The 117427-nt window shown below is 42.5% G+C and overlaps 1 protein-coding gene across 2 annotated transcripts; it reads right to left on the reverse strand.

The window, feature by feature from the left end:
* Positions 1–16181: 16181 nt before the first annotated feature.
* Positions 16182–78334, reverse strand: zfand4 (zinc finger, AN1-type domain 4). Of its 2 annotated transcripts, none has more exons than XM_073025199.1 (10): positions 78224–78334; positions 75632–75952; positions 52566–52641; positions 52058–52125; positions 34299–34383; positions 33640–33787; positions 27052–28245; positions 22960–23014; positions 21046–21172; positions 16182–17591 (listed from the first exon to the last, which is right to left on the reverse strand). In XM_073025199.1, the coding sequence occupies exons 2-10, from the start codon at positions 75894–75896 to the stop codon at positions 17456–17458; spliced, it is 2154 nt and encodes a 717-aa protein (XP_072881300.1). In that variant the 5' UTR covers positions 75897–75952; positions 78224–78334; the 3' UTR covers positions 16182–17455. The 2 variants fall into 2 exon arrangements, with proteins under 2 accessions (XP_072881300.1, XP_072881299.1); XM_073025198.1 differs by having other exon boundaries at positions 34197–34383.
* Positions 78335–117427: the final 39093 nt, after the last annotated feature.

The raw sequence follows: 117427 nt of genomic DNA on the forward strand, positions 1-117427 counted from the left end.
TCACTGTGTCAGGGTTCTGGGGAGAGTGTCGGTGTGTCAGGGTTCTGGGGAGACTGTCGGTGTGTCTGGGTTCTGGGGAGAGTGTCGGTGTGTCAGGGTGCTGGGGAGAGTGTCACTGTGTCAGGGTTCTGGGGAGAGTGTCGGTGTGTCAGGGTTCTGGGGAGAGTGTCACTGTGTCTGGGTTCTGGGGAGAGTGTCGGTGTGTCAGGGTTCTGGGGACAGTGTCGGTGTGTCAGGGTTCTGGGGACAGTGTCGGTGTGTCAGGGTTCTGAGGAGAGTGTCACTGTGTCAGGGTTCTGGGGAGAGTGTCGGTGTGTCAGGGTTCTGGGGAGACTGTCGGTGTGTCTGGGTTCTGGGGAGAGTGTCGGTGTGTCAGGGTGCTGGGGAGAGTGTCACTGTGTCGGTTCTGGGGAGAGTGTCGGTGTGTCAGGGTTCTGGGGAGAGTGTCACTGTGTCTGGGTTCTGGGGAGAGTGTCGGTGTGTCAGGGTTCTGGGGACAGTGTCGGTGTGTCAGGGTTCTGGGGACAGTGTCGGTGTGTCAGGGTTCTGAGGAGAGTGTCACTGTGTCAGGGTTCTGGGGAGAGTGTCGGTGTGTCAGGGTTCTGGGGAGACTGTCGGTGTGTCTGGGTTCTGGGGAGAGTGTCGGTGTGTCAGGGTGCTGGGGAGAGTGTCACTGTGTCAGGGTTCTGGGGAGAGTGTCGGTGTGTCAGGGTTCTGGGGAGAGTGTCACTGTGTCTGGGTTCTGGGGAGAGTGTCGGTGTGTCAGGGTTCTGGGGACAGTGTCGGTGTGTCAGGGTTCTGGGGAGAGTGTCACTGTGTCAGGGTTCTGGGGAGAGTGTCGGTGTGTCAGGGTTCTGGGGAGAGTGTCACTGTGTCTGGGTTCTGGGGAGAGTGTCGGTGTGTCAGGGTTCTGGGGACAGTGTCGGTGTGTCAGGGTTCTGGGGAGAGTGTCGGTGTGTCAGGGTTCTGAGGAGAGTGTCACTGTGTCAGGGTTCTGGGGAGAGTGTCGGTGTGTCAGGGTTCTGGGGAGACTGTCGGTGTGTCTGGGTTCTGGGGAGAGTGTCGGTGTGTCAGGGTGCTGGGGAGAGTGTCACTGTGTCAGGGTTCTGGGGAGAGTGTCGGTGTGTCAGGGTTCTGGGGAGAGTGTCACTGTGTCTGGGTTCTGGGGAGAGTGTCGGTGTGTCAGGGTTCTGGGGACAGTGTCGGTGTGTCAGGGTTCTGGGGAGAGTGTCGGTGTGTCTGGATTCTGGGGAGAGTGTCACTGTGTCAGGGTTCTGGGGAGAGTGTCGGTGTGTCAGGGTTTTGGGGAGAGTGTCACTGTGTCAGGGTTTTGGGGAGAGTGTCGGTGTGTCAGGGTTCTGGGGAGAGTGTCGGTGTGTCTGGGTTCTGGGGAGAGTGTCACTGTGTCAGGGTTCTGAGGAGAGTGTCACTATGTCAGGGTTCTGGGGAGAGTGTCGGTGTGTCTGGGTTCTGGGGAGAGTGTCGGTGTGTCTGGGTTCTGGGGAGAGTGTCGGTGTGTCAGGGTTCTGGGGAGAGTGTCGGTGTGTCTGGGTTCTGGGGAGAGTGTCGGTGTGTCAGGGTTCTGGGGAGAGTGTCGGTGTGTCTGGGTTCTGGGGAGAGTGTCACTGTGTCAGGGTTCTGGGGAGAGTGTCGGTGTGTCTGGGTTCTGGGGAGAGTGTCACTGTGTCAGGGTTCTGGGGAGAGTGTCGGTGTGTCAGGGTTCTGAGGAGAGTGTCACTGTGTCAGGGTTCTGGGGAGAGTGTCGGTGTGTCTGGGTTCTGGGGAGAGTGTCGGTGTGTCAGGGTTCTGGGGAGATTGTCGGTGTGTCTGGGTTCTGGGGAGAGTGTCGGTGTGTCAGGGTTCTGGGGAGAGTGTCGGTGTGTCTGGGTTCCGGGGAGAGTGTCACTGTGTCAGGGTTCTGGGGAGAGTGTCGGTGTGTCTGGGTTCTGGGGAGAGTGTCGGTGTGTCAGGGTTCTGGGGAGAGTGTCGGTGTGTCTGGGTTCTGGGGAGAGTGTCACTGTGTCAGGGTTCTGGGGAGAGTGTCGGTGTGTCTGGGTTCTGGGGAGAGTGTCGGTGTGTCAGGGTTCTGGGGAGAGTGTCGGTGTGTCTGGGTTCTGGGGTGAGTGTCACTGTGTCAGGGTTCTGGGGAGAGTGTCGGTGTGTCAGGGTTCTGGGGAGAGTGTCGGTGTGTCTGGGTTCTGGGGAGAGTGTCGGTGTGTCAGGGTTCTGGGGAGAGTGTCGGTGTGTCTGGGTTCTGGGGAGAGTGTCGGTGTGTCAGGGTTCTGGGGAGAGTGTCGGTGTGTCTGGGTTCTGGGGAGAGTGTCACTGTGTCTGGGTTCTGGGGAGAGTGTCGGTGTGTCTGGGTTCTGGGGAGAGTGTCGGTGTGTCAGGGTTCTGGGGAGAGTGTCGGTGTGTCTGGGTTCTGGGGAGAGTGTCGGTGTGTCAGGGTTCTGAGGAGAGTTTCACTGTGTCAGGGTTCTGGGGAGAGTGTCGGTGTGTCTGGGTTCTGGGGAGAGTGTCGGTGTGTCAGGGTTCTGGGGAGAGTGTCAGTGTGTCAGGGTTCTGGGGAGAGTGTCGGTGTGTCAGGGTTCTGGGGAGAGTGTCGGTGTGTCTGGGTTCTGGGGAGAGTGTCGGTGTGTCAGGGTTCTGGGGAGAGTGTTGGTGTGTCTGGGTTCTGGGGAGAGTGTCGGTGTGTCAGGGTTCTGGGGAGAGTGTCGGTGTGTCAGGGTTCTGGGGAGAGTGTCGGTGTGTCAGGGTTCTGGGGAGAGTGTCGGTGTGTCTGGGTTCTGGGGAGAGTGTCGGTGTGTCAGGGTTCTGGGGAGAGTGTTGGTGTGTCTGGGTTCTGGGGAGAGTGTCGGTGTGTCAGGGTTCTGGGGAGAGTGTCACTGTGTCAGGGTTCTGGGGAGAGTGTCAGTGTGTCTGGGTTCTGGGGAGAGTGTCAGGGTTCTCGGGAGAGTGTCAGCGTGTCTGGGTTATGTGTCAGTGTGCAGGCTCTTTGGAATGTGTCAATGTGTAGCAGGGTTCCGGTGAATTTGTCGTTGCGTTCAAGGGCTGAAGTGAGTGTGTCAGTGTGTGGAATACTATGAGGAGTATACAACTATGGAGAGAGTATGTTCACACTCTGAGCTGGTGCATCTACCTGTCCAATAAGCAGATTGCACAGTGTCCTGAGGACCGTGTCAGGGAGCCTGGAGCCTCTGGAAGGGTCCTGCAGGAAGCGGCTCAACCATTCCTGAAAAGTCAGAGAGCCTTTGGTGAAGTCAGTCAGCTGTGAGTAATGCCGAGTTACTGCAGTGCCTGCCACACTGGATTACTGCCTTCGTGCTGAGTCCCTCCTCCCCCACTCCATCTGTGCACAGGATCATCTCTTCCGCAGCCAGGTCACACAAGGAATGATGTTAAGCTCCATCTGCTGTCTAAATCTCAACCCCTTGACGATCAGGCACGCTGTGCCCTCTCCCCATCCATCTATTCCCACCCTCACCCCTCGGTGAGTGTTCAGATGTCGGGGGGGGGGGGGCCGCAGGAGGAAGGGTTCGTCCCACTTCGTGCAAGAAAACGGCTCCCAGTGCCATTGCCCAGCTGTCGCTGACAGCTTCCTGCCGTGCCTTCTTTCAGCAACGCCCAGTGATTGAGAGGTCAGTGCATGTGTCAGGACTGCCTGACTGGACTGCTGAACCCAGCACTGACACACTCATCCCCACTCCAGGGTGCTTCAAACCCATGCCTGTGAAATCTCAGCAAGGAAGAATGGAACTGACCGTACAGGCTGGATGACTCAAAAAAAATTGGGACTCCTCAACATCTCTATGAAAGTTTGCGGTACCAACACACACCCTGGGGGCACAGTGTCAGAGCAGTAGTCCTTCCTCTCAGACTCAAGTTCAATCCTGATCTTTGGTCTTGTCCGGGTGCAGCTTGCACTGTGCAATGGTGTGGGTCTCACCAGGTGCTCTGGTTTCCCCACAAATCCAACGGCCAACGTGGAGTGTGGTCAGCTTCCCCTGGGTGAGTGGTAGGAGGTTGATGGGCATATTGGAAAGAGAGAGAAGGTCACAGGGGATTTGACGTAACTTCCCTAAAGGTTGGCCTGGATACCATGGGTGGATTAGCTTGCACTGTGGTAAGGAAGTGCAAGGGTTTTTGTCTGAGTTACAAGGAACTGCAAGGCACTCTGCCAGGTTCCTGGTCTGGTTACTGAATGGAATTCTGGAGTCCCATTGATTTCCCCGAGACCAGAAACTGGGAGGGAGTGGCTGGGGAAAGGTGAGGGAGATGCTCAGGGTGACAGAAAGATCTTCTGGCTGGAAGCTGTGGGGAGGGGTTGGGTGAGGTGTTCTGGATTGGGAAGATTTCGAGCTGTTGGGAGTGTTGGAAAGGTGTTCTGGGTGGGGGTTGCGGTGAAGGGGTTAAGTGTGGGCAGTGATGTTGGGAGGGTGTGAAGGTGTATTAAGGGAGGGGTTTGGGGGAATGTTCTGGGTTAGGGCTGTTTGCGAAGGGGTTAGGTGTTGTTGGGAGGGTGGGGAGGTGTGTTAAGGGAGGGTTCTGGGTGGGGGTTGTTAGGGGTTGTGTTAGCAGTATGTTCTGGCTGTGAGCTGTTAGGGAGGAGATGGGAGAAATTAAGGTGGTGGGGGTATTGAGGAGGAGTGCTGGAGAGTGGTTGGGTGGGGCATTTACTGGGGGGGAGGTGGTGGGGAGGGGTCAGGAAGATATTGCAGGTATCAGGGAGGAGTACTTAGTGAGAAGTATGGGGAGGCGTTGGGGGAAGTGTTGGGTGGGGTGTTCCAGAATGGGAGGTGTTCTAAGTGAGAAGTGTTCAGGTGTCTGCCTCCGTCTCCTCCTCTCTACCCTTCCTTGGAGCCCTGTGTCGTGCACGTCACTCCTGGTTAAGGTGCACACCAGAGTCGCTGCAGAAAGCCTGGCTGGATCTTCAGGAAACATCAGCTCATCTGCATCAAGGTGCTCCTGTATTCAGAAAGCAACAGAGTGCTGGAGGAACACTGTGTGTATATCTAAATGGAGTGGAACCCTGTTGGGGGGGGAATGTTCTGGAGATGAGGCCCCTTACCTGTGAGCTGCTGGGCAGAGCCATACACCTGAGCTGCAGGTTCTCTGACAGTTGGCATTGCAGGAGAAAACTCAATAAGATGAGGTTTATTTACTAACCACAAATACATTGAAACAGAGTGAAATGCGCTGTGTGAGTTAACAACCAACACAGGGGGCAGCCCACAAGCTCAGCAGAAATCCAATTGCTGTATGTGTACTGAGGGATGGAGTGGTGGAATCCTCGAGGAAGAATCCTCAGATTCCTCAGGAAGAATTCTCAGAAAGGAGAATCCTCAGTAACTTCAGCATCTCCTGCTCCCACACACTGCCAGTGTTGGCCCTCCTCCCAACCCCACACACTGGTCCAGAGGCCTCCCCTTATTTATCCCTTCGCAAGTCTAGGTGTCACCAATGGAGAAGGCGCTTACTGGAAGGATGGCAGCTCTGCCTTCCTGAAGGATCTTAGTGGCCAGGCTGCTCACTTCAGGGTTACGCTACTTCCACTCGGTTTTCATTCAAACTTACTTGATCACTGAATGTAAACTCCCCAGCTGCTATGTGGTGGGATTTGAACGCCTCCCGCTTGGCAGTCCCAGCCTGGGCGTCGGTCCCAGAGCCGACAGCACGGTCCCCACAGGTTACCGAATGTGGCCTTCCTTCCTGCGGTCCATGAGCTGTTGCTACGTGTCGCCCGCTGCCGTGGTTACCACGTGAGCTCCAAGACAACGCACATAAATGACAGCTTTTCTGCTGTGACAGGTCAGAGCTCCACAGTGCCAATGACATTTGAATCATAGAGCATTATAGCACCAGTGCCACCCTTCAGCCCAACATTCCATGCTGGCCCCAGCCATCCCAATTTCTCACATTGTGCCCATATCCTTACAAACCCCACTTGTCCATATACCTATCCAAGTGTTTCTTAAAATATACTACAGTGCCTACCTACAATACAACACTTCCTTTGGCAGTTTATTCCATACACTCACCAGCCTCTACGAGAAGACTTTGCCTCTCAGGCCCCTTGTAAATCTTGCCCCTCTCACCCTAAACCTATGGCTTCTAGTTTTGGTCTCCTCTGGGGGAAAAAACTGCAACCATCCAGCTTACTTATGCCCCTCATAATTTTAAACATTTCTGTATTGTTGCCCCTCATTCTCCTATGTTCCAAGGAATAAAGACCTCTCCCTTTAGTCCAACGCTAGTAGTCCTGGCAGCATCCTCATAGATCTTTTCTGCACACTTTCCAGTTCAACCACATCTTTCATTAAACAGTGTGGCCTCATCGATGACCTTTACAACTGCATCATAATGTCCCAGCTCCTACATTCAATCTCCTGACTAATGAAGGTCAGCATGCTAAATGTCCTTTTTGCCCGTGTCTATCGTGATGCCACTTTCAAAAAACTACGGTATGTGCTTGTATCGTTAAGTCCCCTTGTTCCATCACTCTCCCTAATGTGCTACCATTCACAGTGGAAGTTCTATGCCAAAATGCATCCCACTTCAATCTCACTGCTCCACAAAAACGCCATGAAAGCAGCAGCACCCAGAGGCCTGTACACACAAGCCTCCCAATGCTGGAATCTGTAGCAACACACACCAAGCCAGACTGTGTCTATGGAAGGAAACAAACAGTCCAATATGAGGTGTCTCAACCTGATGCGTTGATTATCCATTTCCTTCCTGCCTGACCCACTAAGTCTTTTCCAGCATCTATGCGTTTCCCTGTTCCCATCATCACTAGCATCCCCCGACATGCCGCTGCCTTCACACTTCGATGTCACTGAGGAATTTTGGCAAAACCAAGCTCTAAATTTATGCTCCACAACCCACAATAATTTCTCTTTAATTAAATGGTGGGTGGTGAAATTGACAAACTGCTTCACCCTGAGGCAGTTACAGGCTCAAAAGCTGACACAATGTTGGCACACTTGGACGCTGCTTTGGATGCAGCAAGAGCTTTGCTGAGTTACACAGCCGCTTCGGCACATTCATCCTTCACAAAACTTCTCCCAAGTCCTGGGTGAGTTACAGAAACTCCCGCAGCAGGTACAGTGAGCCACAACAAGCCTGGGTTACCTGCGACCCCTTGCCCTTGTCTGTGTCAGGGTTTATATGAGACTCGAATCTCAGAGACCCACATCCTTAACCTCTCCGTGAACTAGCCTCAGAGGTATTCAGTCCCATCAGCAGAGCAAGATGGATGCTGATCAAAGACGACATGCAGAATCACGGGCATCAGAGTGAGATGACAGAGATCAAGAACCACGTTCTCTTATAACCACCAAACGAGCTGGAAGGATAAGAGGACAAACCAGTGGTCTGTATTCCATGATAAAAACAGGAAATATCAGGAACACCCAGCTGGTCAGGCAGCATCCGTGGAGAGAGGACACAGAGTTACCGTTTCAGCTTTAAACTGGGAAAAAGAGGGCAAGTTAGTTTGAAGTTGCAGGGAAGATGAAGGAGGGATGGAGGGGTTGAAGAGAGAACCTCTGAGGAGGTGAAGCCATGGTGCCCATTGGGATAAGGTGTAGAGATCGTTTAGTGATGGGCTGTTGGGGCTGCTAGAGAAAGAAAAATGAAGTAAAGCTAGGAAATGGAGGCAGTTTACAAGAAGGAATGCAAGCCATGAACACAAAATGTTACAAAATGCAGGCTTGTAGTACACTCCACCAGGTAAGTCAAAGTCAAAGATAATAAATGCATTATCAAAGTATATACATATATACTATCTTGAGATACAAGGTTGGCTATGCTCATGGAGAGAGTCAAACTGAGCTGACATCTCCGATAGATGACTTACAGCAGCCATTTCTGATACAGGCAGTAAAAATGTATCACCTGAGGTGGTAGAATTCAATAGTCAACCAAGAAAGCTGTAAAGTACCCCAAAGGAAGGTGAGGGAATGTTCGTCAAGTTTACGTTTGGATTTTGTTGTAACAGTCAAGGGTCAGAGTGGGAGAAACAAGTCATCCCATGAATCAGGCTCAGATACTCTGCAAACAGCCACTTGATTTGCATTTGGTTTCGCCACTGTAGAGCAGAACACAGCGTGAATCACGAATGCAGAACACAGCCTGGAAGAAGTGCTAATGAATCACTGCTTCACCTGGTAGGACTGTGCATTGGGAAAAGACAAGGTAAAACAGCAAATATTGCATCTCCCACGCCTTCTGTAAAGGAAGCATCTGGTGGGGACAGAGGAACATGACCCCTCCAAAATACCGAAAAGGGAGGAGGAAGCTACATCTGGTGTAGAATCTTGTTGAAGATGAATGAATGAGTGAATTCACTTTATTTCTCATATTCTTCACATACATGAGGAGTAAAAATCTTTGTCTTCATCTAAGTGTGCAATGTGTGATCATAGTAATTTATAATAGAACAGTCAATGTAACATAGAAATACACTCAAATCAGTGTGATTTAATCAGTCTGATGGCCTGGTGGAAGAAGCTGTCCTGGAGCCTGTTGGTGCTGGCTTTTATGCTGTAGTACCATTTCCTGGATGGTAGCAGCTGGAATAGTTTGTGATTTGGGTGACTCGGGTCCCAGTGATCTTTTTTGCATACCTGTCTTTGTAAATGTCCTGAATCATGGGAAGTTCACAACTACAGATGCACTGGGCTGTCCGCACCACTCTCTGTAGAGTCCTGCGATTGAGGGAGATGCAGTTCCCATACCAGGCAGTGTTGCAGCTAGTCAGGATGCTCTCAATTGTGCCCCTGTAGAAAGTTCTTAGGATTTGGGGGCCCATACCAAACTTGCAAATGTAGGGATGATTGCCAAATTCCGATGATAGTGGGGTGGAAGCTGAATGCCAGGGAAACCTTCTCTTTGTTCCCTCTGGGTGACGGGATGAGAGTCAAGGGTGAGAAATAGATCGACGATGGTAAAAGTGAAACCACCATTTAAGAAAGAAGACATTGAATTATTGAGATACAGCGCAGAACACGCCCTGCTGGCCCTTCACGCTGCACTGTTCAGCAACTCCTGAGTCAATCCTAGCCTAATCACGGGGCAATTTACAATGACCAATTAACCTACCAACTGGTATGTCGTTGGATTGCGGGAGGAAACCGGAGCTCCCGGAGGAAACCCATGCTGTTACATGGAAATGGTACAAGCTCCTTACAGGCAGTAGCAAGTCATCTGTACTGTAAAGCATCATGCTAACCACTGCACTACCGTGCTGCCCAGGAGATGGAGGGATTCAAAAAGGGAAGAGCCAGAGACAGACCAGAGGAGAGTGAGAGCAGGGCAGAAATTGGCAGCAGAAGTGATAAAGTTCTGCACAAATGCAAGAAACAACACCAGCACAGTTGCCGATGTACCAGAGGCAGAGATGAAGAGAAGGCTTAAGTGAGACTGAGACAGATCACTTCACACACTTCCCACGTGAGTTCCCAGTGCCACACTTTTAATCTGTAGAAAGTAAAGGGAATTGAGGCAGAAGTTGCTCAAAGTGAAGATGAATTCAGCCAGGGGAAAGGGTATGCTGGAGGAGGGAATCTTGTTTAAGGGAAAAATGTAGGGTGGAGGTGTTGTGAAATGGAATGTCCATGTTAAAGCTGAGCCACTTAGGATCAGGGAACTGGAAACTGATGAAATGGTAGGGTGGAGGGAGATGTCAAAAGTGTATTCTGCTCTCCCCTGAACTGAATTAAAGCCACAGCTCCATTTTACAGTCCAAGGTTTGCCCTAGTCTAACTTGTGAACATCCTTTATCTACACTCAGTAGTCACTTTATTACGTACTTCAGTGGTCATTGAGAGTATGTTTGTAGCCTTCTGCTGCTGTACCCATCCACTTCAAGATTCGATATGTTGTGCATTTAAAGAAACTTTCCTGCACACCACTGTTGTAACACGTGGTTATTTGAGTTACTGTCACCTTGAACCAATCTGGCCATCCTCCTCTCACTTCTCTCATTAACAAGGCATTTTTTGCCCACAGAACTGTTGCTCACTGTTTCTTTCCCCACACCATTCTCTGTAAACTCTACAGACTGTTATGTGTGGAAATCCCAGGAGTTTCTTGGTTATACAAACCACCCAGTCTGACACTAACAATCACTCCATGGTCAAAGTCACTTAGATCACATTTCTTCCCCATTCGGATGCTTGGTCAGAACAACAGCTGAACCTCTTGACCATCCCTGCATGCTTTTATGCATTGAGTTGTTGCCACGTGATTGGCTGCTTAGATATTTGCCAGTATGAGATGTATAGACATACCTAATAAAGTGCCACTGAGTGTATAAACAGACAAATTTAAGAATAGATTAAAACAATCAGGTTGCACCAGTTGTGGCCTTTATTTATTTCAAGAAAAGTCAGTGACCTGCAGGAGGGATGGGTTTTACCTTTAAGTCAGCTTTACTGGGGAGCAGAGCTTATTGGAGCTTAATGAGCCATCATGCTGATGCAGCTCACTGCCACCTGCTGGAGAATACAGTGACTGTAAGTCCATCCTCATCAAGACAGGGAGTCATATGTCTACCATCTGGGACTGATGCACAAGGCAGGGTTATCTTGGTCAGAAGGGCCTCTTTCTGTGCTGCATGATTTAATGAATCTATCAAATGAGCATGTTAATTGGTGGTGTTTGTGCCTGAATGGCATCTAAATATCATTTGTACATCTGGAGAGGACTGTATCCACTTCCCATTGAAGTCACATCAATTGTGAATTTAGACTTCTAGTGGGGATTCACCGAAATGTCTCTTTTGGTTTCCCATCACTGTACACCCACCTGATGATGCCGCAACCTCCTTTCTTTTCTGTAATTGGTCACAAGCTGGTGTTTCAGTCACAGGGGTTGGTCAGTGAACAACACAACTTTTGTGTGCTCTTGCTACAGCTTTCCTCTGTAAATGTGTCAGTCACATTTTAACAGGAGAGAAGCAGAGTGAGGATGTATCAAAGCAAAAATGTCCCACCTCCCCCACTTGCTTTAGTGTTAGTGAAATTTTTAAACATCTCTTCTCACTCCTGGGAATTTCTGGCCTCTGAACATTCACAGTGGTGAAGAAACATTTGGGATGGTATCAACAAATCTCTATACCCAGGATTTCTGTACTCTGCAGTGCCAGCCTTTGTTTGGTGCGATTGTAGCAGTTGGCTGTCATACCTTCAGACATCAAAGCCATTAGGAATCCCCTCATTGCTCCTATTCCTCCAGTTAAGAACTTCCTTAAAGCCTTAAGTGTTAGAAAAGTTCAGAGAAATAGTCAATGTTTCAGGTCTGTGATCCTTCATGGAAACTGGGAGAGAAACAATGCTTTTAGATGGAGGGTAGGTGGGCCTGATGGTGTGGGAAAGAGTGTCTGATTAAATGAGTCCAAAATCTGCTTTTGTTTCAGATTTCCAGCATCTGTAAATTTCTTCTAGATTCTCTCATAAAATCTGCCTTTTATCAGCTCCTCGATGGTCACTGAGATTAATTTGTTAAGGTTTGCTTGCAGGGCTCTCTTGAAGTACCTTGGAATGTTTTGTGTTTTTAAGGACATGATTTGTTTACCTGTGCTAAATTAAATCTCTACCAAGATGCAAAAAAAATACAGATGGCATAGTTACAGCTATAGGGACGACTTCAGTCCTGACCTTGGCTCATTTTCCCTGTGATAGCATGGCTTTCCCTCAGGTCCTGCGCTTTCTCCCACACCCCTCAGTTATGCTAGTTGGTGGGAGTTAGTATAACTAACTAGGCACAGTACATCACACCTGAGCCGACATTCTTTAATAGCACGCTACCTTTTTTTGTCAAACCCAAATCAGCAATGTAATCAGAGTTTAAAAGTTTGAAACACTTTTAGTTAGTTTCAGCCAATATTTACGTACAAAAATACATCATACAATACAAACAACTGGTTCAGCAACATGCTCCTCTGCTGACTTGGGACACATGGTTCTAAAAGAGAATTTAAACACTTTCATCTATTTCATCATCTTTGCCTCCAACTTCCACCTTGGCCTTAAATTTACTTCAGCTATTTTGGACTTCTCTTCTCCATGTCTCTGACTCCCACAGCTATCTTAACTAAACTTCCCACCCTGTCTCCTATAAAAATGCCATTCCTTTGTCTCCACCATTTCTGTTCCCTGGATGAGGCTTTCCTTTCCAGGACAATAGCAATGTCCTTCCTCAAAGAACAAGATTTCTCCTCCTCCACCATTGATGCTGCCCTCACACACATCTCCTCTATTTCTCAGACATCCGCCCTCACCCCATTAACAGGGATGGAATTTCTCGTCCTTACCTACCACCCAAGCCTCTGCATCCAGCACATCATTCTCCGCAACTTCTGCCAATGAGACCCCAGCAACAAACACATCTTTACCTCCCCCCCCCCCATTCTTCGTAGGATCACGCCCTCTGAAAAGATCCTTGTCCTTTCATCAAACCCCACTAATCTCCCTCATGGCACCTATCCCTGCAAGTGGAAGAAGTGCTACATCTGCCCATTCATCTTCTTTCTTGCTTCCATTCAAGCCCCAAGCAGGTGAAGCAACACTTAACCTGCAAATCTGTTGGCGCCATCCTACTGTATCCACTTGTGTTCTTCCTCCTTCCCTTTCTCCCATAGTCCACGCCCCTCGCCTATCAGACTCCTTCCACATCTTTCATCTTATGCACCCCTCCCCTCAGCTTCACCTAACGCCTAGCCTAGTTTGTCCTCCTTCCTCCTCCCCCCTCTTTTGGCTTCTTCCCTTTCCAGTCCTGATGAAGGGTCTCAGACAAAAACGTCAACTGCTTATTCATTTCCATGGATGCTGTCAGACCCGCTGAGTTCCTCCAGCATTTTGTGTGTGTTGTTGTGGATCTGCAGCACCAGAAAAATCTCTTGTGTATACTCTGTATTTAATGGTTCACAGATTTCAACACAACTTAATTGGATAAATGTTTGGGTTTACTTAGGCGTGAAAGTTGCTGTCTAAATGCCAGCTTTTGTACAAACCACCAGTGGGGTGGTGTGGTAGCATAGCGGTAGGCACAATGCTTTACAGTACAATTCAATTCCTGCCACCGCCTAGAAGTTTGTACGTTCTCCCTGTGACCGCGTGGGTTTCCTCTGGGCACTCCAGTTTCCTCTTTCAGTCCAAAGACGTACCAGTTGGTAGTTTAATTGGTCATTGTAAATTGTATTATGATTAGGCTCAGATTAAATCAGGAGTGTGCTGGACAGCATGACTTGAAGGGCCAGGAGGGTCTATTCTGTGTTGTATCTCTACAAATCAATCTAAATTCAATTCTCCATTATGGAGCGAAAACTTCCCATGCTGGTTCTTTCCACATGTCGACAACGTGCTGTCTGCTGGAACCAGCCCCTGGAAAATGGGACAGACATGACCCAACTAAAAGGATTTACAGGCACAGGATGCCAAATGGAAAATAAAAGCTACTCACATTAGTAACACCATCATCCCGTTGATGAAAGAAAAATGACATTACATGCATAGATGTAGTAACCCTGGAAACAAGAGGAAATATACATACAAGCAGGATTTCACACGTGGCTTGCCACATTACAGTGTGTATTACAGAGCAGTAAGGAAGTTCTGCACCACTTCACGGTCTCCCGTCTAATTGCTAACGTTATTCAGCATCAAAAAATATCAATGTTCCTTTGCTTAAATAAAAACTTACAACACTCGCAAACAATAGCATTCCAAAGCACAGAAGGAAGACAGCCACTGCTGTACTATATGTGTGCACTAGTGTGTTGAATAAACTCTCCAATTCTCTTTTCCTTTAAACACCGCAAATTTCTGCTACATATTCTTTTCAAGTTATTGATTATACAGTTAAGAGACAAAGATCCAAAACAGGAAGCAAGAAAGCCAAGGTGAGCCATCTTACCTTGAAAGCATTTCATTGTAAGATGCAGCTTGTTCGTGCATTTTACTGTTAATAATTAAGTAACAGATTTATTGACTTAGCACTCCAAACGCAGAGGTATGTAGGCTGGCAGCAGATTTAAAAATCTTCTGGGGCTGAAAATGCAAGCTAAGCATAATGAAACATTACAGAAAGAAATAGAAATGGGTCATGAAAATATCTTGGTAGACAAGAAGCCATTCTTAGGAAACTGGACGGTCAAGCAAACAGTTGCTCTCTTTTATATCTCTCTACCCAAATTATATTTCGTTGCACTCAGAGGTTAATACTGGCGAATTCTTGTGTTGTGCAGTGTCTACCCTCGAATTGTGGAAGAGTGGAATGTGTAACACTGCAACTACAGAGTAGTTGATAGAACCTCTCAATTCCATCCTGATTATTTGGTGTAGAAACAGTTGAGGGCTTTGTTTATTTTTTCCACTGTGTCCCCACAGGAAACAGTCACATTACTACACAGCTTCATTCCAGTGCAAAGTTTCCAAACCATACCTATAACTCTTCTCACAGATGACTGTCATCATGACGAAGCTCCTGAGTGACCATTGGGGAGAAGAGCCAACAGCATGTATGCAAAGTGCACCATCTTCGACAGGACACTTACATGAATCAATTTCAAAGTTCAAAGTACAATTATTATCAAAGTATGTATACTATAAACAACCCCTGAGATTCATCTCCTTACAGGCAGCCACAAAACAAAGAAAGCCAATAGAACCCACTTTTTTAAAAAAGAAAACCTTCAAACACCTAATGTGCAAAAAAAAACAAATCGTGCAAACCAGCAAATAACATTAAAAAATGAAGTTCAAGGAAGTGAGTCCACAGCTGATTCAGGAGCACATTAAATTGCAGTTCAGTTCGGCGCAGAGACAAGTAAAACTCATGGAGCAGCAAGCTGAACTCTGGCCTGTTCCTCGCCTCTGGCCCAAACAAATTGTCCTTTTCAATCTGGTCTGGCACTCGAATCAGCCAAACCTCAGGTCAATAGCTCTCGGGCCTGTACCCAGTCTTTCCACTTCAACCTAGTGCTTAAATTGGTCATATCTTGGGTCTTCCCAAGTCGCACTGCCTCAATTTTGCCTCGGTTCTGCCACATCGAATCGCCTCCGTCCACTCCAGCAATGGTCAAACATTGGCTCATTCTCCACTCATGGATCTACACTCCACTGTCGCGATTCAACTCGTAACCGCCTTGCCACAACTGTCCTACAGCTTTGAGACTTCAGTCTGCACCGCAAGAAAGCCAGGACATATTCCGAAAGGGAAGTTCCAGGCTATTGATTGTATCTGAGAAAAAGTGTGATTAAAATAGTAATTTATAGCTTTGCTTACTACCAGCAAATTGTTGCTGTGCTTCACCAGCACCATCTTAAATCTACCCTTCCCATTCTATTAATCTAGTTTAATGGAACAGTTGTTGTACAGGCTAGGTAACAGGAGGTCCTTGAAAAATGTTGCAATAGAAGCATTTGCATTAATATCTCAGCTCAGCATCAGCTCTTGTCCTCTTGGAATGTTTTCCCATGTTAGTAACCAGCACTGGTATGCTTGCTGTGTTCTGTGGCTAACCATAAGAATGCATCCACCCAAAATAAATGCATCGAGCTTAGAGTCTAAGGCAGACAGAAACTGATGACAAGTACAGTGAAAATAATCCATAAGGAAGCTGAACGACTGTCAGGAAACTTGTCTGTTGCAAAGGTGACTCAGAGACATTGGTTGGAGATGGTTCTCTCCAAAGATCATTGATAGTTGGCAGTTTCTTGGAGATTACTGATCTCAAGTGACAGCCACTATCCTAAGTCCACTTTCAAAATAATGACTGCAACTGTTCGTGACCAAGTGATACATACTAAACCAGATTTCCATGCTTCCTACCCACGTGCCAATCAACAGGTGGGTATCTGAGGAATCACCATAGATTCTGCCTTACTGACGAGAGAAAGCTAAATCAAAAAGACAAGATTTATAACATAGATGATGTGAATCACAGAATGCCTCATCTCAGCCTCAGTCATCACCAGATCTAGAGGCTCACATGATCAGTGGGTTGGAAAGAAAGAGCGGGAAAAGAAAATAAAAGTAAACAGGCAATTGCTGGAATAGGTGTTGTAGGGGAGAAAGAAACACACTCTGGCTACAGAATGATCAAGTTATGCAGTTATAAAACATTTAAATGGTGCAATTAAACACAAAACATCCCTGTTTAATGCAAATATTGTTTCATGCTATGAATATAATGCTCAGGATAACATTAAAATTGATAAAAAGGCACTACAAATACAACTTACAAAATTGTACACGTGTTGAAATAATATTGTTATCACAGCAATTTTAAATGACACCAAGATCTAAAGGCCAAATTTAAAGAATAATAGGTCACACATTAACCGCCCCCTTCTTGAACCAGTTACGGGTTTCATTACAGGAGGGCAAAAACTACAAACCTCTGGTGATTACCTCTCGCCTGCAGAGTTCAATTATAAATAGGGTGGACTGATCAAGCAATTAAATAGAGTACAAGATACCATTACAGTACAAATGCAAAATACCATTGTTTCAATATAAATTAGTTTAATATTGGCTAGATGCTGTCTGCACATTAGAAAAATTATAGGTGCAAATTATTCAATTTTTATTCAAATCTTGTTAACAGCAATAACTTTTATTTGCAAAAGAAAACAAATGTGTAGTCTTGTATTTAAAAAACTGAGATTACAAAAAAGATTCACTTTGCCAAAACGTGAGATATGTAACAGAAGCAGAGTTAGGCAGAGGATAATTTCTGAGGACCAGTCATAAAGACAGAACAACAAATTTTAAAATTACCTCAGAACATGTTTCCAGTAAGGTGATCAATAATCTTTATACAGTGCATAAAACTTGAATTTTTTTAAACAACTGAAGAGATATTGCACAACCAACCCAGTATGGGAGCCAAGTACAGTTGTCACTGAATCCAGCTATCAATGGTGTCAACATCTGTAGAAGCAGCAGAGGCGCAAATTTTTCAGCATGAAATAAATATACCTTTAACAAGAACTTGCAATGTTAAAATAGACACGTACTTAAAATGTTATATTACAAAGATCTAATGCACATGCCATCTTTTTCAAAAAAAAAGTCCTCCCTTGGGATTTATTTCAGTCAAACAGTAGTGACAGGATTTTAATAAAGTGCATTCTTGCAAGATTTGCTAGTGAAGCATTATCTGCACCAAATACAAAATTAACAAAAACATCTGCATTCATTTGAAACCAAACCCACAGCGCAAATCTTCGGGAAATTTCATTTCTTTTTCCACACTGACAATTTACTAAAAGAATTATGCAAACTAAAAACCCACAATAGTGTTTACATAATACATAAATACCAAGCATCAATTATGTGCTTCTGATTGGCAATTTTGTCTTTCCAAGACCAATGTCAAAATTACGCAAAATGGTTAAATATTTAGTTCTTTCTGCACAGTCTGACAGGTTGCACAAAACTACGTGGATCAGATTTTTGGAAGCTTTGGTGCACTAATGACAGGGTTGGTCTCTTGCAAATATTTTCTTCCCACTGTCTTGTAGTCATATGTACATTCATGAGTCTCGGCATAGCGATGAGTTGCGCAAAAATTGTTTCCACACCTACAATTTGAGGAACACAATTTAGTGCTCAAACAATCTGTATTAATTTTAATGTTGAAGTACACGTTTATGAATATCTGATTTCTTTACTTGAAAAACTATTAGGAAGATTCTCCAAGTGATATGCAAAATACACTACTGTTAATATTGTACTAAAGCTTCAAATAGACCATATTTTTTGTACTCATTCAACATGAAACAGTCTTAAAACACAAGGGAACGGAGTATAGTTTTGGAGGTAGGGCAGGGGTCAGTAAAAGAGCAAGAACCATTTTCTTACTCCTTGCTTCAAGTTTTGAGAGATGCTATTAATAAAACATCCAACAGAAGCTTTCAACCAATATTGGAGTGCTCTCAATATTTGCAATTATTTTCTCCAATACAAGGCCTTTTAAATATCATTAATAAATCAGAGCATTATTTGAAATATTACTAAAATGACACTACAAGTTCAGGGAGATGCAATGCCTTAGGGAAGGCATGAGTGTGGAGCAATACTCTGCAACAAATCAGCTGACAGTGAGGAAGCCTATTAAAGCCTGCAGCAGGATCTGCACCAGCTGAAAAAAATGGCAGATGGAATTTAATGCAGACAAACACGAGGTATAGCATTCTGGGAGAACCAACCAGGGTAGGTCTTGCCCAGTGACTGATAGGATACTGTGGAGTGTGGTAGAACAGAGGGATCTGGGAACACAGATCCATAATTTCTTGAAAGTGGTGTCACAGGTAGATAGGATCGTTGAAAAAAGCTTTGGCACATCAGCCTTCATAAATCAATGTATTGAGTATAGAAGTTGGGATATTAAGTTGTAATTGTCTAAGATGCTGATGAGGCCTAATTTGGAGTATTATGTAAAGATTTGATCACTTACCTACAGGAAACATGCAAATAAAATTGAAAGCGTGCAGACAAAATTTAAAAGGATTTTGCCGGGTTTTGAGGACCCGAGTTACAGGGAAGGTTGAATAGGTTAGGACTTTATTCCCTAGAACATAGAAGATTTGGAAAAGGTGTACAAAATTATGAGGGGTATAGATAAGATAAATGCAGGCAGGCTCCCTCCCCCCCCCCCATTGAGGTTGGGTGAGACTACAACTAGATGGGTTAAGGGTGAAAGGTGAAATGTTTAAGGGGAACTTCTTCACTCAGAAGGTGGTGGCAGTATGGAACAAGCTGCCGGTACAGGTGGTGAATGTGGGGTCGATTTCAACATTTGAGAAATTTGGATAGGTACATGGATGAGAGGGGTATGGAGGGCTATGGTACTGGTGCAGGTTGATGAGACCAGGCATATTAATACCTTCTTCCACTGGTATACAAGTGCCCTGTAGATTTAAATATCCAATCAATACTGAGGCTGGGAACACAGCATAAAACTGCTCTTTCATTTGGCAACTGCATACATACACCAGATTGGCAAGTCAAGTCAAATTTATTGTCATTTATCTATTTATATGGTTATATACATTATAATCATGTAATGTATATAGAAACAAGACAACATTTCTTCAAACCAGTATGTAAAACACAGTAGTACACATAACACAATAACTGATGAAGGCAAGGATAAAGTGTGGGAAAGGAAAAGGCATTCTGCACAAAGTATCTCAAAACAAGTTTGTGCCCTCACAGGGCACTCCAGCTGAACTGTGGAATTTGAGCTGAGACAGTTTACTACTAAAGATGCCTGAAATTTTTATTCTGTTCACAGCATCCATACCAGCTTGGCATTCTACAATACACAATGACCAGGATAGTTTAAAAGGAATTAGGAATGTGTACAAAATATATAACTGAATATTAATAAGGTATTACTTGCTTAGTTCTTGTATTTAGTTTATCCTAATGTGTAATGAGCTGAAACAGCTATTTATTCCTAAATAAAGTACTTAAAATTAACTAATGGACATTTTTTTGAAGTGAGAGTAAATGGCCAACAATTATTGCTTTTTGCTGCCCTAAGCAATTTCACATTATACCTGAAATAGAAGCATTACTTTTTTCTCGCTCTTCATCATTCACGTCATGAAAGACAAAAATATCTACAAAGTTTTGACTGTAAACATTTCAAGATATAATCTATTCAATAACATCAATCCCTCTACATTCAAAGGATAATCACTGAAAACAGTACCTGCATTGCAAGCACTCAAAAGCATATCAACCAAAACCCCTATGTCCATTTAAAATTACAAGCAATAAACTGAAATACAATTAGGAACTTCATCTCTCCCAAGAATATTCTGCCCAACATTTTCAATGCTTTGAAATTACTGTCTGTAAAACTCCTAACTTGTATTGCATGTATTTCAAATATTTCAATATTTGGGGAATAGTAAGAGTGACTTGAACATACGTGGAATTTTTCCTTATTTAGATTTAAATGAATAATTTTGGTAGGTTAAAAAAGAAAAATGTAAATGTTAAACTCTAAACTAAAGGTGTAAATGGAAAAGCTATGACACTTTCAAAGATACATATCTAGAATTTATATCTGGTCTTTCATTTTCAACTGGCCTGTTGTGGTCTTTATTTTAAATTACACATTAATGTGTTAACATGGGAAGTCTTGATTCCAACTGCCCAAGACTGGAAAAGAACAAATGCCAAGTTTCTAGTTTAGGAAAGTACAGTCAGCCCTTCTTATCGGGGTATTGGTTCCAGGACCCCCAACGGATATCAAAATACATGGATGCTCAAGTCCCTTATTTAACCTGTCTCAGTGCAGTAGACTTTAGGACCGGCGGAGCTCTGAATCCGCAGTGTTTCTGTTCCATTGACGAAAAACAATCACGATTGAAAATAAAGTGGAAATAATAAAATGATTGGAAAGAGGTGAAATGCCATCAGTCATTGGAAAAGCATTAGGCTACAGTCAGTCAACGATAGGAAGAATTTTAAAGGATAAAGTGAGAGTAATGGAGCATGTGAAAGGCCCTGCCCCGATGAAAGCTACAATTATTACTACGCAAAGCAGTGGTTTAATTATTGAAATACATATGTTTCTTAAGTGTTTTATATGCATAGGTAAAATATATATTATATACTAAGACAAATGTTTGACTAACTGATGCTAAATAATACCAGATATACTTGCTCCAACTTACTTAGTAAGAGAACTTCCGGTTTTTTATTTGATCTCAATCCACGGTAACCTATGCACATCCTCCCGTATACTTTAAATCATCTCTAGATTACTTATAATACCTAATACAATGTAAATAGTTGTTATACTGTATTGTTTAGGGAATAATGACAAGAAAAAAAGTCTGTACATGCTCAAACAACAAGTGCTGGAGAGAGAACTTCTGGGTTTTCCCGATCCACGGTTGGTTGAATCTGTGCATCCAGAACCCACGGATAAGGAGGGCCGACTGTATATCACAACCAATTATGCACCTGAAAGACATGTCTACCTCAGCATTTGACCAGAACAAAAATAATACTAACCTGCACTCGTAGCTGGTCGCCAATCCAGTTTTCTTCCCACAAAGAAAGCAGTGCTTGGTAGTTTTCTTTTTTGTCTGGGTTGGAGCCTTTACTGGTGGAAAATGATGTGCAGAGGTATCTGATGTACCTAATGACATTTCGAGAAACAAAAAGAGGCAACATTGTTTACACTGAAGAGGAAATATTACTGAGAAATCAAAAAAGGACACAAACAGTTGAGAAATGAATGACAAGACAACAATACTACCAGTACTGATGAGAAGTCTCAGACCAAACCATCGACAATTAATTTTCCTCTTATATGCTGCATGCCTCACTGAGTTCGCCCAGCACTTTGCATGTATGTGTCTGTTTTGAGTTATGCATCAGGGAGATGCTGAAAATAATTCCCCGTGAAATATTCAAGGTAGACAACGATTCTTAGAAAGTGACTTTTCTAAAAATCTTCCTTTCATTCTTAATGGTAGATTGTCGCTCAATATAAAGTATTCTATACAAAAAAAAACAAATTCCATTTGCTCACTTCAAACTAACTGCAGGCAAAAACTTGAATAGATTTTTCTCAAATTACTACACTGGTTATTTCTTAAGTGGAATAAATTCTATTCCAGTAATGCACATTAGTTTGCAGAGTTGAGACACTGACAACCCCAAATCATTTTAAGGGACCACTTAAGACAAAGATAAAAACTCTGAACTTCTCGAAAAATCCTCACTGCTCCCATATTTTTTTGAAAACTGCACTTTGACCTTCTGTAGTCCAATGACTGAGTCCCAAAATGCTACGTTTTTCTAGCTTAAGCTAGAAATTCTGCAGATCGAATGTCTGGCTCAGATGATGCAGTGTTTCATTCACGTCAGTGAGGAGGAAGCATGAGAGGTTTCAGGTAATTTACATTCTCTTAAAAATCAAACAAACATGTTCTAAAATTTGTTTTTTTTTGTAAATTATATTTTAATAGCTTAATGAATCTTAATAGTTGTAGCTTTGGAAGTACTAACTCCACACTAAATGGAAGAAAAGATTAGCTATCTTTAATGCCCATGCATACACAGTGACAATACGGGAAGTGGTTCTGAAAAGAGGCAATTCCAGAACTGCATTTTTAAAAATCTTTTTCCACAGCTCTGAGGCAGTAATAAAAGAATAAAACAGATGCTTAGAGTATGGATTTACCCAGATGGTGAAATAACCTTTTTTACGTTAATCCCCAAGCCTAACCAGTTAGGAAGCTATAACACATGTAAATTATATTTTCAAATTATTAATAACCTGGAAAATGTTTTATCAACATTTGATGCAAATTAACCCAAATCGTCACACATTGAGATCAAACTGGTCATTCATTGATGTTAAAAATGTTACAACCATTTTATTATTTTAGACAACCACATTGTAAACCCTTATGTCTCCATCTTTTGAGATTTATTTAAATGGAGGCTCCCATCTCCTGGTCCTTTGAAATCTACATTCCATTTTGTTTTGGTAAATGGTCATTGATATGATCAAAATGACCTATATATTATGTGAACAGTTGAGATTTTCTTTCAGTCTTGTTGGAGGGGAATGGGCAGTAAGTAGTGTGGATACTGAAAACAGAATTGATTTTAACTTTCAACTGACCCGTGTAAATTGACAACTACAATAGACAAGGCTGGAACTTCAGCCTCAAGAAAAATTAAATGTACAATTCACCCTTATTATTCTTTAACAAGTCAAATAGACATTATATGGTTAAAAACCAGCATCTGTCAAATTGTACCTTCCTTAACTTGCTATTGCACCAGCTAAGTTAAAGGTGAACTACAACATTAAAACAACTTTAAGAACAGGTCGGAGAAGAAATAAACAAAATAAAACTACACATTAAAAAATATCAAAGTCACATCACCTTATTAGATGACTAGGCTTACCTATTCGCCTTCCCATTGTTGTTGGTCTGCCAGTTGCACAAAGTCCAAGGGGAGACTGGAAGGAGAGAAAGTATTGTACCCTTTATACACCAGAAAATTAACCACCGGAGTGAGATGGTGTGAAGATACAATGATTTGCAATCATTTAAAAGTTAATTATTTCTTGTCCTCCTTAACTTGTTTTAGGACAGAAAACATGCTATTATAACTTTAGAATATTTTCACAAGGACAAATAAGGTACAAAAGTAAATAAATAATTGGAAGTGTTCACAACAATAATATAATTCATTCAACATATGAAAGAGGATTCTGACCTTCACCCTAATGATACATCAATCCAGATTTCATTGGAATGGGCTACTTCTCAGCATGTTCATTACTTATTCCCCCTCACTTGTCAACTCTTAAAAAAATTCTGACCTACAAATTAATGGAAGTGAGAGCAGATAACAGCTTGAGGTTAAGACCTTAGTCGATTACAGGGCAACAGTCTTTTCCCTTCATTAAAGTCTAGGTAAAGAAATAGAGCCAGAGTGGCAAGAAAATAAGTTCAAATTACAAGTCAAAGTTAACCATATAACAATTACAGCACGGAAACAGGCCATCTCGGCCCTTCTAGTCCGTGCTGAACTCTTCCTCTCACCTAGTCCCACTGGCTCACACTCAGCCCATAACCCTCCATTTCTTTCCTGTCCATATACCTATCCAATTTTACTTTAAATGACAATACTAAACCTGCCTCTATCACTTCTACTGGAAGCTCATTCCACACAGCTACCACTCTCCGAGTAAAGAAATTCCCCCTTGTGTTACCCTTAAACTTTTGCCCCCTAACTCTCAACTCCCTTTCCCTGTAACTTAGGTACTGAAACCCAGGTAACAAATTTAAATCCAAATAAAGGAAATAAAAAAAGGGAAATAAATAAAAATCAAGAGTGAAAATGATAGAGGGAAAGAGTGTTTGTAAGTAACTGTCCTCCAAAAGAGTATTTTCAGGCAATTAGTAAATAGTTCTACAAGAGATGGGGCTGTACTCGACTTTAGGAAATGAATCTGGGCAGCTTCAAGGTTGTTATGAAAAAGGAAAAGGTTGGTCCACAAGTTACGGTCCAAAATTGGAGGAATTGTTATTAATAATAATATGTTATTATGATTTTAATAACATAACAGAAGGGTCATTGCAAGTAAACTGGCAACAAAAGCTTGCTGGTAAAATTACATCTGACAATTAGGAGTCTTTAAAAAGATTCCAGGGCCACTATGTTCTGGTAAAAATGAACGGCAAAGGTGGAAAGATTAGACAGCTTTAGATGACAAAAGATACTGAAAGGCTTGATCAAGAAAAAGAGCAAAACAGGTAGAGGCAAAAACAATCGGGCATGTGCCTCAGAGGAAATAAAGGTTATAGAAGAGAACTTAAAGAAGAGGGCCATTAGATATCCTCAACAGGAAAGATTACGGAGTATCCCACATACTCTTATAAATATATTCAGAACTAGAGTGTAGCCTGGGAAAGAGCAGATACCTTTGGAAACCAAAGAAGCACTTTGTGTGTAAAGCTTTGATAGATAGATAGATACTTTATTCATCCCCATGGGGAAATTCAACTTTTTTTCCAATGTCCCATACACTTGTTGTAGCAAAACTAATTACATACAATACTTAACTCAGTAAAAAATATGATATGCATCTAAATCACTATCTCAAAAAGCATTAATAATAGCTTTTAAAAAGTTCTTAAGTCCTGGCGGTTGAATTGTAAAGCCTAATGGCATTGGGGAGTATTGACCTCTTCATCCTGTCTGAGGAGCATTGCATCGATAGTAACCTGTCGCTGAAACTGCTTCTCTGTCTCTGGATGGTGCTATGTAGAGGATGTTCAGAGTTTTCCATAATTGACCATAGCCTACTCAGCGCCCTTCGCTCAGCTACCGATGTTAAACTCTCCAGAGGTTCTAAATGAATATTTCTCATCTATAGTTACCAAGGAGAAGGTTGTGAAATGTAGCAAGTTTAGGGAGTGATATGCTGATATTCTGGAGCATGATAATATTGAGAATGTATTAGATGTCCTGGAGCACATCAGGGTCAGTAAATCCCTAGGGCCGAAGGAAATCGATCCCAGATGCCATGATAAGTGAGGAAATTGCTAAGGTTCTTACAGAGATTTTAGCTACAGGTGAGAAACCAGAGAATTGCTGAGGTAGTTCCTTAATTAAGAAGGGCAGCAAGATTAAACCAGGTAATTATAAGCCAGCGAGCCTTACATCAGTGGCAGGGAAATTACTGGGAGAATTTCCCAGTAATAGGAATAGGATACATGTACATTTGGAAAGGCAGGGGCTGATTAGCAATAGTCATCGTGCCTTTGGAGTGCAGGAAATCCAATCTCACTAACTTGATACAAATTTATTTTAAACTAAGAAAATACCCTTCACCAATTCTTAATCAGGAATACTTTGCTATTACTTCATCACCACAATCAAAACTGTGGAAATGACTACTGAGTATCCTTGCTTAGCAATTTAAAATATTGTATAGCTTAATCAGGACCCTTCAGCCTTTTCCATTCTGGAATAAAGAAAATCAGTCAGTGTAATCTCTCCTTATAATGAAATATGCTCCAATTTAGGCAACATGCAGGTGAATCTGTCTGAGGTGCAATCACATCCTTCCTGTAGTGTGGCAACCAGACCTGCACACAATACTCCAAAGAAAGGCAAATTAAACCAAAATTGGCTCAGTTTTAAGAAGTACAAGGGAATGATAATTAAAAAGGCAAAAGATGCTGAATGCTAGAAAACTGAAATATAAACTAAAATTGCTGAAATCCTCAGACAGCAACTTCTGCCTGACTGCTGAGCATTTCCAGTTGTCATTAAAGCGTATTGGGTATTTGCACGACCACAAGACTGTCATCAGTGAAGTTCCACAGTGCTCAGTACTTAAAGCCATGTTACTTGTGATGTATATTAATAACATAGACTTAACTGAAGGGAGAAGAGACAATAAAGGATGCTTGCTCGTAATGCAAAAATTGGAAATGACAGTGAGGAAGAAAGCATTAGACTACGAAAAGATAGCAATGATCTGGTTAGCTGGGCAGAAAAGTAGTAAACAGAATCCAGAGAAGTGTTAAGTATTGCATTGGAGGTGCAACATAATAAAGGAACACACAATAACATAGCAGGATATTGAGAGGCATGGAGAGAAATGCAACTCTGGAAAAAGGCAGGACTCTGATCAGATGCAGCAGAGTAAGTCAACAATGGTTAAATGGCTGAAAAAGTACATGGAATAATTTCCTCAGTTAGTCCTAAATGTAAAGAGATGTGCTTGAGTTGCATATAATACTGCTTAGGCCAGTTTGAATACTGCAATCTGTTCTGCTCAGCAAGATGCAGGAAAAACATGGTTGTACTGTCTTGGAGAGGATTCAAGAAGAGTACAAGTTGGAAATTTGTAGCTGTCAGGAAAGATGGGATAAGCTGCGGCTGTTTCCTTTGGAAAAGTGGGAAAACTCCATTAACATGTATAAAATTAGAGGGGTCTAAACAGAATAAAAAAGTTTACAACTATTTCTCCATAAAATGGTCAAAAATAAGGGGGGAAATATTTAAAGAAATTGGTAGAATAAACACTGCAGTGAAAAGGTTCATTAAAGCAAAGCTGAATTACAAAAATGATACTTACTAGACAAAACTTGGTACATATTATCCTAACCACCTGGAGAAGACACAACATGTATCTTATACTATCAATGAGTGTATACTGATGATGTCAGATAACAGCAAAGTTATCTGTGCACTTCTTAAGATCCCTTGGAAGATCATGCAAACTCACCTGATTAAATTCACCCAAAAAGAAAATAGAAATCCATTTTTATAGATGGACACAGGCAGACTTTGGTACTGCAGGAGGAGCACAGAATAACTGGAATCTTTTGCCAAATTGCCCTTGTGTCTGTGTTACCATTGTACAGGAACTTGGAAGTACAAACTTAAGTCAACCTGTGTGCATTTTTTTTTTATGGCAGTGAAATAGTCACATTCACTTAAACTAGTTTTAAAATAAAAGTGAAATTCACTTACAGCAAATGCATTTGAAGCACGATCTGGTGATGCAATTCCTCCAAAGATCTCTTCCTGAAAATTCTGAATGCTAGCCGGTAGTGCAATACCAGACAGCCATTGTCTGCCTGCCCCACAATTACTCTGCACACTCTCTCTGGACGTGCTTCGAGCCAGCGAAGCAAATGTGCCAAGATTTTTTGTAGAGTCCAAAGGCTCCATCATTGCTTTGTTTACCATCTCAGTCATCTCAGTTTGAGAAATGTTATCAGTTTTCTTTCCAGGAGAATCTAGTTTAAGTCCTCGAAACCTGCTTCCCCTTGATAGGGAAACACTAGGAAAACTATCACCATCCCGAAACAAGTGTAGCAGCTGTTGTGAAACAGGAGATGTTAGGTTATTTATGTCAAAAGTCTTCTGGGGTCTTTGAGATGCAAGAGTAATTAAGGAATTATGAGTGACTGCTGCAGGATATCTGGTGGGTGGCATTACTTTATCTTTTGGAAGTAACTCAGCAAAACTTGATTTCCCAGATTCCATTGGAACACATCCTAGTGGATTTGGAAAAATGGGTCTAATAATATTTGGTTCCATAACATCATTTTCTGGAGCCTTAGACTCTTCCTTGGCCTGTTCACTGAAGGAAGTTTTAAGTTCAATTTCATTCAGTAACTTGGCCTCTTCTGCACGATCAGCATCTATGGACAAGGCAAGGTCGTTTGCAGAATCGTCAGGTACTCTTCTTTCTTCTGAAAGAGTCACTTCATTATCTGTGGATTTTAGTCCTGAGCCACCTGCTGTACAGTCTGTTACAAAATCTGTACAAATTGTTGGAGCATCCCTATAGTCCTGAGGAGCAAGTGAAGGAAGCATTTGCTGCCGCGGGGTTTTCAATTCTTCCTGCAGAATTCTGCCTGGTGATGGAATAGCGCTCTGAAGCAAAGGAGTCAGGTCGGCAATTTCATCGTCCTTTAACAGGAAACCGCTGGAAGATGATGGAGCCAAGCTGATACCAGAAGCAAAATTGGGACTCAACACATTTTGGTAGGAAAAAGCTGGATGCTGATCAACAGGAGGTAGATACAGTGTATGATTGAGGGGCAGCGTGTTGTGAGGGAGAACACGGAAAAGGCGATGACGAGCTGCAGTAATTGAACTACTCGTTGGTCTGGGTGCCGTGGGAGGCCTTGGCTTCACCTTGGCAATTTTCTTGGGCTTTTGCAAAAAAAAAACACAGAAAATGCAGTTAAAAAAAATCAGTGAAGAATATATTTTCCTCAAGTATTAATCAGGACACAACTGAAAAAAGTGATCTTTTTATATAACTATAATGCTTTTTACAACATATTTAAAATTATGTTCTTGATTCACTTACTAAGACAGACCGATGTTGACGTCAGTGAAAAGCAGAAAATCTGCCTGCCATTATACCAACAACATTGAATAACACTTTGAAGACAGTGTTTTCCAGTTTGCAAAAAGGAACAACTGTCAGTTAAACTTATAGGAAATTTGCAGATCTTAAACAATTTCAAAATAAAAAATTATTCAAACAAAAAAGGAATAGATTGAAAGTGTAGATAGTGCACATAAAGGAAAACAAGCTCATGACTCATTTTTTTGTAAATTTCAGGTGATGACCCACAGGATTTTAAAAATTGTGCTTGTAGCCTTTTCCTCAGCTTGTACTACTTCCAATGTTTAAGATTTCTACTCTATGAATATTTCCATTAGCCAAACTACTCATTCCTTGTTATTTTAATTTACTTTTTTCTTATCAACAGCAAGGAGCATTAACAAAACAACAACTCCATTTAAATTGACTATCAATTAGCAATTGATGTAACTTGAGAAGGTTTTGTCTTGGTTACCATTTCTGAAGGAAATCTCACTGCCTTCAGTAACTAAGTTAAAGAGTACGGGTTAGGGGCATTCAAAACATTAGGGAGGGCTCCATTTGTTCTTGAAAGTTACAAATCAGAAAAAGCAAGGTTCATGAGAGAGAGGACTGACATGTGACGTAAAAGGTTAAATCCAGATAGGATCCTTATCCTGGGCATTTTTACAGTACAGGACAGGAGGTAACTGTCCCAAAAGGCTGTAGCAAGTTGCACTAGTGGCTTAGCCAAAGAGATTAATAGGGAGGTAGCAAAAGACTTTAAGATGGGGTGGGATCCACAAGAAATGGGGAGGGGGGGGGGGAATCCAAAGCAGAAAAAGAGATCACAGTATAAACTGAACCAAGGGCATAAAGGATCAGGAAAATAAAACTCCAGAATATAAATATATAAGCTGAATAAAATTAAAGTGAAAAGAACTGTTATTAAAAATAAGTGAAATTGGCTGTAAATTCATGCCCACATTTCAGTCTCTAGCACTGAACACAGAATGCACTGTGCAATGAATTCTGCCTCCTAAAACTGAAATGGGAGCTGACAACCTATGTAGCATATTTAGTGCTACCAACCAGGTATGACCTTTTAAGTTTTAAATGCCTGCAATAATCAGGGGAATTTGAATGCACAGCAAGGAAACTGAAACCGTAGATTAAAAACACAAAAGATTCAGCAGATGCTGGGAATCCAGAGTAAAACGCCTACAAAATGCTGGAGAAACTCAGCAGGTCAACCAGCATCTATGGAAATTAATAAACAGGCAATGTTTCAGGCTGAGCCCTTCATCATGACTAAAAGGAAGGGTAGAAGCCAGAACAAGGTGGGGAGGAGGGAATAGTACAGCCTAGAAGCTGATAGGTGAAGTCAGATAGATGGGGGAGGAAGATGAAGTGAGAAACTGAGAGATGATAAGTGGAAAAGATAAAGGACTTAAGAAGAAGGAATCTGATAACAGAGGAGAGTGGACAATGGGAAAAAGGGAAGGAGGAAGGGCACCAGAAGAAGTGATAGACAAGTAAAAGGAGAGGAAAATCACTGCAAATTAGAGAAATTGATATTGACAAAAAAATCAGGAGGAAATAAACATTGCCACAACATAAAGAGTTTTACTTTCCATAAAGTGATCTTTATATTTTTCCAAACCAAAATGCAATACTTCATATGTTAAATTTGCCAATTACTCATCCCTTCTGCAAGATTACTGTCTTGTAATTTGTTACAGTATTGAACGTGCCCAATGTAATGTCATCCATAAATATAAAAATATTGCTAAATTGAAATTGTGAGCATCCATTACTCCATTTTCTGCCATTGATAACAGCCACCCTTCACCCCACTATTCATCTTTCTGTAACTCAATTTCTATCCTAACCAATAGCAAGCATCTCATTTGCCTTCTCCAAGTAGAATAGAAATACACAGTCAACAGGATCTGGCAGTGGTCAGGAGGAGGATATTAAATTGGCACAAGGAAGCAAAGAGAATTGTCAGAATAGTAATCCTTGTTAATCAATCTCAATTTTGGGAAGTCAACGAAGTGGGGATTTTGGTGATATGGTGGATCTGTATGTATGAAAGGAGGCCATTTGGTTTGTCATGTTACTTCCTGGTCCTTTTCTGCAGTCATGTGAATTACTTTCCCTCAAGTATTCATTAATGTTCTTTAGATAACCTGATTAATTTCCAACAATCTGGAAGTACTTGATGTAGCTAGGACATTTGCAGTGTTTTAAAATGTTAAAAACTGTGATGCATTAAAGTGCCAACTAAAAGCATTTATTAAAAAAAAGTGAAATGACAGAATTCTTTATTGAAGGGCACGCAGCTTGTGTACAAGATCATTATTTTTGTGAATACAGGTAGTTCTGCATAACACTAATTAGATTTAACACTGTTGAGGAATGAGGAAACATTACTTGCATTATGTAGGCTGCAACGTCACAGCACAATCAGGAAAACCTGTTTAAGTCTGTACTTTGAGGACAATAACAGCCTGTTCTGCTAAACGTAACTTTCTATAATGGGGTGCTTCTTAGGAATGTGGGTACTGTGTTATAGCAGAGTTACCTATAGCTCAAGTTTTGCATTCACTGAAAATGGCTGAATAGTATTATTCTCAATTTATGGACAGACTGATCACTGAAGGTAATTACAGAACTTCTAAGGCATTTGTAGATGACACAAAGTTGGGAAGAATATTCAATAATTTTATGAAGGAGTTATACAAATACTGTAAGAGTTATCCTTGGTATTTTCCAAAATCCAGCATCATTATTATTTTAACACCGGTGATTACAGTTTTTCATTTTATGAGCTGGTCCCTCAAGCTTTTTTTAAGCTACAAATATTGAAGTGTTGATGTGAAAGGTTAGACTGGTTTACTTGCCAAACCAAGGTATTCAAATCCAATCCTCTCTGAGATGGATATTTACTTTCCATAAGGACTTTTCTAATCCATTGCAGTTCAAAACATGATGACTCAAAAGGGAAACAATATTTTTCTCGCCCTTCTCCTGAAGATGATGTTGTCTACAGAACACTGAACTTCACTGCTGGGTTAAGTAGCCTTGTTTAGAGCAGTAGTTGTTTCTAATGCCCCGCAAACTGAACAGGAGAAAGTGCGATCCTATCTTTGAAGATTGTATAACAATCCAGCTGAAGGAGCAATTTGCATGTCTAGCAAGGGCAAACCCAAGCTTGATTTAAAAAAAACATATTCCAACTTCCAGCTACTGCTTAGACACCTTGACAACAATCAATTGTAATGCTGCTACTTCAGACATGACACTTACAGGACAATGTAATAACAAATCAAGGGCTGCAATTTGCCTAGCACAACAGGTCTATAGCAGTTGCAATCTCACTAGCCCTCCACTCGGCTTTGAAGCTTCTGACAATACATATGTTAGGTTTATCAACTACAGCATTCAAAACCATCATTCCCTCAATATTTATCAACAAGCTTCAAAACCTGGGCCTCCATAGCTTCGTCTGCAATTGTATTACTGACTTCCTCATCAGGAGGCCACAGTCAATGAGGATCTTCTTCACTGACAGTTAATAAAAGTACAGCTCAAGAATGCATGCATCACTCATTGGTCTACTCTCTCCACACTTATGACTGTGTAGCATGGCACAATGCCTTCTATAAATGTGCCAATGATATCACTATTAAGGTGGTGTGCAGGAGTGAGATAGGTTGAGTGGTGTCGCAAATGACAACTTTGCACTCAATATTAGCAAAATCAAGGAATTGTAGACTTCAGGAGGAGGAAGTCAGGAGAACACACATCAGATGTCATTGAAGGGTCAGCAGTGGAAAGGGGTGAGAAACTTCAAGTTCCTGGGTGTCAACATCTCAGAAGATCTATCCTGGGTCTAATCCACTGAGGCAACCATGAAGAAGGTATGCCAGCGGCTATACTTCATTCGGAACTTGAGGAACATGTCACCAAAGACTAGCAAATTTCACAGATGTATCATGGAGAGATTTCTGACTGGTTGCATCACCACTGCATCCAATGCACAATATCGAAAGAGATTGCAAAGGATTGTAAACTCAGCAAGGACCATCATGGACACAAGCCACTTCACCAAAGACATCTTCAAAAGGTAGTGCCTCAAGAAGGCAACTTCCCTCATTAAGGATATTCACAATCTGGGACATGCCGTCTTCTCATTACTACCATCAGGGAGAAGGTATAGGAGCCTGAAAACCCACACTCAATGTTTTAGGAAGACCTGCTTTCTCTCCAGCATCGGATTTCGGAAAGGTCCAAGAACCCATGAACATTACTTCACTATTCCTCTTTCATAATATAATAACCATGCCAGCCTGAAAAAGTCACTAAATAAATTATCAACAAATCACCTGTACTACCAAAGGAAAGAAAATGCTAGACCAATGTTACACCACCATCAAGAGTGCTTACTGTGCTATTTCACGGCCACACTTCAGAAAATCTGATCACCTGGTTGTAATTCCACTTCCTGAGTATGGGCAGAGACTGAAGATTGCCATACGAGTAGGAAGGACCAAGAAGGTATGGACAAGGGAAGCACAGGCGCGCTTTTGAATCGATGGACTGGACCGTATTCATCTTCGAATCTGGATAAGTATGCTGCAGTTGTTACCAAAACTTCATTAAAACCTGTGAGTTTGAGTGTGTGCCTACGAAAACTTGCTGATATTTATGTTTTGTAACTTTTAGTAATTTTTATGTCATATACTGTGCTCTTGCCACTAAACAAATTTCACAACATACACTGGTAATACCAAACCTGATTCTGAGCTAATACAACTAATGTCCCATTTATTTCATTCATTTTTAGCAAATGAATCATTTCCACATTCCCCATGTGACCCAATTTCATTTTATAATTTAGTTTCCTCTGGATACAGATCTTTCAAACCCTACAGGCCACACCCTTTCCCTCTTTATTGATTTTCTCAATTTTATCCTCAATATTACCTCTCAGTTGCTAATCTTGCTAATTTTATAGTTTATTGTCTTCACAACAGAATCAGCCTGAAAGGGATCACTAAGATCAACTATGTTGAAGAGTGACTCCTGGCAGCCTCAGTCTTGTTCATCAAGTAAAGAAAGCTAAATGATTATTTATTTCCAGCATCTGCAGATTCACCCGTGTTGCCTGTAATGATAGAAATCTACTGTACAAGATCTAATCAATAATTAGCTATCCCTCTAGTTACCTTCTTACTGAGGTTCATATTTTCCATCTTTGCCTTCAAAAGTTTCATTTTGTTCATAGTGATTGAATTTTCTAATATCTGCTGTCCAGACGGAGACTCCTCAGATTCATCTTCATCGTCAGCGTACAAGTTGAACATTGAGCCTCCACTTGAATCAGAAAAAAATATTTAATATTAAAACAAACAAGTTTCTTCACATCAAAGATGATGCAGAAACAGAGGTTGTGTTGAAATCTCCCCAAGTGCAACTGAAGTAAGTAAATGTAGCCTGACTTTAGAAAATGAAAGATTAGTCACTAATGCTCTTCACATATGTGGCTGATACCAAATTAGTAAAACAAAGGGTGAGGAAATAATACCTTGTCAGAGTCATGCACATGTTAAGATTTTATAAAAATTGATCATCTCCTCAAAAGAATTCCTTTTGCAATTCCCACAATCACAGCCAAGGTTTTCCAGATTTAATGTAAGCAATTCAAGAAATAATTGCTAAATATCGGTGTTGAATCTCCTTGAATCCAGTTATATAGTTTCACATTCTACTCATTTTCACACACCTCAGGGATTCGGAGAGTGGTGTTAAAGTGCCATCCCCACGATCTACAATTCGAAAGAAATTTAACTGGTCCCCTTCACGATATACTAGAAAGGTCACTTGCTTGTTAGAAGGAATCTTATCCCAGATGTCATCTCGACTGGTCTCCATGTACTCAGCCATATCTCTTGTCGGATCTTCCACTGGAACTGCAAAATATGGATTGAAATAAATGAAAATATTTTTTTTAATTAGTTTTTTCTATACATTTTACAAATTAAAAAACCCCAAATCACAATAAGGAACATTGATACAGTGCAAAATTAAGCATACAATGACAATATGCTACAAAGGAAGAGAATTTAACAAAAAAGCACCTAAATTAAAACAAGTAAACTTAGTATCCTCCCCAAGCCCCACAACACAAAAAAAAACTCCAGACCAACCACAACACAATATAGAGAATATAAATCAGGACAATCAAACTCCCAGACTGTGAATACACTTAGCAACAGAGGATAATAATGCCTACTATCAGAAAAAAAAGGGAGCTGAAAACAAGGGACCGAAAAGAAAAAAAACCCTAGTCAAGAAGAAGGTTATGAAAATACTCGATAAAAGGTCCCCAGACCTTATGGAACTTTAGATCCGAATTAAGAACTGAATAATGAATTTTTTCGAGGTCCAAGCAGGCCATAATGTCGTTAAGCCATTGAGCATGGGTGGGCTGGGCAACATCTCTCCATCTAAGGAGGATCAAGCGTCTAGCCAGGAGAGAGGCAAAGGATAATATTCGGCATTTGGTCGGACTCAGACGTAAATCTGTCTCGCCCCAGAAACTGAACAAAGCAATTAAGGGGTTTGGTTCTAGGTGCTGATTCAGAATATACGATAATGTAGTGAAGACATCTTTCCCAAATTTCTCCAAGCTAGGACAGAACCAGTACATATGAATGAGAGAGGCCACACCCCTCTTGCATTTATCACAGAGCGGACTAATGTTAAGGTAGAATCGAGATAGTTTAGATTTAGACATATGGGCTCTATGAACAATCTTAAACTGTAAAAGGCAATGGCGCGCACAAAGAGAGGTTGAGTTAACCGATTTGAGAATCGAGTCCCAGCTCTCATCAAATAAGGAGGTATTTAAATCCTGCTCCCAGGCCATTTTAATTTTATCCACAGGGGCCCGTCATAAGGCTGCTAATTTATCTCGAATAATTGATATTAAACCTTTACCTAGTGGATTAATGGAAAGAAATAAGTCCATAGCATTTTTTGCAGGCATTTCAGGAAAGTTAGGAATTAAAGGAGCAATAAAGTGTCTAATTTGGAGATATCTAAAAAAATGAGCATTGGGCAGATTGAACTTTACAGAGAGCTGCTGAAAGGAAGCGAAGCGATTATCAATGAAAAGATCTTCAAAATGTCTAATGCCCTTCCTATACCAAACATGGAATGCTGAATCGTACGTAGTAGGTAAGAAAAAGTGATTATGTACGACAGGGCTGGAAACGGAAAAACCATGGAAACCATAGCATTTCCTAAACTGAGCCCATATACGCAAAGTGTGTCTAACAAGAGGATTAGCTATTAATCTGGACAGACTACTAGGGAGTGCAGAGCCAAGAAGTGCAGAGATAGATAATTCTTTAGTGGAGCTCAACTCCATTGCCACCCAATTAGGGCACTCGGTTTGGCCATGGAAGAAAGACCAAAAGGTAGCACAACGTATATTAGCTGCCCAATAATATAAACGAAAGTTAGGTAAAGCCATGCCACCCTCTTTTTTAGATTTTTGGAGATGAATTTTATTAATTCTAGAGTTCTTATTCTTCCACAGATATGACAAAATAATAGAGCCTAAGGAATCAAAAAAAGATTTAGGAGTAAAAATTGGGATAGATTGAAATAAGTATAAAAATTTGGGGAGAGCATACATTTTAACAACATTAATACGACCTACCAAAGACATAGATAGAGGTGACCATTGTACCAGACTCTGTTTTATAGTATATGAAAGATTGGCAAAGTTTTCACGAAAGAGATCTTTAAACTTCCTTGTGACTGTAATTCCAAGATAAGTAAATTGATTATGGACTACTTTAAAAGGGAGATCACAAAATATTAGTTCTTGTGCTTCTTTATTAATTGGGAAAAGTTCACTCTTATGTAAATTAAGTTTATAGCTAGAGATCTGGCTAAACTGGTCAAGAAGTGAAAACATTAGAGGTAAGGATGTAGACGGATTTGAGAGAAAGAGTAATAAGTCATCAGCATAAAGAGTAATAAGTCATCAGCATAAATGCTCAACTTTATGCTCAACACCCCCTCTCCAAATCCCGGTCAATTCAGGACAATTTCGAAATGCTATCGCCAAAGGTTCTATAGCCAAATCAAAGAGAAAGGGACTTAAGGGGCATCCCTGACGGGTGCCACGTTTGAGATTAAATACCTGGGATTTCTGAAAATTAGTTAAAACAGAAGCAGTAGGACACAGGTACAGCAATTTGATCCAAGAGATGAAACTTTGACCGAGGTCAAATTTTTCTAAGACTGCAAAAAGGTAGTTCCACTCTATACGATCAAATGCTTTCTCCGCATCGAGGGAAATAACACATTCAGGAATCCCAGTTGGAGGTGAGTATAAGATATTAAATAATCGCCGAATGCTTAAAAAAAGGGAGACGGTTTTTGATAAAACCTGATTGGTCATCAGAGACGGTTTCTAATCTATGAGCCAAAACTTTAGCTAAGATCTTTACATCAACATTGAGCAAAGAAATCGGCCTATACGAGGAACACTCTGTTGGGTCTTTGCCCTTTTTTAATAGAAGAATAATAGATGCCTCATTGAAAGAGGGTGGCAATTTGCCGTAATTAAACGAGTCAGATAATACTGAAAGTAACTGAGGAGAGAGAAGTGAAGAGAATGATTTATAAAATTCTACAGGGAACCCATCAGGTCCAGGAGATTTCCCTGAGGACAGTGCAGAGATTGCAAAAGATATTTCTTCTGATGATATAGGCGCATTAAGTTTGGCTTTAAAATCAGATGAAGGTAAGGGAATATTCAGATTCTTTAAAAATTGATCAACAGAGATATTGTCATTCAAAGATTCAGAGGAATAAAGCCGAGAATAAAAATTTTTAAATGCGTCATTAATTTCTAAATGATCCGATGTAAAGTCTCCGTTCTCCTTCCGGATCTTTGTAATATGTTGTTTGGCTTTGGAACTCCTCAGCTGATTGGCTAGAAATTTACCAGACTTATCCCCATGAATGTAAAAGCGACTCTTGCTTTCGAGAAGTTGGCGTTCGACAGGTTGAGTAGACAGAAGATTAAATTTAGTTTGGAGTTCAACACGCTTCTTGTATAGTTCAGGGTTCTTAGTTTGAGCATATAGTTGATCCAATTCTTTAATCTGGTTAATAAGGTCTAATCGATCTGCACAGGATCTTCTGTTGAGATTTGCTGTGTAAGAGATTATTTGACCCCTCAGATATACTTTCATGGCATCCCAGACAATCTGGGATGACATTTCAGGTGTTGTATTAGTGTTAAAATAAAAGGTTATCTGATCATTAATAAATTTTAGAAAATCATCATCCGATAATAAAGTTGAATCAAACCGCCAGTGTTTATTCCTCTGAGGGAGACCAGGAAAGTTCAGAGAGAGAGTAATTGGGGCATGGTCAGATATCAGTATACTCTGATAGTCACAAGAGTAGGCAAATGGAATAAGATGGTTGTAGAGTAAGAAATAGTCAATTCTAGTTAAGGTATGGTGAACATGTGAAAAAAAAGAATAATCCCTCTCAGTAGGATGAAGGAAACGCCATATATCAGAGATACCAAATTTAGAGAGAAATGATTGGATAGCTAAGGCAGATTTAGTAGGTGATCTGGTAACAGAGGACGATCGATCCAGATTAGGATCTAACCAACAGTTGAAGTCACCACCCAGTATAAGAGAGTATGAGTTTAAGTCTGGTAGTGAGGAAAAAAAACGTTCAAAAAAGTTAACATCATCAAAGTTGGGGGCATACAGGTTTGCTAGTGCAACTTTAGTGTTATATAGTTTACCAGAAACAATAATAAAATGGCCATTTGTATCAGATATTTTATTATGGAGTTCAAAAGGAATATTTGAGTTAATAAGAATGGAGACTCCCCTAGCTTTAGCGGCAAAGGATGAGTGAAAATGCTGACCCACCCACTTTGACAGAAGCCGGGAGTTATCAAAACAACGAATATGAGTTTCTTGAAGGAAAGCAATGTCAGCTTTGAGTGGTTTAATATGTGAGAATACCTTCCTCCTTTTAACAGGGTGATTCAATCCCTTTACATTCCAGCTCACGAATTTAAGTGCACTAGCCATTGTCAATTACTAATGCATACCAGGCAGCAGGCATATAAAAAGTCAAGCTATACAGTAGCAGTCTGGGAGCAGAAATGTAAACATAGATTTGTAAAATCAAAACATATACATGTCCTGAGCAATAAAGAAAAAACAATAAATACAGTGAGTGATGTTGGAACTGGAAAATCCAGCCCACCCACACAACCCAAAACTAGACGGCTACCAAAAAAAGCAGCTAGCTCTACCAAAAAAATTAACCCAAATATAACTTTCAGATCTGTGTCATTAACAGCAGTTCCGTATAAATACTATAGCAAATAGTGACTAGTTTATGCATTAGAAAACATAACTACAAATTGGAACATCTTCTGCAGAAATATAAAACTTAATACAGAGAAAATCGGAAAAAAACCAAAACTAACCTACCCGCGAAAAATTATGGAAGAATAAAGTAAGAGAAAGGGGAAAAAAAAGGAAGGGGACAATTATAAATTCAAAAAAAGAAAAAAATAAATCAGCAATTAAACTGTGAACCAACAAACAGGGAGGCCTTCAATAAAGACTTCAAACCTCCAAAACAAGTTAGAGTCAGTTGTAGAACTCTATAGATAAAGTTATACAAGAATAAAATAGATTACACAAGTACTATTTAAACGTCCATAGGGAAACATTAAGCACAGAATGTCTATTTAAAAAAGACACACCAAATCCAGGGAGAGATTGTCAACAGCCCTTAGAGTTTCAATGAATAATGTCTGAGTGATTCAAGTAAAGTCTGAGTCCAGAAAAAGTAATTTTACTATGAGAAGTACTTATCCACCATTTTAGGAGGTCCGATCGGGTTCCGAAGATGACTGAATAGCCGGAAGACTTGCAACAAATGCCTCAGCCTCTTTCACTGACTTAAGTCACTTATATTTTCCAGTATTAAGCTTGATTCGTAAATCAGCAGGATTGCGAAGAGAGGGTTTAAAACCACGATCATAAAGCACTTTCATTACGCCTTTAAACTCTGCGCGCATCTTTAAGGTCTGGGGTGCAAAATCTTCCACAAAGTGAATGGTTGTATTTTGGAAAGAAAAAGTACCTCTACGATGTGTCTCCATAATCAGACGGTGTTTTACCTGGTATTGATGAAAGCACAAAATTACCGGTCGCGGGCGGGAGCCCAGAATTCCGGGGGGGAACGTAGACCCTGTGTGCCCTTTCGAGCTCAGGCGGGTTCGGAAGCAAGCCTTTCCCGAATATCTCACAGAGAAACTCGGCAAAAAAATTCACGGTTGATCCCTGTTCGGTGGCCTCTGGCAACCCAAGAATTCGGAGGTTACAACGTCTGTTGCGATTTTCGCGATCCACCATTTTGGAAAGGAGTTTGTTAGATTTTTCCTCTAGGCTGGAACAGAGAGTCTCCAAGTATCGAACACGACTTTCTAAATCTTCAGAAGTCGAATCGATGCGAGATAAGTGTTCAGCATGTTCGTCCACTCTATCGTTGATCCGATCCAGTTTGGCTTCCAGCTGTTTGAAAACGGTTCTAAATTCCTTTAAAATTTCGTCTCGGAGCTGTTCGAGCGCAGCGAGAGTCTCAGCCGAGAGAGCCGGAGCCTCCTTTCTCCCGGATTTAGAACTCTTGCTAGACATTGTAAGGTAGATGTGTTCACAGGCAAGTAAAAGAAACCAAAAAAGTTCCTAACTAAGGTTTAAAAAATGGAGACATTTAGTGCCAAGATAGCGAAAGTTCGGAGCAGCTAAGCAATCGCCATCTTACCGGAAGTCCCATAAATGAAAATATTTTAATAAATTGCAGGGGATAAGAACAGCAAATTTCTTTCCTTAAAAAACGTGTGGAACAGTTGGGTTCTTATAATATTCTGAAGGTTATAATTAGTGATGGTCGCTTTTTATTACTTGAATTTAAATTCTTCAGCTCCCATTACAAGAGTATGTGGCCAGATTAATAGCTCAGGGCCTTGGATGCCAGAACAGTAACTTAACCACTATGCTATTAGGGAAAGGCATAAAAGGAAAGGCCCATAAGCCATTATAACATGGACTAAGTATATCTCATAACATCATTCATTATTGGCAGAAAACAATGCACACAGATCACTTTGCATTTCACATGTTCATGTTCCAGACCACAGTTATGTCAATCTTCTAAATGCAAATTGATATTTGATGAGGCAGGTTTGTATTTCTTGGCAAGTTTAACCAGTGAAGTGCCAACTATGTGACAAGATAATTGTATGACTTTAAATAAAGAGACAAGGGAGACTGCAGAAGCTGGAATCTAGAGTAAAATAAAACAAACAGATTGACAATCTCAGCAGGTAGGGCAGCATCTGGGCAGGCAGGGGAATTGTTAATTTTTGCATCAAGTGCTTACATCTGGATTGAAAGAGGAGAGGAAGATGACTGATTTAAAGAGGAGAGGAGCAGGGTGAGATGGGGGCTAGCTGATGCTAGGTGGACTGAGGAGGGATTACGGATGAAGGGCATCTGGTGAGGGGCAGGTAGAGGTGGAATTGGGAGATAAAGGCAGGTGGGTGATAAGAGGAAGTACATGAGGAAAAACAAAGACAGATGGAGCCAGCAGCTGAGTGACAAATGAAAGGTATCAGTACTGGAATCTGATTAGATAATAGAAACCATTAAAGGAGAGATGAGACACAGAAGGGAACCAGAAGGGCGAGGGGATACAGTGGGTGAAGTGTGCAGGTAATGGTGGATAAAACCAGGAAGGACAAGGGTCCTAAAATGATGGGGGATGGAGGAAGGCAGTACAGGAAAGGGAAGAAAAAGACAAACTTAAAAGTTCAATGCTTATACCATTGGACACTGTAGACTACCCAGATGGAATGAGGTGTAGTTCTTCTTGTTTGTGTTGAGTCTCACCCTGGCAGCAAAGGCCAAGGATGGATAGATTGGTGTGGGAATGGAAAGGTAAACACAGAACAATATGTATGTAGGAAAGAATGGTACCAAGGAAAATTATTTTAAATTTAATTCATCAAAAAATGGCAAAACAGTGGAGCTCAGCAAGACACAAAGTACACTGCAGATGCTGTGGTCAAATCAACACGTACAAAAGCTGGATGAACTCAGCAGGTCGGGCAGTATCCGTTGAAAGGAGCGGTCAACGTTTTGGGCCGAAACCCTTCAGTCCTGATGAAGGATCTCAGCCCGAAACATTTCAACGGATGCTGCCTAACCTGCTGAGTTCATCCAGCTTTTGTACGTGTTGAGCTCAGCAAGAGACATGCAAGAATAGTTCCGGTTTTGAAATGATAAATGCAGGAGCCCAACAAAGAAATTGTTGGTCTAGCTGCAATGCAAGAAAAGCAAGGGGTAGTGACATGATGTCAAGAAAACTTATGATAAAAAGAATTTGCTTTAAAATCAGATCACTGTGTCATTCTGCCATGCCATATGGACTTCACTAAACAGTGATCTGTGCAAATGTACCTATAGAGCCACTCAATGAATACAATACAAAAACAATTTTTAAGCAACATTCTGCAAATTCAGAAGGCTGAACAAAATGCACTCGGGGTGCATAATGTACTGCATAAAACAATACAAGGTACTGTTTTGTGGGGAGAATGGTATGAATCTCCTGGCAGGTTAAATGACCTGATAGACAGCAAGATAAACCCCAGAACCAGGATATTTCCACACGTATGTAATCTCCATATTGATGCTCTTCATCCTCAGACTCTTCTTACTGCTAGTTCTCCTGGGAGTTCTCCAGTTCTCTTGCCTCAGCCAAATGTTGAGCTCTACCAACAAGCAAGACATGGAATACCAACAACAATATCTGGATATGTTTGGAATATACTGCTCACCACCCCCACACCTGTGGTATCTCCAACAGCTCATCCAGTTGGACCCTGGCTGTGCTGATACCTCGAATGTAGCAATGCTCAGCTGGAGTGGATGAGGTAGAAGTACAGCACCAGCTTCATCGATAATCCTTATCACTCATGATCCAGCACTTAGAGCAATGTAAGGCATCGAGCAAGGTGGACTCACTTAGCATAAAAGGGAAAATATAATCTTCCAGATGCATGGCATTGACCTCTTGAGCAAACATAAATACTCTTAATTTACAGAGTCCTGATTCTAAAAGACCTGTGCAGTTGATCAGGAATGGAAATCTACAAATTGATAAAACCCCATCATCACTAAACTAGTGGTAGCTCTTTCTTTTAAAAGGTTTATTAAATTTTTTTTACAATATTTACATCACTTCTATTCAAATATTCACACAATTTTCAAATTAAAACATAGTCATCCTTGTCCTGGAATGACTCTAGCACCATGGCACGCAAAGGCCCCTGAAGGCCTCCAGAGCCAGCACTTCCCTCCCTAGGATCACCCAAGCATGGACCCCTTCTGCAGTAGAAAGCATCAGCAACCATGAAATATAGCATAGGTCATCCTTGGCCATCTACAACGATCCCAAACTAGAAAGATGTAACAGTAAGTCACATAACCTTCAAAGGCAAAGCAGTTCAGGGATGTGAAAGCACCTGGAGATCTGCTGGCAGAACAAATGATGTACTGTATGTTTTAGTAAGCCCAACTCTGCAGAGATGCTGTTCCTTAGCAAACTTGAGATAATGACAAATGTTTCTGCAAACTCTTCAGAATTAGGATCTTTGAATACATTTACTTCTCTGCTTCCTCCTCCAGGTTATCAAAGTGCCTTAGGTGCGTATAACATCTGCTATGAAGTTTGCCAACAGGATTACATCACATTTCATTCTGGGTCAAACACATTTTCCATCACATCTTGTTTCCAACATGCTGTAACCTAATCTTTAACCACTTATGTTCATGTAATTCTGGAACATCCCAATGTGCTTCACAAGCACTGACCCATTTCTGAAGTGTAGTCACTGTCGATACATGGAATGCAAAATGGGTTCCCTATTTGTCCAAGTCACAGTCAGAAGTGTATTAAAACTGCAATAGTGCTGTCTATCTATTTATTTAGAGATGCTGCTTGGATTAGACCTTTCCAGCTCTTCAAACCACACCACCCAGCAACCTCCGACAACCCTGATTTAACACTAACCCAATCATGGGACAACCTACAATGACCAATTAACCAGTTAATCGTTGGACTGTGGGAAGAAACTGGTAGACTGGGAGGAAACCCATGCACTCCATGGGGAGGATTAACAGACACCTTACAGATGATGCCAGAATTGTACTCCAAATTCCGATGCCCTGAGCTGTAATAGCATCGCACTAATGGCTACACTACTGTGGCACCCAATCAATACCTATCTGTCAATAAGCAGATCCCGAGCGGCCCCTGGTCAGCATTAGATCTTGTACATTTAAATAATCAGAACCATGTTTCAATGTCTCGCTTGAAAAACATAATGTAACAGTCTCTCCTTGATCCACTAAGCTTAGGTTAGTAACTGGAGTTGGCTTTGAACAAAGAAAACAAGGTACACCCTATCCTCGTTATATGCGTCTTCAGACAATGTGGATTCAGTTATACGAGGAACCTACTTCTACCAATGTCTCCTCATGTGTCCAAAACTCACAGTTATGCGAGGACAAGTCAGGTGCACACGCCTCACAGTCTCACTGTTGGGATGAGAAGTACCATTTTCCCGCCAATACAAGTCAGGTGCACACGCCTCACAGTTTCACTGTTGGGATGAGAAGTACCATTTTCCCGCCAGTACAAGTCAGGTGCGCACGCCTCACAGTTTCACTCCCGCCAGTCTCGCATTGGTTTTGGCAAGGTGTGGATGTGTGATCTTGCGCTCTTAAACTTTTGTTGATTTTACCTATGGTGCAGTGATTTTGTGCTTGAAATATTTAATTATGCCTCCTAAGCGTCCGATGTCATGTCCTGGGCCATCAGCCGAGTGGCAGAGAACCCCTTTAACACTTGAAAAAACGTTGGAAATTATAAACAGCACGGCATCAAGTGAAGGTAACAAAGTTCTGGGATGCTACTGCCGGGAAAAGAATCTTGCCTTTAAAGTTCTTTTGTGGCTTGACAATGCGCCAGCCCATCCTAAACATTTGGACAGCATTCATCCTAACATAACAGTGCATTTCCTGCCGCCTAACACAACATTGCTGATTCAACCACTCAACCAAGGTGTGATCCATATTCAAGGCATTTTTTTTTAACGTCGAACTATCTCTCAGATGCTGCAAACAACAGACGATTTTGAAGATCCCTGGAGTTTACCAACAGTGAAGAAATAGTGGAAGTCGGAACACTTGGCACAAACGGTGATGGACATGGACCCAAGTTTAGAACGGAGTCAGCATTTCAGTCATTCCCTGCCGTCAACCCTTCTTCCCTACAAGCAAATTCATGCTGAAAAACAAAATGCTGGCAAGCAAACAACCCTCACCACTTTCTTCAAACTGGTGTCATCTCCTGCTGCCGGCAGTTCTAAGAGTTCTGTGAGTCTTCCTTCACCCCTTGCTGTGCTTGATATGATCCTGACAACCACAAACTTCCACCTTATCCATGTAAAGCTGCCCGACACCACAACAACCACTCATCTCCCGAAGCAAACACACCTGCCACTGTTGGTGAGTACTGTACACCCCAGTATGTTAACTTTCTATGATTTATTACATTGAATATTACCTTAAATTGATGAAATATAATATAAATGTTGCCTTGTGGTACTGCTTTTGTGTCCTATTGGTATGAAAATGTGAATAAATTACAGATAAAACATATTTAGGAAGCCCTCCAGAACACATCCCTATTTTCTCCATTTAAATAATTATTCACATTATGCATCGACTGCGAGGAACATATCCCTCGCATATAACAAGGAGAGGGTATATTTGGTAAGTACTCAATTCGTTTGATGATAGAGGTCCAAGCACGCAGAAGAAAAACATGATTCCAACTCGGTTGCACAGACTCTGGAAGTTCAGAAATATTATAACGTGCAGGCCAAGGGGAAAGAAGGGAATTACTGGGACTAATTAAAGAGATCTTTCAAAGCAAAAGCACAAAATGGGATGAATGACACCAAGTTTTTTCCCCTGCATTTTCTTTATTTTCAGATTTCCAGCAATTTCACATGGACAAGTTTTATTTCACTTTTTAAACTCTTTCTCCTTCCCTCATTTGTCTCCCTTAATACTACTCCAGACAGAAGAGCAATAATTAACAAGCATTCATTACTATCTTAGATGTGTTATGCCCGCAGCCCCCTCCTTTGTGAGAATCGCAAGAGCACTCGTGGGTTGGGTCAGTGGACCCAGGAAATGGGAGAGAGACGTGCCGGATGCCTCGTTCCTCGGCGATGCAAAATAACGCGACATTGGCCATTATCTCTTGGAGACACATTTGTGGATTGGGGACTAGGCTACATGCAAGCCCTTGGGCAAAGTGGGCTGGTTGAGAGAGAGATTGCATCACCCCCAACCTGATTGACATCTACTACCCTGCGAGTCAAGATAAAAGAGGGGCTGTAGAGACGGCCCCTCAGACGCACCAGAAGAAACGCTAGCGATCCCGTAATAGCCGGAAGCCATTTGAAGGAAGCCACGTGCGCTCGGTTCCCTTGCCTGGGAGCCGGTGGCTGGTACCACAGAAACGATTTTCTTGAACTAACAACGGGGAACCAACTCCCCCGACTCAACGGATTGGCCTCATCAAAAGACCCGGGCAAGTTTCTTTTCTCACAAATCTCTCTCTCTCCAACAAGTGAAAACCCAGCAGTCCCCAGAGGCTGAAGCCTGCAGGAACTGAGTGACTTTTATATTTCCATCGGACATTATCCCCTAGACAAATGATAGAGCTATTTCTTATTGATGATTATTACTATACCCGCGCTTTTAGATTGAGTATGACGACGTATATTATCTGAATGTTTGTATTAATCTTATTTTTGTGCCCCTTTATAAATAAAGACTTTTAAAAATAGTACCATTAGACTTCAACGGACCTCTCTATCTTTGCTGGTAAGTGACCCAGTTACGGGGTACGTAACAACTTGGGGATCTCGTCTCAGGATTTGATACCAAATTGGAGGGCCAGTGAATCGGGATTGTAAGTCCAAACTTGGATCTGGTACGCGGGTAGCCAGACGGGAAACCAGCAAAGATAGACGTGGATGAATTTATAGGAAACCCGACTCTGGGGGCGCTAGAGGCGGCCACCAAATCAGACTTGGTAAATTTGGCGAAGGGGTTAAACCTCACAGAGGTGAGGTCATCAATGAAAAAGCGGGAGGTGCAAAGGGCCATAACTCAGTATTACATTGAGAAGAATGTGTTTGCAGCTGAGGTATTGGAAAATATCCCTGAAAAGGTACCAGCTAGTGGGACGGCTCAGTTAGCGTTGGAGAAATTAAGGTGGGAACATGAAATTAAGTTAAAGCAGCTGGAAGCAGCCGAGAGAGAGAAAGAAAGGGAGCATGCGCGCCAGCTAAAGGAGTTAGAGGTGAAAAGGGAGCAGGAGAGAGCTGAGAAGCAAAGAGAGCATGAACTTCAGCTAAAAGAGCTGGAAGCAGCTGAGAAGGAGAAGGGCTGAGAAGGAGAGGGAGGCAGAGAGACAGAGAAAACATGACTTGGAGATGGAGAAGTTAAAGCAAGAGCAACGAAGTCAGCAGTCGGACCGAGAGGAGCGATTTGATGTTAGTCGGGCGTTGAGGTTAGTACCCCCGTTCGAGGAGACGGATGTTGATAGTTATTTCTTGCTTTTTGAAAAGGTGGCAGTGAATCAGAAGTGGCCCAGAGCACAGTGGGTGGCGTTGTTACAAAGTGTGTTAAGAGGGAAGGCACAGCGGGCATATGCGGCGTTGTCCACAGAGGAGGAAGGGGAAGAGAATTATGACCAAGTAAAGGCGGCCATTCTCCAGGGTTACGAGCTAGTACCTGAAGCATATAGACAAAAGTTCAGAAATTTACAGAAAGGGTGGAATCAGACGTATACCGAGTTTGCCCATGAGAAGGGGGTGCTCTTGGACCATTGGTGCACCACAGAAATAGTGGGCGAGGATTATGGGCGTCTCAGGGAGTTAATTTTGATTGAGGAATTTAAAGGTTGTGTTCCGGAGGAGATCCGGATCTATTTGAATGAGAAGCCGAATAAGTCCATATCAGAATTTGCTAGATTCGCAGATGAATATGCCCTAACCCACGAGGCAAAGTTTTCCTCAAATAAAAGTTCCCCGAGGGACCGTGGGAACGATCAAGAAAGTCCGCCGGCTGAGGCAGAGGTCCCGCCGGGAGCTAGTGGTAAGGTTGAGGGGGAAAGGCCAGACGGCCAGAGATTTCCGGGCTTGACCTGTTTTAATTGTGGGAAAAGCGGGCATGTTGCGTCTCGGTGCTTTGCTCCGAGGAGGGAGACGGGAAAAGGGAAAGCAGCAGTCCCTATCGGATGTGCCGTGGTAATCAGTAAATCGACAAGAGAGCCCCAGGTAGACAGAGTACGAGAAGGGTCTGAGACTTGTCTGTCACACGGGACCGTGTCTTTGAGGAAGGGGGACCCACCAATTCCCGTATGAATCTGGAGAGACACGGGGGCTGAGCTGTGGTTGATCAGCAGTAAGGTACTAGAGTTTGGTCGAAAAACGGGCATGATAGCGGTGAAGGGAATAAATAAAAGGATAGAAATGGCGCCCTTACATAAGGTCATGATAGATTGTGAGCTGGTGTCTGGACCCATTGAAATAGGGGTGCCATCAGAATTCCTGAGAACTGACGTGGACGTCCTTCTTGGTAACGATTTAGCCAGGGGTAAAGGTTTGGGCAGCCATGACGCTGATAAAACCGCCTGTGAGTGTTGAGGCTCCGCCCCTAGCTTCCAAGAGCCATCCCGCATGCGCGGTCACTCGCAGCCTGTCGAGAGCGGCAGCTGAGAACGAGAGCAGTTTAAATCTGGCCAGTTTCGATTTGGCCGAGACGTTTTTACCGACCCTGTGCTACGAGGGTTTAGAGGGTGGTAAAGTGAAGAGTAGTAAAGTGAAAGAGGGTAAGGGAGAGGAGGTAGATCTGCCATTAACGAGGAGCAAGGTTCTAGAGGCAGAAAATAAAGATGAGGAACCGTTAGAGCGGTTAAGAGGTCCAGAGTTGGACATGGATGATCTGTCTGGTGTGGCAGACCTGTTTGACGAAGTTGAAAATTCTAAAGGTGTTCCGGACAATGAAATGAGGGCAGTCCTAGATGAAAAGGGTGCCCTTGCCTTGAAGAAGTCTACTGGGTTGGCAGATGAGGTTGTTTCAGCCCGTGGGGTTGAGTTTACTCTGGAAGGGAGTTGCCCAGAGAGTAACTGGGAGGATCAGGGGAATTTAGAATTTGAAAAAGGTATGGGTATTGAAAGCCTGGAAGAGGTCAATGTCCCATTTGAGTGTGTCCAAGATGGGGATGCACGTGGTCCTGAACGTAGTAACGGAGCTCAGAAAAAGTCTGAGGTATTTGATTCAGCTGAACGAGACGGCCGTCCTTTTGGGTCAGATAGACTTGGTTCAGTGGAAAAGGGGTTAACCCTGGTAATCGTGGGAAGCGAGAGTTCCCCGGTGTTTGTGCTCGAAGGGGTGGTGAAACTTAATGCGGAGCTCAAAAATGGGGAGATAAATATTATTAGTGAAGGAAATGGGAAATCTGCAGTTCCCAAATCGAATGAAGAAATTTTAAACCCTGCAGATCGCTTACAGATTAAGCTGGGAGATGCCGGGGCCCCCCACCCTATTGTTATTCCAGAATGGGGTGTGAAGAGGCAGAATTTGAAATGCTGCTTGAACAGAGTTCGAATTAAAAACCAATAGCCTGAAGGGTCCTGACGAGAGGGCTAGCCACCTGTGTAAAATTAAAGAATTGAGTGGAAATGGTCTAAGTTTGGGACACGGTGTTGATAAAATAACTCCTATGAACGAGGCGGGCGGGAGTTTACCTCGCCAAACTACCCGAGTTCCTCCCGTAGGGACTCACCGGAAAAGAGACGACGGTTAATGAAGGGCGCCATTTTTAAATAGCCCAGCCGGTTGTACGGGATTTCAGCAAAGCATGTGAATAATAAAGACAAACCCCTTGGAAGCCTGCCTGTTAAGTTGAAAGCAACATAACGATTGGTATTTGCATGACCTGTGGTAGTATACACGTAAGCTTAAGATCACAACTCGTTAGTTTTGTTTGCTGAGGAAAAAAAAAAATAGGTGGTCATTAAGTTGAAGTCTGATGCTATAAGACTTTAGTAAGGTACAGGATGTTACGCTAGTAAAGAAAGTGACACTGTAATCGTTAACTGTTTAGATGCTGAATTAAATGTATAATTGTATTGCTCTGTAGTGAAAAGAAAAGCTTTTGTATTGTGTTAGATTCTAAAATCCTGTAAGACTCTGTACTACTTCGTTTTTTTAACCGCTGGTAAAAAAACACTTTTAAGAGGGGAGGTGTTATGCCCGCAGCCCCCTCCTTTGTGAGAATCGCAAGAGCACTCATGGGTTGGGTCAGTGGACCCAGGAAATGGGAGAGAGACGTGCCGGATGCCTCGTTCCTCGGCGATGCAAAATAATGCGACATTGGCCATTGTCTCTTGGAGACACATTTGTGGATTGGGGACTAGGCTACATGCAAGCCCTCGGGCAAAGTGGGCTGGTTGAGAGAGAGATTGCATCACCCCCAACCTGATTGACATCTACTACCCTGCGAGTCAAGATAAAAGAGGGGCTGTAGAGACGGCCCCTCAGACGCACCAGAAGAAACGCTAGCGATCCCGTAATAGCCGGAAGCCATTTGAAGGAAACCACGTGCGTTCGGTTCCCTTGCCTGGGAGCCGGTGGCTGGTACCACAGAAACGATTTTCTTGAACTAACAACGGGGAACCAACTCCCCCGACTCAACGGATTGGTCTCATCAAAAGACCCGGGCAAGTTTCTTTTCTCACAAATCTCTCTCTCTCCAACAAGTGAAAACCCAGCGGTCCCCAGAGGCTGAAGCCTGCAGGAACTGAGTGACTTTTATATTTCCATCGGACAATATATTATCCCCTAGACAAACGATAGAGCGATTTCTTATTGATGATTATTACTATACCCGTGCTTTTAGATTGAGTATGACGACGTATATTATCTGAATGTTTGTATTAATCTTATTTTTGTGCCCCTTTATAAATAAAGACTTTTAAAAATAGTACCATCTTTGAAAAACTAATAAAAAAATAAAAAAAAAAAAATAGTACCATCAGACTTCAATGGACCTCTCTATCTTTGCTGGTAAGTGACCCAGTTACGGGGTACGTAACAGATGACACAAACATTTGTGTCACCTTGACCAGGCTCATCTCACACGTTGCTTGTTTTCTCTCTTTTCTAGTACTTTAAAAGGTCATATGAAGACAGACTGGATCGACTAGGCTTATACTCACTGGAATTTAGAAGATTTGAGGGGGGATCTTGTTGTAACATATAAAATTCTAAAGGGATTGGACAGGCTAAATGCAGGAAGATTGTTTCCGATGTTGGGGAAGTCCAGAATGAGGGGTCACAGTTTAAGGATAAAGGGGAAGCCTTTTAGGACCAAAATGAGGAAAAACTTCTTCACACAGAGAGTGGTGAATCTGTGGAATTCTCTGCCACAGGAAACAGTTGAGACCGGTTCATTGGCTATATTTAAGAGGAAGTTAGATATGGCCCTTGTCGCTAAAGGGATCAGGGGGTATGGAGAGAAAGCAGGTACAGGGTTCTGAGTTGGATGATCAGCCACGATCATACTGAATGGTGGTGCAGGCTCGAAGGGCCAAATGGCCTACTCCAGCACCCATTTTCTATGTTTCTATCAATCTTAAATTATAATTTCATTTCTCCACAGATGCTGCCTGATCTGCTGAATACCTCCAGCATTTTCTATTTTCTATTTAGATTTCCAGTGAATATAGGGTTTATGCTTTTGAATAACTTTTCCTGTGCTTCTAATTCCATAATTAGTCTAAGTTATAGCTAAGGCAGGAGTGAACAATAGAAACACATGCAAAATGCTGGAGGAGCTCAGTAGGACAGGCAGCATCTATGGAGAGGAACAATCGACGTTCTGGGCTGAGATCTTCATCAGGACTCACAGAGAGTGAACAAGAAGCATGCAAAAGAGAAATAAAATAGCAAAGAGATTTGGCAGACAGTTATTCGGTGATATGGAATCCTAAGGCATGTCAAGACATCAAGAAACAAAATCTTCAAAAATCTTTGAGTATGATTCCTGTATGTAAGTGTGCACTCAGTGACAACTTGAAGAGAAAGGGTGGTGAAGGGGAAGGTAGCAGTTGTGACAAGAACAATATTTGGCTAACATGGGGAAGTAAGATTCAATTTTCAAACAGTTGAAAATTTGATCCCACAACTCTATATCAACAGAACCTAATTCACTCCCCAAAAATACCTCTAATTCCTGCCAGTAATGAGTACTCTTTCCATTAATGGCCATGGGTGTTGTTCATCATCAAGCTTGAAGAAAATTCGAAAGCCAAGTAAAAAAAACGAGGAAAAATACATAATGACGGAACACTTTACTTACCCCTTCTGGTATTAATAGGTCCCCCTCTCATGGCAAGCACCAATTTAAGAGTACAACCTTCTGATATACTGCAAATAGAAGACAGTAAACTGTGATAAACTGATAATGACCTCTTTTCCATACTGCTACTTGACCCATTGGTTGTTGAACATAGGGATACAAACTATCATTAATAGAAAAGATCTTCTTTCTAAATCTTAAGTAGCATCTGGAAAAATACAGTATCTGTGCCGCTTTTACTCAGTCCCATTCTGGTAGGAGAAAACAGATGGGGAAATGTGTATTATTACCACACAGGCTACCAGACTTTGGACCATATTTTGCAATAGCGACCAGTAGAAAAAGGGTCAGAAAAATGACAGAATTGCCTCATGCTGATTTTGGCTTTTCATTCCTACTGTATGCATCAGTTTTCATTCCTACTGTATGCATCATAAAAAAGGCATTTGTTTATATTAGGAGTACAACTCAAAAATTAAAAGTTGTTTTGTTTTAAATCACAACTTACTTATAGTCCTGTAAACAGTATTCATCTTCAAGTTCCAAGTTGTTCCAGATGAGATGTTGCTGTGCAATGGGAATACCTATGAAAAAAGATGGTCTATTAAATGTTGAGAGAGCAGAGTTAGAGTTAATCCCATTCATTTCATTCATTCATTCTTCTTCTTCTTCACACCTTTGCCACTAATGTCAAATGCCAGCAAAGATTTTGTAGGGTTACTTAAACAACCAGGCAAAATAACAAAGACAAAACCAGCCTAATTAACACTAAAATCATATTTTTTTAAACACTGGAGGACAGGCACTAAAATTAGAAATAACACACTACAAAAAAAACAAGCACATTCATCAGACAAGCTTCAGCCTCTTCCATCATGATTCTGGGTATGCCCTCCCTACTGGCAGAGCATGACCATGAGTACTGAGACCAATCAATAGCAGAACCGTGAAATGCTATAGCACCTGCTCAAACATAGGAATGGAAACATCAAATTATCACCAATTCCATGTGGTGAACAGCACTTAAGAGTAGAAGCAGATCAGGTAACATTAACAGAGGGAAGAGAAACATAACACATACATGAAGAATACAGATACAGTGGTGCTAGAAAGTTTGTGAACCCTGTAGAATTCTCTGTATTTCTGCATAAATATGACCTAAAATGCGATCAGATCTTCACTTAAGTCCTAATACTAAATGAAGAGAACCCAATTGAATAAATAACACAAAAACATTATACTTGTTTATTGATTTATTGAGAAAATTGATCCAATACTACATGTATTTGTTGGAAATGGTATGCCAGCCACTGGGGTAATGCCTTCTACAAAAGCTATTCGGAGTCATGTGTTCCAGTCAATGAGCTGAGATTGGAGGTGTGGGTTGTAGAGGCGCCCTGCCCTATGAAATGACACACAGTCAGGTTACTGACAGAGCCTGCTCTTCTCAAGAAAGATCTGTTTATGTGCATGTCTCAATCAAAACAGCATTCAAAGAACCTTAGAAGAATTACACAGAAACATGAAGCTAGAAAGGGCTACAAAAGCATTTCTGAGTGTTCATCAGTCCACACTAAGAGAAATGGCCTACAAATGGGAAAAAAAACTCAGCACTGTTGCTACTCTCCTTAGGAGTGAGCATCCTCCAAAGATCACACCAAGAGCTCAATGTACAATGCTGAAGGAGGTGAAAAAGAATCCAAGGGTAACAGCAAAGGACCTGCAAAAATCTCTAAAACTTGCTAAAGTTTCTGTTCGTGTGTCCACTATAAGAAAAACACTGAACAAGAACAGTGTTCATAGAAGGACATCATGGAGGAAACCACTGCTCTCCAAATAAAGACATTGTTGCACATCTCAAGATTGCAAAAGATCACCTGGAAGTTTCATAATGCTTCTGGGACAATGTTCTGTGGACAGGCGAGACAAAAGTTGAACTTCTCGGCAGAAATGCACATTGCTATGTTTGGAGGAAAAAGGGCATTGCACACCAACACCAAAACCTCATCCCAATTGTGAAGCGTGGTGGAACGAGCATCATGGTTTTGGGCTGCTTTGCTGCCTCAGGGCCTGGACAGCTTGCAATCATTGATGAAACAGTTAATTCAAATGTGTATCAAAACATTTAACACGAGAATGTCAGGGTAGCACTTCGTCACCTGAAGCTTAATAGAAGTTGGATAATGCAACAAGACTATTAACTGAAAGACAAGAGTAAATCAACAACAAAATGGTTTAAAAGAAGAAAATTTGTGTTTTGGAACGGCCAAGTCAAAGACCTGACCTTAATCCTATAGAAATGTTGTGGAAGGACCCAAGCAAGCAGTTCATGCAAGGAATCCCACTAACATCCCAGAGTTGAAGCAGTTTTGTATGGATGAAAGGCCTAAAATTCCTCCAAGCTGATGTGCAGGACTGAGCCACAGTTACTGGAAACATTTGGTTGAAGGAGCTGGTTGTGGATTACAGGGGAATGGAGACTGGCTAACCCCTATCGACATCAATGGACTTAGGGTTGAGAAGGTAAACAACTTTAAGTTTCTCAACATCTACATCAAGGACCTCACGTGGTCTGTACACACCAGCTGTGTGGTGAAAAGGTACAACAGCACCTCTTTCACCTCAGACGGTTGAGGAAGTTTGGTATGGGCCTCCAAATCTTAAGAACTTTCTACAGGGGCACAATTGACAGCATCCTGCCTGGCTGCATCACTGCCTGGTATGGGAATTGTATCTCCCTTAATTGCAGAATTCTGCAGAGAGTGGTGCGGACAGCCCAGCGCATCTGAGGTTGTGAACTTCCCATGATTCAAGACATTTACAAAGACAGGTGTGTAAAAAGGGTCCGATGGATTATTGGGGACCTGAGTCACCCCATCCAGTTGCTACCATCCAGGAAACGGTACTGCAACATAAAAGCCAGGACCAAAAGGCTCCGGGACAGCTTCTTCCACCAGGCCATCAGACCGATTAACTTACACTGATTTGAGTGTATTTCTATGTTACATTGGCTGTTCTATTTATTATAAATTACTATGATTGCACATTTAGACGGAGACGTAACGTAAAGATTTTTACTCATGTATGTGAAGGATGTAAGAAATAAAGTCAATTCAGTTCAAGATATTGCTCTACAAAGGGCTCATGCAAGTTACTGAAAGCAAAGGCTCACATACTTTTTCCAACAAATACATGTAATATTGGATCATTTTTCTCAAAAAATAAAATTAACACATATAATCTTTGTGTTATTTATTTAATTGGGGTCTCTTTATCTAGTTTTAGGACTTATGTGACGATCTGATCACATCTGAGGTCATATTTATGCAGAAATAGAGAAAATTCTACAGGGGTCACAAATTTTCTAGCACCATTGTAGTTAGCTGGCTTAACTGTATTCATTGAAACTAAACTCAATATACTTGATAATCAACTTGTTGCACCTGAATCTATCCATGCCATCAGTCATAACTCTCTAGAGTGCTATCTTCACCAAAAGAAAGGCTTTGTGACAAATAGGATTAACCATGCTAATAACCATGTTAATATATTGACAAAAAACTGTAAACAGGATAAAGTGCTTTTAGCTAGCACCTGTGGCAGAAATATATCCCACCAGAATTTATAGACTAATTTACAAGAGCTATTTAGAGACTTAGAACAGGTCAGATTCAGTTCCAGACACTCTTGAAAGATGGATACAAGTACAGGATTATGTTCATCCTAAACAGAGCAACTAAACCACACCACACACAACAAATCATGTCTTGAAGAAAACTTATAAATGAATTACTGTTCATTACACTCACAACTATCCACAAAAAAATAGACTTTTTACACAAAAAAACAGAAGCCTGTCTAATGTGGTACTTCCCTCAAGTAACAGACAGAGCAACAACTTGCCTCCTCAACCATGCAGACCAAAAAGTATCACCGGGAACTTTGAACAAATTTGTTCATGGACATACAACTGAAAGAGGAAAAGATGCAAAGGAAAAGAAATATTTAAAAAAATTAAAGCTGAAGTAAACACACTCCCACTTTTAAAAGTAATTTTCAGTCCAAAGGTGTTTTTTGTTTAAGTGGTATTAGTTAAGTCTAACTAATAAGGCTCTTATACATCATGGATATCTAGTAAAGACTGCAGTTTCTTAACTTGGATCCTCGGGTGTCTGAATGCTAACCCAAGGAGAGAACAGAAGCAAAACATCTGAAGATGTAGGACAACTCAATGCTTCTCCATTTCAACATGGCATGGCCCTCCCCACCAAGAAGACAGCATCCATCACCAAGGATCCTCACCATAATGGACATGCCCCCTTCTCATTACTACGACTACTAGGGAGGAGGTGCAGGAGACTGAAGGCCCACACTCTGATTTAGGAACAGCTGCTTCCCCTCTGCCATCAGGTTTCAGAATGGTCCACGAACATTAACTCGTTTGTGTCATTTACTGTATTTTATAATTTACTGTATTTTTGTCTTTGCAGTGTATTGCTGCCACAAAGCAATAAATCTCATGACATGCAAGTCTGTGATAATAAACCTGATTCTGGTTCAAATTCTAATTGTGCACACTAGAAACCACAATGGATTGCACCACTTAACTACAGTCAACACAAACAACCAATTATACCCACTTTTAAATGACTGAAACTTTATTGTCGGGGTTATCCCTATTATTCTCATCATCCACCCTGCTAAGCCTGAAAGAATGTTTGTGCAACTATTTCACTCAAATCACCTCCAAGTTTTAACTGGAACCATGATGGACCTATTTCATTTTATAACTCAGCCTAGGGAATATTGCTACACCTTCCAAGACATGCGTATCTATTCCTAGCAAAAGAGAACAAAATTGAACAAGTGTTCTCAACTGTATAAATGCAGTTAAGAATTATTTTCTTGCACTCCGACCCCTTTGCAATAAGTTATGGTTAACAGGGCACTTGAGAAATTATGATAGGACATATTTCTATAAGGGAACTAACAAGCCCCCTCTTTTCCAAGTACTTGCTGGACTTGCATATTAACTATGATTTGTGTATCAGGAAATCAGGCTCCAGCATCTCCAAGCCTCAATTTTTTAAATGTACTTAGCTTATGTCTCTGCTTTCAAAATGCATAACTTCTGAAATGCTTTAAATTATATTCCAGCTGTTATAATTTTAGTCATTTACAATCTTAATATATTCCTTTGTAACATCTATTTCAATCCTGACTAGATAAGCTTGTATAAATTACCGGGCCCTCAATCATGCCAATGACATGGACTGTGAGTAGCTGAGGCTCAATCATTAATCCTTAAGAAATCAGACTATTTGCATATCAACAACCCAAAGGTGACCAATACCTAACCTTCAGTCTACATCAATGTCACCTCTACACCAATGAACCTAATCTTGTCCTTTAGTTTATCTGGCACTTTACCGAGTGTTTTTTAAACATCCAAAAGCATCACATGCACTGACTCACTACGTGGCTAACCAAGAATCTCCTACTGGTCACACACTCCTTCGCTTTAGAAGTATGTTTCACCATACCAGTTTCATAACTTAGTAACAGACTGTAGAACATAGAACATTACAGCACAGTACAGGCCCTTCGGCCCACTATGTTGTACCAACCTTTTAACCCACTCCAAGATTAATCTAACTCTTCCCTCTTACATAAACCTCTAACTATTATCCATGTGCCTAACCAAGAGTTTCTTATGCATCTGCCCTCACTCCCACCCCGGCAATGTGTCCCACGTATCCACCACTGTGTATTAAAACTTAATCACTGACATCCCCCCTATACCTTCCTCCAATCTTATTAAAATTAAGTCCCCTCATATTTGCCATTTCTACTCTGTGAAAGTCCATTCAATATTGTATGGACTCATCATATTGTCGCTCATCATTATATTATCGCTCATCGTATTGACAATTTTGTCAATATTATTGCTCATCATTTTGTACACCTCTATCAAGTCATCTTTCATCCGCATTTGCTCCAAAGAGAAAAGCCTTAGCTCGCTCAATCGATGCTCTCTAATGCAGGCAGTATTATGGTATGCTACATCAGGCCAAAGTTTCCTCATTCGTACACTCTTCAGGACAGGGAACATTCTAAAATCTAGGAAATTCTTAAAAGATCAAGCCGAAACAATCCAGAATCGCCAAAACCACCAATTAAGACTCAAGAATATGCCCATCAGCTTCTGACCCTATTAATAAAGCTTTGCTAAGCCAAATTTCTTTAGATTAAACCATTCTCTAAGAAGTTTTACCCCTTTAAGATTTTTTGTTTGTTTTCCACAATGTGAATATGTTGTATTCTGTATTATAATTTTGCCAGTCTCCTGAATTAATTTTGTTACTCTCTTTTCTGCATAACAGGTGAAGCTTTTACAATCTACTTCTATGACCTCTGCCTGTTTGCTCAGATTTCACCTTATCTTAATTCAATGGTCATCTAAACTGTATAGTATATGCAGTGGACCGGAGAGGAAAGGATACCTTGAATCACCCCTACTCTGGACTGATTCCACGACCTACAGACTCACTTTCGCGACTTCTTTACGACTTATTCCCTTAGTAGTAATTTATATTTGGACATTGGTTGCATGTCAGTCTTTCTTTATCTATAGTTTTTCATAAATTGTATTGTATTTCTTTTTCCCCTGTAAATGCCTGCAAGAAAATAAATTTCAAAGTAGTATATATTAACATACATTTAGATAATAAATCTAATTTTGAACTTTTGAAAAAGAGGAAATTAAATTCTGCACACAATTGTTTGAAAAGTTTTTGTAATAACAGCCCTGCTGAAGGCAATTATAGGGAAAAGGTATGCCAACCATCCTCAAAACCACGACCATGAGTTCAATGATTTGAACACATTTAGCAGTGGCTGTTGCAAGGGTGAGAGTGGGGATTGGGGTGGGTAGGAGGCTGGAAGGGAGACCTCAATTTAATTTACATGGTGAGAGGCTGAAACAAAGGAGGCTAATAAGGGAAAGGAGTGAAAATAATAATTAGAAAAAGCTCAGTGGATGGCATTCGTGCTCCCAGAGACTAAGGACACTCAGACAACACTATGAAATCCAGATAGATAACTGGGCCAGCACTGAAGCAGTATCACTTTGTCTTCTTGGCATGTTAATCTGAGATGCCAGTAGCTCTCAGATGGAAATAGCTCACAGATGGAAGTAAACCCCATACTAATTGAAAAATAGCAAGTCATCCTCAGCCTGAGGTCTGCCCAAGAAGCATTCTGAAATAAGTGCTAAAATCCAAAAAAAAAATGCAGATACTGGAAATTTGACACAAAAACAAAAAATGCTGGAAACATACAGATCACAAAGTAGCTGTGGAAAGAAAAAAATTAGCATTTTAGATTGATGATGCTGTGGCGACCCACTTTCTGCGCAGGCGAACCGGCTCACAAATAGCCAGCACGCGGGGGGAGACTTTGGTAATGCACCTCTGATGTCATTTCCGCCCGGAGAGGGTGGGTGCTAGGGATTAAATGCCAGCGCCGCGAAGTTTGAATAAACTAGTCTCGAGACAACTTATCGACTGCGTGTTGTTATTTCAGCGCTGTGTGTAGCACATCGCTACATTGGTGACCCCAACGGTCCAAACGGGATTTGGACCAAAAATGACCGACTCTTCATCTGTTCACGCAGTTTCGCTAAAACTGCCGACTTTCTGGACGCTGCGACCACGCGTGTGGTTTAGCCAAGCAGAAGCCCAGTTCCAGATTTGGCAGATATCCTCTGATTTCATGCGTTACTACCATGAGGTGAGCGCCCTTGACCAGGAGACGGCCGCCCAGGTTGAGGATTTCATACAGTCGCCCCCGGAAGAAGGCAAATATGAAGCATTCAAAGCGCTGCTCATTGGGACCTTTGGCCTCTCACGGCGTGAGCGGGGTGCCCGCCTGCTTCACCTGGACGATTTGGGAGACAGACTGCCGTCAGCATTGATGAACGAGATGCTGGCCCTGGTTGATGGACACAAGCCCTGCCTCATGTTCGAGCAAGCGTTCCTAGAGCAACTGCCCGGGGACATACATCTGCTGCTGGCCGACACAGATTTCAGCAACCCCCGGAAGGTGGTGGCCTGGGCAGACGTGCTGTGGAAAGATAAGAGGGAGAGCATGGCGTCTGTCGGTCAGATTATCAGGCCATGCACCAAACAGCAGACCAGACCAGGCCCGGCAGGGGGACGCACACAACACAGAGGCAGGAGTGAGGAGGCCAGTGAACAGTGGTGTTGCTACTACCAGTGGTGGGGCACAAAAGCCCGCCATTGTCACCCGCCCTGCAAGGGCCAGGGCCAGGGACAGCTGCCGCTAATGACTATGGCGGCTGGCCACCAGGACAGCCTCTTGTACGTCTGGGACAAACAGTCGGGACGCTGCTTCTTGGTTGACAGTGGAGCGGAAATCAGCGTCTTGCCCCCGATGGGGTACGACACCCGCAACAGGAAGCCAGGACCCACCCTGAAGGCCACAAACGGCAGCACAATACAGACCTACGGCACCCGCACAGTGCAGCTGTAGTTCGGTGCCAGCCGGTTAACGTGGGACTTCACACTGGCCGCCATGGCCTAACCACTCCTGGGGGCGGATTTCTTGCGAGCTCACAGCCTACTGGTCGACTCGCAAGGGAAAAGACTGGTACATGCCAAGACTTTCCAGACGTTCTCCCTGGGTGAAGCCAAGTTGCCGGCCCCACACCGGGACTCCATCACGCTGACGGACAACGAATTCACCAGAATCCTGGCGGACTTTCCATCGATTCTGGCACCGCAGTTCATGGCAGCCATGCCCAGACACGGGGTACAGCACCACATCCCGACCAAGGGACCACCCCTCCACGCCCGCGCATAAAGGCTCCCCCCGGAAAAGCTTCACCTGGCGAAGGAGTTCAAGAGGATGGAGGAATTGGGGATCGTACGGAGGTCCGACAGCCCATGGGTCTCCCCCCTGCACATGGTGCCCAAAGCAGCTGGGGGTTGGAGACCATGCGGCGACTACCGCAGACTGAACGAGGCTACAACTCCAGACCGCTACCCAGTGCCGCACATACAGGACTTTGCAGCAAACCTGCACGGGTCAAGAATCTTTTCCAAAGTAGACCTCGTCCGGGGATACCATCAAATCCCGGTGCACCCTGAAGACATCCCCAAAACTGTTTGAGTTCCTCTGAATGCCGTTCGGCCTGAAGAACGCCACACAGACGTTCCAGCGGCTAATGGATGCGGTGGGACACGACCTGGACTTTGCATTCATCCATTTGGACGACATCCTTATAGCCAGCAGTAGTCGCCAGGAGCATCTGTCCCACCTCCGCCAGCTCTACTCCCGCCTGAGTGATTTCGGCCTCACGATCAACCCGGCCAAATGCCAGTTCGGTCTTGATACCATCGACTTCCTGGGCCACAGGATTACCAAAGATGGGGCAACACCTCTGCCCGCCAAGGTAGACGCGATCCGCCACTTTGCCCGGCCCAACACGGTCAAAGGCCTACAGGAGTTCGTTAGTATGGTGAACTTCTATCACCGTTTCCTCCCCACAGCAGCCCATATCGTGCGCCCTTTGTACACCCTGATGTCGGGTAAAGGCAAGGACATTACTTGGGACGAGGAGGCTGCGTCCGCTTTCGTTAAAACCAAGGAAGCCTTGGCAGATGCCGCGATGCTGGTGCACCCCAGGACGGACGTTCCGACCGCACTCACGGTGGACACATCCAACACAGCAGTCGGTGGGGTGCTTTCCGGCATTTCAGGTACTTCTTAGAAGGCCGTTCACCGCATTCACGGACCACAAACAGTTGACCTTCACGTTCACGAAGGTGTCCGATCCCTGGTCGGCTCGCCAGCAGCGACATCTGTCCTACATCTCCGAGTACATGGCGGACATCCAGCATGTCTCGGGAAAGGACAACGTCGTGGCGGACGCACTCTCCAGACCAGTTGTCCAGGCCCTGTCCCTGGGAGTGGACTATGCAGCACTGGCGGAGGCGCAGTAGGCAGACGACGAGATGCCCAGCTACAGGACCGCAGTCTCGGGTTTGCAGCTGCAGGACTTTCTCGTAGGCCCAGGTGAGAGGACCCTCCTGTGCGACATGGCTACCGGCCAACCTCGCCCCATCGTCCTGGCAGCCTGGAGACGGTGAGTTTTCTACTCCATACACGGTTTGGCGCATCCATCTATCAGGACAACCGTCTGGCTGGTCTCCAGCAAGTTCGCGTGGCACGAACTTTGCAAGCAGGTCAGTGAATGGGTCAGAACGTGCACGCAGTGCCGAACAGCCAAGGTGCAGTGGCGCACTAAAGCCCCGCCGCAGCAGTTCGAACCCACACACTGGAGGTTCGACCACATTCACGTGGATATCGTGGGCCCCCTACCAGTGTCCCGAGGAGCGCGGTACCTCCTAACTATGGTAGACCAGTTCACCAGGTGGCCAGAGGCGGTCCCGCTCACCGACACATCTGCCGATTCCTGCGCCCGAGCACTGATCACAACCTGGGTAGCATGCTTCGGGGTACCGGCCGACATTACCTCTGACAGAGGCGCCCAGTTCACCTCCAGCCCGTGGTCGGCTGTGGCCAGCCTGTTGGGAACGCAGCTACACCACACTACTGCCTACTACCCACAGTCGAACGGACTAGTGGAACGCATCCGCCGTCACTTGAGGTCGGCTCTCATGGCCCGCCTGAGAAGACCTAACTAGGTGGACGAGCTTCCCTGGGTCCTGCTTGGAATTTGCACAGCGCCCAAAGAGGATCTGCACACCTCGTTGGCCAAGTTGGTGTACGGCGCACCCCTGGCCGTCCCAGGAGAGTTCATACCAGCCCCAAGGGGGAAAGAGGAAGAACCCGCAGCAGTCCTGGGCAGACTACATGAGAGGCTCGGCAACCTGGCCCCTGTAACGACTTCACAGCACGGACGGACCCCGACCCATGTACCCAAAGACCTGCAGAACTGTAAGTTTGTGTTTGTACGAAGGGGCGGACACTGGGCACCGCTACAGCAGCCTTACGAGGGGCCGTTCAAGGTAATCAACAACAATGGGTCCACGTACGTTCTGGACATTGGGGGGGAAAGAGGAGGTTTTCACGGTGGACCGACTCAAACCAGCCCATGTGGACTTGGCGCAGCCGGTCGAGATTCAGGCACCACGGCGCAGAGGCAGACCTCCCAAACAGAGGCTGATCCAGACAGTGGACATTGGGGGGTGTATCGCCGGTTCTGGGAGGGGGTTATGTGGCGACCCACTTTCTGCGCAGACAAACCGGCTCACAAATAGCCAGCGCGCGGGGGGAGACTTTGGTAATGCACCCCTGAAGTCATTTCCGCCCGGAGAGGGCGGGCACCAGGGATTAAATGCCAGCGCTGCAAAGTTTGAATAAACTAGTCTCGAAACAATTTACCGACTGCATGTCGTTATTTCAGCGCTGTGTGTAGCACATCGCTACAATGCTTTCTCAAAACTGAGTACAAATGGACAAATGTTAGTTTTAGGTTGCAGATCAGGTGTGGGAGAAGGATGGACAAACAAAGTGGGATTAGATTTGTATTGAGGCCAAAATATTCAACTTTATTCTCACCCGATCACAAGACCTTCTTCCACATCTTTACAGTGTCTAAGTGACGCTTTGCAAAGTCTTTATGGGCAAGGGATTTTTAAGCCAGGCTTCTACCTTGCCACCCTTACATAAACTATCTTTTGGTGCAAGGCTTTTAGAGATTGCGGAGCCATGAACTTTGTCTCCAGTTGCAGCACTGATTTCTGCAGCTTACTCAGAATGATGGCTGGCATCACTCTCTTACAAGTGCCATTCTTGTCTGGCAACTAAGTGCAGAGGAATGACCTGACCTAGGCCACGTGGCTGTGGTTTCATACGTTTTTCCCTCTTTTTTATGATGGACTGCATTGAGCTGCAAGGCATATTCAGTGCCTTCAGTACTCCAAAATTTTTAGTTAATATTTGACAGGTTTTGGAAATATTCTTCTGATCTGACATGTTTTGTAGATTGGCTCAAAAAAAGTTCTACTTCAACATATTTTAAATTTAGAAAATGAGAGAGTAAAACGTGAAAACAATTGTGGGGGCTGAATACTTTTTCAAGACACTGTGTATGTACGTTGATAATAAATTTACTTTTAACTTTGATGATCTGAGTGCTTACAGCATTTGTTTCTGTGCCTTAAGTGGGAGTTTGATACCTGTAGGAACTATCCTTCCAACTCACATCTCCAAACAGGTCCCAAGGGATTGTGAAGAGCATAAATGGATTCCTACCTTTTCTAAATCATAGCAGTGATATTTCAATTAAACTCCATTAACTGCAAAGCATTTTTGGACATCCTCATATTGCAAGAGGCACTAATTAAGTTCACGGTTTACATTCTTATAAGTTATTTGGGTCTTAATAGAAAAACAGATTTGTACTACTATAAATAATGTATTATTTACTTGCTTGAAGGATTAGTTTCTGTCTCTTTGCTCTGAACTGCAGTTGAATATAAAATCACTTGAATAGTGAAGCAGAGTATTTGGAACTGCTACATGCTGTTAGTATATTTTTGTCACATGGAAAAACAGTTTAGCAAGCCAGCTACACAGATAGATCATTTCAAAGCGTAAGTACATTGAGGTAGTACAAGGGAAAAGCAGTAATGGAATACTGAATATAGTGTTACAGTTACAGGAAAAGAGTTGTGCAAGTAAACAATAAGGTGCAAGGTCCACAAGCAAACAGGCTGTGAGGTTAAGAGTTCATCTTTAATGTACAAGAGGTTCCTTCAAGAGTCCCTTCACAACAGGATAGAAACTGCCCTTCAGACTGATGGTGTGCACTTTCAAGTGTTGTACCTTGTGCCCTATCGAAGGGGGGGAGACAGAGAATATCTAGGGTGGGAGGAGTCTTTGATTATGCTGTCTGTTTTTCTAGAGGCAACGAGAAGCATAGACAGAGTCAATGGAGGGGAGGCTGGTTTTTGTGATAGATTTTGTGTGTTGCTTTGAATTTCAAGTATCTGCAGAGTTTCTTATGTTCAGACAGGATGCTATCAATAGTGCATCTATTAAAAATTGGTGAGAATCAATGGAGACTTATGAGCAAGTAGAGGCACTTGTGTGCTTTCTTGGCATAGTGACCATGTGGGTTGAACTACAACAAGCTGTTTGCTTACACACTCAACCATCTGCACCTCAGCAGCACTGACGGGTGTGCCCCGCTCCATCTCCTGAAGAAAACAACCGGCAAGATCAGCTCCTATGTTTTGCTGACATTGGCGGGAGGGGTGGGGGGGGGGGGGTCTCTATCACTTTTCTGTACTGCTTTGTCATAATGTAAGATTAGTACTGATTTGATTTCATCCCATTATAATGTCAAATACAAAGCAAATGCAAATAGTAAACATAGTGGAAAAAGTCAGTGGCATTCATTCAATGGACAAGTGAAGTTTTTAAGTATTTGTCCTTCAACCTGGAGAAGACTTCTGCAAATACACATATTTTCTGAAAATCCATAATGCTCAACTGTTCATAGTTAAATATAAAAGCTCACTTTGATAGTTATACAATTATCTAGCACCGATATCCAGTGAATTGTGTGATCTTTGTACAAATTTTCAAATTAAAGAGAACTTTAGAAGAAAGGAAGGTCACATGATCAACAGCTGATCCATATCAATGAGAGAACATACCCGAGGCAGCTTAAAACAACCCTGAACTACCCCACTATCAAGGAGAACAGAACAAGCCAATAAGGATGCTCTGGGAACTTACACTCTGAGAAAAGGACAGTCTGATAAACTGCAAAAGCACAGATATTCCTGTAAGAAACTGCGGAGTGGTGTTACAGCAGAAACTTGAAGGGGTTAAAGATACGCATTCGTATGTATAAGGACTGGATTGGTAGCCATATAACTGGCTGCAAGAGGCTAAACAATGTCTGCTAAGAAATGCGTTAAAAATGCCTCAAGATAACCAAGAGCAGCAACTCTTGAATCCAACTACTGAAGATATCTTGAGTCAGAGACTCAGAAGAACTGGTCGCTTGCAGCCTTGGTCAGGTTCATCTAGAGAGGGTGACATCTAAATACAAACAGCAGTTTTCAAAGTTAGGAAATTAAACTAAGGGGTTGTATAACTAAAATATTGTGATACTAAAGAGTTAGGTAATTGAACAACGTAGTGAATCTTTGAGTTGTTTGAACTAATTCCAATTAAAGCATAGTTGTGAGGTAGTCATTGTTTGGTGTGTTTTATCATGGGCTGTATTTAATTGGCTGTGTATGTAAGCTATTGGCTAACTTGAATAATACACAACATTACAGCAGATGAAAAAACAGTTAAGGAGATAGCAAGTGTGGTTGTCTGACGCAAGGAAGCACTGAGTCAAGGAAATTAACCTCACAAGGCCTAGATCTAAATGAGCTAGAAGGGAGATGCAGTACAAAGAGCCTATAAGTGATGGCTCTCTGTGCTGTGAATGAAGAGAGTTATTCAAATTCAAGTGAGATTGTTAGGTGAAGGTGCTGGACACGAACACTGTTTGATGTTTCAACTTTCAATTGCATAAACGAGAAAGAGTGCAGTGAAAATAAAAGAAAAATAGAAATTAAAACCATGGAAGAATTATTTCAAACATAACTGCTGGTACAGTGCATAGTAAAAATGAGACAACATTTTTCAGGACCATGGTGTTACATGACACAGTACAAAAAACTAGACCAAACTACGTAATAAAAAAAGAGAAAGCTACACTAGACTACAGACCTACACTGGACTGCATAAAGTGCACAAAAACAGTGCAGGCATTACAATAAATAATAAACAGGACAGTAGGGCAAGGTGTCAGTCCAGGCTTCGGGTATTGAGGAGTCTGATAGCTTGGGGGAAGAAACTGTTACATAGTCTGGTCGTGAGAACCCGAATGCTTCGGAGCCTTTTCCCAGACGGCAGGAGGGAGAAGAGATTAGAAGAACGTAGGGCAAGCTGCTGATTGTAGAAGGTCCTCCTTTCGACCTGGACTTGTAGCCACAAATTCTGTGCACAAGTGGCAAGTTTTATTAAGTTTTGTCAGTGTTGACCACAGGATATTAATCCTGGAGAATACAAAGACTGCAATTCTACTGAATGCTTTGGGGCAAAAATAGGTTCTCTTTACTTTAGATATTATTACCAGGCACTTAACAGACATGAACATTATTTATTTATCAGCCCAAGATTTACCCAAGTTTTATGAATGTTCACTGCATCTCATTACCAGAGGAAACACAGCTGGACTGAACACTTGTGAAGAAGGACATTGAGGGAACAGGTAATAGTAGGATTTCAGAGCTGAACACTTGCTGCAAGGTTTCCCCATCTGCTGGTTGTGGACTACAGGAGGAATAGAGACAGGCTAACCCCTATTGACATCGATGGATCTGGGGTTGAGAGGGTGAACAGCTTTAAGTTCCTCAGCATAAACATCACTTAGGATATCATGTGTTCTGTACATACGGGCTGTGAGGTGGAAAAGGCACATCAGCGCTCTTTCACCTCAGACGGTTGAAGAAGTTTGGTATGGGCCCCCAGATCCCAAGAACTTTCTTATAGGAGCACAATTGAGAGCATCCTGACTGGCTGCATCACTGTCTGGTATGGGAACTGTACTTCCCTCAATTGCAGGACTCTGCAGAGAGTGGTGCGGACTGCCCAGCGGATCTGTAGATGTGAACTTCCCACTATTCAGAACATTTACAAAAACAGGTGTGTAAAAAGGGCCCAAAGGAACATTGGGGACCTGAGTCACCCCAACCACAAACTGTTCTAGCTGCTACCATCCAGGAAATGGTACCGCAACATAAAAGCCAGGACCAACAGGCACTAGGACAGCTTCTTCCACCAGGCCTTCATACCGATTTATTCATGCTGACGCAACTGTATTTCTATGTTATATTGACTATCCTGCTGTACATGTTTATTATAAATTACTATAAATTACACATTGCACATTTAGACAGAGAGATAATTTCTACTTCGATTTTTACTCCTTGTGTACATGAAGGATGTAAGTAAAGTCAATTCAATTCAATTCATCTGGCTTCCCCTTACCATAACCAACAATGCTAAGTATCACATCAGTCAGTTGATTCAATTAATTTCCAATATCTATGGTACCACACTTGATTACATGGTACCTTGGTGTCAGTTATTTTCATCTCAGTTCTAGAATTCAGCTGATCTGCTCTTGCTAGCAACGTAATTGTAATTAGATGTGAACCTTTAAAATGGTCAAGAACAAAGACACCAAATTTGAATACTAGGGAACAATTTACCAAAGTGCAAGTGGCAAAGAAACATTGCACTATTGGAGGCTCTAAGCCAAGGGACTGTACAAAATGTTATACTGTATGACACTGCACCCATGTGTTAGTATCATACAGTATGGAAACAGGCCCTTCAGCCCATCTTGTTCATGCCAACCAAGTTACCTGCACAAGCAAGCTACACTTGACAAGTTAGCTGCATATCCCTCTGAACCTTTCCTATCCACATAATTGTCTAAATATCTTAAATACTGTAATTGCACCATGTCTGCCAGTCCCTCTGGCCACTCGTCCCACATATTCATCAACCTCTGATGAGAAAGTTAGTCCTCAGATCCCTTTTAAATCTTTCCTTCCCCCACATCTTACATCAAAGTCTTTTAGCTTTAGACTCCCCTATCCTAGGGAAAACTGCTGTGACCATTCACCTTATTTATGCCCCTCATGATTTTATATAGCTCTGTCAGGGTACACCTCCAGCCTGCAGTAGTCCAGGGCAAAAAAGCTTAGTTTATCTGATCTCTCCTTATCACTCCAGCCTTCAGTCCTTATGCAAGTTTGCTGTACCCTTTCTACAGCTAGGTAATCAGAATTACACACAATACTCCGAGTGTGGTCTCACCAATGCGTTGTACAATTGTAACATGACATCCCGGCTCTTGTACTCAGTCCGAAGAAGGCAAGATTTGCCAAACGTCTTCACCACTCTGTTAAACTGTTCTGGTACTTTCACAGAACTATGTGCTAATAAAACTAGATCTCCATTCTACAAAAGTGAAAGACCCTGCTATTTGCTATGCAAGTCTTGCCCCGGTTAACACACCATAATGGTACACTTCATTCTTATCCAAGTTAAATTTCACATACCGGTACTATTCCATGGCCCACTTTCCCAATTAATCTATATCCAGTTGTAATCATAGATAATCTTATTAACTGTCTGCTATACCACCAATTTCCCCATTTACAAACTTACTAATCACATGGCTTGTCCTTGCAGCCCTTATACTCATTCAGCATAATCTTTTCTCCAATCACCTTGGTCTCCGCTGCCAATTGGATTAAGGGTTTGTTTAGTGGATCTCACATGGTAGCCAATATGGAACAGCTACCTTTATATTAAAAAAAAGTTGCACACGGAAACTTTCACTGCACAAATAAAATTCAGGACACAGAAGGTCAGAACCCTCATGGACAAACTCAATGGTAAAAGATCCATTATCTGTTATCAAGGCATGTCAAAATATCTACCTGTCTCATCCAGAATTTGGTCACAGCTCCAGTATCCCCTTCAGCAGGTTGGTGTCTATTTAAGTGATTTACTATTGTTTAAACACTTAGAATGTTTCACTATGTTAAAGACATTATACAATAATGATGTACTCATACTAACAGCAGTTTTCAACAAGACAATTTTTCCCATAATGACTAAATGATGAATAATCCTACCAATACTGTCATGGATAGGTACATATTCAGCAGGTTGATAGGGTAGAGTGAATGAGAATTTCCCCTTGTGTTGATATTCTCACAATCTGACACAATTCAATCCAGGTGCTGTGTCTTTCAATATTTTGCCACTTGTCATCACCAAACAGTGCTCGGTGATGGATAAATTTGTCTCTGAGCTTGGATTTATTCTATGCCACTGCTACTCTGTGCTCCTTCCAAGACAAATACTGATTCATTTGCTAAGGCCAGGCATTATTCAGCAATGCTCCTTGCCATTGTTAAAATGTGCTTCTTCGAAAACAAATATTGATTCATTTGCAGAGTGAGGGCATTATTCAACTGCATTCCTTACCATTGTTAAAATGATCCATGGGACGTGTAATCAATAGAGAATTCTATATGTGAAAGGATATACGCATATACAGATGCAAGGGGGAATTATGGATAATTTTTACTATTCTGTGAGTATGACTACACCAGCTATTTGTGCTCACGAGTTTTCTCTTGACATGCTGAACAAGCTTCTCAAACCGAAGCATTGGGCATTGGCCAAAAACTGAACTTAAACTAGACAAATCCACTAGCGAACCTGGTGACAATATATTGTGATTTGTTAAAGTTGAGTAGTGATTTATATAGGTTTCTGTGTTGGCACAGACTTAACAAGCGTATTGTTTTTTTCATTTACTAATTGCCAACAAAGAGAATTACAGAATTGCAGCATAGAAATGATGACAAGTAGCTTCAGCAACAGAACTAGGGAGGAAGTCAGCAGGCATTTCAGAGATGAAACTTAGTAATTGCACACAAACATAGTAGCAGAGATAACTGAAGGAGACCAAAGATGGATAATTCTGTTGACATTTAATGGAAACAAAAGAACATAGAAGCAGGAATGCACCATCAGGCCCTTTAAGCCTGTCTGCCATTTAATATGATAATGGCTCATTTATACTAGCCTCAACACCTCTGTTTTTATATCTGTCATATTTTTCTATTTCCACTTTAAATATTTCCAATGATCTGGCTTCTACTACCCACCAGGACATTGAATTCCAGAAATTCACTGAGAAGAAATTTCAATGTGAACTGAAGCACCTCAGTTTTAAGTGATTGGTCCCTTATCTCATAGCTATGTCCCCTCCCAACATCTCAGTCATCCCAACAGATGACTCTTCCAACATCTAAAAATCAAACATACAAGATTCTAAATTCGGTGCTCATTATTCTAAACTCAAAGGAATACAGGCTCCAAGTATACAGGCTCTCTTGGTTGAGCAACCCTCTCATTCCAAGAATTAGCCTGGTGAATCTCCTTTGAATTGCTTCTAATGCTACAATGCCTTTTCTTTAAGGAAGGGGACCAAATTGGTACACAGTATTCCAGTTCAGGGCCCACTAACATTTTGTACAACTGTGAGTCCAAGGACTCTGCCTCACTGCCTCATTAAAGCAGCAACCAAAGACCCATCCAACCTGGACATTCTCATGTCTCCCTTCTTCCATCAGACAGAAGATACAAAAGCCTGAAAATACTAACATCAAACTCAAGGCCAGATTCTATCCAGATGCTTTAAGATTATTAAACAGCTGCCCCAATCTTGACCTTGACCTCAATCTACCTTGTTATCATCTTGCAATTTACTCTCTAACTACGCTGTAATTTCTATAGTTACTGCACTTTATGCTGTATTATCATTTTACCTAGTGCACTGAGGTTGAACAAGGTAATGTTTTGATCTGTATGAACAGCATGCAAGTTAAGCTTTTCACTGTATCTCAATACATTGTGACAATAATAAACTAATTCCTCTCCATTTTAATATTTCAATCCCTTTGCAATGAAGGCCAAATATTGTTTGTCTTCTTAACTACTCATTGGACCTGCCTACTAACTTTATAGGATCTGTGCACTAGAACACCTAGATCCCTCTGTACTTCACTCATTTTTACTCTCTCCATTTTGATAATAATATTGCTTTTGATTTCTCTTACCAAATTGCAAGACCCCATTCTTCCCCACATTAAATTCAATTTGCTAGTCTTTTGCCCAATGACTCAATCCATATTCCTTTGCAAAATTGGAGTATCCTTTTCACAACATGTCCTTCCACTTAATGTCATATCATAGGCAAATTCAAAAACCTTGTATACTGTTCCATCCTCCACATCACAAACATAAATAGTGAACAAATGGAGTTAAGTACTAATCCTTTCTGTACACCATTGGTTACCATGCCTGTCTGAAAAGAACCCATTTTTCCCCAATTCTCCATTTTCTAGGAGACAGTTTGTTAATCCATTCTAACATTCTTCCTTCAAAACTACAGACTTTCATGTACCAGCCTCTTACATGCCACCTTGTCAAATGCGTTTTGAAAATCTAAGTACTTTACATCCTACAATTTCTCCTCTTTCAACTCTCCCTGTTACATTCTTGGGGAATTCAAGTAAGTTTGTCAAACATGATTTACCTTTCATGAAACTATGTTGATTATTTAATTATATATTTTTTCCTATTTTATGATTAGCTATTTCCTCCTTGATTACTGGCACCCTGCCAATAATAGCCGGTCTTCCATGATGAAAAAAAATCAACGTAACTGCCATTTCTTTGCTGTTATTAATTCTCAAGCCTAGTTTTAAGATGCCCCATGTTCACCTCATCCTCCCTCTTCCTATGTACCTACAGAAACTTTTACTGTTCTTATACTGCATGTAGGTCTTCCGCTGTTAGATCCTAAAAAATGCTAAGTCCTCTGGTCTTCCACGAGACATTACCACGTTGTATACTCCACTTCTAAATTTAACACAAGAAAAAGCTACGAAGAAGCCTTGGCAATTCACATGGTACTGACCACTGTGGGCCGACCAAAAGCCCAAAGGGAATTGACCAGTAAAAGAACAATTTCTTTTCCTAGCATTTTAGTGGGGAAAATGTACGGGAAACTGTGTAGTATGTGGATAATCATAGCTTCTGAAGAGGTTGCTGGAAGTATTTTTTAAGAAATATATTCTGGAAGTAGAAAGACTGATACCACTAGCATGGAGTCAGGAAGCTGAACTGATGAAAGAAACTAAAATGGAGCAAGTCAGGGGTCAGTCACATGCTCTGCACATGAAGCATCACATAGAATTTATAAATGATTGTGAGAGGGTGAGAGAACCCAATCCACAAAAGGTATTTAATTTGGAAAACAGGAAAATCATGGGCTTTGTATATCTAGTATCAAAGTAAATATGGAGCTTTGTAGTGGGATATACAATATCAAATGGAATCAGTAGTGAACAGCATTTAGTTTTCTTGCGTTTGGAGAAACCTGGCTGCACAAAATGAGAGCTGGTATAGCTTAAGGTGATCACACAATAACTGGCAATGAAAAATGAGATCAGTTCAGACAGGCTCACAGATATACCCTAAGTTTGGACTTTGAATTTAAATTTATTTCAAGTAATGAAGACATGCAAACTCAATAAGCCAGAATGAAGGTTTTGCATTCTCAATGTGATTGACAGTGAGATGATCCACTATGACCATGCAACTACAGGAATATATTGTCACTCATAATTGGGATCTCAACAATGCTTACCAAATAGGCTGCTGAAAATATAAAAAAAGTTTCCACATTTTAATGAGAGTAATTGAGAGCCAAAGTTCAAAGTAAATTTATTATTGAAGTACAGATATATCACCATATACAACCCTGAGATTCATTTTCTTGCAGGCATTCACAGAAAATACAAGAAACACAATAGAATCTATGAAAGACCTCACCCAACAGGATGGACAAACAACTAACGTGTAAAATACAATGAACTGATGAACTGCGCAAATACAAAAAGAAAATAAAAGTAATAATAATTAAATAAGCAATAAATATCAAGAACATGAGATGAAGAGTCCTTGAAAGTGAGTCCATAGATTGTGGGAACAGTTCATTGATGGGATGAGTGAAGTTGAGAACAGTTAACCCCCCCCAGGTTCAAGAGCCTGATGGATAAGGGATAATAACTGTCCCTGAACCTGGTGATGGGAGTCCTGAGGGCAGCAGAAAGAAGAGAGCATGGCCTGGATTGTGGGGGTTAATGATAATGCTGCCTTCCTGTGACAGTGCTCCTCGCAGATGTGCTCAGTGGTGGGGAGGGCTTTACCTGTGATGGGCTAGGTTATATACACTATGTTTTGTAGGCTTTTCTGTTCAAAGGATTTGGTGTTTCCATACCAGGCTGTGATGCAACTAGTCAATATACTCCCCACACCACAACTATAGAAGTTTGTCAAAGTTTTAGATGACGTGCCAATTCTTCACAAACTTCTAAGAAAGGAAAGGCGCTTCTGTGCTGGACCCAGACTGACTGCTGTCAGCTGACCAAAACCCACAGGAAAATGACGTGGGAAAAAGCAATTGCGAAGTAACTTTTTTCCCCTAGCATTTTAGCAGGGAAAGTATACTGGAAATTTTATAATATGTAGTTAATCAAAGCTTTTAAGGAGATTGCTGAAAGCAATTCTTAAAAATACATTCTGAAATTATAACACCAAAGAATTTAAAGTTGTTGACCCTCTCTATCTCTGATTATTACTGGCACACGGACCTTTGGTTTTCTCTTTCTGAAGTCAATAATCAGCTCTTTGGTCTTGCTGACATTGAGCAAGAGGCTGCTGTGGCACCACTCAGCCAGATTTTCAATCTCCCTCCTATATGCTGATTCATCATCAGGTTTGATTTGTCCAATGACAGTGCTGTTGTCAGTAAACTTAACTATAGCATTGCAGCTGCGCTTAGTATTACAGTAATAAGTGTAAAGAGAGTACAGCAAGTATTACATCAGATGCAAATTAAGAGTTATTGAAAACACAACAATATGAATGAATTAAACCTGACGAATGAGACAAAGGTACACAGTGAAGGTAGAATTTCCCAACTAAAGCCAGTCAATATCCACAAAAAGAACTGACCTTGTCTTTATCAGGACAGGCATCATTTCACACAAAAGTAAATTTTATAGAAAATATTAATTCTATGCAAGTTCCTAATCTGGTTTTGATCAAATCAGATGCTGAAGAGGAATTTTCCAGAACATTTTTCCCTCATTGACCTTATTTTTTATTTAGCTCTCTGCTCTTGCTGTTTCTGGGGCAAGAGGAAAACAAGCAACTACTCTTGACATTCAGATCATCGGGACATGATGTGACCTTGCATGTTTTTATGCAAGCTGGTGTTACCTGCCCAACTGTGCAAATTTGAACAACACTTCTAAGCAGCACAGCGGTATAGCTCATAAAGCTGTGGCTTCACAGCTCAGTCAACCCAGGACTGATCCTGATCTCATTCTCCCAGCGACCCAGTCTTTCTCTGGGTGCTCTTGTTTCATCCTACACTCTAATGTGGGTCGTTAGGTTAAAATGGCCACTGCTAATTGTTCCTAGCTTGCAGATGAATGGTAGAATCTGGGGGAGTTGATGGCAAGCTGAGGGTGGGGGAATAAAATGGCATCGGTATTAGATTACAGCAGGTGGGTTTTGATGTTGGCTGAAACCTCTGTTGCAGTGCTGTACGATTCTTAAGACTGGAACAGAATCTTTTGTGTTGAGGAAAACCACCAATTCAGCATTGACAGAAAATCAAAATTTTCCAAAGTACTTAAGACATTAATCAGTTTTCAATTACTTTTTTTTAAAGTGTTGTCTATGTCACTGAACCATTACACTACGCTCCATTTTTCTTAGGAAAGGTCTGGAAAAAGCAATCTTTCAAAAGGAGAATTGGAACAAATGAAAGAAAAAAGTTTGTACCTTCTAGTCTTTGAATTTTGGCCTTCACAGAAATCACAGTCTCAAAAGATGACACTCTGAGTTCAAAACAAGTCCCCGTGAGTGTTTCAATGAAAAGCTCCATTGTCTCGTAAAAAGGGAATTTATAGCTTATAGGCCGAGAATTGTCCTCATTAAAGGAAGGAGGCTCCTTTTTGTTTTCCATTTCAATGTAATCCACTGGTTTCAGAGGACAGCTTATGATGAAAGCTGGTCCCACTTTAGCAGCAGCAGACTGAAGTCGCATTCAAATACCATTCACATTCGAGGCTGGTTAATGGTGACCATGACCAACCGGTCTTTCTAGAGATCGAGAAGCAAAAAACAAAAATTACTTCTTCCGGACACTGATTTTCTATCCCAAACTACATAAAACTAGGTGTATGCAACCAAAACAGGTAATTCATATGCTATTGTAATATTCAAGCTCCAAAACAACACAATAACCAAAAGCTCACACATCACCTGCTCATTTTAAATGTGCAACAATAATTTGAAGAATGAAACTAATTGATTAGAAGGCACTTCCTTTACAACAATAAAACAAAATTATTAAATTAAGCATCAGTGAACAAAGAGTTGGATTCATGTTACAAGTAACACTTGTAAGCAAGAACAACAATACAACCAAACCTGTTGAGAGTAGACTGATATGAGAGTAAATTAAAACAGAAAATTCTGGAAACAACAGTTCTGGCAACATCTGTAGAACAAGAAACAGAGCTAAGGCTTCGTTAGAGATTCTTTGTAAGAACTAGGAATGGGAAATAAAACAGGTTATTCAAGGTTACAGAGAAGGTGGTGATGGAATGGATTGGATGAAGTTGAATACATGTAATAGGATGGATAGACGGGACAGTTATAGGGTCAGTATGCTCTTCCCTCTACAATAGATTGCTAATAGCAGGACTGTGGAACTTTCCCATCAAGTCAGGCCTGATCAATAGAGAAAAACTGAGCCAAAAATTACAAACAAGTTACAGCAGAAATGGCCTAACCATTCCCACCAACACCTTCTCTATAACAAAATAACTTAAATATTTCTTTCCTAATTCTGTCAAGGGGTCTCTGATGTGAAATGTGGTTCTGCTTCTCTTTCTACAGATGCTGCCTGACCTGCTGAGTGTTTCCACTATTTATCTGCTTTAATTTCAGATATTCAGCCATTTACAGTTATATTCTTTAATTTCCAGATAGTAAATAGATTTTCCCAGCTTTTTGTGGATACAGGGAAATTTTCTATATTGCCAGGTAGATGCCAATGTTTTAACTGCTCTGAAACAGCAAGCCGGAGGTGCTGTTCAGTCAAAGTTCAGTACTGTCTTTATTAAAACCAAGATTTTTGTCCCATAACATTAACCAGAGCCCATATTTTCAACCCTTTCTGCTTCAGAAGAGGTTTAAATTGGCTGAAGACTGGTTGGGCTCTCAGAAGCCAAAATAGAACATCTGCTCAGCACTTCCATTGTAATACAGTTGCAAATACTTTAGTCTCGATATGCTCAGCCATTGTTGAAGACAAACTACCAAAGAGGCACAGAGGCTTAAGTTCAAGAGCAGTTACAGACCTGGGACCATTCAGTTCTTGAACCATCCCTAATCACCATCTCAATATAAACACTTTGCATTACACTAGACTTTGTATTTATTATTGATCTGACCGTTCTATCTTGCTATTTTATGTTCTACTTGTGACTGGTGCTATGCATCTTGCTGCTGCTGAAGTACATTATTTCATTTCAACTGTGCATATCTGTACTTGTGCATATGATAATTCACCTTTGACTTTGTTCTTGATGCCTTTATCCTTCTATTAGTTGTTTAATTGTTCACCATCATTAATGACTATATATGGCAGTGCTGCCATCTGATCCATGGTTGTGGGATTACTTGGCTTTACTACAGTCCTGTGGGTAGCTTCAAGATAACATCTCACTTCTAGTTACACTGTGTCCTTCTCCATTCCTCACTGAACTATTAAGTATCTTCTGATTTGACCGTAGGACTGAATGATGGAAATGCCAAACCATAAGAGTTCATGGTACCCTCGTAACACAATGGCTCTTTCCCCATGGAGGTAAGTGACATGTTCTGACACTCAGAATCTCCCCACCAAACTATCACTGCTAGTGCAATGAGCCAAAGGCGATCCAGTGACTCACACCCAAAAACCGCCAGCACTAAAATGCAGCGCCTACCCCTAGCCTTCTAAAATAGTACTGAAGTCCACTAAGCATTTAACGGGGTAATATGGGAGGGGGAAGGGAAACGTAGTGCTCAGGATCAACCCCACGACCCATTTCCCCAGGGGTCGGTGCCGGGGTAGCCCTCTGACTCTTTACTCCACGAGGTCGGTGTTAGAATGTCCCTTTGTGCCCTTATCCCAGGCGAGTCGATGTTAGAATGCCTTTCTAACCTCTTACCCCAGGTGGCCAGCTTTAGTGTAGCCCTCCGAGCCCAGCTCCACGGGGGTCACTGCCAAGTTGGCTCCGTGGCCCCTCCCCCAGGAGAGCGTTCTGATGCACAGCAGGTCAAACTATCCCACGATCCCACCCTCCTTACCCGCCGACTCACCGAGCTGTGGCACCCACCGCTCCCTCACATCCCCGGGCCCCAGCGCTCACTGAGCGGAGATGCCCGCAACCAGAGCCACTGCCCCCGCCGCGAGGGTGGAGACAAAACTTTATGACGCAGGCGTGACCGACGGCTCATTGGACCAATCAAGCAAAGGCACCCGCACGCGGTGCGTTCCGCCTGGGACGTCAGCGCTAGTCGCAGCCAGTAGGAGCGGGGCGAGGCGGGGAGAGTAGTACTCAATGGAGCGCGCGCCGAGGCCCGGATGTTAACCCCATCTCCAACAACAATGAGCACGTGACCGCAGCACGGTCCCGCCCCTGATGCCGGGGCATGGGGAGTGTCCTGTGGCCAGGTGGTGTGTGGTGGGTGGGAGACATGTTTGGGTGGGGTAGAACTTCGTGGTGAGAGGATTAGAGGGTCTGCTGCTCTCCAGATCACACAAGGGGATGTGCAGAGCAGAAAACTAAATCTCCCACTCAGCAGCCAATGCTCATCCGTAAGACCATAACATACAGGAGCAGAACTAGACCGTTCGGCCCATTGACTGCTCCACAATTCTGTCTCGGGTGAATATTTTTTTCAAAGCAACAGGCACAAAATGCTAGAGGAACTCAGCAGGTCAGACAGCATCTATGGAAAAAAGTAAACAAGGGTCTCGGCCCAAAATGTTCTCCTCATTTTTAAAGAGAATTCCCTTTATTCTGCGGCTGTGTCCTTGGATCCTAGACTCTCTTACTAAGGAAAGTATCTTCTTGGTAGACACTCTACTCAGACCTTTAAGTATCCAGCAGGTTTCAAAGAGATACCACCCTGTTCTTAAGAATGCCAAGGCCATCAAACATTCCTCCAATGCCAACACCATGATAGGTAAGACACAAGACTGCAGAAGCTGGAACCTGGAGGAACTCAGTAGGTCAAGCAGCATCTGCCTACTCATTACAGAGCCTCCCAGATCTAAATCTTCAGCTGAGAACCTGATTGTGGTGAACTACATATACCTGTCTGACTGCTCCTGTGGCTCCTCCCACAGATCCTGCTGACTGCTCCTGTGGCTCCTCCCACAGACCCTGCTGACTGCTCCTGTGGCTCCTCCCACAGACCCCTGCTGACTGCTCCTGTGGCTCCTCCCACAGACCCCCCTGCTGACTGCTCCTGTGGCTCCTCCCACAGACCCCTGTATAAAGGCGACTGTGGGCTGCTGCTCTCCCTCATTTTCCCCAGGATGTAGTGTTGTTTATTCTGCCAGTCAATAAAAGCCGATATCTCGCTTCCTAAGTCTCAGCGTGAGTTATTGATGGTGCATCACTGATAAAGAAGATTGCTGCTATCCAATTCATGCTGCCAATGGCCCTCGAGGGAAAGGGACTTCACCTTCCTGTGAATGTTTCTGGATGTAGCATCTGCACAATAAATGTGCACTGAACCCTTAACAGAATGTTAATCAACATGGCATGAATGCCCTTCCTAAGAATCCCTGAAAGTGGAGACACGGGTATACGTGCTGATGAAGAAGACATCTGGCATGCTTGCATTGATCTGGGCATTTGAGCACTGGAGTTGGGACACCCTGTTACAACTGCACAAGACATTAATGAGACCACACACACATAATGTGCAATTCTGGAAAAGATGTCATAAGCTGGGAAGTGTACAGCAAAGATTCACAAGGATTTTATCAGGACTGGAGAGCTTAAGTTATGAAGGGTTTATCCAGGGAGAGGAATCTAAAAATAGCATGTTAAAGTTGAAAGGGAGAGATAGGAAAAAGTTAAAGGCATAATGGCAAATGGGACCAGCTCAGGTAGTCAACCTGGTTGAATTGTAACAGTTAAGTCCAAGGGCCTATTCCCATGCTTTATAGTCCAACAACCATTAATCAGCCTCACTTGGGCCAAAGGCAAATAATGTTGAATCACTTTGCCTTTAAATTTTGAAATATTAGATGTTAAGTTTTGAACATTTATCGTTTTCATTCTGCCTTTTCTAAATTGAAAGATTAATCTAGATTTTTTCTCTTTCCGCCACACAGAAAACTTGCAGACCAAGTCAAGTCACTTTTATTGTCATTTCAACCATAACTGCTGGTACAATACACAGTAAAATGAGACAACGTTTTTCAGGACCATGGTATTACATGACACAGGACAAAAACTAGACTGAACTACGTAAAAAACAACACAGAAAATAGCTAGACTACAGACCTATCCAGGACTGCATAGAGTGCACAAAACAGTGCAGGTATTACAATAAATAATAAACAAGACAATAGGGCAGTAAGGTGTCAGTCCAGGCTCTGGGTATTGAGCAGTCTGATAGCTTGGGGGAAGAAACTGTTACATAGTCTGGTTGTGAGAGCCCGAATGCTTTGGTGCCTTTTCCCAGGTGGCAGGAGGGAGAAGAGTTTGTATGAGGGGTGTGTGTGGTCTTTCATAATGCTGTTTGCTTTGCGGATGCAGCGTGTAGTGTAAATGTCTGTAATGGTGGGAAGAGAGACCCTGATGATCTACTTAGCTGACCTCACTATCCACTGCAGGGTCTTGCAATCCGAGATGGTGCAATTTCCAAACCAGGCAGTGATGCAGCTGCTCAGGATGCTCTCAATACACCCCCTGTAGAATGTGATGAGGATGGGGGGTGGGAGATGGACTTTCCTCAGCCTTTGCAGAAAGTAGAGACACTGCTGGGCTTTCTTTGCTATGGAGCTGGTGTTGAGGGACCAGGTAAGATCCTGCGCCAGATGAACACCAAGAAATTTGGTGCTCTTAACGATCTCTACCGAGGAGCCGTCAATGTTCAGCGGGGTGTGGTCGCTTCGTGCCCTCCTGAAGTCAACAACCATCTCTTTTGTTTTGTTCACATTAAGAGACAGGTTGTTGGCTCTGCACCAGTCCGTTAACCACTGCACCTCTTCTCTGTAAGCTGACTCATCGTTCTTGCTGATGAGACCCACCACGGTCATGTCATTGGCAAACTTGATGATGTGGTTCGAGCTGTGTGTTGCAATACAGTCATGGGTCAGCAGAGTGAACAGCAGTGGACTGAGTACACAACCCTGGGGAGCCCCCGTGCTCAGTATGATGGTGTTGGAGATGCTGCTCCTGATCCAGACTGACTGAGCTCTCCCAGTCAGGAAGTCTAGGATCCATTTGCAGAGGGAGGTGTTTGGGCCCAGTAGGCTCAGCTTTCTAATCAGTTTCTGAGGGATGATTGTGTTGAATGCCAACCTGAAGTCTATGAACAGCATTCGAACGTACATGTCTTTTTTGTCCAGGTGGGTTAGGGCCAGGTGGAGGGTGATGGCAATGGTGTCGTCTGTTGAGCGGTTGGGACGGTACACAAATGGCAGGGGTCCAGTAAGGGGGCAGCAGGGTCTTGATATGCCTCATGACAAGCCTCTTGATGGATGTGAGTGCAATGGGATGGTAGTCATTGAGGCAGGACACTGAAGACTCCTTCAGCACGGGGACGAAGGTGGCGGCCGTGAAGCACGTTGGAATGGTGGCGCTGCACAGGGAGATGTTGAAGATGTCAGTGAGAACATCTGCCAGCTGGTCTGCACATCCTCTGAGCACGCTACCACGAATGTTGTCTCGTTCAGCAGCCTTCCGTGGGTTGACCCTGCACAGGGTTCTTCTTACATCGGCCACGGTGAGACACAGCACCTGGTCATTTGTAGGAGGGGTGGACTTCCTCGCTGCCACGTCATTTTCCGCCTCAAAACTAGTGTAGAAGTTATTCAGCACATCTGGGAGGGAGGCATCACCTGCACAGTCAGGTGATGTTGTCCTGTAATTGGTGATGTCCTGGATGCCTTCCACATGCGCCACGTGTCACCGCTGTCCTGGAAGTGGCTGTGGATTCGTTGGGCATGTGCACGCTTTGCCCCTCTGATGGCTCGGGACAGTTTGGCCCTTGCTGTTGTTAGGGCTGTCTTGTCGCCTGCTCTGAAGGCCGAGTCACGGGTTCTCAGCAGCGCATGCACCTCCGCGGTCATCCATGGCTTCTGGTTGGCACGTATAGTGATGGTCTTGAACAGAGTAAGATCATCAATGCACTTGCTGATGTAGCTGGTCACTGATGCTGTGTACTCCTCTAAGTTGGTAGAGTCGCCATCGGTTGCAGCCTCCCTGAACATGTGCCAGTCAGTGTGCTCAAAGCGGTCTTGAAGAGCAGAGATGGCTCCTGCTGGCCAGGTTTTCACCTGCTTCTGAACTGGTCTGGAGCGCCTGACAAGCGGTCTGTATGCTGGGATAGCATAACAGAGATGTGGTCTGAGTAACCGAGGTGGGGGCGGGACTCTGCCCGGTACGCATCGATGTTGAAGAGGATCCCTGTCCTCTTCACCGATCCCTGTGATCACACAAATCTCCTCAGGATGTTTTGATTTATTTCCACTTCCCAAACAGGTGCAGGAAACGGGATAATTAGCCATTTTAAACATAGAGGGAGTTGGATAAATTTGGACACTTGACTTCACCATCTATCTCATTATGGCCTTGCACCTTATTGTCTATCTGCACTGCACTTCTCTGTAGCTGTTACACCTTAATCTGCATTCTGTTATTGTTCTACCTCAATGCACTGTATAATGAATAGATCTGCATGAACAGTATGCAAGACAATGTTTAAACTGTACTTGATCTTGGGTTCTGTCTGTGTGGAGTTTGCTCATTCTCCCTGTGATCGTGTGGGTGCTCTGGTTTCCTCCCACATCAGAAAGATGTGTGGGTTCGTTAGTTCGATCACAAACAAGAGAAAATCTGCAAATGCTAGAAATCCAAGCACACACACACAAATTGCTAGAGGAACTCAGCAGGTCAGGCAGTATCTGTGGAAAAGAGTACCTGCTGAAGGGTCTCGACCCGATACGTCGACTGTTCCATAGATGCTGCCCGGCCTGCTGAGCTCTTCCAGCATTTTGTGTGCGTTTGGTTGGTTGTTAACTGGCCTCTGTAAATTGCTCTTAGTGTGAGAACATAAGAACATAAAAATAGGAGCAGGAGTAGGTCATCTGGCCCGTCGAGCCTGCTCCGATATTCAGCTGATCTAACCATGGACTCATTTCCGCCTACCTGCCTTTTCCCTATAACCCTTAATTCCCTTAATATGCAAAAATATATCCAACCTTGTCTTAACTATATTTACTGAGGTAGCCTCCACTGCTTCATTGGGCAGAGAATTCCACAGATTCACCACTCTCTGGGAAAAGCAGTTCCTCCTCATCACCGTCCTAAATTTACACCCCTGAATCTTGAGGCTATGTCCCCTAGCTCTAGTCTCACCTACCAGTGGAATCAACTTTCTTGTCTCTTGCTTATCCATCCCTTTCATAATTCTATGTTTCTATAAGATCTGCTCTCATCCTTCTGAATTCCTGCAAGTACAGTCCCAGGCGACTCAATCTCTCCTCATAGTCTAACCCCCTCATCTCTGGAATCAACCTGGTGAAGCTCCTCTGCACTGCCTCCAAAGCCAGTATATCCTTCCTCAAGTAAGGAGACCAGAAATGCACGCAGTACTCCAGGTGCGGCCTCACCAGTGCCCTGTACAGTTGCAGCATAACCCCCCTGCTCTTAAATTCAATCCCTCTAGCAATGAAGGCCAACATTCCATTTGCCTTCTTGATAGCCTGCTGCACCTGCAAGCCAGCATTTTGTGATTCATGCACAAGCACTCCCAAGTCCTTCTGTACAGCAGCATGCTGCAATTTTTACCATTTAAATAATAATCTGATCTTCCACTTTTCATTTCAAAGTGGATGACCTCGCATTTACCAACATTGTACTCCATCTACCAGACCCTTACCCACTCACTTAACCCATCTATATCTCTCTGCACACTCTCTGTATCCTCTGCATAATTTACTTTTGCAATCAATTTATTGTCATCAGCAAACTTAGATACACTACACTCAGTCCCCTCTTCCAGATCATTAATGTATATCGTGAACAGTTGCTGGCCCAGCACTGACCCCTGTGGCACACCACTCACCACTGATTGCCAACCAAAGAAACACCCATGTATCCAAACTCTCTGCTTTCTATTGATTAACCAATTCTCTATCCATGCTAATACATCACCCCCAACTCTATGCATCCTTATCTTATGGATGTCTTTTATGTGGCATCTTATCGAATGCCTTCTAGAAATCCAAGAAAATAACATCTATAGAAACATAGAAAACCTACAGCACAATACCAGCCCTTCAGCCCACAAAGTATCTGTTCCCCTCTATCCACTCCGCTCATTACATCCTCAAAGAGCTCCAGTAAGCTGTCAAACAGGACCTGCCTTTGGTGAATCCATGCTGTGTCTGCCTGATGGATCCATATCTATCCAGGTTCTTCTTTAACGGATAGCTTCGAGCATTTTCCCAACTACAAATGTTAAACTAACTGGCCTATAGTTACCTGCCTTTTGCCTGCATCCTTTCTTGATCAAAACATGACATTTGCCTTCTTCCAGTCTGCCGGGACCTTCCCAGAGTCCAGAGAATTTTGGTAAATTATCACCAAAGCCTCAACTATAACCTCTGTCATTTCTCTCAGTGCCCCGGTATGCATTCCATCAGGATCAGGGGACTTGTCTATCTTTAGGCCCACAAGTTTGCTCAGCACTACTTCCTTAGTGATAGCTATTGTATCTGGGTCCTCACCTCCCATTGCATCCATATCATCTCTCTTCAGCATGTTAGGCATGTGCTCCACCGTGAAAACCAACACAAAGTAGTCAATCAAAGCCTCGGCCATTTCCTCATTACCCAACATGAATTCCCCCTCTCCTCCAAGGGACCTACTTTCACTTTGGCCACACTTTTTCACTTTATATAATTATAAAAACTTTTACTATCTGTTTTTATATTTTGTGCTGGTTTATTTTCATTATCTAGCTTCCCTTTCTTTATTGCTCACAGTGGATCTTCGTTACTTCTTAAAGTTTTCCCAATCTTCCAGTTTCCCACCACTCTTGGTGACTTTGTACACACAAGCTCTTAGTTTGGTGACTTCCATTATTTCCTTAGTTATCCACGGCTGGCTCTCTCCACCTTACTGTCCTTGCTCTTAACTGGAATATACTTTTGCTGAGCACCATGAAAAATCTCTTTGAAAATCTTCCACTGTTCTTCAAATGTCCCACCATATAGCCTGCGTTCTCGGTCTGCCCTATCCAACTCCTCCCTCATCCCATTGTTGTTCCCTTGTTTAGGCATAATACACTGGTTTTAGATCGAATATTGCACCCTCCATTTGTATGAGAAACTCAGTCATACTGTGAGCACTCTTTCCAAGAGGATTCCTAACTACAAGATTGCTAATTTTATGTCTCATTACACAGAGCCAGATCCAAGATAACATGTCCCCTTGTAGGTTCAATGACATACTGTTCAAGAAAGTTATCACATATGCACTATATATATGCAGACTGCTTCGCCCAACCTGATTTGCCCAGTCAATGTGCAAGTTAAAGTCCCCCACAATAACTGCTATTCCATTCTGCCTCAGATATCTCTGTTTATTGCCTGTGCCACTGTAATGTTATTATTCGGTGGCCAATAGACAACTCCCACCACTGGTGATTTTTCCCTTTACTATTCCTAATCCCTACCCAGATGGATTCAACATTCTGCTTCTTAGACCTTATATCATCTCTCAATGTCGCCCTGATCTCATCCTTAATTGAGAGCGCTACCCCACCTCCCTTCCTTCCTGCCTATCCTTCCGTATTACCTGATATCCTTGAATATTTAATTCCCAATCCTCCCCACCCTACAACCACATTTCTGTAATGGCCACTAAATCATACCCCCTTATACTGATTAGTGCCACAAGTTCACTGACCTTGTTACAAATACCATGGGCATTCAGATAAAGTGCCCTTACACTTATTGTGACTTTAAAATCTAGTAATCTTTGCCTCTTATGCAGTTGACTTTTCTGCACTCCACCCTTACTTCTTTCTTTTTTTAACTTTTGCTTTTACTTTATCTTTATCCACACTTTTCATTTTACTTTATCCATACTTCTCCAATCTGTTGAACCCACCCACCCCCACTCCCTTCTGCTGTCCAGTTTAAAGCCCTATCCACAACCCTAGTTATGTGATTCGCCAGGATCCAGGCCCCATTGTGGTTCAGGTGGAGCCTATCCTGGCGGAACAGCTCCCTCCTTCCCCTTTCAGCTTCCCGTGAATTCAAATCCACTTCTCTCACACTAATCCTTGAGGGTGAGTGGAAGAATCTGGGGGGAGTTGATGAGAATCTGAGTCGAATAAAAAAGTTGTGATTAATATGGGAATAGTGTAAATAAATGACTGATGTTCAGCAGGGTAAGTCAAAGTGCTTGTTTCAGTTTTGTATTTTTCTATCACTCTATACATGTGCCAGCATTTCTGTTATCTGCATGTGATCAAAATCCTGTGTTGTGTAACTGTTAGAGGGGATCTGCAGAACACAGATGAGCTGTGAATTGCTGTTACTTAAAATGGCCTTTCTGCCCCTTCAGTTAAGTTACTGATGTGCAATTTAGAAACATTCACGAAAAACAAAAGAAAAACAAGAGGAACTGAGCAATTATTTATGAGATCAGAGATCTACAGGAAATCTTGGACAGGAAGAGGTGGGTGGAATTTGTCTGAAAAGCCAAGGGTGGAACTACTAATTGATGTTTTCTGGGGTGGAGCTACAAAGTCACCTGGGACTGAGTCAGTTTTGACCTTCAGCGGTAATGAAATCAATTTTTAATAAACTCTTGATCTTTAACACAGAGTGCAGGTCCAAGATCTGACATCACAGATAGGATAGGACCATTGTGGGCAGAATGGTGAGGTTTGGGGCAGTCGCTGATTAATACCCACACTGAGAAAGGGTATCTCTAACTCAGACTGTGAGGCAGAAGTCTGTGCACAGCTCATTTTGATTCTGGATTATGCTAAGTAATTTCAGAACCAAGTGTTTGCAGTTGCATATAAATACATTAACCAAGAAGATGCAAGAGGCCATAGATTCTGGGATTGGAACAAAAAAAAACAACCTGCTGGAGGAACTTGGTGGGTCAGGCAGTATCTGTGAAAGTGAAGGAATAGTAGACACCTTGGGTCCAGACTTCTGCATGGCAGAGGTACAACCAATGAGGGTAGGGTCCCTCCTGAGTGAGACTGGCCCCTTATAGAGGAGGTGAGTTTTATTTGGGAAAGGGCACTCTGTCAATGTTTCAGGCTGAGATCCTGATGAAGGGTCTTGGCCCGAAACACTGACTGTTTATTTCCCTTCACAGATTCTGTCTGACCAGCTGAGCTCCTCCAGTATTATGTGTGTTGTTCACACTTTCCAGAACCTGGAGAATCTCTTGTGTCTCTATTGCTCTATCTATGCTATGTGGTTCCACTAGAAGATGAAAGTTCAAAGTAAGTTTTTTATCGAAGTACGTATATGTCACCAGATACTACCTTGAGATTCATTTTCTTGTGGGCATTCACAGCAGGACAAAGAAATATAATATCATCAGTGAAAATCTCCACACCAAGACTGACAAACTGTGCAAATACAATTGTAAATAAATAAATGTAATAAGTAATACTGAGGTTATGAAACAATGAAACGTGATCGTAGAGTCCTTGAAAGTAAGTCCATAGGTTGTGGAATCAGTTCAGATATTCACACTGATTCAGCGGCCTGATGTCAAAGGGTAATAACTGTTCCTGAACCTTGTGGTGTGGGACCCAAGGCTCTTGTACCACCTTCCCGGTGGCAGCAGTGAGAAGAGAACATGGCCTGGGTGGTGGAGGTCCTTGAGGATGGATTCTGATTTTTTTGTGGCAGCACTCCTTGTCGATGTGGGGAGGGCTTTGCATGTGGTGGACTGGGCTTTGTTCACCACTTTTTATAGTTTTTTCCATTCTTGGGCATTGGTGTTTTCATACCTGGCCATTGTGCAATCAGTCAGTATACTCTCCACTCTACACCTAAAGAAGTTTGTCAGAGTTCTAGATGGCACGCTGAATCTGTGAACATTTCTAAGAAAACAGAAGTACCTTCCTTCTACTGACACTTATGTGCTGCTCCCAGGACAGATCCTTGGATATGATAATGCCAAGGATTTTAAAGATTCTGATCTTCTCCACCTCCAATCCCTTGATGGCGAGAGGCTCAAAGATCTCCAGTTTCTTCCTCCTTTCGGCTGAGGTATGAAAATTCTCGTCATAAGGCTTGGTGAAGAGAGTTAAGTACAGGAGAGGTTGCCGGTGTCATGGGCCGGTCCGTGAAGTCCACGTTCCGGTTCACAGTGCGGTCCGTGTACTCTGGACTTCGGGTCTTCCAGCTGTCCCTTGCTTCAGTTGGGCTTAATCATAGGCACCTGATTCTCATCTTGAGGCTGGGAATATAAGTGGCCCTGGGGTCGAGTGTGGGTGCTGGTTTGTCTTGTCAGTATCCCCTTGGAGCAACCTGCTGGTGGAAGGCTAGAGCAGCCATTTGTGATCTGTAGGCCGGGTTGGAGGACCACCACTTTATGGAGCCTTGTTGTCTCTCGTCGGAGCAGTCATCGGGGTTTGGATTCGGCCATTTCTGTGGCCAGCTGAGTGCCCGTCTGCCACTCCGAGCTAGATATGGATTCGGCCGTTTCTGTGGCCAGCTGAGTGGCCATCTGTCACTCCGAGCTAGATATGGATTCGGCCGTTTCCGGGGCCAGCTGAGTGGCCGTCTGCCACTCCGAGCTAGATATGGATTCGGCCGTTTCTGTGGCCAGCTGAGTGCCTGTCTGCCACTCCGAGCTAGATATGGATTCGGCCGTTTCCGTGGCCAGCTGAGTGGCCGTCTGTCACTCCGAGCTAGATATGGATTCGGCCGTTTCCGGGGCCAGCTGAGTGGCCGTCTGTCACTCCGAGCTAGATATGGATTCGGCCGTTTCCGTGGCCAGCTGAGTGGCCGTCTGTCACACCGAGCTAGATATGGATTCGGCCGTTTCCGGGGCCCCAAGACTTGGAGCCACCCTGGACTGAGCTCACTTCCTGTCCTGGCCTCCGGTGGGGGTGGGGGAGAGAGTCAGGCCTTTTTTGCCATTACCCTGTGGTAGGGTCTGTCCCTTCCTGTCCTTTCCTCTGTGGGGTAAGCCAGTCCGCTTTTGCCGTTACCCTGAGGCAGGACTGTTCCCTTCCCTTCCCCTCTCCATCTGAATCCCTGACAGTTCCTCGGCAGTTTTCCTCAGCAGTCATCCCAGCCCTGCATCCTAGGAATGGTCCCGGCCCTGTGCTCTAAGAAGGAGTCCTGGCACAATACTCAAGGGCCTAACCAAGCTGAGTTTCGAAGAACCCAAGCCTGCATCCAGGCCTGTATCCATGTCATGTCATCACCTAGTTCCAGGGTCCGAGCCCGAGTCAAGACCCAGGTTCTGGGTCCTTGTCCAGTCTCTGGCTCAGAGTCCAAGCCCAGGTTCCTAGTACCCAGTTCCTTGTCCTGGTCCTGCTTTCCTAGCCAAAGCCCTAGTCCCATCTCTCTAGTCCAGTCCAGTTCCCAGTACTTCAGTGTCTGTGTCTTGCATTTGGATCCGTTCCCAACATCCCCCTTATGACAGTCGGATTGTATGGCTGGCATGTTAACCATACATGTGCTTGTCTTTTTGTCAGCTTCAATAAGGATCAGACCAAGCCTGTGTCATCATTAGGTTGATGGAGACAAAGGACATGAGTAATTGTTCACAAAATCGGTGGCTTTGTGGATGTCTATGGTGGGAGAGGGCGTGACTAATTTGTCTAAGGGAAGTAATAATAAACAATGCCTGAGCAACCACTGAGTGGATTTAAAAGGTCCTCTGGGTGATGTGGCTGGCATTTTTACCAAAGAACCAGCACCGAAGAAATCAAATGGACTCTGATAAAATACATATATGGTCATTGATTGAGTTGGCTTTGTCAAAGAATTAAAGGATGAAGATAAGTGTATGGGCTAGCTGAGTTCACACACAGGTTTAAGGAGTACATGGGATGACAGGATGAAGACAACATCATCTGTGTCTGAGGAATCACAGAAACTAATTGTTGTAGGCCACCCATTAACTGTTACTGTTAGGAATAGAATTTTACATACTCAACCCACCATTCAATATGATCATAACCACAATACCACTTTGCCACGTCTCCTGTTGACCTTTCATCCAACTGATCATCATTAATCTCCCCACCATTGCTCTGAAAACTCAACTCTCCTGCTGCCAACTGTTCTTTGGCGAAGAATTCCGAAGATCCACAGCCCTTTGAGAGGAGAAACTATACTTCATTTCACTCTTTCTTGAATCGGTGACCCTTTATTTCTGAACAATCAATCCTAGTTGTAGATTCTCCCACAAGAGGAAACATTTTTGCCACAACCACTCTGTTAAGACCTCTTTGGATGTTGTATGTTTCAATCAAGTGTTGTATTATTTTTCTAAATTTTTGTGGAGACATGCTCATACTGTCCAACTGTTTTTCATAAGAAAACATGCCCATTTTAAGTATCAGTCTTCTCCTCAATTGTGTTTGCATACTTACTTAAGTGTTGGCGCGTGGCCTAGTGGACAAGGCATCAGACTAGTAAACTGAAGGTCACTGGTTCGAGCCTCAGCTGAGGCAGCTTGTTTGTGTCCTTGAGCAAGGCACTTAACAACACATTGCTCTGCGACGTCACCGGTGCCAAGCTGTATGGGTCCTAGTGCCCTTCCCTTGGACAACATCGGTGGCGTGGAGAGAGGAAGGCTTGCAGCTTGGGCAACTGCTGGTCTCCCATACAACCCTGCCCAGGCCTGCGCCCTGGAAACTCCAGGCGCAGATCCATGGTCTCTCGAGACCAACGGATGCCACCACCACTTACTTAAATAGTGAAGCCTTCCCTTCCTACTTTTCCTCACAATAATTTATAATGCTCAGCTTTATTACTCATTCTCTGCATATCAACGTTTTGCAAACTGTGCACCAACAGATCGCCCTGCATCACAGAACTCTGCAAGCTCCCATTTAGAAAAGGAGCTTTCCTCTATTTTTTCCCAGTTCAATTTGGACAGAGTCTGCATCCCCTGTAATGGAAATGAAAAATTCTACACCTCTTATACAGCAGAATACAATAAATAATGAATTCTGAGATATGAACTGATACTGAACGAATGCAAGGCTGAAACAGCAGAGATAGAGGATGAAGAGAAGCCCTTGGGAGAAGCATCAAGCAAAAGGAGAACAAAGAAATACAATGAAAAACCACACGCAAAGACTGACAAACATCCCACGTGCAAAAGACAACATAAAATCACAGAATGTGGGAACCATGCGCCAGTCTCAATTAACTTGACAAGATCAAACAGGAAGTACCTGGGCTTCTAACAATTAGTAAGTACAGCTGCTGGAGTAATCCAGAAGCCCAAAACTCTACAGTAAGCCACAGAGGTCACAGCAGTACCTCTCGACCTAAGTTAGCACCTGATCACCTGGGGAGCTACAGACGGGGCTGGAAAAAAGAGACAGACCTGATGCTCTCGAGACAGGATTGGAAAAACCTGGGACAGACCCGGAAAAAAACAGGGACAGGCTTGATGTTCTTGAGAGGGCATAATAATAGAGTAAAAATTGGTGGGAAGTTAGAGAATTGCGAAGCATTTAAAACAGAAGTCGCAATATGACTTGGATGGTGCAGGGGCAGGAATGGTTACTTCGAGTGCCAGGCTTTAGAAGTTTCAGAAAGGACAGGGAGGGAGGCAAAAGAGGTGGGGGCGTGGCACTGCTCATCAGAGATCGTGTTACAACTTCAGAAAAGGAGGGCCTCATGGACGGGTTGTCAACGGAGTCTCTGTGGGTGGAAGTTAGGAATAGGAAGGGTGTTAATAACTCTACTGGGTGTTTTTTTACAGACCACCCAGTAGTAACAGGGACATCGAGGAGCAGATAGGGAGACAGATTGTGGAAAGGAGTAATAATAACAGGGTTGTTGTGGTGGGAGATTCTAATTTCCCAAATATTGACTGGCATTTCCCTAGAGTGAGGGGTTTAGATGGGGTGGAGTTTGTTAGGTGTGTTCAGGAAGGTTTCTTGATACAATATGTAGATAAGCTTACAAGAGGAGAGGCTGTACTTGATCTGGTTTTGGGAAATGAACCTGGTCAGGTGTCAGATCTCTCAGTGGGAGAGCATTTTGCAGATAGTGATCACAATTCTATCTCCTTTACCATAGCATTGGAGAGGGAGAGGAACAGACAAGTTAGGGAAATGTTTAATTGGGGTAAGGGGAAATATGAGGCTATCAGGCAGGAACATGTAAGCATAAATTGGAAACAGATGTTCTCAGCAAAACGTACGGAAGAAATGTGACAAAAGTTCAGGGGATATTTGCGTGGGGTTCTGCATAGATATGTTCCAATGAGACAGGGGAAGGATGGTAGCGTAAAGGAACCGTGGTATACAAAGTCTGTTGTAAATCTAGTCAAGAAGAAGAGCTTACAAAAGATTCAAAAAACTAGATAATGATCTAGAAGATTGTAAGGCTAGCAGGACGGAGCTTAAGAATGAAATTAGGAGAGCCAGAAGGGGCCATGAGAAGGCCTTGGTGAACAGGATTAAGCAAAACCCAAGTGAAGAGCAAGAGGATAAGACGTGAGAGAATAGGACCAATCAAGTGTGACAGTGGAAAAGTGTGTATGGAACCAGAGGAGATGGCAGAGGTACTTAAAGAATACTTTGCTTGAGCATTCACTATGGAAAAGGATCTTGGCGATTGTAGGGATAGCTTGAGCATGTAGATGTTAAGGAAGAGGATGTGCTGGAGCTTTTGAAAGCATCAAGTTGGATAAATCACCGGGACCAGACGGGATGTACCCCAGGCTACTGTTGGAAGGAAGGGAGGAGATTACTGAGTCTCTGGTGATGATCTTTGCATCATCAAAGAGGATGGGAGAGGTTCTGGAGGATTGGAGGGTTGCAGATGTTGTTCCATTATTAAAGAAAGGGAGTAGGGATAGCCAAGGAAATTATAGACCAGTAAGTCTTACTTCAGTGGTTGGTAAGTTGATAGAGAAGATCCTGAGAGGCAGGATTTATGAACATTTGGAGAGGCATAATATGATTAGGAATAGTCAGCATGGCTTTGCCAAAGGCAGATCGTGCCTTACGAGCCTGACTGAATCTTCTGAGGATGTGACTAAACACACTGATGAAGGTAGAGCAGTAGATGTAGTGTATATGGATTTTAGCAAGGCATTTAATAAGGTACCCCAGGCAAGGCTTATTGAGAAAGTAAGGAGGCATGGGATCCAAGGGGACATTGCTTTGTGCATCCAGAACTGGCTTGCCCACAGAAGCCAAAGAGTGGTTGTAGATGGGTCATATTCTGCATGGAGGCCGGTGACCAGTGGTGTGCCTCAGGGATCTGTTCTGGAACCCTTACTCTTCATGATTTTTATAAATGACCTGAATGAGGAAGTGGAGGGATGGCTTGGTAAATTTCCTGATGACACAAAGGTTGGGGGTGTTGTAGATAGTGTGGAGGGCTGTCAGAGGTTACAGCTGGACATTGATAGGATGCAGAACTGGGCGGAGAAGTGGCAGATGGAGCTCAATCCAAGTAAGTGTGAGGTGGTTCACTTTGGTAGGTCAAATATGATGGCAGAATATAGCATTAATGGCAAGACTCTTGGCAATGTGGAGGATCAGAGGGATCTTGGGGTCTGAGTCCATAGGATACTGAAAGCTGCTACGCAAGCTGACTCTGTGGTTAAGAAGGCATACGGTGCATTGGCCTTCATCAATTGTGGGACTGAGTTTAAGAGCCAAGAGTGCTCAGTTGTGGTCGCCTCACTACAGGAAGGATGAGGAAACCATAGATAGGGTGCAGTGGAGATTTACAAGGATGTTGCCTGGATTGGGGAGCATACCTATGAGAATAGGTTGAGTGAACTTGGCCTTTTCTCCTTGGAGTGACAGAGGATGAGAGGTGACCTGACAGAGGTGTACAAGATAATGAGAAGCATTGATCATGTGGATAGTCAGGGGCTTTTTCCCAGGGCTGTAGGTTTTCTTTGTTTCTAAAAACCAACAGGAGGCAACTAAAAAAAGTCAAAGAGGGAACAGATGAAATATGAAGGTAAGCTAACCAGTAATATTAAAGAGGATACCAAAATATATGAAGTGTAAATGGAAGGCAAGAGTAGATATCAGTCTGCTGGAAAATGATGCAGGAGAGGCAGTATTGGGGGAAAGGAAAATGGTGGATGGACTGAATATGTGATTTTGCATTAGTCTTCATTGTGGAATACACTAGCAGTGGAAGTTCGAGAGTGTCAGGACAGAAGTAAGTGAAAGTTAACATTACCAGGGAGAAGACTCTCAGGAAATTGAAAGGCCTGAAGGTAGAAAAGTTGCCTGGACCAGATGGTGTACACCCCAGGGTTCTGAAATGATTGTGGAGACATTAGTAATGATCTCGCAAGAATCAATTGATTCTGGCATGTTTCTGGATGACTGGAAAATTGCAAATGTCACTCCACTCTTCAAGAAGGCAGAGAGGCAGAAGAAATTAATTATAGGCTAGTTAGCCTGACCTCAGTGGTTGGGAAGATGTTTGAATCAATGACTAAGGATGTGGCTTTGGGGTACCTGGAGGCACATGATAAAATAGGCCATATTCAGCATGGTTTCCTTCAGAGAAAATCTTGCCCGAGAAATCTGTTGGAATTCCTTGAAGAAATAACAAGCAGGATAGACAAAGGAGAATTGGTTGATGCAGTGTATTTGGATTTTCCGAAGCCTTTGACAAGGTGCCACACATAAGGCTGCTTAACAAGTTAAGAGCCCATGCCATTACAGGAAAGATACCAGCATAGACAGAGCATTAGCTGCTCTTTGGAATTCTAATAGTATTAAGAGAGGGGATAAAATGCATAAGGTTTCATTGTATGCAGACGACTTGTTAGTCTACATTTCAGATCCTAAGAAATCTATTCCTTCTATGTTATCCATATTCTCCGAATTTAGTAGTTTTTCTGGATGTAAGTTAAATTTATACAAAAGTGAGTTTCTCCCATTAATAATCATTTGGATCAGTATGAGCAATTACCTTTTAGTATTGCTAAACATCAATTTACTTATCTTGGTATTAAAGTTACTAAGAATTTTAAAGATCTGTTTAAATATAATTTTCTCCCATTGATTGATTATACCCGACAAATACTTTCTAAATGGTCTCCTATGACGCTATCATTAATTGGTCGAATTAATACTATTAAAATGATAGTTCTACCAAAATTCTTATATATATATATTTCAAGCAGTTCCTTCGTTTGTTCCTAAAAGATTTTTTGACATAGACTCTAAAATTTTATCCTATATTTGGAACAATAGAAATCCTAGATTGAGTAAACCTTTATTGCAGAAATTAAAAAAGGACGGTGGTATGGCTTTGCCAAATCTTAGACTGTACTAGTGGGCAATTAAAATTTGATATATTACCTATTGGATTCAGTATTCAGACATATGTGACTGTCCTTTATGGGTGGAATTGGAGAAAAACTCAGTGAAGGGGTATTCCTTGGCTTCTTTACTGGGAGCTCCTCTTTCTCTTCTGCTCTCTAAGTTTGGTAGACAAGACTTTAATCCTGTTATTAAACATACATTAAGAATTTGGTTTCAGTTTTGCAGATTTTTTGAATTAAATAATTTTGTCCTTTCCAGTAAAATATGTCTTAACTATTTTTTAAACCATCAATTTTAGATCAGGCTTTTAAAATCTGGAAAACCAAAGGTATAATAACTTTTTTGGATTTGTTTATAGGGGATTGTTTAATGTCTTTTACTCAGCTAGCGGATAAATTTGATTTATCCAATGTACACTTTTTTAGATATTTACAAATTAGGAGTTTTTACGTACTTTGCTTACAAATTATCCCCCTGCTTATCCATCTAATACAATAGATACCCTCTTCCAGGTTAAACTGCTCCAAAAAGGATTAATAGCTACAATTTATAAATGGTTATTGAATTTATGAATGATATCTAATGATAAAATTAAAGCTGCCTGGGAATTGGAATTTCAGGAGTTACTTTCAGATAATCAATGGAGTAAAATTTTTCAACTGGTAAATACTTCATTTATTTGTGCCCGTCATTCCTTGATACAGTTCAGGGTAGTGCATCGGGCACATATGTCAAAGGATAAATTAGCCCGTAATTTTTCACAGTATTAATCCTATTTGTGATAGATGTAATACTCAGGTGGCCACTTTACCTCACATGTTTTGGTCTTGCATAAAGTTGGAGAATTTTTGGAAAGATGTTTTTAAAACCTTATCTAAAGTGCTGGATCTGGATTTACAACCAAACTTATTTACAGCTATTTTTGGGATTATTCCATCGGAAGCAGGATACACTCCTGCTTCTGCTCAGCGGATGATAGCCTTTTAAAACTTATTGGCTTGGAAAGCCATTTTACTTAAATGGAAGGACCCTAACCCTCCTACCACCTTTTCTTGGCTTTCCTCTATCATGCCCTGTTTAAGTCTAGAGCAAATAAGAAGTTGGACATTGGATACATCCTTTAAATTTGAAGAAATCTGGTGACCTTTTACTCAATATTTTCATATGATCTGATTTTTATACTGATTCTCTTCCAGCTATTTTTTCAGAACCTTGGATTCGATCAGAGAGTCTCTCTTCTCTTGTTTTTTCTCTCAGGATGGACTGCCCAGTCCTTTTTTTCCTGTTTAGAATAGTGGGTTATTTTTTCTCTTTTCTTTTATATAAAATTTTCTAATAGTCCTTCCTTTCTTCATAAATTGATAAGAGGAGAATTATACATTCTATATCAAATTTATACTTTGTAGATCAACACTAAGTGTGATTCTGATATTGTTTATTTTACCTTCTGTATGTACTGCTATTGACATATATACCAGAGATAGTCTCATCCTGTTTGCATACACACTTTTAAAAAAATCAATAAAGATTGATAAAAGACAAAAAAAGAAAGAAAAGAAAGAGCATTAGCTGATTGGCAGGAAGCAAAGAGTGGGAATGAAGGGAGTCTTTACTGGTTGGCTGCCGGTGAATAGTGGTGCGTTATGTCAATGATTTTGATGACAGTACTGATGTCTTTATGGCCAAGTTTATGGACAATATGAAGATAGGTGGAGGGGTAGGTTGTTTTGAGGAAGCAGAGAGGCAACTGAAGGACTTAGACAGGAGTACGGTCATGCACTTTGGTCAAAGAAATAAAAGTGTAGTTTATTTTCTAAATGGAGAACAAAAGCAAAAATCTGAGGTGCAAAGGGTCTTGGGAGTCCTTGTGCAGTATACTTTGAAGATTAATTTGCAGGTTGAGTAGATGGTGAGGAAGGCCAATGTGATGTTAGCACTAATTTCAAGAGGACTGGAATAGAAAAGCAAGGATGTAATGTTGAGGCTTTATAAAGCACTGGTGAGGCCTCATTTGGGACCCTGATCTTAGAAAAGATGTGCTGACATTGGAGAGAGTTCAATGGCGGTTCACAAAAATACTTCTGGGATTGAGAGGTTTATTATATGAGGAGTGTTTGTTGGCTCTGGACCTCTACTCACTGGAGTTCAAAGAATGAGGGGTGACCTCTTTGAAACCTGTGGAACGTTGAAAGGCCTTGATAGAGTGGATGTTGAGAGGATGTTTCCTATGATAGGGAGACTAAGACCAAAGGATACATCTTAGAATAGAAGGATGTCTTTTTAGAACAGAGATGAGGAGGAATTTCTTTAATCAGAGAGTGATGAACCTGTGAAATTTGTTGCCACAGGCAGCTGCGGAAGCCAAGTCACTGGATATATTACAGGCAGAGGTTGATAAATTCTTGATTAGTCAGGGCATTAGGGGATACAGGGAGAGAGCAGGAGATTGGGGCTGTGAATGAAAATGGGACTAATTCTGCTCTTATATCATTTTATGGAGACATGGCTGGAAAATCCAGGATAGGGCGCGTACAGCTCGGAAACATAACATAATATGGGAGACCTTACAAACCTTATTGACCCAGAAACTTCAGAAAAATTCTTGAATGTGGACTGGAGAAGCTTGGAACAAAGCCTTCTGGAACTCTTGAAACAAACCCTTCGGGACATGAACTGAATAAGGAAGGCATCCTTTCCTCCAGCTGACCAATGCCCAAGCCACTGTAGTATTTTTGTTGGGTCAAAAGGCAGTGGAGTCCTTCAAAAGTTCTAAGTAAATTTTATTATCAAAGTATATTTATGCCACCATACACAACTCTGAGATTCATTTTCTTCTGGGCACACTCAATAGATCTATAGAATAGTAACTACAACAGTGTCAGTGAAAAACTACCCAACTAGGGCTGTCAACCAAAGTGCAGAAAACAACAAACTGTGTAGGTGCAAATATAAATAAATAGAAATAAATAATGAGAACATGAGATGAAGAGTCCTTGAAGGTGAGTCCATTGGCTGTGGGAACATTACAATGATGAAGCAAGTGAAATTGAGTGAAGTTATCCCCCCTTGTTCAAAAGCCTGATGGTTGAGGGGTAGTAACTATTCTTGACCTGGTGGTGTGATGCACCATCAATAACTCACTCTGAGACGTAAGAAGCGAGATATCGGCTTTTATTGACTGGAAGAATGAACGATACTACTTCCTGGAGAATGAGGCCGGGCTCAGGCCTCAATCGCCTTTATACAGGGGTCTGTGGGAGGAGCCACAGGAGCAGTCCAGACAGGTATATGTAGTTCACCACATGGTGCGAGTCGTGTAGATGTACTCAATGGTTGAGAGGGCTTCATTCTGGCAGCCCAGTCAGCAGTGGGAGCAGCGCACTGAGAGGAGGTTTCTCGCAGGTCTGTGGCACTCGTTCGAAAAATGAGTTTCATGGACGTTCAGTGTCATCTATCGCCCACTAGCTCTTGCTCCAACACCTTCCCCCAATCCTTTTATATTGACTCTCTCCTCTTTTTCTAATCATGATGAAGGGTCTTGACCTGAAATATCTTCTATCCATTTCCTTCCATAGATGCGTCTCACCCTGCTGTTTCTCCAGCGTTGGTGAATTGGTTCAGATTTCCAGCATCTGTGGTCTTTCTTGTGTCTGACTTAAAACTAACAGCATCCCTTTGTTTTTAAGTTTAAAAGTCTTCCTGAAGATCCACGTGCTTTAAATTGTTCTGCCTGTTTAATCATTGAGAATTCACTTTCTAAATTAGAGTAAGTTTAATGTGACTAAGGGAGAGATTCTGTGCCATTTAATGTGAAGTAAAATTGTGGGATCTCCCATATTTTAAAGAGATGAAGTCTCTTTACAAAGCTTTATGAATGTGAGACCACTGTGAGGCTCCAGCAGCTCTTTGTCTTTGGCAAAATTAAGTTTTATTTCATTTTGGATATTATTTTAAGTTTTACACAGTTGTTTGCAAAGATTCCTAAAGAAAGCATATGCCCTAATTGTAAAATAAAGACTAGAAAATATTCAGCAGATGAGACTGTATCTGTGGGAAAAGAAACAATACATGTTTGAGGTTGAAGGCTGTTAGGTTTTAATTTGCTGAGCATTTCCAGTAATTTCTGAATTTCTTTTAGATTTGCAGCATCAGTAACTTTATTTTTTGATTTTCATGTCTGACTTATTATTCTTTTTGTCTATTTTATGCACTAGCCCTTTTGTTTCCCTTACTTTCCCTATGTTTTAAAAGGTATTCTGTTTTAATTAATGAGTTTCGGTATTGAATTAATTTTTGAAGAAATAAGGTCCTTCCTGACCATCATATTGGTCATATAGAATTTCAGTTAATGCTGCAAATTAAGAGGGAATCTAATTCCCGATACAACATTCCTGCATATTAAAAAATAGAAACAGTTCAATAATTTGGTATTTTGTGGCATTTGAGAGGATTACTTTGATCTTTCTTGACTAATGGGAAATTTGGGCAATGTTTTCACAGTTGTAGTAACTGAAAACATGTGCACAGTGATGAATTAACCACTTGGGCCTTTAAACAGAACCACACTGGATTTAGTTTCTTTTACAAGTTATTGGTGTTAGTGTTTTGATCTTAATAAGCAAAGGAGGTCAAAAATGTAAGAAGTTATTTGCATAAATCAAACAACACAATGGCAGATGGAGTTTCATCCTGATTTAAGAAAAATTATATATTGTGGGAAACTATGGTAATATGGATGGCAAACGTATCTCCCAAGATATCTCTACATTGGTGAGACTAAGTGCAGACGAGGCAACCACTTTATCCAGCTTCAGTGTTCTGTCCTCTACAGACATCTGGAACTCCTATTACTAGCTATTTTAATTCCACCCCCCCCCCCCCCCATTCCCACACGGACGTGTCTTCCCTCGGCCTCTCCACTGCCAGACTGAAGACAAAGGCAAACTAGATGATCAGTAGTCATATGAGTAGTCTCTGATCTGATGGCATGAGCACTGGGTTCTTCAAGTTCAGCTGATCTGCTCCCTCTCTGTCCCTTTCTGCCTCCTTCTGGTCTACCCAGGTCCTCTCGCGCACACCCTTGGCTTATTAACCCATCCCACCATCTCTCAGACATGCAAGAAAATCTGCAGATGCTGGAAATTCAAGCAATACATACAAAATATGGAGGAACTCAGCAGGCCAGGCAGTAGTTGTGGAAAAAAAATACAGTTGACGTTTCGGGCCAGTCCTGCCAAAGGGTCTCAGTTGCTGTCCCTTCCCCCGCCAACTCCATCTGCACATCACCCACAAACTTCTCCCACTGGGTCCCATCTTCCCATTGTTCCTATCAGTCCACCTATCTCCCTACTTTGGTTCATATTTCCCTTCCCTATCCTATCAGATTCCATCATCTCCCAGCCTCCCCTCCCCAACTTAACTCCAGCTGCCTATCAATCGCTCCTCCTCGCCTCAATCCACCAATCGCATGCCTGCTCTTCACCCAACCTCCCCACCTCACCTGGATCCACCAATTGCATGCCTACTCTTGCCCCATCCCTTTCCTTCACCTCTTTATGCCCCTCTGATGAAGGGTTGACTATTTCCCTCCAGAGATGCTATCTGACGCACTGAGCTCCTCCAGCTGTTTGTTATTCTTTGCTCCAGATTTCTGCATCTGCAATCTCGTGTCTCCCAAAGCAAATTACCAGGATAAAGTTACATTAACTCTGATGGAATAATTAAATCATTTGGAAAAAAGTGCATTCTGAAGAGTTTGAATAAGAAATAAAACAGAAATCACTCAGCTGGTCAGGCAGCATCAGTGGAAAGAGAAACAACCAACCACTCAGGTGAAAGGCCTTTTGTCAGAACTGAGAGAGAAAGCCAAGGAACGGAGCTGAAATAAAATGAATTTCTATTTCACTTCCTTACCGGGCTGTTAATGTTTACATTGGGGATTTTGAAATGAAAAATAGACAACTGTGCAACAGTTTGCAATATTTGCTTAAGTATTATTTAAATAAATGAAGCTTAGCCTGATGAACCGTCTCAGCCCAAAATATTCCTTCCATAGATGTTGCCTGAGTTCTTCCAGCATTTTGTGTTGCTCAGGATTTCCAGCATCTGCAGAATCTCTTGTTCTTATGTATAGCTTGGACCTTCATGTAAATATTTGATTAGTGCTTTAAAAGTGTGACAGAAAGCATTGCCTTCCTCAGATTTCATAAATAAGATGAAATAATAATTTCAATCATATTCTCAATTGCAAAGGGGGAAGTTACTTCCAAAGGAGATTTCCTGGATTGCTTTTGAATGGGATTAAATTGCCTAAGTATAATTCTCCAATGGATATTTAATTCTAAGTCAAAATTAGTAATAAGAATTTTGAATTATTTCCCCTTATTTCCTTGTCCACAAGCATCTGAAGAGTATTGATATCAGCTCGGGCCACCCATCTTGTAAAGACACTGCCCAGAAGAAGGCCACGGCAAACCACTTCTGCAGAAAAATTTGCCAAGAACAATCAAGGTCATGGAAAGACCATGATTGTCTACGTCATATGACACAGTACAAAATGAACTAACATGAACATTATAAGGGAACTGCCTTTGATAACCTTACAACTGTGTGAGACAGAGTCAAGTTAAGATCAGAGATGTACAGTATAGAAATAGACCCCGAAGCCCGCTGAGACTGCAGACCATTGAGCACCCATTTTTATATCAATCCTACCGTAATCCATTTTACTCTTCCCACATTTGCATCAACTACCCCCAGATTTTACTGCACACCTACAAGTGGCAATTCACAACAGCCAATTAATCTGCCAATCCTTATGTCAGAGAGGAAACCAGAGCAGCTGGAGAAACCCTACATGGTCACAGGGAAAAATGCAAATTCCAGACTGCATTGGAGATCAGCATCACTGGAGCTGAGAGGTGGCAGCTCTGCTAGCCGTACCACCATGCCTCCCAGATTTCCAGGCACTTCAGGTTCTTCTGAAGATCATCCCAACACCTGTAGCATGACCTTAGGGTCAATGTCAACAAGACAAAGAAGATGGTTATTGACTTTGATATCGACTCAGTTATCCACTCAGAAAGCCTTTGATAAAGTCCCACATAGGAGATTAGTGGGCAAAATTAGGGCACATGGTATTGGGGGCAGAGTACTGACATGGATTGAAAATTGGCTGATTCCCTTTCGGAATGGCAGGCTGTGACCAGTGGGGTACCGCAAGGTTTGGTGCTGGGACCGCAGCTGTTTACAATATACATTAATGATTTAGATGAAGGGATTAAAAGTAACATTAGCAAATTTGCCGATGACACAAAGCTGGGTGGCAGTGTGAAATGTCAGGAGGATGTTATGAGAACGCAGGGTGACTTGGACAGGTTGGGTGAGTGGGCAAATGTATGGCAGATGCAGTTTAATGTGGATAAATGTGAGGTTATTCACTTCAGTGGCAAGAACAGGAAGGTAGATTACTATCTAATTGGAGTCAAGTTAGGAAAAGGGGAAGTACAACGAGATCTAGGTGTTCTTGTACATCAGTCAATGAAAGCAAGCATGCAGGTACAGCAGGCAGTGAAGAAAGCTAATGGCATGCTGGCCTTTATAACAAGAGGAATTGAGTATAGGAGTAAAGAGGTCCTTCTGCAGCTATACAAGGCCCTGGTGAGACCACACCTGGAGTATTGCGTGCAGTTTTGGTCTCCAAATTTGAGGAAGGACAATCTTGCTATTGAGGGAGTGCAGCGTAGGTTCACAAGGTTAACTCCCAGAATGGCAGGACAGTCATATGTTGAAAGATTGGAGCGAATGGGCTTGTATACACTGGAATTTAGAAGAATGAGAGGGGACCTGATTGAAACATATAAGGTTATTAAGGGATTGGACACGCTGGAGGCAGGAAGCATGTTCCTGCTGATGGGTGAGTCCAGAACTAGAGGCCACAGTTTAAGAATAAGGGGTAGGCCATTTAGAACAGAGACACGGAAAAACTTTTTCACCCAGAGAGCGGTGGATATGTGGAATGCTCTGCCCCAGAAGGCAGTGGAGGCCAAGTCTCTGGATGCTTTCAAGAGAGAGTTAGATAAAGCTCTTATAGATAGTGGGGTCAAGGGATATGGGGAGAGGGCAGGAACGGGGTACTGATTGTGTATGATCAGCCATGATCACAGTGAATGGCGGTGCTGGCTAGAAGGGCCGAATGGCCCACTCCTGCACCTACTGTCTATTGTCTATTGACCAGGAAAACCCGCACCACTCACATTTTCTTCGCATCGGTGGCATAACAGTTTCAAACTCCTGAGAGTGCACATCTCACACAATCTCCCATGGTCCCAGAACACATCCACTGCAGTTAAGAAAGCTCAGCGCCTTTACTTTCTGAAGGGACTGTAGAAAGCTGGACTATGCACATCAATACTCGTGTCCATCTATAGATGCGCAGTTGAAAGCATCCTGACATGCTGCATCACTGTGTGGTAAAGAATACATCACCAGCATTGGCCTACCCACCATCAAGAACACATACAGAGAAAGATCCTGGAAGGCCATCATGGAGGATTCCCAATCATGCTGCTTATGGACTGTTTGTCCCACTCCCATCAGGGAAGAGGCTACGCAGCATCCAAGCCAGATCCTCGACACTCAAAAATAGCTACTGCCCCCAGATCATTAAATACAGGATGGTAAATAAAATAAAATCCCATCCTCTCAATTCTCAACTATTCTGAGAGCTTTGTATTGAGAATGATGAACTGTTTGAATACTTCCTGTTGCACACAGAAATCAGTTGGCTGTAAAAAGGAAACTGCCTGAGATGCTTTTATGCACTTTTTGAAACTGTGATAAAATTCATTGAAGACTCAAATGCTTTATTCAGTAATCAAATCAAGAATATTAGGCATGAAACTGTTTATTTGTCAGAATTATTTGCAACATTTAGTGAAATCAATCTTCAATTGCAAGGAAATGCTGTGAATCTTATCAAAGTCCAATCAGTCGTCTCCATATCTCTGTCCAAGTTAACCCTATTTAAATGCAACACTGGCAAGACAATGATCTTCAAGTATACTGTGCCCAGCTGGGTGAACTTCATAAAGACACATCAGAAAGATTTCAGGATCTTCTCCAGATCCAAATTCCAGACTGGGTAATAAATCCATTCCTTAACACTTGTAATGATGAATTAACAGGAAGGATGGAGGAAGAACTGATCTCACTATAAAATGACTTTGAGCTGAAGCCAAGATTCAAAAAAATCTTATCAAGACTTTTGGTTGCAGAAAGAAATCTCAGAACATTATCCTGCACTATGGAAAAGGGTCAAGACGTTATTTATTTAGTGGAGCAGGGTTTCAATGCAGTCGGCCAACTTCTTTCAAAGCACTGAAACAGACTGCAAATTACTGATCATGGGGATCTGAGACTCCTTCTGAATGACATTCACCCTGATGTTGAGAAGCTGAAATCACTGCACCAAACCTATCCATCCCACTGAAAGGTAAAAAAGCAATTAATAGTTGGGCTAATAATGTATGCTCTAAAATTGTTCTTACTGTAATTAAATAATTTTATTTGTAGCTTTAAACAGATTTGAATAATTTTGCAATTATTTGTCACTGCTTCGAATTTGCTGTTCCTATTTTAGACCATAAGACATAGGAGCAGAATTAGGCCATTCAGCCCATTGAGTCTGCTCCGCCATTCCATCATGGATGATCCTGAATTCCACTCAACCCCATACACCTGTCTTCTCACCATATCCTTTGATGTCCTGATCAACCAGGAAATGATCAACTTCCACCTTAAATATACCCACAGACTCGGCCTCCACTGCAGTCTGTGACAGAACATTCTCTGGCTAAAAAAATTCCTCCCTACCTCTGTTCTAAAAGGTTGCCCCTCAATTGAGACTGTGCCTTCTAATTCTGGAGACCTCACCATAGGAAACATCCTCTGCACACCCCCCACCCCATCTAGTCCTTTCAACATTCAGTAGGTTTCAATGAGATCCTCCCACATTCTTCTAAATTCCAGTGAGTACAGGCCCAAAGCTGCCAGACGCTCCTCATATGTTAACCACTTCATTCCCAGAATCATCATTGTGGACTATGTCCAATGACAACACATCCTTTCTGAGATAATGGGACCCCGAACTTTTGACAATACTTCAAGTGCGGCCTGTCTAGTGTCTTATAAATGTTCAGCATTATCTCCTTGCTTTTATATTCTATTCCCTTTGAAATAAATGCCAACATTGCATTTGCCTTCTTTATCACAGACTCAACCTGTAAATTAACTTCTGGGAATCTTGCAGTAAATTGCATTAGTGATAATTTTTCAAAACTCCTTAGATTCTGGATTAGTTCCTGAGGATTGGAGGGTGGCTAATGTAAGCCCACTTTTTAAAAAAGGAGGGAGAGAGAAACTGGGGAATTATAGACCGGTTAGTCTGACATCGGTGGTGAGGAAAATGCTAGAGTTGGTTATCAAAGATGTGATAACAGCACATTTGGAAAGAGGTGAAATCATCGGACAAAGTCAGCATGGATTTGTGAAAGGAAAATCATGTCTGACGAATCTTATAGAATTTTTTGAAGATGTAACTCGTAGAGTGGATAGGGGAGAGCCAGTGGATGTGGTATATTTAGATTTTCAAAAGGCTTTTGACAAGGTTCCACACAGGAGATTAGTGTGCAAACTTAAAGCACACGGTATTGGTGGTATGGTATTGATGTGGATAGAGAATTGGTTGGCAGACAGGAAGCAAAGAGTGGGAGTAAATGGGACCTTTTCAGAATGGCAGGCAGTGACTAGTGGGGTACCGCAAGGCTCAGTGCTGGGACCCCATTTGTTTACAATATATATTAATGATTTAGACGAGGGAATTAAATGCAGCATCTCCAAGTTTGCGGATGACACGAAGCTGGGCGGTGGTGTTAGCTGTGAGAAGGATGCTAAGAGGATGCAGGGTGACTTGGATAGGTTAGGTGAGTGGGCAAATTCACAGCAGATGCAATTTAATGTGGATAAATGTGAGGTTATCCACTTTGGTTGCAAGAACAGGAAAACAGATTATTATCTGAATCGTGGCCAATTAGGAAAAGGCGAGGTGCAACAAGACCTGGGTGCCATTGTACACCAGTCATTGAAGGTGGGCATGCAGGTACAGCAGGCGGTGAAAAAGGCAAATGGTATGTTGGCATTCACAGCAAAAGGATTTGAGTACAGGAGCAGGGAGGTTCTACTGCAGTTGTACAAGGCCTTGGTGAGACCGCACCTAGAGTACTGTGTGCAGTTTTGGTCCCCTAATCTGAGGAAAGACATTCTTGCCATAGAGGGAGTACAAAGAAGGTTCACCAGATTGATTCCTGGGATGGCAGGACTTTCATATGAAGAAAGACTGGATCGACTAGGCTTATACTCACTGGAATTTAGAATATTGAAGGGGGATCTTATTGAAAAGTATAAAATTCTAAAGGGATTGGACAGGCTAGATGCAAGAAGATTGTTTCCGATGTTGGGGAAGTCCAGAACGAGGGGTCACAGTTTAAGGATAAAGGGGAAGCCTTTTAGGGCCGAGATGAGGAAAAACTTCTTCACACAGAGAGTGGTGAATCTGTGGAATTCTCTGCCACAGGAAACAGTTGAGGCTGGTTCATTGGTTATATTTAAGAGGAAGTTAGATATGGCCCTTGTGGCTAAAGGGATCGGGGGTATGGAGAGAAAGCAGGTACAGGGTTTTGAGTTGGATGATCAGCCATGATCATACTGAATGGCGGTGCAGGCTTGAAGGGCCAAATGGCCTACTCCTGCACCAATTTTCTATGTTTCTATGTCTATGTTTCTATTGCGTGAGAACTCCTAAGCCCCTCTGATGTTTGAACCTTCTCCCCATTTAGATAATAGTCTAACCAAAATGCATTATCATATATTTCCTAGCACTATATTCTATCTGCCACTTTTTTGCCTATTCTTCCAATTTGTACTGCAATCACATTGCTTCCTCAGCACTACCTACCCCTCTACCTATCTTTGTATCATCTGCAAACTTTGCCACAAAGACATCAATTCCATTATCTAAATCATTGACAAACAATACCAACCCCTCAGGAACACTAGTCACCGGCAGCCAACCAGAAACGGCCCCTTTTATTCCCACTCACTGCCTCCTGTAACAGGAAAGACTCCGTAAGCTTGCTTGATCAGTTAATAAGATTACAATAAGAGCATTCACTAAAACCAGGACCCTCAGAATAAAAGCTGCCTCATCTTGGCCAAAAAAGGGCGACCTCTTGTTTTTTTAAGCAGTGAGTTCTAATTCATTCTCTCCACACTCATCCTGCCAGAACCCCTCTAGATCTTATGCATTTCAATCAAGTTCCCTCCTCATTAGTAAACTGGCCTATTGCAGTTATCAGTTTAGTAAACATTCTCTGTACTTTTCCAAAAGCATTAACGTCCTTCCTTGGATAAGGAGACTAATACTGTGCAGAGTTTTCCTGATGTGGTTTCAAAGCCTGTTGTAATCTTCCTGTTTTTGTATTCAATTCACTTAGCGATAAACAAATACATTGCTAGATTGCTTAATTATTGTTGATGGGTGGCATTCTCCAGTGCGCTCCTCTTCCGATGAGATGGTAGACTGCTGATGAATAAATGCAGAAATAATCCCATGGTTTAATTCATAACTACAGAGAATTCAACTCCATAAGCCCGTGAAAACAGTGAATGTCCATTTAACTTAAACCTTTGCTTCATTTTATTCACTGATCAGGGATGTAATGTTGAGACTTTATAAAGCACTAGTGAGGCCTCACGTGGAGTATGGAGAGCAGTTTTGGACCCCTTATCATAGAAAGGATGTGCTGAAACTGGAGAAGTTTCAAAGGGGGTTCACAAAAATGATTCCAGGGTTGAATGGCTTGTCATATTACGAGCGTTTGATAGCTATGGGCCTGCATTCACTGGAATTCTGAAGGATGAAGGGCAACCTCATTGAAACCTATTGAATGGTAAAAAGGCCTTGACAGAGTGGATGTGGACAGCATGTTTCCTATGGTGGGAGAGTCTAGGGCAGAATAGAGGGGTGTTCTTTTAGAATGGAGATGGGGAGGAATTTCTTTCCCCAGAGTGGTGAACCTGTGGGATTCTTTGCCACAGGCAGCTGTGGAGGCTAAGTCATTATGGCACAGATTGATAGACTCTTGATTGGTCAGGGCATGAACAGATATGGGGATAAGGCAGGAGTTCAAGGCTGAGAGGGAAATTGGATCAGCCCTGATGAAATGGCAGAGCAGAATTGTTGAGCCAAATGGCCTAATTCTGCTCCTGTATCTTATGGCCTTATTATACTGTAGTTTTGGCAACTATATTCCACAAAGTAATGACTGACTCCAGGAATTCATAAAACATATTTATATCTCAATATATTTTAAAAGCCTTCTCAGATTATTAACAGAGTTTGCAGAGAATGGTGTGAAAACAAAAAATAACTAGTGAGTGGGAGCTCAGTGGGTGAAAACACTTGCTAGTGACTGAGGTCAGAGGAGAATGGCTACACTGACTCAAGCTGACAGGAAAACGACAGTAACTCAAATAACCACGTGTTACAACAGTGGTTTGCAGAAGAGCATCTCTGAATGCATGTCGAACCTTGAAGTGGATGGGCTACAGCACCAGGAGACCACGAACATAACACAGTGCCCACTTTACTAGTACAAGTGATACCCATTCAAATGAAAAGTCTTCACAAAAACTGCTTGTAATGTAAATTGTAAGTGATCAGTATTAAAAAGCAGTTTCATAAACTGTGCTGAACAGAGCTCTGGTTCAAAGGAGGAGGCAACTTAGGAGATACAGTTTGCGAACTGATGTGACCATGAGAAGTATTTGTGTGCATTAGCCAAATCTAATATAATGGGGCTATGTTACAAAGTAGTATCGCACAGAAACAGACCCTTTGGCCAAACTCCTTCATACCAAGGTGCCCATCCTAAGCTAATTCCATTTGCCTGTGTTTGGCCCACATCTCGCCACACTTTTCTTACCTATGTATTTACCCAAATGTCTTTGAAATGTCGATATCGTGCCTACCCCAACCACCACCGATGGTGAATCGTTCCAGATGAGCAGCATCCTCTGCATGAGGTTGTCTCTCGGGTCCCTTTTTAAATCTTTCCCCAGTTATGTCATCCCCATGTTTTTGGTTCCCTCCCTGGGAGGAAAAAGATCCATTTTGCCCTATCTTACCCCCTCACGATTTTATTAAACGCTGAGACCACCCTTCAGCCTCCTGTGCACCAAGGAATAAAGACTTGCCCTGTCCAACCTCTCACCATAATTTAGGCCCCCAAGTCGTGGCAACAATACCATAAATCTTCATTGCACATTTTCCAGTTTAACAATGTCTTTCCTATGACAGCGTGACCAAAACCCCATACAATACTCCATATGTGGCCTCAGCAACATCCTGTAAAACTGCAACATTACTTCCTGATTCTTATATTCAGTGCCCTGATGGCTTAAAGTTCAAAGTTAATGTATCAAGTACATACAACCCTGAGATTCATTTTCTTGCTGGCAGACTCGATATATCCATAACAAGATGAATGAAAGACCGCTCCAACTGAGTTCAACCGGTGTGCAAAAGGCTGCGCAAATACAAAAAGAAAGAAAAAATAACAATGTTAAACAAATAAGCAATAAATATCAAGAACATGAGATGAAGTGTCCCTGAGAATCCAGTGGTGGGGCAAATAAAGTTGAGTGGTGTTATTCCTTCTGATTCAAGAGCTTGATGGACGAGGGGTAATAACTATTCCTGAACCTGTTGGTGTGGATCCTGAGGTTCCTGTACCTTCTTCCTGATGGCAGCAGTGAGAAGAGAGCATGGCCTGAATGGTGGGGGTCTTTGATGATGGAGCTACTTTCCTGTGACAGGGCTCCATGTAGATGTGCTCAATGCTGGGGAAGGACTTCACCTGTGATGGAATGGGCTGTATCCACGACTTTATGCAGACTTTTTCATTCAAGGGCATTGGTGTTTCCACACCAGGCCATAACACAATCAGTCAATATACTCTCCATTACACATAAAGTTTGCCAAAGTTGAAGGTCAATGTGCCAAACACCTCCCTACCCTGTAATTCCACTTTCAGTTCATTATCTACTTGTATTCTTGGGTTCCACAACACTTCCCAGAGCCCTATCACTCATCTACCCTGGTATGACTACCCAAAATGCAACATCCTTCACTTATTTGAATAGAAAGCCATTTGCCTGTCATTAACTGACTTGTATAGCTGGTCAAGATCCCCTTTCCATTTTTGATATCTCCCCCTCTACCCCCATATACGATACTATCTGGTCTAGTTTCAACTGCAAACTCACCAACCATGTCTTGTACATTTGTGTCAAAATCATTTATGTAAATAACAACAAAGGTTCCAGCACCAATTCCTTTGGCACACCAGCAAGATGCTCCTCAGACTGGAAGCCTGATGGTCTGGTGTTTAAAGATCAATTCCAGTAAGAAGGACAATGATGGAAGTATTAAGAAACCTCAGATGTTGTGAGGGGTGGTGAATTAGTCAAGCAGAAAAAGAAAACATATGTAAGGTTTAGGAAATTAAAATCAAAATGACCTCTAGGATAATAAAATTAGAAAAGAACTCAAAAAGCCAGGAGAGATGGAGTCCTTGGCAAGTAGTATTCAAAAGAATCCCAAGACATTCTATACATACATTAAGCTGGGTATCAGGTAGGAACTCTCAAGGATAAAGGAAGGAACACATACTTGGAGGCAGGGGTGGTGGGCGAGGTCCTAAATGAGTACTTTAAAATCAGTATGTACCAAGGAGAGGAAAGAGGCAGATGGGGAGATCAGTGTGGAGCATGCTAATTTGCTAGGGCATTTTGAGATAAAGGAGGCAGTGGTGGATCTCTGATGGGATATACCCCAGGTTAAGAGAGGTAAGTGATAAGATTGCTGAGGGCCTTGACCAATACCTTTGTGTTCTCTCTAGCTGCAAAGTCCCAGAGGACTAGTGAGTAGATGTTCCATTATTCATGAAGGGAAATACGGATAATCCTGGAAACCAGTCTGGTGATCAATGGTAGGGAAGTAACTGAAGAGGATTCACTGACATTTAGAAAACCATAGTCTAATTAGGGACAGTCAGCAGGGCTTTGTGTGTGGCAAGTTGTGTCTTACTAGCTTGATTGAGTTTTTTGAAGAAATAAAGGAACCCTGCTTGATGATCAGCATAGACTCAACGGTTTGAAGGAAATGTTTGATGACTTACAATTAGAGCTTAGAGTCTTACATTGTATGGCCCCTTTTGTAAAACTGACTAGTTCAAGGCTAGGCAGAGCTGTGTTCCAGTTAGGAGAAGAATCCTGTAAGTGGGTATTCCAGATGCAGCAAAAATATTCTCTCCTCTGTTTGAGTAACCCAGCATCATGAGAGTCAATACAGCCGGCCCTCCTTATCCGCAGGGGATTGGTTCCGGGACCCCTCACGGATACCAAACTTCGCGGATGCTCAAGTCCCTTATTCAACCTGTCTCAATTCGGTGGATCTTAGGACCCAGCAGAACCCCAGACCTTATTTAACCTGTATCAGTGCGGTGGACATTAAGACCCAGTGGCAGAGATCTGAATCCGCAGTGTTTTTGTTCACGAAAATAATCACGATCATGATTGAAAATAAAGTGGAAATAATAAAGCGATCGGAAAGAGGTGAAACGCCATTGGTTATTGGAAAAGCATTAGGCTACATTCGGTCAATGATTGGAACGATTTTAAAGGATAAAGTGAGAAAGGCTGTGTCCCGATGAAAGCTACAATTATTACTAAGCAACACAGTGGTTTAATTATTGGGTTTTGGGGTTTTCGGTTTTTGATCCTCACATCAACCCGACACGATGGAGAACGCCCTTGATAGCGGCCTGTCACTGGATCGAACTCGGGAAGAAGTTCCCAAGCCCGGCACTGAAACATACATTCTTAAGTGTTTTATATGCATAGAAAGATAAAATATATACTATATACTAAGACAAATGTTTGACTAACTGACGCTAAATAATACCGGATGTACCTGTTCCAACTTACTTAGTAAGAGAACTTCCGATTTTTTTTTATCCCAATCCACGATAACCCTCGCACATCCTCCCGTATACTTTAAATCATCTCTAGATTACTTATAACACCTAATACAATGTAAATGCTATGTAAAACAGTTGTTACACTGCATTGCTCAGGGAATAATGACAAGAAAAAAAAATCTGTACATGCTCAAACAACGAGTGCTGGAGAGAGAAATTCCAGGTTTTCACGATTCGCGGTTGGTTGAATTCATGCATGCGGAATTCGCGGATAAGGAGGGCCGACTGTATTAACATGAGAACCAGCCTATCCAGCAATGGAGATTGAAAGAAATGTGGAAGACCTTAAATGGATATTTTGCATCTGTATTTACTCAGGAGATGGACACAGTCTATAGATGAGAGAATGCAACCGTGAGGTCATGGACCCTATACAGATTACAGAGGAGGAGGTGTTATCTGTCTTGAGGCAAATTAAGGTGGATAACTCCCCAGGGCCTGACAAGTGTTCCCTCGGATCCTGTGGGAGGCAAGTGCAGAAATTGCTGGAGCCCTAACCGAGATATTTAAAACACTCTTAGCCACAGGTGAGGCATCAGAGAATTGGAGGATAGCTAATGTCATTCTGTTGTTTAAGAAATGCTCCAAGAATTAGTCAGGAAATTATAGGCCTATGAGCCTGACATCAGTAGAGGGAAAGTTATGGAAGGTATTCTAAAGGACAGGATATGTAAGCATTTGGATAGACAGGGACTGATTAGCAATAGTTAACAGCTTTGTGCGTGGTAAGTTATGTCTAATCAATCTTACAAAGTTTTTCGAGGAAGTTACCAAGAAAGTTGATGGAGGTTGTGGATGTTGTCTTTGACAAGGTCCCGCATGGGAGGTTGGTCAAAAAGATTCAGTCACTTGGCGGTCAAGATGTTGTAGTAAGTTGAATTGAACACTGGCTTTGCGGAAAAAGCCAGAGTAGTTGTAGAGGGTTGCTTCACTGAGTGGAGGCCTGTGCCTAGTGTTGCACTTTGGAAGGACCAGCCATGGAAAGGGTTGCACAGTGAGCAGTGGAGCACTGAGGAGTGCAGTAGAACAAAGGGATCTGGGAATAAAGGTCCACAATTCATTGAAAGTGCCATCATGGGTAGATGGAGTTGTAAAGAAAGCTTTGGTACTTTGGGCTTCCTAAATCAGTGTATTGAGTACAGAAGTTGGGATGTTATGATGAAATTGTATAACATGTTGGTGAGGCCTAATTTGGAGTATTGTCTGCAGTTTTGGTCACCTACAGGAAAGATGTAAATAAGATTGAAACAGTGCAGGAAAATGTACAAAGATGTTGCCAGGAATTGAGGATCTGAGTTATAGGGAAAGGTTGAATAGGTAAGGACTTTATTCCCTGGAATGTAGAACATTGAAGGGAGATTTCTAGAGGTATAAAAAATTATGAGGGGTATAGATAAGAGTAAATGCAAGCAGGCTTTTCCCACTGAGGTCGAGTGAGACTATAACTAGAGTTCACAGATTAAGGGTGAAAGGCAAAATGTTTAAGGGGAACTTCACTAAGAGGGTAGCGACAGTGTGGAACAAGCTGTGGAGCAAGTGAAGGATGCAGGGCTGATTTCAACATGAAAGAGCAATTTGGATCGATACATGGATGGGAGGGATATAGAGGTCTATGGTCTGGGTGTAAATCAATTGCACTAGGCAGATTAATGGTCGGCACAGACTAGATGGGCTGATGGGTCTGTTTCCGTGCTGTAGTGTTCTATGACTATCTGAAATTCTCTCACCAAAGATTGCATGACATTCTCAAAACTGAGGAGGGGTTTTTATTAGACAAGAGCATCAAGGAATAGTTTCCCCCGCTATTCCAAGGCAGAGCGTCCTATGAAATGGTTCGTAAGCCAGAGTGTTGTAAAGTGAAGAAGCAATTACCATTTATTTATATGGGAAAAATCTGAGAGCGTTCGCAGACCAAAAAATAACCTACCAAATCATGCCAAATAACGCATAAAACCTAAAATAACAGTAACATATAGTAAAAACAGGAATGATCTGATAAATACACAGCCTATATAATGTAGGAATACTTTTCTGCAATTATTGCAGCACTGTCCACCGCAGGGAAAATCTCACGCAAGCGCTCTCGGCAGCACTCGCGGAAAAAACACACGGCGCAAGCGCTCTCGGCAGAAACACTCTTTCCAGTAACCTTTAAGCTATGAAGCTACCAAGTGACACATCAAAATACACAGTCTATATAAAGTACAAATAATGTACATCCAGTGTAGTTTCACTTACTGGAATCAGTAAGACAGTGAGCACACTGATGATGGTGTGTTAGGCTGAGTCACTGGAGGCTGGGGTGCTGGGAGGTAGAGGAGACTGGGGTGTCATCTCATCGTCGTCTGTTTCCGTCAGGGCAGGCAGGTCACCTTCTTCTATGTCTGCCTGCCTCGATGTCGAAGGTCGAGTTTCGTCGTCTGCTGTGGCAGGCTTGAAAAACAACGGTATACTTGACTGCTTAGCCTCGCTCATTTTTCTATCAGACAGTTCTTTGTAAGCACTCAAACCATCCTGCCAATATGCCCTAAACCTATGTACCCTTCAAAATTAAAGTCATACTTTTCTGCAATCATTGCAGCGTGTCAATCGCAGCGAAAATCTCACGCAATTGCTTCCTGTTCAGTTCCTGGACGTCTTCACTTTCGGGCCGTTCGCTACTGCGTTCGGTTTCGATTGTTATCCTTTCCTCTTCATCTGTCAGTTCTTGGTCATAGGATGCCAAAACCTCTTCAACATCATCTTCGTCAACTTCCACAAACCCTTAGCCAGACTCACTATATCCTTACTTAGTTCACCACGATCGAAACGCTTAATTATATCTAGTTTTACACTAAGTGTAACACCCTTATGCGCTCTTTTAGGCTTTTCCGATACCTTAGAACTCATCTTGCTAACAGATGAACAAAATAATTCAACATAAAGCACAGATGCTCACAGGCATGTGTTTAAGCAATGCCGGCTAGAATGCAGTTCCGGGGGAGGAGCTCGGCTGCTCATGGCACACTGCCTTTTCTCGTAACAGTGAAAACTCCTTCTGTTAGCGAAAACAGGTAACTAATGTAGGTCTTTCGTAACAGAGAGGTGTCGTAGAGCGAACGTTCGAAAAATGGGGGACACCTGTATAGATCAAAGAAGGCTAAATGAGGGATGGGGGGGGGGGGAGAGAGACGGTACAGATAGTCAATCTCAACTTAAATAGGGGAACTGGCATGGCAGGTTGAACAGTCTACTCCTGAACCTACTGAATTGAAAACTTGGCAATGCTATCATCTCTTAATAAAACTGGATATGTGGATATGTGGAATGCTCTGCCCCAGAAGGCAGTGGAGGCCAAGTCTTTGGATGCATTCAAGAGAGAGTTAGATAGAGCTCTTATAGATAGCGGGGTCAAGGGATATGGGGAGAGGGCAGGAACGGGGTACTGATTGTGTATGATCAGCCATGATCACAGTGAATGGCGGTGCTGGCTAGAAGGGCCGAATGGCCTACTCCTGCACCTACTGTCTATTGCCTAAAACTGGAGACTGGAATTGGACTGGGGATACAAGAAGTAAATACAAAAAGCATACTCAAGGCTTTTATTAAGCATATCCACCTTTGATTCCTTTTTCCACTTCACTTAGTGTCCATATGTATTCTCACTGTCAACACTCCTAACTTCAATACTCCAACTCTAAACTCTTTCTAATCCCTTGGAGGGTTACTGCCTCAATGATTACAGGAGGTTGCTGGTTGCAAGATTATTGGCAATTACAAAGGTCCCTCGTGCTCTGCTAACACTAGAAGTTTCTATCATTCGGATTATGATTTAAGCTTGCAAACCTGCCACATATCCAAATTATCTGTATGTCACTAAGTTTCACCAAACTTACTCAGCAATTTTCACAATTGCTACCTCCACGGAGTAGCAAAACAAACTTCCACAATGTCAAAGCAGTTCTCTTGAACTCCTTCCTCAACGAGATTTCACCTCCCAGGTCAAAAGCTCAGTCCTTCTTTTGTACTGAAGACGGAGCCTCAGCCATTTTGGCACCACTAAGCTTCACTCCAGCACATATTCTTCTATAACCTTTTGCAACTTCCTTTGGCATCCTATTTCTCTTGCTACTTCTACCCAATTTCAAATCAGCCAACAAATTTCCTATACTCAGCCTCCATTCACTCATGCTGCAAAGCTGCTACACTAAGACCTCGACCTCATCATTCCACATTTTAATCTACTCTTCCTTCACTCCCCACTCCAATTAGTTTAGCTGCACTTCAATTAGTTTCCATTAGCATACCTTCAAGATTAGTACAGCCAGTTTGAAAATTAACAGCAAAGTGCTCTAACATCCAGGTTTCTTTCTCACACTTCATCTTTTTATGAAAATAGTATTACCATCACTTTATCTAGTTCCCCATCATGGGAGGCATCGACGCTCCAAACAGCCACTGCTCGGCCCAACTTTTCAGCTGAACTGATTTCAACTCCTTCAACTGGTGCCTCAGACCTCCAGGGATCCCGACCCCACATACTGTCTGTGGCATTTGCATGTTCTCATTGTGACTGTGAGTTTCCTCCCACACCCAAAGACATGCTGAAAGGTTAAGCTGCCGTAATAAATTTTCCTTAGTG

Source organism: Hemitrygon akajei, chromosome 21 (genome assembly GCF_048418815.1).
Source record: "Hemitrygon akajei chromosome 21, sHemAka1.3, whole genome shotgun sequence".
Taxonomy (NCBI): domain Eukaryota; kingdom Metazoa; phylum Chordata; class Chondrichthyes; order Myliobatiformes; family Dasyatidae; genus Hemitrygon; species Hemitrygon akajei.

What these genes read in the sequence shown, in the direction of transcription:
- zfand4 (XM_073025198.1), bottom strand. Translation starts at nt 75,896, where the DNA reads ATGCGACTTCAGTCTGCTGCTGCTAAAGTGGGACCAGCTTTCATCATA. An exon ending in ACCTATTAATACCAGAAGGG is followed by an intron (nt 34,384 to 52,057) that starts GTAAGTAAAGTG and finishes CATATTTTGCAG; the next exon opens with TTCCAGTGGAAGATCCGACA. An exon ending in ATATGAACCTCAGTAAGAAG is followed by an intron (nt 28,246 to 33,639) that starts GTAACTAGAGGG and finishes TTTTTGCAAAAG; the next exon opens with CCCAAGAAAATTGCCAAGGT.